The following is a 144,179-nucleotide window of genomic DNA, read 5'->3' as shown; positions in this document are numbered from 1 at the left end:
GCGACATCGCGCTCGGAGCGGAATCGCTGACATCGCAGGGAAGCGCAGGAATAATCGCCAGCAGGGAGTCCCGGTTCCTGAAGCGCTGGTTCCAGGAGTACCGGACTTACAAGGACGAGTCGTGGGGGCTAAACGCCGTTTTAGTTCCTCTCGCCTTGTGGCAGTTGTTCCCTGAAGAAGTCGACGTGGTGCCGCTGGTTTTGGACCGGCCCAACTGGTGGGAGCGCGACGTCCTTCACCATGGCTTGTTCGATTGGTCGGAGCACTTGACCGTCCATTTGAGCGCGGGGAGCATGGACGAGTTCGACGGGAAGAGGACGTTGGCCCAGTTCGCCGTGCTGGAGACGAGTTACGGCGAGATCGCCCGGTTTGTTTTGTGGGGAAGTACCGAGAAGCTTGATGTGAGACCGTGGATTTTACACCCTGACTTCAACAAGATTTAATCTTTTAATAGTCAGTTCGAAAAATTTAAACTGTTTATTTTTTATTTTAGTTAAGTGTTAAATATCATCAACAGCTAAAGCAGCGGTTTATAACCTTTTTTTTCATGTTTTACCCATTTTTAGAAGGAAATTTACCCCCAATGTACAGAATAGTGATTAAAATTTTTTTTGAACTTTTAGCTTATTAAATAAGATAATGGGTAAAACATGAATAACTTACCCCTAAAAAACTTCTTAAAAAACTTACCCCTAAAGCAAGGGAATTTACCCCCAGGGGTAAACTTTCCCCAGGTTAAGAATCGCTGAGCTAAAGCATCTTACATATACTATTTATAGCCAACATTTAGTTTGATGTTTAGCTAAGTAACTTAATAATTTTCACGTCTTAGCTTGATTAAAAACGCGATTTCATATTAGATCAAAAAAAGTAATGGAATTGATTAGTTTCATTTAAGTTATTTAAGTGTACAAATCAAGTTAATCAAATGCGGTGACGTGTTCTATTGTTTTAACTACTAATTTTCTATTGCAAAAAGAATTCAAGATTACTTAATAAATATAGTAAATAAAAACATTCACTGTAAAATAAAAAATAAAGATGTTCTTTAAGTTTTTCAGTTTCCGCTTGAAAGTTGACGTCTATATCATTAAATTGTTTTTTGGTATGGTGTAAAAGCTTTTATTTAAAAAGTTTTAGGTTTAAAGTAAGCATTGCAGTTCTGATATAAGGAGCTTTTTAATTTGTTTTTACTTTCACGAATTTTATTTTTTGTCTCTTTAGTTTTTGTTTTACTCTCTGTAATGTATATTTTATTTCTTTTGTTCCTTGCACATTTATATTAATATCATATTTATTACTTCACTTGAATAATAACACTTATTTATCGTGATGGTATTTATACAAAGTATTGAAACAGCACTTAACCATCAATAAAGAAAGTGTTAATCATAAAAATAAGAACTTTTCTGCTGTAGATCTTAAGCAATTTCGACTAAAACACTCAGCACGTTTAGTAAGTGGCCTTGAGGATAACCTGACTAAAATTATTTTTAAGTCAAAATCGAATTTTTCGATGTTAAGCTATCACATCTCCTAGTTTTTATAAGTAGTAACTAATTTTTTTAATTTATTCAGCATAAAACTAAAATATTTCAGTTTTTTCTAAAGCACAACATGCTTAGGTACTGCTTTCGGTAAAATTGTTATTACTGATCTTATGGTTTATTCACAAATGTACTAGTTAAGAAAGTTTAAAACAAGTAATTTGTTTTAATCGGCTATACTGCATAGTGTATAAAATGTTATTAACTACTTGAACTACTTTCTTAATGAGTAGGATTGCAAAATAAGTTTATTTAGACTTTATTTTTTAAAGCATACTTAGAGAAATAGATAGAATTAAATCATACTAACATCAGTTTATTCAAATAAAACCATGGTTTGAATCTAAAGTAAAAGTTTTTTTATTAATGATGAGCTATGCACATTTTCTAGGTATAGGAAATACTAGTATATGTTTTATTTTTTCTTAAGTTAAAAAAATTAAAGTAAATTGCAATCTTGTTCTTCTTAATGTTTTTTTAACTATGATTTAATTTGTTTTATGGGTTCGTTTTTATGATACTAATGTTTCAAGTATTAGATAATTTTTAAGAACGTAATAACAATTGTTGTTGACAAGCTATTAGTCTTTGAATTAAATTAAATTAAATTATAATATTTAAATGATCTGTTTAATATAAAGTTAAACTATTCATAATAAATACATTTTTAATAAACGTTGCTATAAAGCGCGATCAGCACAAGTGCAAACAAAAGCATAAAAACTTTCACTTCACGCTGCTATACACCCCTTGCAGATAGCAGCAAAGGCAGAGATAATGCGTTTCTCTCACTTTTTGCTATCTTTGTATAATGCAAGTGCAAAGTTAAGAAATACCGGTTTAGTTTAGCTACCGGTTGAATTATATTCATATACCTTCTTGCTGGGTAAACAATTTTTGTGAACTTAATGCCGGTTGAGTATACACTATTTAAACTGAAATCGCTGTGTTCAAAATGCTACTTTTTTTGTTGAATTTAAAAGCAGAACTATCTAAAAGCAGTTATACAAAAACAATGTACTTTGAAAAATTTATTTGTAACAAATTTAAATGAATCAAAAACGAAATGAATTAGAAAAAAAATATTATCTCACATACTATATATCAAAGTCAAAGATTTAAACAAAAATGTTACAGTTTGCTTATTTATTGTGACAATGAAGAGTTCAAAATACATTTACATACCCATTACCCTCTGATTAAAACGTAGGAATAAAAATACTTTTTTAAATCATAAAAATCATTTTGATGAACGAAAATAATAAACAGTGCAATTGACATTTTCATACTCCATGATTACAAAATAAATGTAAAAAGCGTAGAAAAAACCTAATTTAAAATTTAGATATTCAACGAAAAAAAGAACGTAATTAAAGTTTATTTAGAGCTCTTGAAAACAAGCCTGCTAGTTTAGCTTGTCGTTTGGGTAAAGCAGATGCTTTTGTTGCTCGCAAGTTCTTTTCAAAACATTTTTAGAGTCTATGAAACCTAATTGTAGTTTTCCATAATTGTTTTTTACCAGCAGCTACTTGCATTTCTGCTGAAGAGGTTTTTTTCTAGAATGACAGACTTTTTGTAAACGATATCAAAAATATTGTTAGCTTATAAACTTGGACTACAACTAAGAACATCTATTGGCTCATTCTCATCTGGTGTAATATTATGTTCTTCATTTACTGCTTGCTGTTCTTCTTTAAAACTGTTTGCCTTTTTAATATTTCATCCTGGAATATTTGATTGCTTACATTATCAATGCCTACAAGTTTATCAATATCTTTGTGTGGCATTAATGTAAAATATCTTAAAAATCTGGAAAAATAGTTTTTCTTAAAGGTTCTGTGACAGCACTATTCAAACTTGTTCCCAAATCTGCTTTTAGAATAACAATTTTTATGTTTAACTTTCTTTCGTTTTCAGTAATAGTCATCTGTAATCTTGATTTGCATTTTACATATTTGTGTTAAGTTTAATATAAGAAAGTACTAGGTTTTCCTGAATACTCAAGCGGCAAGTTACTGTACTTTATTAATTCTGTTAAGCCAGTCGATTTACGAATAGAGTGCTTGTGGGTGGTGACTACAAATAAATTTTTCTAATAAGTCTGCGATCGTAAGTTTAAATAAAAAAATTGTATTAAACTTAAGTTAATATATACTATCAAAAATTATGAAAAGTTATAGATTAAGTCTTTAAACGTTTAGAATAGTTTTTTAGTAGCTAAAAATTTAAAGTGAAGTTTCCTAAAGTGGGCTATTTCAGAAATTAAGGGGGCAAAGTCGGAGGACTAAGTAGTGAAGGGACCGTAGAGGGCCATGAGGCTGTTATTTGGAAGTTATTTTAAATATTCTGGAGTTGATGATGAAGGCCAAAAAAGGTCTTAGCGTATTTTAAGGTAGTTTTATGAAAAATGTTGTTTGAGGGGTTATAGTTTTTTATTTCTTCAAAAGGGGCATTATGAAAAAAAGTTTGGGAAGCCCAGTTTTAAAGTAATGATGTCGTGTTTTGTTAAATTTACAAAAAATCTTCTTTGTTCCAAACCACAGTTATGAGCATTTTTTTTTTGTTCAATAAACTAAAAAATGATTAAATGAATTTTTTAAATACATTCGGCTTACTACTTCTGCTGACTTGTTATAATGGAAAAATTAATTTGTCTGTGACAAAATTAACTTGTTTTTTGCGATACATCTACAAAAAGTTCATCTGTAACTACTTTGAACAGAAGTAAAGTAGTGCAAAGCACCCCTAGACTTAAGTAAGTGCGCCAGTAGTGGTTAAAAACTTGTAAACACCTTTAATTGTTTTTAGGCCTTAACGTAAATATATGTGCTTTTAGTTGTTTATAACTAATTTATTATACATAAAAAATACCCTATGAACTAAATTGAGAATATATAAACAAACTAAACACTTGACCTTATGTCCAATTAATAATTTTTTTGTTTAATTTAGCATATTTTATCAACAGTATTTTACTTATACCGCTCAGATCTTATACACTTCTTAAACAACATTTCCGCAACACCTATCGAAAATTACTACTCTTAATATACAATGTTAACAATAAATATTTAGTTAAGTTAACTATATAAACTTTCGTTCAGTGATTACTATCTTTATTAAATAAAAACATTTACACAAAAAACAATGACAAAATGATGAGAAACAACACAAAAAAATATCCAAGACAGTTAAAAAGGCAGCATTCCCTTGTATTTATGGATAGTGCCTGAAAACTTTCTGTATTCTTGTTGCTAACTTGTTGTTGGGATTTCATTTGTTAGGTGTGAGAATTGTTGTTAAATAAAAATAATAAAAATTAAACTTTAAGACTAAATATTTTAAAAATTTTACGATTTAAACTAATTTCAAACTTGTTTAGTAAATATTTTGAGTATTACTAAAAACTAAGTATTTTCTTTTGAAAAGCCTTTTTAAAAAGCTCTAAGTATAAGTATAATATCCAAGTTTTGTTTTAATGAAAAACTAAACTAATTTAGCTGATATTTTTGTTTTCTGAAAATTAAAAAAACATAAAGTATTTACCAGATGAAGTTAGTAAAATATGAAACTAGCAAAATACGGAAAAAGGTTAATGATTAACACAATGTTTAACTTAAAAAACAACCACTAAATGTTTAACTGAAAATATAATGTTCGTTTTCTTTCCGTGAGGTTTAACGTGAGAGAACGAGAGAAAAACATATTTTTAAAGTAGAGGAAGCAGTATTTAAGAAGAAGCAGGGAATTTGAGCATATCTAGATGTTATCTAGATTCTAGTGCATGTTGCACATTTTAGTTGAATTTATTTTTCAAATATTCAATTCAAGGTACTAAGTGCGTTTCAGGTTAACTCAATTGATAGTTGTTTATGTCAGATTTTAATATATAGCTAATAGAAATAGAAAAAAAATATTACTTTCTATACTATATACTAAAGAACTTAGTCTCGAATGTTGAAAAACAACGAAAGAAGGTCAAATCGTTCTAAAGCCCACCGTCTCCGGCAGGACGGGACAAGAATTTGTGTCACTTTTTTAACTAAATTACTTCAAATTCACTGTTTTACTTTAGAAAAAAAATTTAACTTGATATTTAAAAAGTTCTTAGGAATAATTTTTCTTTTTAACTCAGCTAAACGTTTTAAAAAACTTCTTTAAACTATTTTATAGTTGTAATAGTTCTGTTAAAATAGTTTAAATCAAGTTGACAGAAAAGGTTTTAGTTTAAATATAATCTCAGTAAGCCGACTTTGGTGAGAGAGGCGGGGAATGTTCTAGATTTTCTGTAGTGAATGTTGCGCATGCGCTTTACGGTTCACGTGGATTGTCGAATTAAGTTAATTTTAGGTTAGCTAAATGGAAAGTTGTTTATAACAGCAGGTTGTTATAAATTATCATCATTATATAAAAATTCTAATACTTTTTTACTACACGCCTAACCACGGCTTTTAATTTTTTATAAGTCTAAAATAAAATAAACTTTTCTGCACCAACTAGGATTGTAAGCTCCAACACGTCTACCAAAATAATCAGTACTTTGAACTGAAATGAATTTTTTAGCTTTGCTTAAAAAGAAAATACAATTTAAGTGAACTAAAATTTTATTGAACTTTTGTCTAATAGAGCAAAAGTTATTTTTGTTTTTATTGTACATTAAAGCTTGAGATTATTAATTAAAATATACCTTCTGCAAAGAATCCTGTTTTAAAAATTTAGGTACATTTTTACTTACCAAATTTAAAAATTGTGTTACTATTATATTTTTAGTTTACTAAAATTTTCTATTTTCAAAAGTTACTTATAAATATTACTTATTTTTACGAAAATTAAAAATTCTATTGTTTACAATAGTAATCGGAAACATATTTCTCATTTCATTTGTCTAAAACTTTTAAAAATTTCTTGAAACTATTTTATACCTAGAATAATAATGACTAAAAGAATATAAACAATTTATTTTTTTTTAATATTAGCACAGTAAACACTACTTCAAACATAAGCACTAGTTATTTAAAACATATACAAAACTATTTTATATTGTATACAAAATTTTTCATGGATTACATCAACCATATCTACTTATAGTACAGTCCTCAATTTCTACCTAAAAGAAGACTTTTAAATTTAAAAGATTTTTCATTTCATCAAACTTAAATTAGCTTTACACTAATTGTGTCGAGAGAGTAGTTATCTATATTTCTTATAGTTTGTAATAAATATTACATTTTATTGTAATGTTTATTGAACGATAAAAAAAAAGCTCAAAAAGTTTTGTCTAAGGACCAGGTGTACAAAAAAGCCTTTCGGTTATTGATTCGTACACCACAACGTATTCTTTTTTTTCATTGTAGTAAAGAGTACCGATAGATTAAGCAGTGCGTTAAGCACAATAGTTTGTCCCTAGCTGGCTATCAAATGATAATGCTCGGGTGTAGTTGATTTTGCATTGTAAATATTGTTACGCAACAGTATTAAAGCCGAGTTTTACGAGAGGGCTAGGGCATGTTGCTTTTGCGCTTTTTAGTTCACGTGATTATATTTTTAAAATAAAGTATATAAACTCAACGTATTAAGTGCGTTTTAGGTTAACTTAATAGAGTGTTGTTAATAATAGCAGGTTATCGTATATCAGATTGTAATATATAATCATCAGAATTAAATTTAATATTTCCGTCTAATAACTTAGTTTTGGTTGAACAAAGAAAGGCATGGGGCGCAATTAGCAAATTGAATCGTTATAAGTGAGGTCGGTCTTCTTCGGCGGAAAGAAGAAACCTCATCCTTATAAAACATTAATTAAAGAATACGTGGTTTGATATTTTTATCACGCGTTTTTACATTAAATTAAGTATAAAAACTGTTAAATTGATACACAAAACCCACTTAAAATTAAGTTATAACCTTAGCGTTGTTTGTGAAATCATCTTCTGTTTTTTGTCAGAAAATGTGTTCACATAGCTTAAAAAACATTTATTTTCTCAAAGCAGACCTTTAAAAGTTTTTTCCTTAAATTAAAACTGCAAGATAACAGCTTGAAAAAAATTGAAAACTTAACTGCGTTAGTTATCCGCTGAGCTTGTTTATTTAAGTGAATATTTGTTTTATACGCAATATTTATTTCAAAGAAGCACTGCTTAAAAGTTGTATCTATTTCACTTTAATAATAAGCTGAGCTTTGTTTGTAGACAGATATTTTTTAATGCTGTTGTTTAAAAGTTTTTCTAGTTAAAAAATGAAAACTATTGGTTTATTTTTATGTCGAGTTAAAAAAGATCTTGAGTTCAATCAAACCGCCTAGAGTGTTATACTCATTGTATGTAGTAATACGTTTGTATAAAAAAGTCGAACTTTTATTTAGGTAGAAAAATTTATGTAATATTTTTAAGAAAAGTATTCAAATTTATTAGAAGTCGCTAGCTTGCGCAAAGAGACTAAATTCGTTCCAAACGCTTTTATTTTATATAAAACAAAATTTGTTGTTGCAAATTTTTTGTAGTTATCAATTTGCAAAGAATATTTACATTGTATTTAGCTATCTATTTTTTCCTATAAAAGTACAAGAAATAGATTATTTACTTTAATGTATACTTTAATTACACGTTTGATGTACATATATAAACATGTATATACTATTTAAACGTCCAATCTTTTTAAATTCCAATAAAATTAATTACTAAAAAGACTTTTTTAATACTATATAATGTCGCTTTTTTTATCTAACAAAATTATAACATTTTTTCCGCTAAAAATATTCCATTTAAAAAATAACAATCGTATGATCGATATGTATTTATTCAATTAGTTTTAGCTTTAGAATGCTACTAAGTAGTGTGTGACTGTTGAGATTTTTTTATGTACTTTTATAGCTTTCAAAATAAAATCAATGACTAAGGTCTAATTTTTATTTATGATAAATTTATAGTCGTTCGATTAAAGTATTTTGGATATATTAAAGTATAATTTTATAAAATCTAATTTTAAGTTTTAGACGAATATTAGTTTCTTGCGTAGTTATAAGCTTAGAAGTTTTAAGGAATTTTTTGGAACTACAAAAAGAAAGGTTGAGTAATAAAAGTTTGTAAAGACAAAAACATATTTTTAATTAAAGATAAAGATACCTTTAATTTGTGTCTCTATGTTCTAAACACATTATTTATGTTTATTTATTAAGCTTCGAAGTTGTTCTAGCTGAAGTCGGGAATAATAAAAATATGTTTGTTAACTTAATACTTTTATATAATTTTTACAGATATAAGCTTTTCATATTATATTCTGCCAAAGTAATAAGTATAATAATAGGTATATATTACAAACAAAGTAATTTTTTGTTGTAAAAAAATTATAACTTAAAAGCACTGTGATCGTTTCTTTAAGAAAAAAGACATTTAATACACATTTTAATTTATACAGCTAAGGGAATTTTTTTATTAAATTGAGTGTTCTTAATACTCTGTATGTAAAACAGGTTTGTATGCTTTTTTTTCTACCGGTCAAAAATTTAAAAAACAATAAAAACTAAGCTTTTTAAAATTCTAAAACGTTCATTTAAGATTTTTTTAATAAAAGCAATTGGTCTAATATTGTGATTACTACACAGTAAATTTGTTTCTATTAAAATTTAAAAAGAAACTTAAGTATTTTTTAATAATTTAAAGACGAAATAAACTAACAAGCATTCAAAAATCTACAGACGATTCGTGACTTAAGTATTAACAATGAGTGACAATTTTGCTCCGAAGTTCACCCATTCCTTAGGTGATTATATTCAACTCGACGAATATGTGGCTCACATGGGATGTTCGGCCTGCGATGAGTTTGGTAAATTTGCCAAGGTCGAGGCTGCTTACTTTGAAGGAGAGTCTTTATCTGTGGACAACGTCAGAAAAATTTACGAATCTGCCTTTGAAAAAGTTTGTACAAGGTTCAAGGATGATTGTTATGTCTTAGTTCAAACTTATGCAGATTTAAGAAAAACAATTGATATGATGGAAGCCAAGGAATTGAAGAAAATCAAAGACGCTATCATCGCCAAACATGCTACTCTGCGCAGCGAGTTTGACGGTAATTGTCAAATTACAAAAGAAAAGTTTAAAAGCTTGCTTTAAAGCAGAGTTTCCCGAATTCATTTTCATATTTAAAATATTGAAAATAATTGCCCTTCCTAATTAGACATCACCCCTTTAGTAGTTATTTACAAATTTTTTTTTAGCCCTTCAATTTTTATTACCCCTAATATTGATGTTGTTTGCTTTTTATTGCTTAACCTTATCTTTAAAAAAAAATCTACCCTGATATTAATTTATGATTAAATATTATTGACTTATGACTGTTTTTACTACAACAGTGCTTAACCTTACTAATTCATAATCTTAAAATTGCCTTCTGAGAGTGTTCTATATTGAAATTGTTACTTTTTTTAAAAATCAATCATTATTTAATTCAAAAATTAACAATTTACGTGTTACTTTTAACACAGTTTAAAAAAAAAAGTTCCTTAATTCATTCTCTGCGGTATACTTTTTATTTTTTTGCTAATGAGTGATAAATAATGGTTTTAATAATAAAATTTCTTTTTTCTGATTCATGTTTAAATTCATTTTAATTTAGTTTTTAAGATGTAACTACCGAAACAATTTAAAAGAGCGTAAAATTACTTTAACTAAAGTTTAGTGCCTACTTTTATTAAATTTGTTTTTTTTGTAGACAATTTTATAATTTTATGCTTTTATCCCAAACTTTGTTTTTAAACCATAAAGTCCATTTATAGTTGCTACCTAGATAAATACTATACATAATTATACATGCTTTTTTCTGCTTTTTTTCTAATGTGTGTTAACATTTTATAGACTCCGTAGATCTGTTCTTAAATTTATTTGAGAGCAGTGAAACGCCGTTAGTTGAAATAAAGTTTTAGCACAAGAACATCTGTGGTATAGTTTAGTTGAAGTATTTTTATCACATTACAACAACCTTTTTCATTAAGCTGAAATAACACTGTGTACCTTTAATAACTAGGTTTTTAAATTTATATTAAGTAGTTAAGTTTTAATGTTATTTAGAATTATTATACTTATAGAAATTGCTAAACGAACAAAAAAGATATTGCTAATCTAATACGATAATAAAAGTAATTTTTTTAGAATTTAAAGTTTAAAAACTTCCCTTTCCTACTAACATATTAAGAAAATAAGTTATGTATATAAAATTCTTCTCAATTAACAAAATAAGAGTCTAAAAGATTTTTAAAAAGGCTTAGAACTTAATTTAAAGACTGTTTTAGTAATTAAACCTTGTATTTTATGAATATATACGACCTTAATTAACTTAGTTGCAACAAAAACTGTTTTTAGAAGTTTTATTTCATAATGTACGAAAGTACTCTTATAGTCGTATAAGTTAAATTAAATTTTCCGTACTTTTTTTAAGTTGACAAACATAAAAAAAATAATTAATGTTTTTTTTAAACTTAGTTACTACTTTTAAAATATTTTTACCTAAGCTTTAATGCTTCTTCGCTTAATAAAAGCCTTTTTTTTTAATTAATGAATTTAAAAATTTCAAGTAAAAAATTGGTGCAAATTAGTTTGTGAGTTTTTATTTTTTAAGGAAAAACTATGTATTTTGTTTTCTTGGATAAAAAACCTCGGAAACATCATTATTTAAAATATAAAAATAATATTTTAAAGATAAATACAATTATTAAAGTTTTGTACAGTAACTTACCGTTTAGGTACGCATTTTTTAGCTAAAAACGATGTATTTAAAATGCATTTATTTTTACTCAAAAATTAAAAACAAACCAAAAATTAGCATCACAAAAGTGTCATATTTTAAAATAAGTTTTACTATTTTAGATTTAAATAAATTAAAACTAAGAAACCGGAAACAAAGTTATGAAATTACAAATTGTTTATTAAATGCAATATTTGAAACAATCATTTAATAATATATTTATTTAACATATTTTTTTTAAATAAAAGCTTTTTAGTCCATTTTTATTATACAACAAAATTTAGGCTAAAAAAACTGCCTTAAAAGGTAAAAGATTTAAATAAGCGAAATTAATGAACAGAGCAATTAATTTTTCCATACCCCAAGATTTAAACATAAATGTAAAAAGCGTATAATCCTCTAAATTAGAACACAAACGAGAATAATTAACATCGCAATAGACATTTACATAATCTACAATTGAAAAATTAAGGTAAAAATTGTAATAAAAAGCGATATTAACATAAACGAGCATGTTTAAACTTAATGTAGGTAATTAAAGACCAAAACATACCAGGTACGCACTGCCGGTTTGTACGCACTTTTACACTGTGTTCATAGTGCGTACCTAAGTGGCAGATTATTGTATTTTAAAACTAGCACATGATTCTCAAAATGAAAATACTTTTTAGTATTTTGACATCATTTAGTTTGCATTGAAAGTCGTTTTAGATCAGGGGTCGGCAGGTAGTTGGTGTTCGTGGGCCAAATTTCAAGTTTTCAAAATCTTCGCGGGCAACATTTTTAGTTTAAGTGACATTTGAATAATCTTTTGGCTTTAGTTTTAGTAACACCAGAGATAGTTTTACATTTATTACTTTAAATGACTTTTAGCTACTCATAGAATACCTTTTAAATATATAAATATCTTTTGTAATAGAATTTATATTGTTTAATTTACATAAGTCTTAATAAAGTATGTACTTTTTTAAATACTTAATAAGTTAAACTTAATAAAAAACTTTTATTATTTTACTTACAACCTAACTCTCTATAAAAACCAAGCTTGCAAAATATTTATGGATCACTTTTATACACTTTTATATTTTGAACCACCTTTTCATATTTCAAAAATGTTAACTCAAAATATAGTTTTTTCGTCTTAAATATTTTGCACTCTTTAGAAAATTCAGTAGTTAGTTAATTAAATAAAGTTAATACCTAATTATACTTTAGAAAAACTAAATCAAATTTTTAAAAAAATTAATGATGAATAACTTTAATACATTACTTTATTAGTAATTAGCTAATCTTTTACACTGTTGCCACTTTAAAAGCAAAAATGTCGGAACTCTATAAAAAGTTTACTACAAGTTAAAACAGCTAAAAAGTTTGTGTTAATCAAGCTTAAATAAATAACTGAAATATCATTGTTATAAAAAGCACAACATGTAAATAAAGTAAAAATTACAATTAGTAAACTACACTACAGTCACAAAAACTATTCTGAGAACTCGAAGATTTATTCAAAGTTTTTGAAATAAAAGTTTCAGATACACCTGAGTTTTCTTTTACTTCGGTATTTCTTTATTTTGTGAATTTTATTTTAAACAGGGTTGCCAAACAAACAGGCTAGTTTTAAACTTTTTTAAATTCCATCTAGGTTAAAGCTATTTAAGAACCTGTTAATAATAACATTCAGAAAATAAAGAAATACCGAAGTTTATTAACACTGAACTAATTATATAACTAAAAAATTATTGTAACTCAGCTTAATGGACAATTAAGTTTTTGAACATTTTTAAAAAAGTAATGAAAACTTATATAGCTATTAATGAATAAGAAAAACCTATTTTTTATTGAGCATTATAGCGATTCTTTATCTGAAATAACACTACTGCATTTAAAAAGAGTAAATGTGAATTATAAGACGAGCTATAAGAACTATAATACGTTAGTTTGAAGTTATTGCGAGAAACAAAAAAACAAAACAAATTGCTTAAGTCGGTTTCATTCAACAACGCACATAATTATTTTCAGTAACTTTAGACTGATCAGAAAAAACTGTTTAGGCAAGTTATAAAGTAGCAAAAGTAGTTACTAAAAAAAGATACCGTTGAGAGTTGAAAACTTATTTTAATAATTTGTGTTTGTGTTAGTAAAATATTTTTGTTTATTTCTTCAATATCAACAAGAAGTCGTGTTTAGCAAATTTCTGAAGATTATAAAGCCGCATAAACCAAATTAGGATTTAAATCAATCTGTTAAGATGCGAGAACTGATACAACAGATATTGCTAATTTTAGAATTTTTATTACTGTGGTTCTACTAATTTTAACTTTTTAGAAGAATTTCTAGGTTTAGTTTCAAAACAACGCACAACAATAAGTAAATACATTTTAAAAGCAAAGGTGCAATGCACCAATATAAAGTTTTAAAAAGTACAACTTTTTACTATTATTTTTAGTATATAGTTAAGTTAAAGGTAAAAAAAACAGTCATAAATTATAGAAAAAATTAAAAGATACTGTTAAGATACTTTAAATGTGTTTTTTAATAAAGAATGTTTATATAGTAGATTTTTTTGTCAAATTAAAATTTCATTACTTTACATGTAAAAATTGTTTAAAATTCCAGGTTTTTTCGATATTTCTGAAATTCCAAGCTTTTCCGGGATTTTTTGGCAACACTAATTGTTCACACTTATATGTATACAATTAGTATAGAAAATAATTTAAATTATATCAGCTGAAAGACTTAAAGTTTAAAATATATTTCAATTTAAACCAACACTGTGCACTGAACAAAACATACATCATAAATTTAATTTACCACTCTTTAAAGCAAAAAAGTCAGCCCGAGTGACCAAAATTAGCCTGATATTTTAGCATACAAAAAACAATTCAAGCCAAAAACTGAAAAATAACTAAATTTGCCTGAGATTTAAAGTCTTCAGATAGTCATAGTCAGAGTGTGTGGTAGTTTTTATTTGTTTATTTGATCGAATTTGAACTATTTTGATTTAAAATGTAAAACTTAAAAAATTACCGTTTCTCAATCTAGTTTGTATTAGATAGGTAGTTCCAAAAAAACAGCAACTGTTTATATTAGTTAACAAATTAACTTATTTTGCCAAATAATATGGTTTAAAAAACAAAAAGTATACCTAACAAAAACTTTTTTAATTCATGACATATATATTGTTTTATATGTGTTTGTACACACTTAGATATTATATATAGAAACAATAATGTTAGAAAATTATGCATAAACTAAATTTTATTTCGTTAAGTATCAAATAAAAAGTGGTTTAAAATATGAGTATCTTTGTTCATTGGTATGCATAGGAACTAATTTAAAATGCAAAGAAAACTTCTAAAAAATCAAAGGTGTCAAAACCAAAATAAAACTAGCCATATTTCTTATTGTTATTACTGTAATTATTATTTTTATTATTATTGTGTTATTTTGATATTTTGTGTATACTAAAATATATCAATTATAAATAAAACATGTTTAATAGAAGCTTAGGTATAAAAAATGTGTAAAAAAATTAAACTGGAAAAAAATGACATTTTAGTTAATTACTGTGCATTACTTTTGTACAAAACGGAAAACATTTGCAGTTAGTTTTTACCAAATAGATATTATATATCTATCATACTAGTTCAAAGTACTTGTTACACTATTTTTTAAGAAAATAATTTGCTGTTGTAAGAAGAAAGTTGTTATGGATTTGAGAAAAAAAACCTGGTAGAACGCTAACCTGTCTTTTTCACATTTTTAAGCTAAATCAGTAAAGTCTTTTAATAATTTTAAAATTTTATACATGAGCTTGAAACTAAACTTACTCAACAAATTTAACTTAAAACATATTTTTATTCAGCGGGCCACATTTACATGCTCGCGGGCCGCAAAATTTTCTTTAGCGGGCCGCATTCCATTCAAAAAAATAACTTGCTCGAAGGCCGCAGATTTACCCTTCACGGGCCGCATTTGGCCCGCGGGCCGAAGTTTGCCGACCCTAGTTTTAGATAAAACCCTAATGATAAATAAAATTTAGTTATGCTTAGTATTTATTTTATTTCAACTCAACTTTTGTTTAAAAGAGATATTTAGTTCTTATTTTAATTAAACTAGTTTCTTAATTTATGTACCGAAAAACTTTATACATTTTATTGTACTTTTAATTGGGGTATATCTGTAGTACTATTTTAATATTTATTCAAACTTCACACGTACAATAAGAAAATAATTACGTCTTATAGAATTAAAACTCTAGAATTTACAGCTACTTTATTAGACCGGATAAATGTCATTTGACCAAATATTTTTGAGTGCTTTTTTTTCGTTCCATAAAATATTAATTACCTACGACAACATTTTTTAATTATTTCCTAAATTGGTTGTAAAGCTGGAATCTTAAAATGTATAAAAATTACTATAAAAATTATTTTTATAATGGTCATTATAATTATTTTTTACTACAGTTTAAAAAAGTTTAGCTTAGTTTAAATAACATGTTTCTTACTAGAACACAGAATAGAAGAAACAGTAAAAAAGCTTGAGATGATAAACTAACAAACACATTTAATAAGATATTTAAGGCTTAAAACTGGTAAAAAATTGACTACTTCTTATTATACAATTAAAACCCCATTATAGTTTCTAAAATACATATTTTACCCGGTTCAATCAAACAAAATATTACAAAAGTTATTAGTTTTATAGAACCTACACGTTTCATAGAAAATTAAAATACAAACTTAAAATTTTAAAGCAATATCGTTGAATTAAACTTTATTTCATTTAATAAAATAAAAGTACAGTAAAAAAAGAAAAAAGTTACATGTATACATTTAAGCTTAATATTTTTAAACACCTTAGTTGTTATATTTATAAAAAAACATATTTACATAAGTTATGTTTTGAAAAGAAATATTTGTTTAAACCCTAGTAGGTCCTAAAAACTTATCTGCTGTTGTAATTAATTTTTGTTAACTATATTTTATGTACATTAATTCCCACTCTAATTTTAAAACATGCTTGCTACTTAGTCAACTTTTTTTTGATTTTTTCATAGCAGAAAATATTTTCCTTTTTTTTTTCGTGACATTTCTGATTATTTAGCAACATCTTTAAAACTTAGCTATTCTAAACGGAAAAGTTATCAGTACTTACTGTAAATATTAAACCTGGTTCAAATCATAGAGTTTCAGCTTCACATTTAGTAACGTACAAATAAAGTATTTTGTGTTAGTTTATTTCAAAGTTTGTCGTTTTTATACTTGTAGTCCAATATAGTATCGAACAATTATAGTTTTCAACTTATAGATATGCAAACAAAGCCAAATTTTTGAAACTTTAAATTTTATTTTACGAAGAACTTTTTCCAAGTAGGGCTCTTTAGTAGCAAATTAAACTTTTTAAAAATAAAAAATCCATATTCTAAGTAAAACACTGTCTTTATTTTTTTTAATTAGACTTTAAATCAGGATCGGTAAACTGCGGCCTGAAAAACTAAAACTTGTGACCAGCGATGTACTTTTCAGAAAAATACTGTATTAAATCTTTAAAAATCAAAGCTTTTGAGATAAAAAAGTACAAAAAATGTTTTCAATTTAATAATTAGTATTTACTAGTATTTTATTTTAGCTTAATTTATCAAAATTTTGCATCATAATAATTTTTTTTTTTGATTACTAATTTTTTGAATAATTAAAGCCCTCGAAAGACTTTAATTTATAAAGCGAGCAACTTTTTCTGGGAAATTTGGCCTGTTACTTGTAAAATGCTGCCGACCCCCTGCTTTATATCAGCTAAATAAGTAGTTTCGCAAAACATTCCTTTTGTTTCTTAAGCAAATTTCATACATTAATATATGAAATTTATAGTTTTATTCGCGTATACCTTTTTTTTTCTTCTACCAAAATAGTTGAATTGGAGACAAATTTAAAGTTCTTAAGATAAATCAAATAAACAATTTTATAATACAGTTTAAACTAACAGTACATCAGGCTTATTTATAATTTATAAAAAAATATTCAAACTATTTGCTTGAATTTGATACAATAAACAAAATTAAGAATAATTCCTGGAAATTTGTTATTCTTCAATAAAGTATAAATAACATTTGCATCGATTGGATTCATAAAAGAGTTATTTTTAACTGAAGTTACTATTTTTAAGTTTAATCTTTGTTACTTTGTAGCTTATGCGCTGCTAAGCTGTATTATTTAGAATCTATAAGCATCCTATAACTAAGTAGAATTGCTAAAAGTAAAGTTTTATTAAATATGTTTTAAAACTACTTAAAATATATATATTTTTTTTTTAATGTTCAATGATTTAAAGTTAAATAAAAATTATGTGTTTGTATCCCTAAAACAAAATGGTGTAATTAAAAGTTTTTATTATAAAAACAGCTTGTTAGTTTTTTTCCTTTGTAGTAAAAAAGTACAAATGTAAATAAAAACATATCAAAGTCTTTTTTATTTAAACTTCAAATAGTAAGCTACTTAATGTTTTTCAAACTTTATGTTTCCTTTAAATATAAAAGTACTAAAACAGTAAATAAAATAACAATAACAGCTTTATCACTTTACAATAATAAAGTTTTACTTTTTTCTAACAACATGATACATTTTTTACTACTGTACTGGAAAGGATACTTTTTGTCACTAGAAATTAAAAAATTATAGCTAGTTTATAGACGTATTTACATATATTTAAAACATAGGAACATATTAATATATAAAAAAGAAACATATTATCTAAATACTATCAAAAATGCTAATTCTCAAACGTTATAACAAAAAATGTATTAAAGTTTATCTAGATTCCGGTTTGTTTTTCATTGACTAATATCTTACAAACTTAGACTAAAAATCTTACAATCATTACTTCAACAAGTAAAAACTTTACCAATTAATATTTCATATAATTTTCAAAAGATTTTAAACATTTCCATTTCCCTAAAAAGTCATTCAAAAGCAATAAAATAATAAAAATAGAAAAAAATATTGAAAATAAAATACAAAAATGTGAGCAACAAAATTCACACTTTCACTTGTCCTTGCTGAACAAGCTTCCGTTGGCGGGAATGGACTTGGTTGTGGAACTTGCTGAAGCCGAGGACACAACGTTGAACGGATACTTTGCCGAGCTGTTTAACTGCGCCTGCTTGATCAGGTCTGTTGGTTTCGCGTCCCATTTTGACTTCTTCACTGCCGGCTCTTTGCTACCCGGCCTCGACGATGACTTCTTGCTTCCTGTTGCCGCGCTCTGAGCCGCCTCCTTTGCGTTCTTCTCCTTCAGCTTCTTGTAGTGGTCTCTCTGCATCCTGGCCAGGTCCTGGTAGGTGGGCTGGCTGTACCAGTAGCCTGGGTCGTACACGCTCTTCGGGTAGTTGGTCCCTCTCTCGTTGATGTTGCATATCTTGATGAGCTTCTCGTAGATGGACGGGTTCCTGAAGTCCTTCCTCTGCTGCAGGTTCTCGTTGAACGTCTGGTCCATTCCCCTGAACTTCTCTATCTGGAACTTGTAGGTGTCAGCCACCTTAGGGTCGCAGGCCCCCGTTGCCCTTGACGGAGGTTTAACTTCCTCCCCCTCCTCTGTTGCCATGACCTCTTTGACCCACTCTGTGGCCACTGTCTCGCTGAAGTCGTGCCGGTGGGACACATTCTCCTTTTCTCCTCTCTCTTCTACTCTCTCCTCATGATCCTCCTCATTGGAACTTTCTGCTTCCTTGTCCGAGCTGAACACTTTGTTTTCTTCTGACGCCTCTCCGCCGCTCCCTTTGTCTTCTTGCTCTTCAGAGGTCTTCTCATCTTCTTCGTCTGATGAGTTGGAGTAGTGTATGCCCAGAATGCCTGACATTTTTATTACTAATTTAACTGAAAAAACAGAAATGCTTTTGTTTTTTTGTAATTGACATTGCAAGGTGATATTGTAAATGTAAAGAAAGGTTACTGCTTTTTAAAGCAAGAAAGTCAGCTAGTGAGTGGTCAAAAACTATTCGGAGTTGCACCAAACTTATTGGTAAAATTATCAGTATTAAAAACAAAGATTCATTCAAAAATGTTTAAAGTTTCAATAGAAGTTGAACTCTTCATAAAAAAAAAACAATAACAAAAGGACTTAATATCTAGGAAAAAACAGTAATTTTTTTTTAATTTGTTTGAAGGCCTCAAAAACTAGCCTGAGGTGTAGGGAAAAACTTAAAATACTTTGAGTTTCCCAAAAAAACAAAAAGCAAACAAGCCTGAGTTTTACAAAAGTTTTACTTAAATACTTTTAATCTAACTTGTGTTTGAGAAATCTAAAAAACATATAATTTTTATACAACTGAAAAACATTTATTTAAATCCAAAGCTCTTTATGTAGATTAGTTTCAGATAAAATAGTTATTAAACCTTTTAGACTTTTATATTTATTGAAATTGTTTCACAGTGGGCCCAAATCGTGTTTAATAGGAAAAAGGGGATAAATTTTCTGAAAAAATCAATATTCACAAATCTTAACTATTATTTAATTTTTATATAGTCTAGTGTTATGTCTATCGATTATTGTAAATTGAATAAAAGTTATTAGACTTTTTAGAAGTAGCTTATACAAAATAGTTTTTCTATATGCATGTTTTCGATATACATCTTTATTTTGAAACTAAAACAAGGCAATAAAAACTCATATTATAAAAAACTATGTTTTTAAGAGGTTGCAAATTTTTATCAGATACAAAATATAATGTTTCAATAAAAAACATTATTTTTTCATAAAAATTAATTCAGAGTGGCCACTGGTTTTTGAAAATTTTCTTCAGGTTTCAAAATTTCTTCCAGGTTTTTAAAGTACACCTTTTTATGACCATCTTTAGTAGTAAATTCTTAAATTAAAAAGGTGCTTTTTGAGAGACTTAAACTAATTTTACAATACATTATTATTATTTAATCTTTGTTTGCAACCTGTACTAATATTTTGAATCAGTTTCTTGAAAGTTTTTCTCATTAATTGTTTAAAATTCTTTATGTTGATATATAACATAAATAGCCATACAATCTAGTTAAAATTTCATGTTAGTTTTAATTTGGTATATTTTCATTATTATTTATCAACCAATTTAGTTAAATAATACTATAAAATTTGCATTTTCAAGTTGTTGATACTGATAGCCTCTCTAAAGTATTTATTGCTTTAATCAAAAATAACTTTTGTAAGGCATTGAATTTATTTCTAGTTTTATCTTTGATAAACTTATTATGTATACTTTGTTAATATAAAGTGTTTTAGTCTACAATTAGAATCTATGAAAAAGAAAACAACAAAGCCTAAAATGTATTATGCATAGATGACATAGACTAAAAAATTAAACTAACAAACAAAAGAAAAGCACTTAATCAAAAAGTCTGACAACCACACAGAGATATAAGATTAACTAAAATTAAAAAAATTTAAGGTTTTACCGTAGTCTAAATCAAAACTATTAACCATTATTAAATAAACATTAAATTTAACTAGATTATACTTGTTATAGTTACTTAATACAAACAATGCACAACTAATAAATCAAACTATAAAGTTAAATTGGGCATAAAACATTGCATCAGACATTTTTATTTTGATCTGCTCTTTTTCTGCTCTTGCTCTTAGTTTTCTGGTAATTTTAAACTCTAATAAACTGCATCAGTCAGAAATAGGTTTATGTTAACTAACTTAAAATGACATTCAAAACAATGGAAATGCAAGTAAAAAAGTAGTTTCATTAATGAAAGTAATAACTTAACAAATTAAAATTTATAGTATATACTTTATTTCTATGTCTAGAATTTTTTTAATTTAGAAGCTTTTCTATACAACATTGGTAAAAAACTAAAATTAAAAAAAGATTCTAGGTTTTTTCACAATTTTTGTACAAAATTCCAGATTTTTTTTTTCAAAATTTCCTAAATTCCAGGCTTTTTTACCAAAATTGTCAAATTCCAGACTTTTTGGCAACCCTGTTAACTGATCAAAATTTTTAAAATACGTTCTGTAAGGTGATTTTGAAAAACACATCAGCTAATTCTTTGTAGAATGCTTACTTTTTATTAAAAAACTCTTACTTGGAGAATGTTTTGCTTTTTTTTTTTTACTAAATCTGAGGACTTATATTATATGTACACTTTTTGAGGTTTAAACTCCTTAAATTTAGAAAGTTTACTAGGATGTTGCTAAAAAAAAACATGCAAAAATACATGTTTAATTTAGTTAATTTTTTTTTTCAACATATATTGTTAATAATACTAGAAAAATTTATTAAATAAATCATAAAAATACAATTTTCAAACTATGGAAATAGCAATAAAATACTTTAATGTTAATTTAGTTTTTTTTTTCCATTTATTTTCGATTTTTATAGACATTAAATTTCTAACAAATCAATAAGACTTCAAATCCCAACTGGCATAACTTTTGTTTTAGACGGAACTTTAGTTTAGTTTGAAGCACTAAATTCCCTAAGATCTTGTCTTTCTACCCAGAAACTTCAAAAAACAATTCCTAAATTTTATTTTTGGCTATATCCAGTTCTGGGCTCACTGTGTCTTTTACCATATAAAAATTGTTAACTATTTTTTACTTACAAATTGATTAAGGCCATAGGGGGGGGGGGGGGGGGGGGTAGAAGTCATTTTTTGACCAAAAATAACATATAGACTTATATTATAGTAAATTTCATAATCTTTCAGATGCTTTTTTAAGATTTTAAAAATATTAAGTAACTTTTTTTTATGACCGGTTATATAAAGGGTTGTCTTTATAAAGGGTATATAAAGGATAACTTTAAAGCCGTTTTTCTTGATTTTTTAAAAACGGGCTTTAAAATCTATCTTCTCCTTCATTTTTCAAGCAATCTTCTTCAAATTTTTAGGAAATGTTCCTTACATTATGAGAAAAAAACTTTATTTGTGAATTTTAATAATTTTAAAAAATAAAAACTTTATGACAAAAATAAAAATAAAAAAGTGATTTTTTATCAATTTTTTTTTTTTTTCAAAAAAAAAGGTATTTTTACTTGAAATTTTTTAAAGTCACAAACAATGTTTTTTTGTTATTGTATAAAGAATACACTGTAAAAGTTTGAAGAAGATTGCTTAAAAAATGAAGGAGGAGATGGATTTTGAATGCATTAGTCTTTTTTGCCGTTTTAGTTTTTCCTTCCCCATAAGGAACCTTTTATGCGGCCCAACTTTGGCCGGTCATATCTCAAAAACTAATTCGAGTTTTTAAAAACGGTAAAAAGCAACTTGAAGCTAATTAAAAACTCTATAAAATAAGATCAACTTGTAAAAAACATGGCCTACCCCTCCCTATGGCCTTAACATATATAGAAAAATAATAACTTATATATAGAAATAAAGGATAATATTTAACTTAAATAAACTAGTCTGCTAAAGTAAAACTATTTATATCTAAATTTTGTTACTAGATGAACATATAAATTGAGTATTGAAATACATTGCATTAAAAAAAGGTTTCCATTGACTACTGGCTTTATAAAAAAGCTGGGTTATAAAATAAAAGTCATTCTAAGTTAGCTTACAAAGGTGTAATAATATCCACCCGTTGGCACTTTTGTATAAGTTCAACATTTTCATTTTTTGAGGCAAAAAGCCGGTATGAGTTAGCAAACCTGCACATCAAATGAGCCTAAATTTATAAAAAAGTTAAATTAACAATTTATTGATTTAAAAAAACATTTACTATTTACCAAGGTAAAATACCTGACACTACAAAAAAACATACAAAAGGACATTTAAAAAAGTCATAAAATATAGTCTAAAATTAAAATTTATAAAAATTAGCTAGAGTCAGCCTTAAAATAATTGTTCCAAATTCAAAAAAGTCAGAGTAGCCTGGGTTTTAAAAAAAGTTCAAACTGACCATAAGTAATAATTGTGATAAGTCTATTTTTCCTTCAATTTGGAAAAATTATTTGATTTTCCTGAGTTTAATTGAAAAATCTTGAGAATCTTTTAGTTTCCCTGGATTTTCTTTTAATGCCTAAAATTATTACAATAAAGTTGAGATAAAGTGTTTTTGCCTAATTATACTTTTGTTTTAGTTTGAAAACCAAAATAATTAATTTTATTTGAATTTTTCTTAGTTATATCATTTCATTTGAAGGAATGAACGTAAAGAATTTAAGATGTAAAAAGTGGTAAATTTTACTCAGTGAATTATTCCATTTTTTGTAAACTTTATTTTAATAGGTGTATAAATTTAAAACAAATTTTACTTTTAGGATATTAAAAACTGTTTTATTTCATACAGTACTTCCTTTTTCATTTAATATATATTAATCATTATCTTATTTAGATCACTTTTGATAATGTTTCTAAAATATTAGTTTTTTCACATAACACAAATATTGCTTATAATTTAGTAATTTTTACCAATGACTATTATTTCTTTATTACTTTTTGAGCTTTGTAAATTTATTAAGGGCTGTCAAAGGCTTTTTGGAAAAATTTTTCTGGTTTTCAGAATTTCTTCCAGGTTTTTTAAAGAACAAGACTTTTGGTCTACTTTTGTTATAAAATTTAGTTTAGGTAAAAATTTACTTTAATAATATAACATTGTTGAAAATATACTGTAAAACTACTTTAAATGTGTTATTTAATTAAGAAAAAACTTGATGATACAAATCTTTCTAGTATATATATGGAAGATTTTTTATATTTTATTAAAACTTTATCGCCTAATATGTAAACTTAGTTCAAAAATATAGGTTTTTGAGTCATTTTTGTTCAGAATTACAATTTTTTTCAGATTTTTTTTGCCTAAATTGTCAAATTCCAGATTTTTCCAGGATTCCAGATTTTTTGGCAACCCTGTTTATTGAAAAAAGTATAGTAGGTTACTGTAAGTAGAAACACTTAATTGTTTTTCTATAATCAAAAGCAGTTGTAGCAACATAACTTTAAGAGCATAGGGGTTCCACCTTGATTTTTAAAAGTTTATCTTGTTTTGTAGAGTTTTATCTGAGCTATCAGAAATTTTTAACCGCTTAAAAAAATTCAAAGTAACTTTTAGTTATGAGTAATCAAATGCGGTGACCTCAATAGGTTCCTAATGGAAGGCACAAACAAAAATGCAAAAAAAGACAGTTGTATTAAAACTATTTCTATCTTCTTCAAACTTTAGGCAAAAGTTCATTACTAAAATTTTAACAGATTTAATGCTGGAATTTTTTCAATTTTGTTAAAACTTTTCAGATAAAAAAAACAAAAAAATTGTGTTTTTTTTTGAAATTTTTTTTTATTTTTTAATACTTTAAAAATTGCAACATTTTAAGTGGCTTAAACTATAAAAGGAACATTTCCTAAAAGTTTGAGTTTTCCAGCTCAAAAAATGCAGGAGTGGATAGATTTTAAGTGATTTTTTAAATTTCAGAGAAAATTGACAATGAAGAACTTGCAATCTTTTTTTTTGTATTGGAAAATTTTTACAAAATTTAAAGTACCTCAAAAGTTAAATAAGATTTATAAATTCTACAAAACTGGCTTGTAATTTGTATTTAAAGCTTTTATAAAAGAGCTAATGTTGTTTTTTGTAAAAACATGTTGGACTTCCATGTCCTTAACATTTTTCTTAGTCAAGTATTAATTATTTATAAGTATATCCGAACTACAATACAAACTTGCTTAAATAATTTATGGATACATATGCAAGATTTCAATGGTTGGAAAAAAAAAGGTCAATAATTACATTTTGTTTTGTTAATGGTTTTTATTTACAGGGTATTAATCTAGTAAAGGAAAAAAATAGCTCTTGTTAAGCAAAAACCACCCTGTTTTTAGCTTCATATTTCCATTTAAATTTGTGTTTGTTATGATTTTAATCCATTTAAGTTCTCATTCTTCTACATTATTAAAATTCATGATGTTCTTTCATCTATTAATATTTCATTAATCACAAATATACTATATTGACGTTTCAACATAACATTAAAATATGTAAAGTAAAATAAACAATTAATTTTATTATTATAAGTTTTTTTCGTATAAATACATCAGTATAACTCTTCCCTCCAAAGTAAGCAAAGTGGCCCCTTGGGGCCATTATTGAAATTTAGGGCACAATAAGCAGCAAAGGGCCAAAGGAGGGCCATGAGGTCATAACTTGAAACTTAATATATTCTATATACTAAATATTCTGGAGTTGATGAGGGAGATCAAAAAAAAAATTTTTGGGGTCTAATCTTTTTTAATGGTAGTTTTTTGAGAAATGTTGTTGGAGGAGCTGTAGTTTTTTAAACTTCTTTAAAGGGGGCATTTTGAAAAAAGATTGAGAAACACTGGTCTACATTGATAACAGTTTTTTAAGTACAACCATATTCAAGTATAAATTTTTAAAAACTTTAAGTCAAAATTACAATTTCTTTAGAAAAATATTTTAAGTTGTAATTGATAAATTGTAGTAGTTGAAATGACATTACTTGTTTCTTAACATACTAAATAACATCCTTTAGATAAAGCATAAAATAAAGAGCTTTAAACGTCTGGGACATTATATTACCCAACAATCAATGAAACATACATACAGGGTTACCGAATTTTTTTGGCAAATTTTCTTGAAGCTTTAAAAAAAGTTCAAGATTTTTAAAATTACAAGTTTTTGGATCAATTTTTGGTATAAAATTAAGTTCAAAAATAACTGTGTTAAATAGTATAACGACAGTATATTGAAAGTTAAATAGTATATTGAAAGATACTTTAAAGCTTCTTCATATGTGTTTATTAGGAAAAAATATTCTTGGTGATGATAAAAAATTGTTATATATAAAATTTTTGTATTGAATCAAAATTTTACTACTTAGCATGTAAAAATTGTTAAAAATTCAAAGTTTTTTTTCAAGACTTCTAAAATTCCAGGTTTTTTAGCCTAAAGAGCAAAATTCCAGGATTTTCCAGGTTTTTTAGCAACCCTGAATGAGTCATTTAAACTTTTTTATTTTCTTTAAGTATTATTGTTTGTTAATACTAAGTATAGCTGGTAAATGCTTTTGTAACTTTTGACTTGTTTTGTTAGGTATAAATTCAGCTTTTAAAGTTGGTGTAATTTTGATTTAGTATCCTTTCTACTTTCTAACCTTAAAATAATAATGAAAAAATTTAAATAATGCAATTTTAAATGATACTAACAGTTAAAGCAACACCTAAGTTAAGTTAACATCTAAAATTACATTCAGTATTGTATGCACATTAGCAGAGCTAAACCCTGATAAATTATGATTTAAAAGAAAAAGAGCTTAAAGTTATTTAAAGTACAATTTCAAAAAATCCTACAAATCAAATTAAATTAAGCACAAATAAAACTAAGAATGACCAAAAATGACATTTTTATAATGACCAAGAATGACATTATTAAAATGGAAGTAAAAAACAAGGTTAACACTTTTTTAAGCATCATTGTCACAAAAACAGACTTTTTTTTGTTTCATACATCAAATCAGGTTGCTTTTAATTTTTTTATTAGAACTTAAAATTTTTCAATAGTTTTTACATAAGAAAACAATCTTTAGTCTTCCAATTACCAATTAATAACCTAAGGTTAAATACAAATTGCTTTAAAGAATAGTTTATTTTTTTCTACAATGGTGAAGTCAACAGTGAAGTACAAAACAAATGATACACATTTATAAAGCAAAAAGTAGAAACTCAAAAAAATGTGAAACCAACAAAAATTGAATATTTTAATTAAAAAAAGGCTTTTTAGAGTTTTGCCTGGCCAAAATAGATAAGCTTGAGTTAAGGTTTTAGTAATTGGGCCTACAACCAGAATTAAACTCCCAAATAAGAAAAAACTAATTTCACTTTTAAAAGTTAAAAGAGCTGATTCTACTAGGTTTTGTTTTAGTTTTAGCCAGCAAACTGCAGTGGTTATAAAGATAAAAGGACTACGGAACGGACTATAAAAACTGAAGTTTTTGTTTTCAACAAGTAGAAAATTTGGATAAGGAAACATCAAAATATAGTTTTTTTTTTCTCAAAAATTTGAATATAAAATCCATACTTGTTGTGATACTTATTGACGTTTTATATTTGCAGTTATAGTATAGTATATTGAACGACAAAAAAGACACTTAAAATAATTGGTCTTAGGACTTGGTGTAAGAAAAAACCTTTCGGTTATCGAGTCACACACCACATATACCTTTAACGTCTTGTCCAGGACATAATATAATGTATAGGAGATTTTATAAATCTAGGTTTAAAAAATATTGCTTTAGTATTTTGGTAAACAAATTTTTTTTCAAATTTATTTTTATAAATTGTTTTATGTACTACACTTAAAAATTTGTTTTTATCTTAATTCTTTTATTGTGTGTTCATTAGCTCCAAGTATTTTATTCTTGTCCCTTGATACTTTTCCGAATCGTATTCATTGTTTTGAATACACTTATGGTTTTTAGAAAATGAGTTTTATTGAAACTCTAGGTGTTTTCCCTCATATTTGCTGAGTCAGCAATGAAAAAAAAATGTTATTCTTAGCTTTATTTATTAAAGTTTTAATTTTAATAAGTTTTTAATATGTTTGGATAAGGTGGGTTAGGGTTAAGGGTATAAATGAAAAAGAAAAAAAAATACGAGCGTGAACTTAGCTTGAGAGCGTTTTTAGGAATTTTATAAAAATTTCCAAACTTAAGACACAATTATTTTCCTTATCTTAAAAGCTAATTAAAAATTTTTTAACGGTCCTTTGTCTTTAATTTAAAAAAATCCATTAAATTGGGGTTAGACTTTTTTAGTGGGGCCCATTTAATAATTTTTTTTTTTTTTTTTCTACAACCTTTTTTCAAAAAATATTAATTTTTTTTGAATTTTTTTTTTTAAACATACTTATAAAAATGAGTTTAATGATGTTGTAATTTTTTATTTCAATTTTTTTTTAAATTCTTTTTTAAATCAAAGCCTAAATAAATTTTTGAGAAAACTTCCAATTTTGCACGATTTTCGTATTTCAGATATACAACTTTTGATGCGAAAATAAATTGTTTTTTTAGTATTTTTTATTTTTAACAGATTTGTATAGTTATATTTTATGATTTTGTGATATTTTTTCCTCGTTTATTATTGCTTTTAAAATATATGACCTATACAAGTTTTAACTAAATTCTTAGCAACGCTATTTGAAAGATTTCTGTTTAAGAGCTAAAAGTTAGTAAAAATAACTTGCTTACTGTTGTTCACCACTAACCTAAAGCTTTCATTAGCTTCAAAACAATTCATATTTAAACAGAATTAATTACAGATTACACAAGGCTTTTTAATAATAAAGTACTTGAATACACTTTACTGGGCTTATAAACAAATAACTGTAAATTATTTTTTAAAGCCCTGTAAAATGCTTTGAACACAGCCCAAAAGTGCAGGCATAAGAAGTTTCAGACTAAATTGCATTTCGAAAACAACTTTTTTGGCTCAAAAGTGCGTACTAAAGATAAGATACTTTATAAAATCATGGGGGCGATTTTTTTTCAATTTTCTAAAAAGAGAGCGATTTAGTAATTAATTTTGCGAAACCCTGCTTTAGATCAAAGTTTTCTATGCATTGCAAACTGCAGAAATAAATATTTATTATCAAAATCAACTATTCTTCAAACTACTTAAAACTGTTTCAATGTTTAACGCATGTCTTCAGAGCAAAATAAAGCTTTATTGGCGATTTTTTTTAATTACAAAATTACATATTGTTACGTATCAAATAATTTTCAAATGAGTTTACGTGATTGTTGTAAATAAAAGAAAACATCGGTAACAAGGCTTTAATATTGCTCTGAAAATATGCGTTAAGCATTGAAACAGTTGTTGACAATTTAAAAAAACGTTCTTTTTTATATAAAAAATACATAACTATAAAGTTGTATAAAGCTTGATGTTTCTCCTGAACAAAACGTTAAAAGGTATCCGTGGTGTGCAACTTGTTAACCCAAAGGTTCTTCGTGCACCAGGTTCCGTGACCAAATATTTTGAGCGTTATTTTTGTTGTTGTTCAATAAACTAATTATACAAAATAGTAGAATAGACAATTATTTAATTAATTTGTCATGTACTTATTTAACGTGAAAGTGTGTTTTGTCTGTATTCATAAACACAAAAAACTATCGAAGTAAGACTCTAGTGAAAAATAAAAGTCATGCAAACAAAAAAAATGATGTAACTGTATATGCATCCGAAGGAAAATAAAGTTCCAAAGAACTAACACACATTTGATAAAACTAAAAGTACGTTTTATTCACAGTTACAACGCCAAAAAATCCTTTCTGACAATACTGGCCTATCGCGAAGAAACCAATTACAAAAATCCAATCTGGCTTGAAATCAGACCCAACAACATGTCAAACGATGCCCACGCGCAATTCAATCCTTTTGCCTTCTCCGACGGGACCGTACTCAATGTCAGCGACTTTGCATTCAAGTGGTATAATAATAAGCCCAACTATGACGAAGGACATAAGAAAAAATGCGTTTTAATAAATGAGACTTGGATTTTGTATGCCGATTATTGTTATTTGCCAGGAAAAAATCTCTGCAAAATCGTTGAAAATGCGAGGATAAAATCTCAACAAACTCTAAATCCGACCGTTCCCGCGTACACTTGCCGGTTTTCGCCCTTTTTTTGGCGATCAGCGTCTTCAAGTTCTACTTTGCGCAAGTCGGCTCTGTCGTGTAATCTTTTGGCGATCAGCGTCTTCGTGCGTGTGGAAACTCGCCTTTTGAGTTTGTGAGCTTTCAAAAAAACAATTTTTATCTTATTAATGAATACAATATTATTATTGTTTTGTTCGTAACTGTGTTCTTTATAAAACATTTTCTGTAAATTCTGTCGCTTTAAAATGGTTGACATGTGCCACATGGGTATTTTAAGAAAATATGCAAATAAATCGATTAAACATAGAATTTTATCAAGTTTAGTGGTTTTCACATCAGTAGTTAGTTGTCTTTAAAAATATTTTTTATTTACATTAAGTACAAAATAATAAGTTTTATTAAAAACAATGAATATCCACCGTCTTTAATTCTTTTACAGCGCAGTTTCAAAAACAATCACAAAAGTAAGTACAATTAGCTACAAACTTAAAAGTTATTTTATATCCTTTCTGTGTTACATTGAATTTTAATTTTAATCTGATAATAAACAAAAAAATAAACTATGCTTTTTTTTTTTTTACTTTTAAAACAAAAAATTCAAAGTTAAGGTTTAGTTAACGCAGGTTTAATTTTTTTTTGTTTTTTATCAATAAATATATTTTAATTTCAGTTTAACTAAAAACCTCTTTATGGTAATTTTCTGAATTAATACTTTTCGATATAATGCATATTTAAAACATTTGATTATTAGAATTTGTTCGTTTACTTTGTTAGTATATATTTTGATAGTTCTTTACGTTAATAAACTACAACGGCTAAAAATATTTAATAGTTGGTTTTGTATCTTAGGAAATTTTTAAAAGTAGATTGTATCAGTAAAAAAAAGTGGTGATTTGTTAGGTTATGCAGAAATTTTGTTGACTTGAAGCATTTTTAGTAAGTTAAATTAATAAAAAAATTTAATACTAAAACTTAAGTAGTTTGTTTACTTTAAAAACGACTGTCATTGAAAAATTATATACTTTATAAAATAGGAAGACATTTTTATTCCTTCTCAACTTAAGTTTATCAAAATATATAATTACTTTCTATATAAATTAAACCTATCAGTGTTTTCTCTACATGTCCTGCTATAGAACTTACCTAACCAAAAAAAATTGCTACAAAACAACTTATTAGTAAAAAATACATGTAAGTATATCAAATATACATGTAAAACAATATGTATATCATAGAAAAAAAAAATGTCCATTATCAATGAAACATAAAATTTTCTATAATAAGTGTTTGCATATAACTGTTTTGTTATCAAAGTTTTATTTAAAAACTATAGGTAAACAACGGGCTGACAGCGGATGCACTGCAGTTGTAGGCATTTGGAAAATTTCCATTTATAACATTGTGCCAATTAGGTGAAGCGATAATACAGCAGACAGTATATTAAGAACATCTGTAATCTGTATATTCTATACCCTAACCAACCTTATCCAAATATATAAAAAACAAACCGAAGAAAAGTTTTATTTCTTTTAACTTAAAATAACAACAAGTTAAATTATAGCTAATCAGAATCGCCTTAGGTTTAAAAACAAAACTTAAGATTTTTTGAGTTTTTATTGATAACAGCTCTGCGTAGAAAACAAAAGTTAGAGAAAAATTCGCTATAAGTTTAATATAACTTGCTATGCAAATAATATTTCAATTTTTTGATTGAGTTGTTTGAATTTGAACTGTTATAGTTTTAAAATAGAGTTAATTCTCATGAAACCCTAATAATATACGACAACAAATATACACTGCATATGCAATTATATTTAGAAGGGGTTGTTTAAATCCTTTACCAAATCAAATTATTTGTAGATTCATATTTAATATGTTTATCAAAATGACTTTAACTTAAGAATTCACTTTTTTGAAAATTTGTTTAAGGTTGTGAATTTATATTTATCAATTTATTTTATATTCAACTTAGTTATAACATTTAAAACTTAAAGATGGATTTATAAGTTTTTTTGGTATTGAAAAGATGTATATCAATACCTTTTGTTATTAATTTTAGTTTAAAAGTTAGTTTATTACGCTACAAATATTACTGGAATGATTTAAAACTTGTATATTTTGCTCTTGATAGAATCTATTATTTAATTTTTTAATTATGGGATTTACCTAATTCACAACTACAACTGAGAACTTAGTTAGCATGGCCAACACTAAAACTATTTTATTTTTAATATTTTGGACATAAAAGCAGAATAATTACTCCAAGTATTTAATATTTATTGTTAAAAATGTTAGGTATATAGCAAATTGTAAAAAAAAATAGTTATAAATTTCTAGTAGTTGATCATATAAAGTTGTATAAAACAAGTTTACCAATTAACCTGAAATTTTGCTCTGTTTTTGTATATGGATGAAGCACTGATATTCAATATTGTTGCATTTAACTCAGCTTTTTTTAGAAATTCTATCATCAGGCTCATTAGGCCATTGAACTCAAAAACAATGTAGTCAGTTTGGGCTTAGATTTCCAGGCTAAGATAAACATTTAAATACTTAACTTAAATCATAAGGATTGTTTAATTACGTTTCTTTTTGCATATAAGTAATTATCAAAAGAAGCTTTTAATTGATGTCTTATTTGAACTCTTTTTTTCAGGCTTAATTTTTATAACATAGGTTACTATAAATAAATATTTTGACTATAGTTTACTATATTCGTTTTTACATATCTTAGCATACAAAAATGGGAATGGGTTAAAATTGCACAAAGACAAAATTGCACGAGAACAAAATTGCACGAATACAATTTTGCACAAAGGGTCAATTTTGCACAAGAGTAAAAAAAATAAATAAATAAAACAAAACATAAAAAATAACTAACAGATAAATTGTAAAAAAAAAACATTACTGACCAAGGTTAGGGATAACAGTGTAAAAAAAAAAAATTAATTAAAATAAAATTAGTTAAAAAATTAAAAAAAATATGTTACCGACCAAGGGTTAGGGGTATCACTGATAGTAAAAACAAAAAATCAAAATTAAAAAAATATATAAATTAAATAAAACAACTATAAAATACAACTGAAAAAAAATTCAACCCATTCAAAAATTTCTCCGTGCAAAAAAGTCTTTGTGCAATTTTGTCCCCTTCTGCAAAAGAGTCTTTGTACATTTTGTGACCTTGTGCAATTTTGTACGCTCATGCAAATTTGACAGCCACCCTACAAACGCACTAAAAAATTTTCTTTTTTGATTTTAAAATGTGTTAAAAGAAGGTTAAGCCATTAACTTTATAATATTATAATTACAGTGTTAATGAAAAAAAAGATTAAAGTACTAATAAAACAAGTTCATTATTATCAGATATAAACATTTATTATAATTTGTAGTATTTCACTTGCTGAATGTACAATGTTAATAACAGCATTTATATAAATCTTTTGAATAAAACCAAAATGGATCTATTTGCTTTGGAAATCGGTGAATTTTCAACGGTTAGTTAAAGTTATGATAATAATGAATATTTTTTATAAACTTTGAAAATTAGTTTAATTATTTAAAATTGCTTTAAAAATACACTTATGTCTTTTTTAAATTAAATTAAATGATTTAAGTGTTTATAACTTTTTTTACTTTTAGTTGTCAATTTAAACAATAAAAAGTTTTAAATTTATTTATTGAAACAATTTGTTTATTGTTATATTTTCAAAAGTTCCACATAATCAAACTGGGATCATCCTAAATAAATGTTGAAGATGCATAATTTGATCTTGTATATAAATTTTTCCATCAATCTAATTACAAATTGAATAAAGATATTATAACATTCTTGATGAATTTATACATCTTTTTTATACCCTTTGCATAGGGTTTTTTTTTAATTTTTTTATTTTTTAGTTTTTTTAATTTTGTTCCGACAGAATTTTCTAAACATTCCAAGGAACATTTCCTGGAAGTTTGAGGTAGTTATCTCAAAAAACGTAGGAGAAGATAGATTTTTAATGAAATAGTCTTTCTTTGCTGTTTTAGTTGCGCCCCCCATAAAGAACCTATTGTTGCCTCTGACTTGACCTGCTATATCTCAAAAAAAAAAATTGAACTTTCAAAATCTGTAAAAAGCAACTTTTAGCTTATTTAAAAGTCAATAATATAAGACTAAATTGTGTAAAAGATGATTAACTCACTTTTAATCTCTCATTTTTTGTTGCACTTACTCTTTCTTAATAATAAAGTATAAACGTAAGCGCTCATAGCTAAAGTCAATGGACTTGGTGTAAAGAAATATCTTTTGCAGGGTTTCCACTGGAAAATACATAGAAATATAACTCAAAAAAACACTAGATAAAATTATAAAATTTGTAAATACTTTTAGATAGCAGTTATTAACCTCAACCTATTTTGAATGTTTTTACTGATTTTTTTATTTAAGACATAAAACATTGAATAACAATTACTACAATTTTTTTTTATAAATTGATTGTGGAAATTAATTTAAGATAAAAACTTATATATATATTTTTTAAATGTGTTTCATCAAAAAATGACATGCAAAGTATTATATGTTAAATAGTATATATCAGTTAAATTTGCAAATTGCCTCTGATATATATTGTACAGTAAGTAGGAATATTGTAATAAATCTAATAACTATCAGTTCCATTTTAAGATATTAATTTAGAAAGTTATTTAAATTTGTAAAAAAATATGTTAGCCTCAAGTCAAGTATTTGAAAGTTTAAAAAATAAAAAAATTGAAAAATTTATTCAGTATTTATTTATATATATTTTTAATATCTAAAGCCTTTCAGTATACTAATTTTATAAGAATTTTGTATAATAAATGTCTGTTAAACTTGTTTTGAAAATATATAATTTTTATCAAATTATTTTATTTTATTTAACTTCAATTTTTTCTTTTAGTCATATAAGCTGGTAAAATGAGCTTAAAGTAGCTTCTTATAAACCATAAGTAATTTGATTCGAAGTTTAAAGCATTGCATCAGGAAGATTGTATCATTGATAGAGTATATAAAATAAAGCTGTTAATCTTTAGTCAGTATGTAATTTAAACTAATAACATGTGCAACTCAAACTATTAACAAAAATAGCATTTTTTAATTATATAAGTGTTTTTAATGATTTTTAGCTTTGACAAAATTTACTTTGCACTAAATTTTCATATATAAATGATAACACTACTTGAAGTAATTTGGATTTTACATGATTTACTAAATTTATATAACAATGTAATGTAGTGTATTTAATGGTAGGAATATTACAATACATTTGAACTAGTATAAAATCAGTTTGTTTAATTTGAGAGATATGTTTTTTAGAACTTAATTTTATTGCATAAAAATTATTCCCTGATTTAAATGTTTTGTTTTCATCTATTGAAATGAAGTACTTTTTAATTATTTAGTAATGTATAATTTATTTAAATACCTCTATTTTTTTGAATTAACTTCAGAAAAAAAGTTATCAAACATTTGACATCAAATTTTTTATTATGCTTTATGATAGTTAAATGGGTTAAATATGTTTTAAAAGATATTAGTGTTTTGTATAATAATGATTTTAATATTAGCTATTAGGTTAAAAATAGTTTTTATATAAAAATAGAGCGTTTAAAATATATTTAATTTAATCTGAAGTTTTACAGTACATTAGTTTTAAACAAAGAATTATAATAGTTTTTTTTATAGTTCATATGTTTTTAATGATGGTGGATAATAGTTCGAATAAGTATAATTTAAAGTTACATATTAGAATTTTCTTTCAGATATAAGTTATATCAAACTAATTAGTAACCATAAATATCAAAATAAAAAAAATTATTCATAAATATTGCATTATTACTTTGTTATATAAAGTAAACCTGCTTAAGATCAGTCAGTACGTAGCAGGTATTATGCATACACCATCTAAGACAGTGCTTCTGAAATGGGGTTCCGCGAGGTCGCTCAGGGGTTCCGCGAAGCCTTTCGAAATTTGAAAGAAAAAAAAAACATAAATCATAAAACTTCAAAAAAAAGGAAAACATATATAATTATAGCATTCATTGATCTGTTTAGTGTGTATCTAGCGGTAAAATTTTAATAGGTATTCATAATTAATAGGTGTTCTGGTTGCGCATATTTTTGAATTTCTATTTTTAGTGATCTTGCGGTAAAGTTCATTGTTTATTATCGATGGCATAAAACATCTCAACATTGTTGATGATGGCCGAAATAAATATTGGCTAAAACTGATCAAACGAGCGCAGACTACAATCTCACAACAAGCTGACAATGTCTGAGACGTTGAGCTGTGAATGATATAGCTGTGTCATTTTTTCAACTTTACCCACAAACGATCGCTTCAGTACTTAGTACTTAAGCCCGCTTGTTTAAGATCACAATAGCGGTTTCTCGCGACTATTCCTGCCTGATGAGTCCTAATAAGGACGAAACCGGTCGTAGGATTGTCTCGGATGCTGTTGTTGTTGATCTTGCGGTAAAGTTCATTGTTTATTTTTAGTGAAGTCATGAAAATACTGCTATTATCACTAAAGCAAACAATGTAGGAGTAATCAAAACAAATTCTAAATGTTTACACAATAAAACTAAATAAAATTTTTTATCAGAACTTTATTTTTGGTATATTATATTGATTCAAACGGTGTAAAAATGTTTAAAAAGATGTCTATTAGCTTGATTTAAAATTTAATATGTATAAAAGCTTATTTTTTACTTAAAAAATTCTACTTTAATTTCACTGAAATTCTTTTGTTTTTTGCAAAAAATATTATATTAAACTTTTTATGTAAAACTAAATTAGGGGTTTTGCGGAAAAGTTGAACGTTAAAAAAGGGTTCTGCCACTAGAAAAAGGTTGAGAAGCACTGATCTAAGAGACAATTATACAGTACCAAAATTAATAGATTTCTATAACTCTAAATATGAAATTTAAGAACCTTAAGCTTCAAGTCAAATAATAAATTTATAACTTGTTTTTTATAAATAATAACATTACTTTTGTGTAGCTTATAAAGAGCATGAGCTTATAAACTTGCAAATGTTGCCCAAGTAGTTAGTATAACATTGGTAAGAATATAATATACTTCACAAGTATTATTTTAATTTTAGGAACTATGTTTAATAAAGTTATATGTTTTTATTTGAACTTTTTTTAAAACTTTATTTGATTAGGTTTTTAGTTTTTCTAAAATGTTTATAATAATTTAGTTAAACTATGAAAATAATAAGTTATTTAATTTGTTAATAATCAAATTAACATTTACATTACATGACTAATTACTATGCTAGTACTATATATATTAAATATATTTTGTCACTTATTAGTTTTTCTCACTTATGATCATTGTGAAAGCATGAAACAGTTTGTAACTGGATATAAACTTACATTTAGTAACTGTTTAAATTTAATGTAAATTTTTGAGTTAAACTTCATGTTCATCCAAGCGTTTAAGAGAAAGCTCTCATGTTTCATGTGTTTTACTGATGCAAATTTTCATTCCCATGTTACAGCAACATATAAACTCTCATCAGTTGGAGCTGGGGGCATTCTAGCCACAGCCCGCTGCATTGACCATGTTATTCCAGAACAGACATTTATATTGTTTGATTGTTTTGTGTAAAGTTTTTACTTTAGAATGTTTTCTTCTCTTTAAGTATTTTTATAGTTTTAGTTTCAAGCTGCTTATTCTCATTTTAATATGAAGTTTCTCATAGTAAAATGCTTATAGATTTGAATTATCTTTAAAGGTTTTACTAACATTTAAAGTAGTTTATAAACCTTTAAATTTTTATATTTTTCATGGTTCTTTATATTTGTTATTGTTTGCAATGGTTCTTTAATTCAATATGCTCATTTAATGTCATGTCTAGTTTTATATAGACAGGGTTGCCACAAGGTCAGGAAACCAGGAAAAGTCAGGAAAAACTAAAAAAAATTACAAAAGTCAGGAAAAGTCTAGAAAAAATGGGGGTTTTTGAAAAATGTCAGGAAATTTGACAAAATTTAATAAAAAGAGTGGTTCTGTCAGTTTAAATTTACAAAATTCCTTATTTTCAAAAGCCTTCAACTAGTAAAAATTTAATTACAAATCCTTTAAAGTTCTCTTTCAGATATAAGTTATATCAAACTAATTAGTAACCATAAATATCGAGATAAAAGAATTTAATCATAAAGATTGCATTATTAGTTTGTTATACAAAGTAAACCTGCTTAAGATCAGTCAGTATGTAGCAGGTATTATGCATACACCATCATAGAGATAGTTATGCAGTTTAAAGAACCAAATCTAGTAGATTTTTATAACTCTAAATATGAAATTTAAGAACCTTAAGATTCAAATTAAATAATAAATTTATAAATTGTTTTTTTATAAATAATAATATTACTTTTGGTAGCTTATAAAGAGCATGAGCTTATAAACTTGCAAATGTTGCCCAAGTAGTTAGTATAACATTGGTAAGAATATAATATACTTCACAAGTATCATTTTAATTTTAGGAATTATGTTTAATAAAGTTATATGTTTTTATTTGAAGTTTTTTAGGCTTTATTTGATTACATTTTTATATTTTAAAAAAAGTTTATAATAATTTAGTTAAACTAGAAAATAATAATTTAATTTGTTAATAATCACATTAACATTTACATTTCATGACTTATTACTATGCTAGTACTATATATATCAAATATTTTTCAATTATTAGTTTTTCTCACTTATGATCATTGTGAAAGCATGAAACAGTTTGTAACTGGATATAAACTTACATTTAGTAACTGTTTAAATTTAATGTAAATTTTTGAGTTAAACTTCATGTTCATCCAAGCGTTTAAGAGAAAGCTCTCATGTTTCATGTGTTTTACTGATGCAAGTTTGCATTCCCATATTACAGCCACATATAAACTCTCATCAGTTGGAGCTGGGGGCATTCTAGCCACAGCCCGCTGCATTGACCATGTTATTCCAGAACAGACATTTATATTGTTTGATTGTTTTGTGTAAAGTTTTTACTTTAGAATGTTTTCTTCTCTTTAAGTATTTTTATAGTTTTAGTTTCAAGCTGTTAATTGTCATTTAGTATAAAGGTTCTCAAAGTAAAGTGCTTATAGATTTAAATTGTATTTAAAGTGTTTGTATTTAATAACATTCAAAGTAGTTTATAAACCTTAAAGTTTTAATGTTTTTCATGGTTCTTTATATTTGTTAATATTTGCAATGGTTCTTTAATTCAATATTTCTATATGTTCATTTAATTTCATGCATAGTTTTGTATAGAGTACCTCTAAGTGTTATTTGTTATCAGCATTTAGTATAAATTAAGCATAAATTTAATTATAGTTGTTAGTGTGGTTGTACACTAAATTATAACCTTACAAGTTGTAAATTAATAAGTTCTATAAAACTTTTGTTTCTTTTATTGCATGATTTTTTTTAAATGATAAAGTATTGTAATTTTTAGTTATTTACTAGTTCTTGTTGTTCTTTAAAGTTATCATGTGTAACTATTGTACTTAAGTCTTTTGCTTTGTAGTATCTTACGTTACTTAATAATTTTAAATTATGATCTTTTGTGATGATAAGGTTCTGCTTACTAAGTTGCCTATTTACTTTTCTTTAAAACTAGTATAATATCTAGAACTAAAATGAAACAAATTATCAAACCAAGTATGGTACAAATTAGAATAAGCATTATGAAGTAAAAACAAGCCCTGTATTCTTAAATAGTTGTCTCGGGAAAAATGAAATTTTTTGTGTAGGAGATATTCTTTGTGCAGGGTTTTCTCAAAATTAAGCTAGAAACATTTTTCAAATTTTAGAATTTTTCTTAGTATCATGGTACACATATTTTTTTTATAAAACACTAGTTGTTAACAGTAAGTTATTCACATATTTTTGTATATTTTTATTTCTTTTATTATAGTAGAACTTAATTTTTTGTTGAAATGAAAATGTTTTGATTTGTGGTTAGTAAACACACTAAATATTTTTTTACAGACTACTATAATAAAAGAATCTCATATTAAGAAGAAAAACAAAAATGGTTAGTGAATTAATAATATATAATACAGCATTTTGATCAAAGATTATAAAATTACAATTTAAAATAGATTACTTTAAATATTTTATTTATATTTTTAATAAGAATTTTTTTCTTAAAAGTTTAATTACTATATTGAAATATAATATTTTTCAACTTTGGCTGTTTACAACGTGTTATATATATCATTTAAACAAGAAAATATTTTTTAATTCATTAAATATTTTAATTTTTTGAATTCAAGGACTCAAGAAAAGGAACTCAGAAACTGGAAAAGCTTAAGGAAATCGAAGCAGCTGTACAAAATAGATGGGAAAGTTCAAAAGTTTTTGAAGCAAATGCTCCTGAAGCAGAAGAAAATTGGGAGTTAGTTAATTTTTGCAATGGTTTTATTAAACTAATGACCTTAGTATTTTAAACTCATTAATTTGGACATAACTGGTGAATATTTTGATTTAAGTTTAATACTCAAAACAACAATGTACTATAAATCTTATTAATTTAGTTTTTAGAGTGTATTTAAAACCAATACTTACATATTTTATGTGAAAAGTATCAGATAAAACTATGGTTTCATATAATGTATTTCCTTTTATTCACATGTTTTTGATATTTTATTAAGCATTTTTATAAATTTAATATATAGATGTAGACCAATTTAAACGAGATTGTTTTATTTTTATAAAACATATTTCTTACTGTTCTGCTACTTGACTTTAATTTGCCAATATGTCCAATTATCATTTAATTACTAAATTCGTAAAAAAACTTGAAAATTTGATTTTAATTGAATTAAGCTGTACTAATTTACATACTCATTGTTTCCACTGTAAAGAATTAACAAGTCATCTAGCCTTAAGCGTTCTAATTAACAACCACCTACTTTTCAGGGGTGGAAAGTTCATGACAACTTTTCCGTACCCGTACATGAACGGACGCCTGCATCTGGGCCACACATTCACCCTCTCAAAAAGCGAGTTTGCGGTTGGCTTCCAGCGCATGATGGGTAAAAAGTGTCTCTACCCGTTTGCTTTCCACTGCACTGGTATGCCCATCAAGGCTTGTGCCGATAAGCTGAAAAGAGAAATGGAAGATTTCGGTTATCCGCCAAAATTTCCAGAAGAATCCGAGCCAGTGGTTGAAAAGAAGAAAGATGTTGAAGCTGGTATGTAAATTAATTATTAATAAAAACTATAAATATTGAACTTTTAATTAAAACAACCAGTTTTTGTTTCATAACAATATGTAAAAGTTTTATGGAAAATAAACGAAAAAAAGCATTCTATTATAAAATTTTTACAGACTGAAACTTCTTTAAAACAAAGGCTTGGTCTTTACCTTTTCTATTTAATGTCTTCAAATGTTTTAGCTAAAAGTTCGTTTTCTTATATAAAAACAACCAAATAGAAATGGAAAAGAAAGGAAAAAGCAAGAAAGCCAAAGCCACTTCTAAAAAGGCTGGTGCCTGTTACCAATGGCAGATTATGAAGCTGATTGGACTTAAAGATGAAGAAATCAAAAAGTTCTCGGACGCATCACACTGGCTTGAGCATTTTCCACCCCTGGCAAAACAGGATCTGACCAAGATGGGACTGAAGGTGGACTGGAGGAGGAGTTTTATTACCACCGACAAAAACCCATTTTACGATTCATTTGTAAGGTGGCAGTTCAAAACACTCAAGGTAGATTTATACATTCTGTGTTTGATGTTTTTGAAACTAAAAGAGTTGATTTTGATAACTAATTTCAAACTAGAACAATGCAAGTTCTAAAAAAAAAACAAAAAAGTATTCCTCAAGTGCTTAAGGTTTTACTAAAGTGCTATTCAAAACTTCTGATAATAAGACTTAGTCATTCTAAAGAATTCAAAGTATAGTATAGATATAGTTTTTATAGATAGTGATATTTAGTGATAGGATATTAGTTTTTTTACTTTTAATAAACTAAGTTTTTTTTTAAGAATAAGTTATTAAAAAAGAACAATTAACATTCACTCTTGTTTATAACTGTAAAAAATTTTTTTTTAGCTTTGAGCTTAGAAATTATGTTGTCAACTTTCAAATAAATTTCAATGTTGTCAAACAGGAGCGCGGCAAAGTGAAGTTTGGTGAGCGTCACACAATTTTCTCTCCCAAGGACAATCAGCCGTGTATGGACCACGACAGATCGTCAGGGGAGGGCGCTGCACCACAGGAGTACACTGCAATCAAAATGAAGCTGCTTGCTCCATTCCCCGAGAAACTCAAGTAAGTTTGATTGAATTAATCAAAAAGATAATTTCAGTTATCTGAATTTTTTTATTATCAATTCATTACTTTAAAATTGCATCTTTTTTAAACTCTTCTTTACTACAAAATCCTAATGTAGCTTATTTTGTTGTTTTTATAACTTATGGTAAACAAAGTAAGGCTTGTTTATATTTTAATTTAAGTTTAATACAAAGTTATGACTTAATTTTTTAACAGGAAATTTGAAGGAAACACTGATGTGTTCTTAGTCGCCGCCACTCTCCGTCCTGAAACAATGTACGGACAGACCAACTGCTGGATTCACCCCGAAATCAATTACGTTGCTTACAAGCTGAAAAGCGGGGAGGTTTGCGTGAGCACCAAGAGAGCTGCCAGGAACATGTCTTTCCAGAAACTGACCTGTGAAAACGGAAAGTTTCACGTGGAAGCCGAACTTCAAGGAACTGACATCATCGGTGTCAAGCTGTCCGCCCCTCTCACCCAGCAGGAGGTGATCTACACACTGCCGATGATGACAATCAAGGAAGACAAGGGAACCGGAGTCGTCACTTCGGTGCCTTCAGACTCGCCTGATGATTACGCGGCATTTGTCGATTTGAAAAACAAGAAGGCGTTCAGAGAAAAGTACGGAATCACCGATGAAATGCTGAAAGAACCGGTATGAGTTTTATATATTCATCTATTTTTTTAACTGGTATCTATATTGTTTATTTCCTTAATTTGGCTCTTTTAATTATGCCGTGCATGCTACTATACACTCAACTATATATGAATAGTTAAATTTATTTCTTAAAAAAACACTAATATAAAGTAATGATCTAAGAACCAAATAGTTTTTGCAATTTTTCTAGATTCTTTTATTTAATACAAACTTAATATGGCTAAAACTACAATCTGCCTTTTTATTCTTCTTTAAACATAATAGTTAAAAATATATTGTTTTTGCTACCTTCTACTTTAATGAATATTGTAACTTATAACAAAGTTAAAATATGTTTAACATGTACAGGTTGCCATAATTGAAACGAGTGAGTTTGGACACATGGCTGCCGTGAAGGTTTACAACGACATGAAAATAAAAAGTCAAAACGACACTGAAAAGCTAAGAGAAGCGAAGGAAAAAGTTTACAAGGCTGGATTCTATGAAGGAAAAATGCTGGTTTGAATAACGTTTAATTAAATAATTGTCAAAAGTTTTAATAGATACGAAATATTTTCACTTACCACACTATTAGACATCTTAAACTTTATACTTATTTTATTATATAGGTATCTGACTAACAGTTATTAATAACTATAAATGTACGAATGTACTAATAATTTTTTACTTGTGCATAAGTAATGTGTGCATTGAAATCATAGAAAACTTTAATCTTTTCCGCAGCTACCAGCAGAATACAAGGGCCAGAAAGTGGAAGCTGTCAAGAAAGTTTTGCAGCAGAAATTGGTGGACGATAAGATGGCGTTCAAGTATCAGGAGCCTGACAAGAAGGTGGTTTCGAGATCGGGTGATGTGTGCGTCGTCGCTCTTTGTGATCAATGGTTTGTTTGAATACAAGTGAACTAGATAGCATTAAAATATTATTAAAAATTTGTTGAAACTCGAAATTGTTTTAAAGTGTTTTTTTTTCTAAATACTGGCACTGGTATAATTTTTAAAAACTTTTTATATGAGTATCTTCTAAAATAATTCATATCAACCAAGTTTAATTTAAAATCAATATTTTCTGTTTCTTTTTGTCCCTGGCATTGATGCAATTTTACTCAACGTGAATTCAGGTACCTGGACTACGGCAACGAAGAGTGGAAGGCGACGACAAAGAAAGCGCTGGAAAGCATCGAAACATTCAGCGTTGAAACGAGGAACCAGTTCAACGCCACGCTCGACTGGCTGAAGGAGCACGCTTGCAGCAGGACGTACGGACTGGGCAGCAGGCTGCCGTGGGACGACAAGTGGCTGATTGAGAGCTTGTCGGATTCGACCATCTACATGGCTTACTACACCGTGGCTCACCTGCTTCAGCAAGGCGCCTTCGACGGTTCCAAGTCTCCGAACAATATCAAGTTTGTTTTTTAAAGAGTTTCTTGAAGTTTTTGAAAGCTCGGAAATAATCCTTAGTATATTTTGTTCTAATTTTGTCGTTATTAAGATGTTGACAATGGTAATGTTTTACATAATTTATAAAATTTTATTCGGAGTCACAGAAAAAGTGATAACATGTTTAGATTTTCAATATTTAGCTTAAAAAACAAATGAAACTACTGAATAATGCTTCAACCAGATATTTTTTAAAATAGTTTTTTCTGTTTATAAGAAATTTTAACCTAGAAATTATCATTTAGTTACGTTGTAAGTATGATCAGACATGTTAAAAAGCTCTGCTTTGTTTACTCGAGCGTGAAATTACTAACTTAAAACAAACCAAAGTTTATACGCTTCATTGCTGAATTACCATAGTAACTATTAGCATTTTACCAACTCTGAGTATGATAACTGAGTATGATAATGTTTGACTTCATTTTCTGGTTTTAGTTTTGAAGTTATAGAGTAGATGATAACACACTTTGTTTATTTTTTGAATAAAAAGACAAATGGAATTACTGAATAATTCTTTGATCAAATAATTTTTAAACAGTGCTGCAGATATGACGTGTGAGGTTTGGGATTACATTTTCTTTGACGGTGCTAAATCTCCTTTCAACTCGAAAATTAGCATCGATCTTCTGAATAAAATGAAGAGAGAATTCAAGTTTTGGTACCCATTGGATCTCCGTGTTTCAGGTAATAAATTAAGTTCAATAGTGTTCAAAAATAAGTTTGAAACTTAGGTTCTTAAAAATAAAGCTGAATTAAAGTTTAGTATTTTAATAAAAATTTAAATTTTTTGTTTTAAATCTTTGATACTTGCGCAAAAACTGATTTAGATCGGTTTTTGAAAAACATTTGTTAATTTGAATATGATCAAATCTTCAATAATTTATACTGTAAATAGGCAAGGATCTGGTGCCAAACCACTTGACCTACTTTATTTACAACCACGTGGCAATGTGGCCCAATGAGCAGACTCAAGCCTGGCCCAAGGGAATAAGAGCTAATGGACACATGCTTCTCAACTCTGAAAAAGTTTGACTTTTATAATATTTTACATAGTTTAATTCTTGACATAGTTTAATACTACTGGTGAACAACAAATATTTGCATTTTCAAATCGGAAAATAGTAAACTCAAAATGCCAAAAGTTTTTTGTTGTTATTTTAAACTATTATTGAGGTTCAAGTTTAGTATATCAGTTGTTGCTATTTGCACTTTTATGATTTTCAGGAACCATTAAAGTATAAATTGTGTTTCAAGTGTATAAAAAGTTTTTTTTGCATACATTTTTACACGTTTATTGGCTGTCAAGTAGCACTGATGAGTAAAACTTATTTTTGTTTAATGTACACTTTTTTCTAGATGTCCAAGTCCACAGGAAACTTTATGACTTTGACCGACGCCATTGAAAAATACTCTGCTGACGGTAGTTTTAATATATTGTTTTAACAAAAAGTTTACGAAAAATGTTCATTTATTGTGATTTAAAAAAATGTACAACTTAAAAATTCAGCTTGTTTAAACAAGTTTAATAATAGTTTTAATTATTTAGAACTTTTTGATTGCATTTCATGACTTAAAAAAAACAAACAACCGTTTTAAAATGTACCAATAAAACTATAATCAAGTTCACAAAAATAACAAAATTGCCTAAAAATTAAAAATTATCATAGGTATGAGGTTTGCACTTGCCGATGCGGGTGACGGCATTGAAGACAAGACGCTAATTTCGTAGAAAAAGTTGCAGACAGCGGAGTTTTGAAACTTTACACTTGGATTGAGTGGTGCCAGAAAGTGCTGGCTGAAAACGAGGTTTGATTAAAAACTGAGCATGTTTAAATTCTAATAGCCATTTTCTGTATTAATCAAAAAAAAAAGTTCTATTTATTTATAAAATTAAGCTCAATCCGTTTCAAAAACAACGAGTTGCAAATGGCTAAAATATCTATTAATACTTATTATTTTTAAACATGCAGCTTTATTCTTTAAAAAAAATTTAACTTTTAAACTAATTCAACAAAGGTTGACCTGGTAGAAAATACCGAGCCGACATACCACGACCGAGTTTTCATGAGCAAGATAAGCAAGGCGGTGGCGCAAACGAAGAAGCATTACGACAACATGAACTTCAAGGAAGCGCTGAAGACCGGCTGGTTCGAAATGCAGATAGCGAGGGACAGGTACCGCGAAATGAGCCAGCAGCAAATGGACAGGAGCGTCATCAGCAACTTCATTAAAGTTCAAACTCTCCTGTTGACGCCAATCTGCCCTCATGTTTGCGAGCATGTATGGAGCAACTTGCTTAAACAGGTTTGTGCTGATCAGGAAAAAAAAGTAGTGCGACTTGAAAATACTAACTAAACGTATAATTTTACCTAACAGCTTTAAAGCATCAAGGTGTAATAATAGTTACTTATGTCATGCAGAACAAAAATAAAATACTTTAATAAAGGTGGCAATATTGTTAGACTGTATCATCTAAAATATTAAATAAACTATTTAAGTTTCGCAAAATATAAAAAACTATTACGCAAGAGATTAAAAAAATTTAATATAATAATAAATTACAGGACGGATTTGTGATCAACGCAAGTTTTCCGTCAGTGGAGAAAGTCAACGAAGTTTTGATCAGATCTTCTGATTTCGTCTTCAACGTTGGAAGCTCCATCAGAACTAAAATTGCCAGCGAAAAGGCACTTGCAGAAAAAAAGAAGAGAGAAGTTAGTTTTATTATTATATAAAACAAAGCTTTTATAAGATCAAGTTTGTTTAATGTTTAATTTTTTACAGTACAATAAGCCGGACAAAGCTGTTGTTTATGTCGCCAAAACTTATCCTAGTTGGCAGCAAAAAACCATCGAATCCGTCAAGTGAATATTTTATTCATTAATTTAAAGTTACTAAATATATCCTAAATATATCCTGTATTCAGTTAAGCTGATATATGTTAAAATTAAAACACCATTTCAATAAAACTTAATTGATAGTTTTATTGTTAAGTCAGCCAGATTAAGTTTACCTATATTTTAGGGAAGCTTTTGAAAAGAACGGCAAGCAAGTGGAGAAGGTCGACAAAAAACAACTTAACCAGCAGCTGAAAGCGTGCGAAGAAACCAAAACAGAAATGAATAAGGTAATAAGTACTAAATACAAAATTTGTTAAACTTAATTCAAATTTTGTTCGAGTTTTTTCTATGTTTTACGTAATTTAAATGAAATATTTTAAACATAATTGATAAGTTCGAGTATAACTTTTAACTGATGTTTTTTACATATTTATACAGTTTATTAACATTTTTGTTTGTATTATAAACGTTGACTATTAACAAACAAAAAATACTGAATGTTCAGGTGATGCCGTTTGTGAACGACCTGTTGAAGCAAGTAGTGGAAGTTGGTTGCGACGAAGCTTTCCAGTTGGAATCTCCTTTCGATGAGGCTGAAACAATGAAAGCTTGCTACGAATACCTCGTCTCTTCTTCAGAGGTACTTATATCTCATATTAGTATATTTAAGAAATACCATCTTTGTTGCCTTTTAACAATTTAGCGTCAAAATTTTTACCGGAGATAAAATTACTTTATAAAACACTATTAAATTAATTAAAAAAACACAACGTTCATGTATTTGCTTTTTATTGATTAAACCCTAAAATCTTCTCGTTATCTCCAGTTGGAATTGGTTGAGTTCGAAACTGCCAATCCGGAAGACCAGGCTCAAAGCAAGGCGCGACCCGGAAAACCGGTGATCAAATTGGTGCAGACTCCATCAGCAGTACTGGAAGTAAGCAAGTTGAGCTTGAACGAGTAATATGCACTTATTTGCTTGCATGTCGTTTATTTATTTGAGCACTTATATTGAGCAATTATTTGCATTTATTACGTGCATTAGCCTGCCTCTCATTTTGTTCGTGCATTTTTTTGTTAGGAATAAATTTTATTAGGAGTCAATTGAATTCTTATGCTCTTCTTGGTTTTTGTGCTAGTTTGCTTTGAAGTTTTTCATTTGTTTTTTTTTTTTTTGGTTTTGAAAAAATAATGTTGATGAAAATTTTAGTATGTCATTTAGAATTCAAGTATAAAAGTTAGTTCATTAGTTATTTGTATTTACTGAATTGCTTTTAATTGCTCCGTGATCAACTAGTTAACAAAAATTAAGTATAAACATAAGCATACATTTAGATATATCTATAGATTAACTTAAAAGCAATATTGGCAATGAAGTCAATAAAAAAAAGTTCTAATATTATATAACAGTAAAAGACCTGAGTAACAATTTTGACACGTGGAAGTTTTCCAAGTGCTGATGCGATTTTTGGGTTACTTTTTTAAGCCATTGAAACAAATGTTTAAAACGTAGTGCTTAAGTTTTATTAAAGCCTGAATATAATTGTGTAGACATATCATTTATTTGCAAAAGAAAAAGTTTTATATTTTTGATATTATAACCTTTATATAGCAATTATTTTAAATTTAAACCATTTTCCTTATTAAAACTAACTAAAGAATGGCAAAAATAGGTGATCAAATAGAAAAACAAGATTAAAATACAAAATAATAAGTGCATTATGAAAAATAACGTAAAAACTAAGAAAATACTAATTAAAATGTGTTTTTTGTCTATAAAAATAATTAACTTAGTTCTTAATTAATTTCATGATCAAAGCTGGAAAATAAGACTAGTTTAAATCAAACATTTTAATCATTGCTTCAATTGCTAACAAGCTACTACAATATTTTCATAACTTTATTACTTCGAAACCATTAAAGATATTATCTCAATTTTCACTCAAACTGAATTTAAAATATCAGCGTTTAATTGTTCAAGGTTCTTTTATACAAGACTGAAAATATATTTACTCTAATGAAGACAAATCAAACTGAAACTCTAGTCGTCGAAAAACTAGTAAAAGATGTTGGATATCTAAACTGCGAGAAATACTAAACATATATAAAATTCTATTCAGTCTTAACTAAACTTTGGACTAGAAGTAAATTACGAAATAACAAAATTGAAGCATGATAATGTTTTAGATTTATAAACAAACGCTATTCAAGAGAAACCATAGAAAAGATGTAAAACTTTCAAATAATTGTATAGAAATAAGAATAGAACAATTAAATATTAATATGAAACTGGATCTAACTTTGATTTTGTTGAGAGGAAGGTAAAATAAATCTCGAGTAGAACATATATTGTAATTAAAGTTTTGATTGTAGCTTTGTTCACAATAAATTTAATACTTATCCTACCTTATAAGCGACAAGACCCCATAATATTTTCAAAAATAAATTATGTTGTTTGCAATGAATGCACTGAAGTACAAGTAAATAAGTCAATAGTAAATAACAGTGTGTTTATCTGACCATAGCTAAAAATTTAAATATTTAATTAGTGTATGAGTAACAATAGTGTAAATGGTTAAGTTTAAATAATAACAAACTGATGAAGCTTGGTATAATTGATACTAAATTCTTGAAGAGAAAGATGAAATAAATCACAAGTTTGAATATACTTTTCAGTTATCTAAGAAGTTTGTTCACCAATACTTTTCTAATGAAAATGACCTCAAGTCAAACTTTACAAGCAAGTAAAATATAGACTTTATTAAAGTGAGAAGTTTAATTAAATTATGGTAACAGTGTCGGCAATGTGTTTAAGACAACTCAATACTACAAACAGTATGTTTATCGTAATACCGAGTCTCAGCTGCAAAAAAACCTCTTTGTAGACCATATTTTAGTTAACATTAAATCCGGATAGAAGTGTTAGTAAAGTATTATCAAATTTCTAATAAATGAGACTATTGGATTACGACGCAACGATCATGTAAAATAAAAAAATTAACAAAACACGAGCAAATTATGTAAAATATAAGATATTTTGGTTTTATAATCAATGCAAATAAAATGTAAAAGTCTCTTCTTTTATGTAGGTAAAATAAGACGAAAACTATTTCTGTAGAATAGCAGAAGTTTAAAATAAGTCGTTCATAAGTAAATTTTTTTTTTGCCATTCCGATTTTTGTTATTCAAACCTAACTACGCTTAAAACTTAGTAAGTATACTAAATCCTGTATCATTTGAGAATTTTAAATTACCCAAGCCAAGAGGATATCTTTCAATATTTGTGCAAAAGTTCGCAGGCGCGATACCCTCCGAAGGATGCACAAATAGCGAAAGTTTTCCGTCACCACTTCAACTCAAAACCGAACCACATCTTAAACCTGAGTACCACACTTTTATATGGTTTGACTGTTAAGCTTACTACCCGAGATTGATGTGTAATTAGGCTTTGAAAAAAAGTTTCTCGGTAACATAAATTTATTTGGTCAGTAACCCTGAAAAATGGTGCGATAAGGTCTTAATTTATTATATAAGCGAAACTGTACGGTAGGCAGCTTGTTAATATTACGGTAGGTTACTGTAATATATGTAAAGTTGTCTCAAATACATTGCCGCGACTGTTACCATACTTTCATTTTATACACTGCTTTAAATTGACTAAAATTCTTGTTTGTAAATAATACATATCTTGCAATTTTTTATGTTTACAATTCAAAAAAGTTCTCAATTTATAAATAAGGTGAACAATACAACTTTAAATTTTATTATCAAAACAATGTGTCTCTCACTTAAACAATTCTAATTGAATCAGTGTTTATTAATTACTAAGTTTGTTTATTACTAACAAAGTTTACTGTACTTTCGAATTTTTTTGCAACAATAAACCACCTTAAACTCAATAAAAATACCATCAAGTTAGAAGTAAAACTAAAGTTTTATTTTAGATAGAGTAAATATTTATTAATTTAAGATATTTATGGAGTTTAAGGTCAGATACTTTAGCTTATTTAAAAAACAATTTCGTGGATTCTTTGTTTAACTGTTTCGTTACAGATAAGTTTTGATAAATTTATTTTGCTTATTTGTGCTGCTTAACGAAAACAATGGCGAAAGTCTACTCAAAAGAGTCGAAGCCTGGAATTTCGTATGCCGTGAGACAAGCTCGAGTTAACAAGGTTTGATCATACCAATTCGATCATCAGACCACAAGACAACCGAAAGACTGTACATGTCATCAATGTACAGACGGGTTGTGATGACAAATCATGAAGTGGACGTTTGTGCTTGATGAGCTAATTACTTTTTTTTAATTACTTCTAGCGTTTAAATACACCTTTAAGTTGAACTAGAACTTTGGTTCAATCACATTAAACTTAAATAAAATTTCGTGCACCTAGTATATTGAACAAGTTTTGAACACTGTTCGATAAAAATTTCAATAACATCTACATTGTTTTTGCCACTTATATGTTTAATTGAAAAGCAAAATCTTGAAAATTCAGTTTCGACGGTAACACTGCCACTTTTAAAATGCATAAAAATTGTACTGCTCGACAGAAAAATATTAGTATTTTTTTGAATTAGCAATTCCGAAACTACTAAATCGTTCGCTTAAAAAAAAACGTTACTCAAACTCTTTTTGCTAATTATTTTTAGCTCAATGTTTTACATCAAATATCTGTACTTGATAGCAAAATAAAAATAAATTACGCATTTAAAAAAATAAAGGTTTTTCAACTCGTTAAAACAATTAAAAAGTTGTTAAGCCGTATCTACTACGTTACTTTAAAGTAAAATTACGCTAAATATTTAAGACAGCTTGGTATATACCAGGGGTGGGCAACATACGACCCTCGGACCGGATTCCTCGCGCTAAGCAAGACATCCAGCCTGCAACGTTATTTTTTAGCTTGCAAACAAACTGTAAAAACAAATAAAAGTTAAATTGTTTACAAAAAAAATAAGTTGTAGTTTTATTCAATTAGTCATAAAATAAATAATTCCATTGTGTGTTTTAAAGCTACACACTTATTTTAATGCGTTTTCAAAATCTTAAGCATGATTACGTAATATAAGAAAAACCAACTAATTTTATAAATTTTGCCATCTTGATCTCCTTGGTAGTCCCTAACACTTTTAAAAATTTAGTTCTACTTTGATCTGATAAAAGAAAAAAAAAAATCCTTAACTATTCATTTCTTGCTCATCAAATCAATGTAAAAATAAAAAGATCGATATTTGTATTAGATAAAAAAAATTTATGTTGCTTAATGAAAAAAAGTAAATAAGAACATTTGTCATATAATTGTTCAAAAATATAGGTTTAATCGCTTGCTAACAAAAGATCCTAGTGAAGTAACTTCACTGGAATATAAATAAAAACAAATTGTACAGTAAACTTCCTTTATTGTACCAACATATGTTTCTGTGTGTTAACGAATCAACACACTTCAACTGCGTTCTGTAAAAAAATAATTACTGTAATGAATAAATAGAAGCATAGAATAAAGTAGTTGTATACATGTTTTCATTAAAATAAAATATTTTCTACAGATAATAGTTAATAATAGGTAAAATACTTAATATTAAATCCGACTGTTATAAAACTGTATAAATTTGTGATTATTAAGTCTAAAATAAGTAAAGTAAACTAAAATACACAACAAATCATAATATAAAAAAATAACTCACGTTAATGGAAAGAATAACTGATTCAAATTTTACTGTTGTTAATGAATGTACGAAATACATTCATTACATCTAATAATTACGTCACAATATAAATGAGGTTATTTAATTTGTAGTGCAAAGTTTGTTGATTTAGTTTTTATGTTTGTAATCTATTTTGAACAAAATAAAACATTAACCATTAGTTAGTGTATCAATAAAATTTAATAAACTTAACAACGGTGAAGACAATAAAAGTCACAGAAACTCTATGTAACATGTATGTTATATTTTAAATGTTTGTAATGATCAAATCAAAGTTATATACAATTAGGAAGCAGATTAAGTTCAAATGTAAAAATCAAAAATGAAAAAATTTAAGAAAACAAAACACAAAAAAAAACCTAACTTGTTATTGAGCTTACAAAGTACTGACCGATAATTAAGTTACAGCGACATACATAAAATCACAATGACTTAAATTACATATATATTGTATTAAAAATTATTAAAATAATTGATTGATAAAGCAGCAGTCGGGTGCTTAAATTAAATATCCCATACAGATATTTTAAATATTTAATAAGTAAACTGTGTTATATATGAAAGTTAAAATGTACAAGAACAAAATGGTCATATGCTAAGTATAAACCTGCAGTAAAAACCCTACTAGCTCTCTTGGGCGTAGTAGGTAAAAAGCTCGATTTATCTGTGATTTGAACATAGGCTTCCAATTAAACTATTATTGTTATTGGAACATGAATCATTAGGTACAATTGAGTTTATATTTTTATTAAGGTTTTTACTGATACTTATAGTTATAGGTCTATTATAATTGTTTTTATTATTTAGATTAATGTTATCATTATTGTTTATATTAACCTTGTTATTTTTACAATTGTTACAGTTTCTGTCTAAACTAATATTAATTACGTGTGTATTATCTGAATAGTTGTTATTATCTTTAATAGTGTTATGTTTAATATTGTTTTTAAAATTTGTGCTGTCAACTCATTATATTTAGATAAAACAAAATTATTATGTGATTGTATCATTGACTTTACATTATCCATGCAACTATAAGAAATTTTTAAAGTTTTTCTATTAAATATTTTACGGTAACAATGATTATTTGTGAAATGTTTATCTACTAATCTTAAAAATTCTTTACCCAAGTTTACGTTAATACTAGAACAGTATGCTGGATTATACCACAACACACGGCTATTACGAGACTTATTATTTTTTTATTACTTTAATATAATTTTCACTAGTGATACTGTTATTATTAATATCATTATTATAGTTATTTTTATTATTACTACAATTATTGTTATTAATGTTATTGTTACTATTAACATTTTTCACAATATTATTAACGTTATAATCATTATTACTGTTACTTTATAACTAGTATTATTATCGTTAATATAATTATTATTAATATTATTGTTATTATTAATGATGCTTTTATTACTGTCATTAATATGTTTATTATCGTTATTACCGTTAAAAATATTATTATTATTAGTATTATTGTTTGTTTTCATGTATTTTAAGTTACAATTAAAACCATTTTTCTAAATATACTTTCATATGGAACTTTTTTTTCATTAAATATTTCTTCACTGGATGATAATGAGCTTAAGCGTTTCTGGGTCATTATTGGGATATCTATCTTTATATGTCATAGTTATTCTTTCCATTAACGTGAGTTATTTTTTTATATTATGATTTGTTGTTTTGTTGTGTATTTTAGTTTACTTTACTTATTTTAGACTTAATAATCACAAATTTATATAGTTTTATAACAGTCGGATTTAATATTAAGTATTTTACCTATTATTAACTATTATCTGTAGAAAAAAATTTATTTTAATGAAAACATGTATACAACTACTTTATTCTATGCTTCTATTTGTTCATTACAGTAATTATTTTTTTTTACAGAACGCAGTTGAAGTGTGTTGATTCGTTAACACACAGAAACATATGTTGGTACAATAAAGGAAGATTACTGTACATTTGTCATATATCATTTAAGTTTTGATAGTTTATAATTAATTTCTGATATACCTTATTTAATATTCTCATTATTCTGCTTTTATTTCTTGCTATATAAAAATTCAAAATTAGGACATTTTTTTTTACTTAAAATAATAGTTTTGAAATCGTTAAACCAGTATTAATACTTAGCTAATTTGCTTATTTTCATGAAAAGTTCTTGTTTAAGCAAATTTTTAGCTTTGAAGTACATATTAGTTAATTGTTATATAATTTTTTAACAACTTTAAGGTTAACTTCATTTCGTCAGGTGCAAAAAAAGCTGAATTTGTTTTAAAGCTGCTTATATTGTTAAAAATTCTATTTTTTGTTGTTTATGAGATATTTTTCCAAGGAAATTAGTTACAAAACTCTCTAGTTAATACGGTGAACTTTCAAACTTACAATGCAGAAAAATATTAGACATCAACATGTTAATTTTTCTTTAAGTTATCATTGTGATTTGTCTTCATTTAACTTTTTAAATATTCTGAGTTATATACCGTTTGTTTTCTAACTAGCGTCCACACACAAATTTCATTAAATACCGGTTCGTGAGGTGGTGCATTTTTCCCACCTATAAAATTAAAAACACACTATCTAAAAAGTTTTATTTTTGTTTTCAAAGTAACCTTATTACAAAACCTCAATTTAGAATATGACCATTTTGCTCAAAACACGTGCGCGTTTTCTGTACAGCTCAGCGAATTTTCGAAGAAGTTGTTTTTTATGTGCGCTTGAATTAAGATTTCGCTTTTAAAATTTGCCTACAACGTTAAGCTTGAGTTTAATTAAATTTTTTGAATTACTAAATTAGTGTCTAAGAATTTTAACTGTTCTAGTGTCACCCTAAGTACGAGGGTATAGCGATGGTCCTAGATCAAATTGATTTTTTAAGCCTCACATAAAGTTAAGCCTGAGTAGTCAATATCTATTTGACTAGATTTTATTGTTGAAAATTGGTAAGAAGCATACAGTATGTTGAGTTTAAAATTTTAATAATATATAAGGAGGATAAGTACTTTATATAAATTAATGATGGAAATGTTATTATTTTGTCAAGGGGTCGGTAACCTTTTATGGTTCGAGGACCAATTTTTCTATCGTAGCTTGCTCGCTGGCCGCATTGAATAGACTAAGTATTTCGCTGGCTGGCCGCATTTTGTTTAAAATGGCTACAGTAACTAATAATAAAGTACTTTTTTAAACCAAAATAGTAAAAAAAAACAATGATAGAGCGGTAGTAAAGAGCCTAATTGAATGTTATTATCACAAAAAATTTGTACTTTATTGTTTTAAAGAATTATGTTTTTATCTAATAAGTACCACGCATTTGACTCAAGGGCTACAATTTGCCAACCTTTTACTAATCTGATACCTTTCAGTACTGTGTTTAAAAACAAGTAATAAATTGTAAGAATGATAAAAATTACAGAAGTAGTAAGTAAATGTATATAAATTACCATAAAACTATTCCAAATATTTTATTTTCGTAAGTCAAAAAAAGTTTATAATAACAAATGCAATAAGTAAGTATTTTACCCAATATGATTGAAATTGCAAAATATATTTGATAAAAAAGTTCATTCGAATAGTACTTCTTTATAATTTTCAGTTCATAAGAGTTTAAAAATTGAAAAATTTAACATAAAAACTTGCAGATGTTTTCTTGTAAATTTTGTATGCACTTAAAAGAATGATACAATAGTATTTGCTTACAAATATGTGTTTACTTTTTTTTCCAATTTCTAGAAAATTTTTGACATAAAAGTTTTAAAAACCTTTGGTAAACTGAAAAAATTAAAAAAAAAAACTTGTGTAACATTATATAAATTAGTTATGTATAAACTTGAAGAGTAAGCTACAAATCTTAATAAGTGTTATAATAATTATAACTTATTTAATAATATTCGATGAAAAAGCAATTAAACTTAATAAAATTCACCCACTAGATTTTTTACTTAAACAGGAGCTCTACAGTTTATTAGTTGCTAAAAATTAAACAAAATAAGTTCAAGTTTTTTACAAAAATAAAACGGTTCAAATCCACTAGGATCACAAATCCTGTTGTTAGTTATGATAAGCAGTTTTTACTAAAAAATATTTAACTTTCAAATAGTTATACATTACTCTTTATCAAGAGACGGCAGGCATTTGGTTGTCGGGGCCAAAAAAAAAATCTCCGCAGGCCGCAGTCGTAATTTTAATTACAACGTAACTTTTTTACTGTTAATAACTGACCCCGGAATATCTAAAATATGTCTTAAACCTTTGTTAATTGTACTTGATACTTTTTTTTAATACACTAAATAAATGTAAATATTAATTTTATTAAAAGTGTGATAAAATAAGCAATAATTAAGTAGTTATTAGTACTTATCAAACATGCACCTTAATTGTAAGCTTTTACTGCAATAAAATATTATTTTTTTAAAAGTATGTTTTTAACTGAACAATACCTCCTAGGCCGCAGTTTTCCGAACCCTTTTTAGAACAAACCAACTTAAATTTAGCAAAACGTTTTTAAACACTAAAACTTACTAAGTTTTAAGAATAATTATTCACATCTGTCTATAAGTAGACATTAACTATTTAACCTTATTTTTAAGGCAGTCTGTGTCTTTAAATGCGTATATAACGATTTTAGCTTCCGTATACTTGTGTGTAGATAAATTCTATGTTGCTTTAAAAATATATATAACATTTACATGGGAAACCACATTTATATCATCGAAAAAAAAATACTATCTCCAATATCGATGAATTTCTGTGATAAGTGTTTGCATATAACTGTTTTGTTATCAAAAGATTATTTAAAACATACAAGTAAATTTATAAAAGCTTTAAAAGCAGATTTTTGTTCATTTTTTTATCAACCATTAGTACTTTGAAAAAATTAAAGAACCGGTTGTATTAGGTAATCTAGATGAGACTTTTCATTTACCTTATAACTAATAAGTTTTTTTAATTAAAACTAAAATTAAACACACTGTTTTTTTTTGTTTTTTTATTCTTTAGCAAAAAGATAATTGAAAAGTGTTGTAGTTGTTGTAATACATTTTAAATGCAATAAAGGTTAAAGTTAAAACTAAACTTACAGGTATGTTGTATCTTGAACAGCCTATAAAACTATAATGCACATTAAATTTTCAAATAGTTTTAATTAATTTAGTTACTGAGAAGTGTTTCGTACATTAGATTTATAAATAAAACTTTAAACAGTATTACGCATTTTTATATTTACTGGTATTATTAAAAACCATGTTTATGTTTTTGTTTTTTATATAAAACAGTTTGTCTAACAAATCGACCGTTTCTAAAGTTAAACAACTTTTAAAAAAGTTTTCTTTTATTGCATAAAACACATTTACTTTACTGAAAATCATTTAAATTAATTTCGGTTATGTGATGGTATAAAATTTGAAAAATAAAATAAACAAAATACAACAAGTACCTATAAATTGTCTTAAACAAAGTTGTTTAGATGATAAAAGTATAATTTTCTAGTTTTATACTTTTTGTATAAAGCTTCAGGTTTTTTGTTTTTAAACTACAAAATTTAATGAGAAAAACAAATATGGGATCTGTTTTAAAACATGTTTAAAACATATAACATGGACAAATATACAAGTTCAATTAAGTACATACAAGCAAAATTAAAAAAAAGTTCTAGGATTTGCGACTTTAAGTCAAATTTTTATAGTTATGTAGTTTACTTTTAGACTTTCATGTTTTTACAAGTAAACAAAGTTTATTAATGTTATTGTCTAGTATTTCAAAGAAAACAAACCTATGTTCTGCAATAACAGTAATCGTGCAATAAAATAAAGACTTATGAGAAATATTAAAACAAATAGTTGCATTATGAAACAAACGACAAACATTTGAACTCAAGTTTGTTTATTTAACTTTCTCAGTTTTACCACTGGTATGCCTCAGTTCTTAAATAAAAGAAAACGTTTTACCGTCTCAAGAATTACAAAGCTCTAACTGTAGCAAAAAGACCTGGTTTCATCAAGTTTTATTAGAATGTTAAAACTTAGAGACCAAAGTTGTGTTTTGGGACGAATAAGAAAAATAAAACATTGAAATTTGATTAGAAGAAGATATTTCAATTTTTCATATTTATACATGCTTGTATATAATATTATATAAAAATGAATTAATTTTAAAGTCTCTGCGTTTCTAATATAGCACATCGAAGTACAACAGTTGTTAGAAACTTTAAATGCGGTACCCACCATAAATAGTTAAATGCATTGTGTAAATACATATTTATTTGTATTTTTCTTATATGCAGATATTAGCTTCAAGTACCTACTTGTCCATAATTTTCCGATATTTTGCTTAAACCTTATCACACTTTAAAAAACTCCACACTTTGATTCGCGTAACTTTGCAACAGCATCCAAGCAAAGACGAACTTACACTCAACACATCACCGTGCTTAAAGTTCAGAGCGTCTGAAAATTACCAAACTTCCCGTCGCATATGCAACGCATTCTTGTGCGCTCGAGCGCGACGAAAGCGCAACGCATGACTTGGCACGAGAGACGCTCCGCACAGTTTTTTTTGTGTTTTGCGGGCTGCGCTGAGGCCCGCGGGGTCTTTATTGCAAAAGGAATTTTCGTCAAACGAAACTTGCTTGTTTTTTTTTTGCTTCTGACGGCGCCTTGCATGAAATCCACACTCAAAGTAGCACGAATTTTTCGAACTTTTTTCGAAGTTTAAAAGGTGATTTTGCTGTGAGCGCAGACTATCTTTAGAAAGCAGTTGTTTTGATGGCAGCAGTTTTGCAAGTCGATTTCAGAATGCCAAGCAAGCAGAAAACACGTTTTGCACAGAAAATTCTAAACGTACACAAAAGAAAAACATAGTTTTATTAATAATGAGCTATTTGTTTCAGCGTTGAGAAGAACGTTTCTTATGTGCTCGTTGTGTATACAAAATATTAGCCTAAAGCAAACATGGTAGTGGTGCCATTCAAAAGCAGCTTTTCTGATGTTAACTGGCGTCGTATGATATAAAAAAAAGTGTAGAAAAACTCGTACAAACACAGTGAAAAAAATATGCGAAAACCACTGGTCCGTGACCGTCGGAGCGTCAAAAATCGCGTATTTAGTGATATGTATGTTTCGTTCGGCTTTTTGATAAGAAATTGATTTTTTTTTTTGATTTGGAGGTTGTTTGGTTTTGTAAAGTTTGTTGATTTTGTTGAAGACTGTTTTGCTAGCTAAAATAATAAAAATTTAAATTAAGTAAATTTCGTTGAAAATTTTTGTACCAAAAAGAGAGGAAAAACATAAAATATTTTCATTGCTTTTAATTAATCAGTGTTTTATGTTATAAATAAATTTTTGGAAACATTTTTATGCTGTCTTTTAACCAAGTTATTTTTGTTGAGTTTTAATCAAACTTAAACTTACTTTGAAAACGTTCATTAAAAATGACAACTTTTAAATTAGCTAAAAAATAAAACTTAAAACAGTGAAAAATAGGTTAGAAGAGCTTGGCAAGCTTTTCAAAACTGGTCGTAATAAATATAACTTGTAAATAAATAAACGATATTAAGTTAAAAATACGTCATTTCAAATGTTTTACGTATGTAATTTGTTACATAAAATGTTTTTTTTAAATGTTATTTCAATCATCTTTATTAAATGATACAGTTTTTTCTATCACAATTTTTCAATCAAAACAAAATTCTCATTAAAAAATACGTTCACTGTTTCATATTATTAAAATAAAAAAATTTATGCTGATCTATAGAGCTTCAAAACAAACTTACGAGTGACATAAAATAAAAATTGAATAGTTTTTTTCAAACTTTTTTTTTTTTTTATTTCTTACTAAAAATAAAACGTTTAGCTTGATTTAAAATTTAAATCTATAACCATAATTGTTTTCAAGTTTTACACTAAAAGAACTAATAAATAAATAATCCAAAAATCTAAAACAATAAAAATTCCTCTAAAAATTAGCCTGATCATTAGAATTGATAACAACAATGAAATATGTTTGTAGTGTAAACTTAATTATTTTTATTACGTTTAATTACCTTAATCTAAAAACTGATTATTTTATTTAACCTACTCAAAAATAAAAATAAAATTTAAACAAAAAATAGTTTAATCCAATGGAATATGTTCCGTAAAATATTAGTCTTTTTTTTCAATCTGATAAAAAATACGACAGAAAGTTTTACAATTGTTCAAATACTTTAATGATACATACTAATAAAAATCTAACTTGATAAAAATTAAAATCGACTTTTGTATATTATAAAAAGTAAGTTTTTGTTGTTGCTTTTGTGTAAAACATGTTTTTAGATTTTAATTATATTTAAGATTTATATATAAACAAATCATTTATAACTTTTTTCTATGTAAAATAGTCAATAAGATTTTTCTTAACAAGCAGGTTAACTTCTTTTACAAATGCTTTATTAAATACTTCTTTTACTACTAATTTGTCGTCTGATTTACTTACGAGTTTTATTAATTTAAAGTAATTATGCATAAATATAAACAACTGTTGAAGTTTGTTTATAATGTTTTTAAAAGTTTTTTATCTAAATCAAGTATAATGTAATATTTTATTAGCAGCTTGATGCTATAAATAACTTTTGTTATGCAGACACTTAATTTTATGTAGTTTAAAACAACTGACAAAAAAACAAAAACGAAAAAACAATTAAAAGTATTTGTGATGACAGCTCATTCGAAAAGCACTACTTCAACGAGATGAGCCAAAATGACCGAAAAGCAGCCGAAAGCCGAAACATTGGGGAAACCCCTAAACCGAGCATCAGCTTTGCGCACCACTTTGCCGCCAACACCACCGCCAACCAGTTTGTGATTAAGCCGGTGGTCAAGGAAGGGGCTGGGGCGTGCTTTGAGATCGTCACCACGGCGACGAAAGTTCAGGCGGAACCCAAAAAAGACGACGAGCCGAAACCGTCGCTCGTAGAAGCTTTTTGCAGGCAGACGGACGAGAATCAGAAAAAAGCCCCTGAGCCGAAAACTCCCGAGCCGAGCGGCGGCGCGAAACAGCGCCACACTTCGACCATTTTCATCGGCTCGAGCAAGAAAAAGGACGAAGCGTCGAGCAGGGAGGTCGAGGGCAAGGAAAAACCGAAAGCGCAGCCGAAAGCGCTCGAAAGCTCGAAACCGCACAAGCATGAGGAGAGCGAGCCGAGAAGCAGGAGGCAGCGAGGACTGAACAAGATCAAATCTTCAGGCAGCTTGGTGACGGACTCCACAGTGAAAAAGGTGGTGACCATCTCGGCGAAGAATTTGGAGGCGAAAACGATCAGCCTGACAAACAGCAAGCCTGGCAGTGCCGGAGCCCGCAAAGTGTACACCAGGAAGCTCCACAAGGAAGGGGGGAAATCCCACAACAGCAACGTCTCCAGCAGCAGCAGCGAAAACGAGACACCGAAGAAGCAGGAGAGCCAAAAGAGCAAAGCGCCAGAAGCGGAGGAGGTTAACGCGCGGGAGCAGCGGAGGAACAGGAGGATGCGCGCGAGGATGGTCGGGACCAAGCAGCAACAGAAGCCGCACCTGCTCAAGCAGCAGCTCTCGGCCGAGAACGTCTTGCCCGCCAAAACCGAAGCCAAAAAGACCAGCTACCGCCGGCAGCGGAGGTCGAAGGAGTTGAAGGCGGGAGGAACTGGTAGGGACAAGAACCTGAACATGAACATCCCTCCCTCCATGATCAAGAGGAGCCACCCGTGGGCGAAGCAGATTTTCATGCTGAGCAACGAGTTAAGCGACGAGGACAAGTACTCGACCCTTCCGGCCAACTTCAGGCCCACCTACGACCTGGCCAGCGACCCAAAGAAGTTTGGCGGGAAAAATTTTGGCGGGAATCAACAGGGCGCTTTCAGAAACTTCAAGCCCGCCAGTAATTCTAGAAAGGAAAAGTTTCCGGGTTTCAAGGAGACCGTTTCGCTCGATAACCATACGACGACGCCCATTAAAACGCCGCCCAGGAACGATTCGAAAAGAGGCTTTGTTAAGAAACCGTCGAGTGTTCAGCCGTGCTCCAACAAGTTTTTGCAAAGTAATCAATTAAAAAAAACTTCTCCTTGTCCGACTGAAAAACTTCATAATGGAAACAAACCAGTTGAGCGGAAGGGTTCAGACAAACAAAGTAAAAACATAGATCGATTCCCAAGCAACGCTGATTTAAGTCTAAACGAAGAAAAGGATACAAAACAAGAGTCTGAAAACGAAAATTCTCGTAATGCTTTGGTCATTGCTAGGCCCTTGGCGAAAGCTAAGAAGATAGGGGAGCACTTTTGGCCGAGAGATAAGGACACAGAAAAACTTTTAGGAAAAAATAACCTTAGCCAAGAAAGTGAAGAGAATTCCATAACAGACAAAACATTTGCTTGTGCTAAAACCGACAACTGTTTAATCACAAATGTCGAGAAAGATGTTAATAAATCAGATGAAAAAGATACGAACCAACATTTAAGTTTAGAAATCAATAATACCAACTCAAAAGAAGATGAAAAGTCTGCAGTTGAAACAAAGAAATGCACAAATCCGTTTCTTAACTTCAGCGACAGTGAGCTAAACAATCCCCTGGAAGAAGAACTAAAAAAGTTTTCCAAAATCACTCAGGACATGAAAAGCATCGAAGAAAACCAAAACGTCCACTACGAAAAAGAGAACAGCTTCAACTTTGACAAAATAAATCCATCGCTCGCAAATTTAGGCAGCTCCAGAAACATAAACGACGAAATCAACAGAACTTCCCAACGCAAAGACAGCGTGGTATCAATGTCGACGGCGCTGCCCACCAGAAAGCCGAGCCACAAGCAGATCAGCAGCGCGGACTACGACGAGGCAGTGATCGAAATCGACGAGGTTCTCAACGAGTTCCGGAACATCGCCTACGACGACGCCGACAAGAACGCCGAGTCTAAAACTCCGGCTCAGGTCGACCGCGAACAGTACTCGAAGTTGCTGGAGCCACCGATAGCAAGCGAGAAAGTTGAGGATTCGGACGACAAGCTTTTGATCCGTGAAACCGCCGACCGCAAGGAGGAAAAGCAGGAAGAAGAAAGCTACGACTCGTTCGCCGCCACCGACACCATCTCCTCGTCAACCTCTTCGCAGAAAAACTCGGCCCGCCCTGCGAGCGCGGATGCCAAAACGCAAAAAAAGAAGTCTCACAGCGACCCGAACACCAACGCCGTGAGGAAGGCCAGCCTGCTGAGCAACGTCGAGGTGGAGAAGCGGCCAAACTCGTGCAGTGAGCCGCTGATGAGCGAGAACTACGACACTTTAAGCGGGTTGGACAAGTACAAAAGGTACCAGATAAGCAAGACCCTCCAGAGCTCAAAGCAGCAGAAGAAAGAGGCGTTGAAGCCGCACCGCAGCAGCGGCGACATATACGCTCCCGATAAGCTGCACGGGGAAGTCCCCGACTTCGAGAACCAGTTCGAGCTGGGCAAGGAGGAGAAGCAGTTCCGGGAGATGTGCGACATTCTGACCTCATCCACCTCCAAGGTCAGCATCCACCAGCCTGACTATGCGGCGCCACCCACCGGACAAGTGATTTCGCACAGCAGGTCGTGCAGCGCGCCCGTCAACCCGACCGACGGCTACGTTGAGGCAAGTAGGAGGTACGCGACCGTAGAGCCGCTGGAAGACATGAAGGACGACGAGGAGCTGCTGGGATCGAAGAAGGGGATTTCCACGAGCGCCGACAACTTGAACGCGAGCGGAGAGCTCAGGGGAAAGTATTTACCTGTAAGTTGTATCTAAAAATAAGATAACTATTTTTAAAGTGTGTAAAATAATTAATTAGAACTAATTCATATGTTTGTTGGTTTTATTTTAGGTTTAGAAGTTTTAAAGATTTTAGTGTTTATTGTTTTGGTTTTTTTTTTTAATGTAGAGTTTACGTTTGGAAATTAAACTGTAAATCCGTCATCTTTGTTTTAAACTTAAACTTTAAAGGTGTTTTGTATAAAGTTAATCACTAAACTGAATTAGTAAAAATCGAAACTATGCATAAGATAAACTTTTGACTAAGGTATAATTTATTGTTTCAAGTAAACTTAATAAGTAAATTGTCAAACAACAAAAAAAATTAGTGTATAGAAGAAGCAGATGTTTGAACAAAAGTTTTTGTTGAATAAAAACTCATTGAGTATTAAGCTAATAAATATATATTTTTAGATTTAAAAAAGGCGTAAGCAGGTTGAAATTTTGTTGATTTTTAAATAGATTATATGTAAATTAATAATGAAATACGTGATTAATTTGTTTTTGGACATGTCTTAAAGTTAGACAAATCTTTTAGATTGTACAACTAAATCTTTCAATAAAAAAACAAAAATAGAATTATAATATAACTGTACATCTTATGCATTATTTAAAACTTAATTATAAACCCAAACGCGCTATCAATACTGTTTTCTGTTTTTATTGTTTATACTTTTTTATAACTAAGACAATTATATACTAGATTGGTTTACAAATGTTTTTTGATTTTTTTAATAAAAATGAAAAAACTAATAAGTTATTAAAAATACAATTATTAAATTAAAATGAAGTGGCACACAAGACAAAATTTAACTTTGATTTTTTATTTCCAGTTAATTTAAAATATATTTAAATCTTATCATTTTCAACTTGTTTTGGAATTTTGGTTTCCCAAAAATAAAAAATCTTTGTTTGTAAAACTTTTTTTGTTTAAACTTTCGGTAAAAATGTAACTTTAAGCTAAATTGAAAAAATAAAAATAAAAACAAAATGAGCTGAACTGCATGCATAGTATAAATGTAAAACATTAGTTTGAACTATTTACTAGGTTTGCTTTTTAGCCATTCCTGCTTTTTATTGTTTTTAAGGTTTTTATTTGAAAATATTTTATTAACACAGTAAGGCAACTTAAAAAAAGTAATATATAGTTTCAATATATTAAGTGTATTTCAAATATAAAGTGTGTTTGATTAATATTTGTGAGTTGAAGTTATTTTGTTTACATAATAGTTTGTTTTATACTATTTAGATTAAAAAGCGGTTAGAAGTTTATACATAGAGAGCAAAGTGTGTTCATGAATATTTTTTCTTTTGCAAATTCTTATCTCTTTAAAGTTATGCTGGATAGCAAATTAAAGAGAAGTTGAAAAAATTTATCTCAAAGAGTTTCCACTAATAAGTGTTAAAGAGAAAAGAATGTTCGAAGCGTTTATGACGTTCTACTTAGGGGAATAACCGTCAGTATAAGTAAATTTTTTATTCAGTGAAAGTAAACTAGTTACTGCATTGCTGTTTATTAATTTGTAAACCACTGTTATGGTAATTGGTTATTAGAAGCCACTGTTTGGGTATTACAGTAGTGTTGTATTTAAATTTTTAGGATTTTTTTGTACATTTTAGACTATGAAACACTTTAAAATGAAAATTAAAGAACTTTTTAAGTTCTATAAGTTGGAACTAAGTTGCTGTTATCATTTTTAAAATATAATGATTTTTTTTGTTTTTAGCATGCTGAAATTAGATTAAGTATAATGAGTTTAAAAAAAACATTACTTTTAAAAAATGAAATTTGCTTTAAGCAGAAATGTTTGTAATCTCTCAGGTCTAAACTTGTTTTCTGTAAAAAACATTGATAGAATTTTTTTAATTCACAATGTTTTCATTGTTTTAAAGATTTTTTAAATTTTATTTTAAATCAATGTATGTATTATATAGTTGCTAAATTTTACATAAGTATTTGGAAATTACACTGTAATTATATTTAAAATTAGTTGTATAAAATTTTACATACAACTTTGAGTAAAATACTTTAAAAATTGTAACTAAACATGGTAAATACAACTTTAAATCTTTTATAAACATAAAATTGTTAATGAGAAGAAGTTGCTTTAACTTTTGAAAGTCATTAAAATCAAAATAAGTCTAATTGAACAAGTTATCTTGTAAAAATTTTGTTTCTTTCTTCAAGTTTTATCATACTTTAATATAAAGTTTTCAAGATAGACTTTTTAATTTTCATTTTGATGGTCACCATAATTTAGTAGAGAACAATTATGAAGCTAATAACTAAAATAAATTATAAGTACAAGTTAAGCAGTTTAAAACTTTTCTAAAATATTTCTAGTTTTTTACATTTATTTGTTCTCCAGAATGCAGAATGTGTATTGAATATCACTAATTGGTTTTTTTCAAACTTTTTACTGCTAGAAAATAATTCCTTCAATTTATTGTCTACTTTGAATTAAAACTTATTCACCTGAAAAATTCTTTGACAATTACATCATTTATTGTTTATGTGGTTTTAGTATACAACCCTTTTTATTGAGTGTGTTATGCTGAAGCTTTTTTATAGTATTTGTTAAGTCAGTTATTTTGTTGTAAATTTTAAGTCAACCTTTTATCAATCTTATCTTGATAGTTTTTGTAGAGAAAAGTTTTATACCTGGGTTAACATATTGAAACTATGTTCCATAGCAAATTTTGTGTTTGTTGTTTCTGATAAGTTTAGTTCTGAAATAAATTTATTTTCTAAAACAAATTTTTTTTTTACATTTTATAAGCCAAATTAAAAAAAAAGGAAAGCATATGAACTTAACATTTCAAAATTCATAGACTTTGTATATAATGTCTGTAGTTTAAAAAGCAGAACTTGCTTTTAGCATGCAAAATGAAGACGAAAAATCCAGTACTTCTACTGATATTGAGGATGATTGTTTTGTAGAAGACGTTGAGGTTTCATTCCATCTGTTTTAATGAGCTATATTAAAATGGGTTGCTTTCAGAAAATAATTTTTGTGACTTTTAACAAACATCTGTTTTTAAATTGACATGAGCACTACTGGTTGTAAATGCAAAATTATTAAAAAAAACAAAAGACACATTAGTATGTTAAATAAGTATAAAATTAACAGTACTGGTTAGATAAACCAAACATAAAAATTATTCAAAACATGGTTAATATTAGCTTTCTATTTGGATTTAAATAAATTACAATGAGTTTGTTGAAGTAGTTTTTATATTAGGGTAGACAGATAAGTTTTTAATAGTTTTAGTAATAAAAATGCCATTTGCTAAAAAATATCCCTAAACTAATAGCAAAATTATCTTATACCAGGACCAAAGTTTTGCATAAAGTTTAGAGTCATTAAAAAAGACTTATTTTAAAAACTGTAAAGTAGCGTATGCAAAAATGAATTGCTTAAATTGTAGGTTTTAATTTGATACAAGCTTATTTGTTTAATAGTTGTTTTTTATAGTCTATACAAACGTAGCTATTAGCACTCTGTTTGATATAATATTATTTATCTCTACAAACATAAAACTGTTTAATAAAGAAAGCAGTTTGAAAAACATAATACACTGTTTACATTTGTCATATTGCATGACTTAGTTTTATGTTAAGACTATTATTATAATGTTATTTTTTTACAGGAATTAAGATGGCATGTGGTACACGATTTACTTGATACAGAAACATCATATCTCAACTCCTTAAAAGTATTGTGCAATGTGAGTTTAGCTTCTTTCATAAGTTAGCATTCTTGTTTTTGTAAATTAAAACTTTTAAAGTACTTAAAAATTTAAAATATCCAGAACTAAAAAATGTTCAAATACTTACAAAATATATTTTGTGGTTTAAAATTTTGGTTAATTGAAAAGGAATACTTGGTCCCACTTCGAAATCCAGAAAACCAAAGCATCTGTGAACCAAGGCTGGTTGAAGAAATTTTCTTTCAAATTCCCGAAATTTTACAAAAGCATGAGGAGTTGTGTGCGGATATACAGAGTTACATTGATAACTGGGACACCGGCAACATGAAAATAGGAGAGCTCTTTCTAAACTTTGTTAGTTTACCGGATAATTTTACTTTTGCACATTTAAGCATGTTTTTGATATTTTAGATGATTGTATTGCTCTAGTTGTTTAAAAATAGTCATAGTTCATTTTTTATTGCATTAGTTATATCAACATATTTTCTTTATTTTAGATCAGGTTCTATTTTATAGTGTAGAAGGATGTATAATATAAATAGGTTTCAAACTTGCACATTGCACAGGTAATTTTACACATAAAATTTGTCTTCTGACCTAAAATTTTTAATCATATGTACAATCTAGCGTTTGAAAATTTATTTTATAATTTTTACCCTTGATCTCTATCATAAAAACAAACCTTCAAAATAGGTATCCATGAAACTTTTCATTTATTTACATTTCCACACTTATGTGTTATAACATTTTGTTTTATATAAAAGTTGGTATATATAGTGTAAGCTATTAAATATGTCTTATATAGTTTACATACAAAAACTGTATGTACTTGAAAGTGATGCAAAATTTATGTTTTCTTTGGTGTAAAACTAATTTTTTAAGCAAAGTAAATTTGCAACAAAACCATTCAAAAAAAAGAATTGCTGTCAAAAAATATACGGTTATATTTATTCATAAATTTTTATCAAAAGTTTAATCACCTAATAACAAATATAAAGTTGCTGATTTTATCTTTATCTTATGCAAGCTTTATAATTTAATACTTGAATTGTGTTTATTGAATACTTAAAGTAAGTTTAAATGTTTGACTTATAATGAATAAAAAGTTTTACTTGATGATTTCTGGTTTTATAATCATGGTTTTCTAATTAACAATTTTTGAGTTTTGTTTAAAAAGAAAAACAGGTAATGAAAGTTTAGTGAAATGAAAAAAAAAACAATTAGTTAGTGAAATAAAAATTGGTTTTACTGTTTATATTTTATGAAAACTTGATGCTATGTACAATTTAAAGCTTGTTCAGGTTTTGTTTTGAAAATATGTCCTTTTTTATTTTCAATGCACAAATTTTTACTCCTTTTTAAATACATTTTTTAAACAAACTGTAATTGTAAGTAACAGAAAACTGCTGATATTTGATTTATACTATGTATAAATGTTACTTTTGAAAGGGTTAAAATAGCAAATTTTTATATACTTGTTGATAAACAATATGTTTTTAATCAAAATTCTAAGGTTTTTTTTTAACTCAATTATCAGTAGATGCAGCAAGATATTACTTTTGTTATCCGCTAATATAATTTTTTTTTTTTTACAAACATTATGTGGTATGAAAATTTTAGCTGAAGTATCAATAATTTATCAAAGGCTTAAATTTGTCAATTCATTTAAATATATGATTACCTTAATTTGAAAAAAAATTTTTTTTTTTGTTGCGTTTATAAATGTTGATAAGTTATTATTTCTTGTAGTGTTTTAAAATAGAAATACAAGTTTTTAACAAATAGTAGTATTAGATTGGGAATAAAAAAAATATCTAAAAATTTATAAACAGTTCTACAACCAAGAACAAATGTCATTGCTGTTAAATACTACTATCATAAGTGGAATAATATATAATAAAACAAATAAAGAACCTAGCAAGCACAAATAAGACTTTTTATGCCAAGTCTGGCTTGCTGAATAGAAAAGTTGCCCACTTTTAGTTTAAACCCTTAATTACGGTATTTGTAAGATAAAGATACAAATTTGTACTTTTTTTTTTTCATTTGTTAAATAAATAAACTTTCTATACATACTGTCCTATATAAATTCCTATTTTGCTTATATTTTCAAAAACATAATTTAAAGTAAGATGTTTTTTAAGAAGTAACTTTGTTAGTTGTTTATGTTACCATCGTTTAAGGTATTAAAGTTTTTTTTTATCTATGAATTTTAAAAGTCTTTAGTAACAAGTTAGTTTTTTATCTTAAAGAGTTTGTTAATATGGACACAAGTTGCTTTTTCAACAAAATTTTTATTTTTTCACTTTTTTACTGTTGGTCTTATCTGGCCCATCAGAAAGAAAAGACCTTGGCATGTTTAATAGTTAGAACAAGGTCCCACTAGAAATCAATAAGTTAGTTTGAATTTTTCTGAAAGGATCTTTAAAAGATCTGACAGTAAATATATAATTTAGAAATAATTTTTATGGTATATTTTTAGGCATTAAGAAATTTTCAGAAAGCTTTCTGTTGTTTACTATCTTTACTTGTATTTACAAGTATAACAATTCCTATGCAAACCTATCTGTACTAAATGTTAACATGTTGGTATATTTGCGTTGAAACCATTATGCTAATTTCATAATAAATTATGTAGAATTTCTGTGTTAAACGTGAACTTGAGCAGTTATAAATCTAACTTTTTATCCTGCAAAAGACTTTGCTTTTGAAACCTAGTCTAAATTTTAAAAACACAGTTGATACTTAAAAAAAAGTTGAAGTTGTTGTATACCCTAATATTAGTATCATTTTGTTTTTTTTTGCAAAAAACAGAACGTTTAAAATAAGTTTTTCACTAGCTCTGTATAATTTTGAATTGCAATATATTATTGGCATAGTTATTTTTTATTTTATTTTAAAAGTCAAATTAAAACGTTTTTAGTTTAGGTTATCTACTTTTAAAATGATAAATTACACATATATTGTGATTTAAAAATACTGTACACATTTGTTCAAACTCAAAAAATTTAGTTCTCTAAACTGTTTTGACAGCTTAAAAGTGTTTGTAATTTTTATTTTAAATATGTTTATTTATAATTATCATTAATTTTACCTTTTTCTCTACTTTTAAAATGTTGCTTTATAGTTGAACGTAGAGTTTTACATAATAAAGTGTAGTTTTTAATGTTATATACCTAATATTTTTTTAAAAGTTTTCTAAAAAAGATATAAATAGTTAATAAGCTTTTGAATTGACAATGTTTTATCAAACTGTTTCAACATAGTTTTAAACTTCTCAACAGTTTCACCAAGAGGACTTGATAGAAGCTTACATAAGTTTTGTCAGAAACTTTTCAAACGCCACTGAGTGCATCAGCAAGGCTTCCCAAGCCAAAAGCGCCTTCAAAACATTCCTGGAGGTTAGCTCGTCTTTGAAATAGTTTTCACTGTATTTAGTTTTGTATACATAGATATAAGAAATGTTTACCAAATGAGTTTAAAATAGGTAGTTTCAATTAAGGGCATAGGGGGGGGTAAACACCCTTTTTTGGTTTTTGATCTTATTTTATATAGTTTTTACTAAGCTACAAGATGCTTTTTACAGATTTTAAAAATTCAAAATAATTTTTCAGATATAGCCGGTCAAAGTCGGAGGCTACAATAGGATCCTTATGGGAGGCGCAAACTAAAACGGCAAATAACTAGAAATCACTAAAAATCTATCTCCTCCTACATTTTTTGAGCAAACTACCTCAAATTTTCAGGAAATGTTCCTTGCAATATTTAGAAAATTCTGTCGGAACAGAATTTAAAAAAATTAAAAAATAAAAATTTTATAATAAAAAAACTAAAAAAAAACTGTTTTTTTTGTTTATTTTTTTTATAAAATTTTTATTTTTCAATTTTTTAAAAATTCCTTCCGACAGAATTTTCCAAATATATCAAGGAACGTTTCCTGAAAGTTTGAGGTAGTTATCTCAAAAAACGTAGGAGAAGATAGATTTTTAGTGAAATAGTCTATTTTTGCTGTTTTAGTTTGCGCCTCCCATAAGAAACCTATTGTTGCCTCCGACTTTGACCGGCTATATCTCAAAAATTATTTTGAATTTTTAAAATCTGTAAAAAGCATCTTGTAACTTAGTAAAAACTATATAAAATAAGATCAAAAACCAAAAAAGGGTGTTTACCCCCCCCTATGCCCCTATGCCCTTAAGGTAAAACACCCTTAAATTAGTTATTTAATGTTTTGGACAAATAGTGTACACTTTTACTTACTTATTCAAAAGTTTTGAAGTTTGGTCATAAACATTAGGTTTATAATGTGATAGTGTATAATTGTGTTTAAAAATTTGTCTACAACTTATTTTTAATTTTTTTTCTAAAAATAGTTTAGTTTAGATATTTGTTTATATTGTGGATAAAACTGCTAGTTTATTATATTTAAGCTTATTTATTCAATTTTAATCTAAATAAAGTTATATTATTCTAAAGTTTTATAAACTAAATAAGACTTTAAATTACTTTGTAAGAGAAAACATGAATCTACATTATTTTGTATTTGGCATAACTAAAAAAAAAAGTTCTATTAACAAAACTCAATACTGTTTTTTTTTTGCTTTGCAAATTATAATCTAAATACGCAAAAAAAACTATATTTTATGTAAAAAGGTAACTTTAAAGCGCAAAAATCTTATTAATTAAATTAAAACTAAATAACTAAATGTTGAACAAATTAATAATAAATATGGTTACTGCTTAGTTTATAGTAATAGTTTTTACTGTTTAGTTTTTTAACTGGTTGTACTTTAAACTTTTTTAAATGATTTTTTTTAGAAGCATCTATTTAAAAATTACTCAGTATCATAAAACCATATGAAAATAATTATAATAAAGTTTAGTAATATTAATTTAAAAAAAAGTTTAAATGCTTGCTTTTGACTCATATTTTGTTGGTTTGTTTATGTTTTTTACGTTGTCACTGTTTAAAAAAAGCACTGTTTATACTGCAAATAATAATTTTAACCAAATAATTTTTCAGCTGTTTTGAATAAATATTTCTAAAATGTGTACTCAAGATAATTTTATCATCATAATTATACATTATTGTGGCGTTTAATATAACCCTGAAATAAAATATTTTATTATTAAAATTTAAAAAATTTAAAACATAATTTTAATTAGATAAACAAAATTATTCTTTATTTTTCTATTTGATATAAAAGGCAGTTTGTTTTCAACACTTTTGATATATTTTATTGAATATATTAAAATATTTTTTTTTAATACTTTAGTCTTAAGTTTGTTTACAGTTTAGTTATCAGCTTTTAGTTATATAGTTTGAAACTCTTTAACAAGTAACCATGCATGGAAATCGGAGGCTTACTATATACTTTTTAAGATAGATAAGTTTTGCTAGTCTTTTAATTTATTTTGGCAATATTTGCCATACTAAAGTGTATATATTTGTAAAAATACAAACAAATAGCTTTTTAATTTCACTGATTGCAAGCTTTATTATGTTTTTAGAATTCATGTGTTTTAAACTTTCCACTTTTACTTATTTGCGTTATCACGGCAAAATGCACTCCTAAATTTCATACCATTTTAATCTCTTGCTTAATTAAAAAAACATAAATGAGTTCTAGTAATTTTATGTGACTAACTTAGTTTTTTCAATTTATTATATTTATTTGTGTTTAGTTTTTATTATTATTAAAAAATCTTTAAATTCTTGTGTAGTTATGCTAAGATTCGACATTAATGTTTTGTAATAATTATCTGAACAAAAATTTTAAGATAGTGTTAAGGTTTGCAAAAGGTCTCTTTTAAAGTTTCTTATTGAAAATAAACGAAACTCTTGTAATTCCAAACTTGCTAGAAGAAAAAGAGTTGAACAAGAAGCAATTCAGATGGCAATAGCTTTGTATAAATTGATTTTCCAACTACTACTACGACTTGCTAACTTTTCATCCTATTTGTTTACTCGGAATTTTCTCTCTTTTCTGCTTTTAAAACTACTGTTTTGTTCAAATGTTTTGAAAGATTGCAAAGCGGAATTAAAACTAACAACTGCTTGTTTTTTTATTGATAGTTTATTCAGAGTTACAATATAAAATTTAATATCTTATATTATTTAAAATAAAAAATAGTTTGAGACACCAATCGTTTTTAACAACAAAAACAACTTCGTTTTATAGTTTTTTAACTTCTTACTAATAAAAAAATTGAAAGCACAGAATAACTAAAAGTTTGAAATTAATTTATCCATATACACGTTGTTTTGCGTGATTTTATTATAAAACATTTTTTACCAATTTTATAATTATTTATACTTAAATGTACACGCCTTTTTAATCTATTTGATAACAATTTTAATTATTCTTAGATGCATAGAACTTTGGTGTAATGATTTTAATACAATAGTATAATCATTGTTTTTACTTATGTGATGTTATTCAAATAAGTCTCTGCAAATAACTGAACTCATTTGAATTAAGCAAAGTTTAATTTAGTTGTATATAAATATGCAATGGTTTTGATTTTTTATCAAAGGTAAAACATTTAAAAAATGTTGTTATTCTCATTATACATATCAATTATTGATATATCCAATGTCGTTGTAAAAAATTTAAGGTTTTAAGTCAGATTTTTAACTAAAATTTTATAGTGATGGTATTTAACTAATAAAGTTTATTATTTTAAAACTTAAATTTATTTTGTTACATATTTTATAAATATCCTTATTATTCTAATATAAGTAAACCATTTTTTTTGTTTTATTATACAAAAAATTTGAATAATGATTTTATATTATAGTTGTGTTTAACGTCTATATACAGGGTTGCCACTTTACCTGGAAACCTGGAAAAACCTGGAATTTGAAAAATTTTGAAAAAAACCTGGAAAAACCTGGAATTTTAACAATTTTCACATGTTCAGTGAAACTGAATTTTAACAATTTCGATTTGAATCAAAAAATCTATTATATAAATAAAAAAAATTTGCCGTCATCAAAAAATTTTTTATTAAAAATGATATTTAAAGTAGTTTTACATTATCTTACAATGTTTTTATACTATTTAACACAGTTTCTTACCTTAAACTTAACTTTAAACTAAAAATAGACTCAACAATCTGTACTTTTAAAAACCTGGAAGAAATTTAGAAAACCTGGAAAAATTTTTGAAAAAACAGTGGCAACCCTGTATATATATTACGATGCAACACTATCGAGTAAACTTTATAAAAGTAACTTATAGAGATATAGCTACAAACTTATATTTTTATCTTAAACGAAAGTTCTCATATGTGTTAAATTTAAACAAATTTTTATAGCTTAAGCACAATCTTCTAATTTATTAAAAAAATTTAACTGAACTGTACCACTGTTATGTTATTTGGTGATAGAAAAAGTGTTAACAAGAAAATACTTTTTATTATTTACCAAAGCATTTGGTGTAAATATTTTTTATTAACCAAAAATAACTTTAGCGTCTATTAACTAGTGTTCAAGATTGGGACCAGGTTTTTTTGAATGCAAAGCACTTTTTTTAAAAAACTACCAAGTTTTAGGATAATTAAGCAAGTTATTACTTATGTGGGTATATAACTGTGGAAAACCTACTAACTTATTAGAATTTTAATCGTTTTATTTACAATTAGTAACTACCTAATCATAGTTTTATTTTGTCTTAATATCTTCAAAAACTAGTGACCCTTTGGATACGGATCTTAAACAAAAAACTCACGACCATCGACAGATCGCATAATGAAACTTCTGTCTAAAAAAATATATAAAGTTTTAATATTTACATCCTAAAATAAACTGAATATAAAAACGCTCAGACTTAATCAAATGAATAACTTGAAATACAGATAAATCATCAAAACTTTCAAAGTTTTAAATTAGAAAAAAACACGAGTTCCCGGACCCGGTAGATCACTACTAATAACAAAGGTGATAAAACTTAAAAAACACTCTTAAAATTTTTGTTTTTTCACAGAACCGCCGCGCCATCAACAAGGACAAGCAGTCGCTGAGCGCGAGGCTGATCCAGCCGGTGCAGCGCATCCCCAGGTACAAGCTCTACTTCAAGGAGTTCCTCAAGTACACGGCCGAGACGCACTGCGACCACGCCGGCCTCACGCTCGCCATCGAGGAGTGCCACAACCTCGCCACGCTCATGGACAACGGTATTTTGTTTGTTAGGGTTTTACTGCGTTAGTGGGTTTAGGGGTGGGTGTAAATGAGGAACTTGTGTACGGGTGAATAAAGTTGGATTTTTAGACCAAAGCACTGTGGGGTTTGATAGGTAGAAATGTGTTTTTAAGACTTAAGGTAAAAAAAGACACTTAGTATCATTTTAATAAAAATAGGATTTTTAAGGGCCGCTTACCATTTAATTAACAAGTTTAATTTATCAAAACGTATTTAGCTCTAAGTTTTGTTCTGATTACAGCGAAAATATAAAAACTTTAACAAACTCATTATAAATAAGACTGTGAGTTCAAGTTAATAGGTTTAGGATGTAATAGTTTTTCCATAACTAAATGAGTGTTGTCTTTTATTAAAACTTATATTGTAAGTATTAATGTGATGAAATTTTGTTATAAGTTTTTAGAACTACTCAATAGAAAACCTTTGATTAGGATTTTAATTTCTTAAAGCTGTTGCTGATGTTAAGGAAGTTTATTAAATTATAAAAGTTTTAGGGCTTCACAACTTTTTTGTTTAGACTTTTTCTTTGAAACTTTGATATTAAAACTTTTTCTATTATATGTTCAGTATGTATAGAAAAAATATGAGATCCAGTTTTAGATTATGTAGTAAGTGACAAATTTTAAAGAATTAATGTTGTTTGAAAGAACAAGGTTATCTATTAGGTACTTTAAGATATTTTTGCAAAAAGGTTTTAGCATTTTTCTAACCATATACACTAAAGAATGTTGTTTGTAATAATTTCGTGTAATGTTTAAAACTTTCAAACTCTGATCTTTTAAAAACAATTAAGGTGATATTAAAGCTTGTAGTTGTTTGAAATCAAATACGTGATTTTTTTTGTGTAATTCAACTGCATAAATATATTGTATAAAAATAAGTTTAACTTTTTAATCAAATTATAATCCACACTAAACATCATATTTAAATAACCCGTAGCACTCGCAAAATACAACTTGTTGGCAGTTAAACGGTAATTTTTGGTGTTTTATCTTTTACTTCAACACTAAAAGCGTCATGAATAATCTGCATGTTACATCATCTAATTTTTTCAATTATCATTTTTTAAATCTTATTTCAAGTGACACAAGCTTATCATTTCTTGAACTACATTTCAGAAAATAGGTTTAGAAATAACAAAAAAAACTTTATCTTAAAAAATTTACTAAAATTAAATTTTTATTTGATTCTATTTATATTTTTCTAGTGTGAATAAAGTTTTCAGATTATTGGGAGTTGAAAATCATATTTACTTTTACTCAGATCATATGCTGTAATTACAAAGTCATATTTGTAGTAAATTGATCCCTAATTTTGTTTATAAACTAAGCTAATGTATCATAATTTGTCGAAAGCATTTGATAATCAAGTAGGAAAAACATCTATTTAAGTTTTGTGCTAGAAGTGTTGTTTGAAAACCTTTTAAAAATAGTTTAAGAACTTCAAAAAAAAACTGTTCTATAGGGTAAGTAGTTCATTAAATAAAGGTCTTACCAAAACTTAAAAAATTGCTTCAAGTTTTTACTTAACACTGACTGTTTGTGCGCAAAGGCATCAAAATAATTTCGTAGATTTAAAATCTAATGGAAAGTCTGCTAAACGTTTACACAACGCGAGAGCACAAGAAAACGGTTCGCCGGGCATAAGAAAGTACTTCCACCAGAAAAAAGTTCCGCCCAAATCAGAGCTGGCTACGGTGACGAACGTGAACGAAGGCAAAAGTTTGTACGGTTTTCTGTTAGAGTTGTTTTAGCGGTCACGTAGAGTCAATCTCGTTTAATTTTGAGTACTGAGCCGTTGGTATACTATCTATTACATACGGTCTTACTTTTAATTTCTAACGCTTGTAAAGATCAGAAAGGGTACGATTGATTTAAGAATAATTTTTTTCTAATAATTTTTAATTTTGCTTAAATTTTCCAAATTATTACGTGCTTTATATTAGCAATAGTTGTATAAAGTAATCATCTTTAAAATATGTTTTATTTTAAGTAAAATTAAACAATTTACTTTGAAAAAGTTTGATAGAAAATTCTATAGTGTTTTTGAACATTTTTGTTTACTTTGATTTTCAAATTTTTTGACAAGTAGTAAACGTTCAAAAACTTTTTGATGTACGCAAAAGTTTGTGAATTCAGTTTCAGGTGACTTTGTATGTTTATTTTTTAACATTTTTTTTTCGTATGCGACTACTTTAAAAATTAACAACTAGGCTTTTAGTTTTTTATTATTTATTATATGGTCTAAACTAATTTTTTAAATAATTTTATAACTCAAATTTTTATATAAATAATTGATACTTTTCCAAATAAAGTAAATTACTTCATATGATTAAATAATTTTAGGCTTTTATTTACTAAAAATTGTGTTAATATTTTAGCTTGTTTTGAGGTTCTATCAATTAAAGTTCTAAAATTGAATCCAAGAAGATATATAACTAATATATTAATTCAAGATTTCTTTTATAAAAAAATGTTTCACTCGTATATCTTTGTTTAAGAAAAAAATTCTGAAGTTAATAATAAAGTTTGAACAATATTTTAAGGTAGAATCTAATTATACAGATCGACCTTTTAATGTTTTAATATGTATTTTATTTCTTCATATTTTTAAACAACTTTAACTAAGTTCACTAATATCTTATGAAAATAAACTGATAAAAATTATCTAAGTTTTCATAAAAATATTGGCTCAACGTTATAATAAACTAAAAACAATTGACCTACTTTATTTTAACATGTATTCTTATATACTTATTGGGAAAAAAAAATTAAACAAAGTCAGGGCAATAAACACGTTTTAAATGCCATAGGTTTATTAAAGATTGTGAGTTTGTTTAAAAATAAAACTTGGTAATAACTTTTGATCCATTTTATGATTAAACCTAATATTTTATTCAACTTGGACTCTAATGAAGTTAACAAAAATAAATTTAAATGGTCTTAAATCTGTATAACATTAAAATGTCGAATTATTTAATATATAATGTTTTAAGTTAAGTATTTTAAACTTTTTGCTTGTAAAAGTTTAAACAAAGAGATAAAAAAAAGTATGTAAATTGTTTTACGTAAACTTGTACTTTTTAATTAATATTTTGTGCCTTTTTATTGTTTATCTCAGCCGTTTTATTACATGTACACATAACTTAACTAACGATTGACTATTTACGAACTTTAATTTAACAACATAGTGAAAACAAAACATTTGATTAGTTTGTGCAAAATTCCAGCAGCACTTTCACATTTATAACCAGCAACATTAACAAAGCTTAATTGTTGCATGATTTCAATATCATCAAAATAATATTCTAGCATGCATCCTCAAAATGATAAACAATAGTTTGTTGTAAAAAAAAAATGTACTGTGAATTTCAGCAAAGTCGGACATAGAAAACCTGATGAAGAACAAAAAGGAGTTAGAAGACATAGAATCCATCATTGAAAACTTTCCTGAAAACGTAAGAACAGTTTGATGTTTAATGATTAAAAAGTGTATGCATAAAATAAAATATTTACAATCTGTATTTTGCAGCTAATTCTGAGCAAGGCGCCGAGAAGAAAATTTATCCAGCAGGAGACCTGCATGGAACTAGTTAGTATCTTTATCTGTTCACTCATTCACCTTGGAGAAAAAAAAAACATTGTTTAAACTTTTAAATACGCTTTTTGTACATTGACAAAAGTGTTTCTAGCGGCTCAAACTATGTTTGATAAAAAAAAACTTTGTTAAAGTTTGATTAATTTTTTCATAACTAACGCTTTTGAAAATACTACAAAAGAAAAACAAACCAATTTAGACTGTAATTTTTTTTACAAACACATCTGTCGTCGACAGGGCAAGCAGAAGGAGCGGAAATTGTGGCTGTTCAACGACTTGCTGGTGTGCACGAGCACCGGCAAGAAGAAGAACCTGAACGCCAGGAGGAGCTCCATAAACATCGCGTCACAGTGAGTATGGCGTCACAGTAGTTCTTGTTTTGAATATGACGTCAAAGCAGTTCTTTTATGAGTTGATTTTTGTTTAGGTCGTCGAAACGTAGTTGATAGCGATTTTTGTATTTTTTAAGGCATTTGTAGAAGCTATCACTGTTTAATTTATTCTAATAAGTTTAATTGTTTGTTAGTTTTTTTTTTCTCAAAAAGCTTCCTTTTCGACTGAAGTTAAGTCGATAATTGTTTCTATAGTGTTCCTGCTTTGTAGACCGAAACAAAGTTTTTTTTTCGGTTGTATGTAGAAAAACAAGTCTTATTGTCATCAGCTTGCTGCAATAAATTCGAACAAACATTAGATAATAATTGTATTAAGTTGTATTTAATATGCTTAACTTTAAATAGTTTAATCTTTTGAATGTATTTTATTGGATTTAAACTTTCAAGGATAGCATATTTTATATGCACATAGAAACATCTGTTGAATGTAGATTGTTTTTATTTATTTATTGTTACTCTGAAAGAAATAAAAAAATTAATAATAATGTAAAGCACGAGTGTGACTTTAATATTTTTAAAAATTGTAGTATTCTTTACAAATACTCAAATTGCTTTAAACCTCGCAAATATTTTTCAGCAGGGTAGATTTTTGTTCTGCTAAATTGAGTTTTGTCACAAGCCATGCTGCCGCAAACCAAGATGTTTTTAAATAAAATTTGTTGAAAACTTTGCGTTTTAAAAACATACACTTTTGAATAACAACAGAGTATATTTTTATAGTTTTTGTAACTATTCATTGAAATTTCTGATAAAAATTATATTAGTAATTTAACCTTATAGTTAAATAGGTAGCTGAAGGTAAACAGCTGAAGGTATTTATAGATTATCCAAGCAAACCCCATAGCAGAATCATTAGTTAAAATAGTTATATGTGAAAGTTTTTTTTTTCTTTTTTAATAATTTGAAATCTTTTTTTTTGGTTTAATAAAGAGACTAAATAACGTTTTATATTATAATACATGCCTTAATAACAAACAAAACTATTGTGTAAAGTTATTACTTTGTTTATTGTTTTGCATTAATTAGATTTAATTAAGTTATTGTCAAAATTTGACGACTTTATTAACCATAAACTTAAGTAGATGAAATTTAGATGTTATTATTTTTTCTTTACTATTTAGCATGATTTATCATTTAAAGGTTTATAAACGTAATAATGTTTGGTAATAAAACAAAACAAACATAGAGTAAGTTAAAAGTTTTTAAAATTGTAAGCATTATTATTTATTTTTATTCAGAAACAATGAAAACAATAGCAAGTATGAAACTGCCAAGTGTAAATTCCAATGGCATATTTGGATCAGAGAAATGGAATTTAACACGGGTAAAATATTAAACATGTTTGATTGAATTGTTAAAGTTGTGTAAAAAACAAGTTTAAATGTAAAACGTTAAGCGATTAAAAATAATTTTATAATTAAATAAAGTAAGGATAGTCTAGAATCTAGATATTAACAGATTAAATTAGCGAGCATTACGTTTTTATAGCTCAATTTATTTCTAAGACTTATTTTTTGTGTTTTTTTTTCAAGTAAATCTTACTTTTGAATTACTTCAATAGAAAAAATTTTGTAAAATAATGTGTTAAAAAATATTTTAAACAGTATCTGAATATAAATATAAAAAGTTATACATAATATAATTTTCTATGATTGAAGTTTATAAGTGAACTAAATGTGAAACTTTTGTTTTTGTTTTAAAAAAAGTTAAGCTTGGAATATTATGAAAAAGTTTTTAAATTATATTGTGTTTATTTTAAAAAAACGAATTTAATTTACTAGTACACCTTATACAACTTAAATTAAATGTGTAGTATAGTGTGTAATGCACTTACCTTGTATTAACTTTTAAAACAGAAAGCAAAAAGTATTATTTACTTATTTTGAATTTGTCGTTTTTGTTAGGCAGCCATAAATGCCTTGAGTAAAACAAAAATTTATGTTAAACTATTCATTGTTTTTACATTGTTCATTATTTTAAGAAAATATTTAGTTGGCTGAACTCGTCTTCAATATAAATTTTAAGAAACAAAAAACTCATTAGTAATGACAAATATAGTTAATTTGTAAGTTCCGGCCATGTAATCGTTTTATCAAATTCTTGTTTAACAAATTTGATTGCAACTCTTAAACTTGGTTGGCATTATGTTAACTCCTTCATTATTGCAGAAAAAACAGAAAAGGAAAACATAAAAAGTGAAATAGACTCAATAATGAAGGATCAATTAACGTTAAAAGAAATTGAAAAAAAAGTTGAGAGTTTAAAAATTGACCATCAGGTTTTTTTTTTATGCAAAAAATAGAAATAAAATTGGGTTTATTTTTACTATGTACTAAATAACAGTATTTTATAAAGTATTATTTTAATAAAAACTATAAAAGTTGTAAAGTTGTGCTTAACTTTTATAAAAACCCTGAAATTTCTAGTATTTTTTATGACTTTAAGTAATTTAATAAGTACTAACTAGTGTGTTTTCTTTTAAATTAAATTGAAAATCTTATGTTTTTTTTAGATATTAGGCTTTTAATTTATTATTTATATACTGAAATACTTGTCAAAATATTGTGAATTTGTGCAGTTTTAATTTTTACAAAATTGAATTAAAAGACTTAGCAATAAAACTTTTATTAAAAGACTTATATTAACTCAAAATTTTTATTAAGTTATTTTGGCAGTTGCGCTCAATTAATGTTTTATTACTGCAAAGTAAAAATGTTGCGCTTATTGTTTTAAATACTTTTAGAACAAAGTGTAAAAGTTCATAATTAGATACATTGTAGGTTAAATTATATGAACGTTTTTTTCCTTTGTACAAAAGGGTTATATTCTAAGCAGAAATATTTAACTAAGCCTAAAAACCATATACATATGCAATTAAATGAATTTAAACATGAAAGTCAATTTTTAGTCCATAAAGTTGACTAAGTAATTATACAATACTGTAATGTTTACAAGTATAAATAATATTCCTTAGATTTGTTTGTTTGGTATAAATCAGTTATACTTTTAGTTTTGTCTTCCAGTCATAAAAGTTTCAATACTTACACTAAAGCATCTGTTAATATTTTAAAAAACATTTGAAATATTTATTTCAGTTTCCTAAGCATTTTTCAAGTATGTAAATAACTACTCATAATTGTATGTTTTTGTTGGTATAGACCTTAGTTGAATTATTTTTAAGGATTTAAATTTCTTATAAAACAAAAGTTATGTGTTAACCATAAAAAAGTAACACTAATTGAACTTTACAGTCCATTAAAAAAAAAGTTGTTTAGTTATTTTCAATTCAAACTAAGTTTAGTCTATATAAATCTAAAATTCTAGTTAAAACTTTAGGTTTTAAAAATATATTTCTCTGACTTTTAAAAGAACAGTTCTACGGATATTTACTTCATTATTAATTACAACAAGACTTTGTGTCACTTTGAAAAAGATAGAGAAACGTTTTAGTGGGATAAAGTTTAAATATTTATCAGTTAAATTTTCTTTATACCAAAAGTAACAACTTCTTAGAGCTTTTTTAATAAACTTTTTATCTTTTTAAAATTGCCCTTAAGTCTAAAAAAGCTCATTGAAGCTAAATTAAACCAAATTTATAACAAAATCTTCTTAAGCTTAATAGTTTTTCACAAAAAGTATAAGATTATTATTTTGTTTTAAGAGATTTTATTGAAGTTTATGAAAGTAATTTCCTTTAGATAACTAAAAGTAAATTTAATTTTCTTTGGTAATGAAGTTTTTCATTAAATCGAGGACGTTTTAGTTTGTTTTCTTAAACATAGTTGCAAAAATCTGGAATCCTGGAAAAACCTGGAATTCAAGAAATTAAAAAATACGAGAAAAAACATAAATTTCGAACAAAAATCACTAATAAACCTAAATTCTATTTTACAGGTGAAGTAAAAAATAATCGATTAAATACGAAAAATCAATCATATTAATAATTTTTTTATATAATTTAAAATATTGTTTATAAAAAAACGTTGTTAAAGTACATTTACCGTAAATTTTCATTGTTTTAATAGTATTTATGACATTTTTTTACCTATAAAATAGTTTTATACTAAAAATTAATCAAAAAAACTGGTTCTTTAAAAAAACTAGAATACACTCAGAAAACCTGGGAAAAAATATTCAAAAAACCTTAGGCAACCCTGCACAAACATTTTTTGCTGTATAACTAATTTCACGCTTGTTTTAGAACCTCAGCAATTCTATAAAGGAGCTGCAGGCTAAACTGGCGTCCAAACTTCAGGACAAGGTTCCGTCTTGTGATAAGGAAGAGTCGTGCGAAGAACGCAAGGCTTCAGTTATCATTCTCAACTACAGGTGTGCATTTTTATTTGTACTGCCTACAGTGTTTATACTTGTAGTAAGTTTTTACTTACTTGGGTGAATTTTTTATTAAATTTTAAACTTCACTTGTTTGGTAATATGTACTCTATTTGGTCAAAGTTTTGAAAAAAAAAATAATAATCAAAAGATTATTACTTTTAGAAGTACTGAGGCTGAGTCCAAATTTTTTTTCAAATTTCAATTTTCTTACTTAGCAATCCCCTTAAAATTAACATTAGTTTTGTATTAAAGAAGCTGGCGTCAGTTTAAATAATTTTACTTTAATAGTATTGCATTTATTTCTTGATAAATTACGAACTGAATTGAATGTGTAAGTTTTGAATTTTCTGTGTTTATTATGAATAAATATATAACTTACAAAAGTGCAATAGGTTACTTGTAGAAGGAAGCTAGAATGTTACTGAAACATTTCGGAAGGATTGTTTTATTAGAGTTGTATCTTCTACTACAGTTTTTAAGCTGTCCGTTTCAAACTTTCATAGTACAATTAGTTTTTGATAAACCACAAGTTTTTAAACCATAAGTTTAATACTTTGGTTTCCATTTGTTGTATTTAATATTTTTACATAATTTCATTTAATTTGTTCAAAAACTTTTTTCTGATTTGTTTATAACAACTGATAATCTCCTATATCCCAATATAGGAGTGAAACATTGTTTAGTTGATAATAAACTGTAAAAATAAATAATAGATAGTATAATTTCTGTTAAATAATCAATAATCGTGTTGTAGAAATTTAAAAATCTTTAATAAAACTTTTATTTTTATAACATATTAAAAATACAAGTCATAAATTGCTTTTTTTTTACTTAGTTTGAAATGCTACAGTAACATTTTAAGTATCATGCAAGTATCGTTTCCCTTTAGTTATTTCCCTAAAAATTTTATTTATTTACCATAAAATCCTAGAAAGATATAAATTTTTTTGAAACTAAAAAAACATTTTTAGAAAGTTAACCATATAATGTTTCCCTCCGTACTTTTTATACTAGTTTGAAAAAAGTTAAAACTAAATATATCTCAAAACAGAACTAAAACATTTGTGTTCTTAAAAGTACCTTATTGCTATAAAACTTTAACTTACGTGAAAAAATTCAACCCCCCTATGGCCGTGGTATCAAAGTTTTAAGTTGTTGTTTAATTTCGTAATAAAATGAAAATTTTGATTAATTTTTATTGTAAAAAGACTTTGTGTTATGCTGTGTAAAATATCAAGCGCCTTTTCTTAATTTTAAAATCAATTCAGTTACTACTAAAAATGTAAATTTTTAACTTACTTTTAACTTTCAATTGGTTTTAAGATAATTAAAGCTAAAACAAGTATCATTTAACAACAGTGGAGGTCAAACCGTCGAATTAGACTTTTTTAAAGAAGAAACCAGGAGTTCATTTGAGGACTTATTGAAAAAGTGGAAGAAAATTACAAGTATGTTTTAATTAACTTTTTTGAATGCACAGAGCTTTCTGATATTTGTTAGTTTTAGACGCGATACTGTGTTAACCAAAGGCATATTTTTTATTTGTTTTGTGATCTCACTAAAATTAGGCTGGTTAATAGTTTATAAACTAAAAATAAGTTTTAAAAATTCAACTGTTTTTTTTTATTTGGTTGTGAAGTTTTTATTTTTCACTGTTGTATAGTCTCACGACTAACACTTGTTCAAAAACTACATCTAATTTGTATTTAATATTTATACAGCTAATAATATTTTATATTAGCGAAAGAACCACTTTACTTTTATACAATCACAATACTTCGAAAAATGTTTTAATACCTCTAAAAGCAAAATATGAATGCAAGTATTTATTTTATAACTTAAAGCATTCGACTTATAAAAGAAAATTGAGGCTTACCATTGTTATTTAGAGAAATTCTAAACAAATTTGCGCTTATTCTTGTTAGCATCAAAAACACTGCAAATTAAAAAAAAAAACTTAAACAGTTTGAAAATTTTCATCAGAAATGAACGGGGACTTTCCCGCCTTCACCCGGGCAATCCCCATCAGCAAAACCAGGAACGGTATGCAGTTCTCGTGCGCCACCGCCAACACCGACACCTCCCCCTCGACCCACGAGGTGTGGGTCTGCAACACGGACGGATACGTCGGACAGGTTTGAACTTTACAATTTGCAAAGTTTACGACAAGTTTTTCATTCAGTTCGAACTGCTGTTTTTCAACTGGCAGTTTTGTTGTTACAAAAATCCTGGAAAAACCTAGAATTTCAGAGTTCAGGTAAAAAAGCTAAAAAAATCTTGAATGTGAGAAATACTGAAAAAAACCTGGAATTTTTGAACTGAGAATTTGAATTTTTTAACTATGGACGTTGGACAGGTTACAGTTTCTTTATTGAAATTTGTGGGTAACTTGCAAAAATTTCCTCGTAGGCTCGAAGTAATATTTTTCATAACTATGGTTTGTTGTTAGTTTCTGAAAAAAATTATTTTTACTCTCCTGGTATTTTATTACGTCAGACAGGCGGCAATTTGTTTGAATATTTGTAATTTGTTGGTACTTTGAAAAACTTACAACAAAAATTTAACCGTCGACTCGAAATATTTGTTTTTTCAAACTATTAGTTTTGTTGTTAACAGCATATTAGAAAAAAGTTTCGATTTTGTTTAGATTTGACTTAGTTTTTAAAATCCTCTTTAAAACTTTTTATTCTAGTTGACTATATATATTTTTGGTTTTATTTATTGCAGTGAAAATAAGACCGTTTCAAACATACAAGTAAAATTTTATTTTTTAACAAAAAAAATTAAAGAATACGTTAAAATAAAAACGAGCACTGTTTTACATATGTTTCAAATTAAACTTTTGAACATCAAGCTACCTTCAGGAAATACAAACTATTTAAAAAATATTTATTCAGCTAGTAGGGGGTTAAAAAACATGGGTACAAATATATTTTGATGAGTTTTATATGCTATAAAATATTTTTTAATGGTTTTACTTGTTAATACAATATACTGGTTGTTAAGAAAAAATATTTCTATGTTATTTATGTTAACTTTTCAAAATTCAAGTTTTATTATTTAACATTTTTATTTTTACAACATTATGATCTTTAAGCTTATTTACGAATGCTTTGTGAACCAATACTTATTTACAACATTTAAAAATTACATTTTAATTCTTGAAATTTTAATTTAATTTAAAATTATTTATCTGAAATTTTAAATAAGTTTGTAGAAAAAGTTAGTTTTAAGAGGTTTGTTCTTTTAATAACTTTTGTTAACGATGATAAATAACGAGATTATAATGTTTTAAATGACTTGTGTTACACCCTTTAAATTGGAAATAACTAATCAAATATCTCAGTTAGATTTGTAAATTAAGGATGTCAAAACTTTAATTTTTTAATAATAAAAGTGTATTGCAGTAGTTATTAAACTAAGGCAAAAATATCGCTCACTATGGGAAACCCTAGCATAGTGTGGTTCTTATTAGAAATTTTTTCAAGTTAAATTTATTTATAATCTATTTTAACCAAAAAAAAATATACTGTTAAACCGCAAAAGAGTTATTTTGACAACTTGATCCAAAATGCATTAGAAAAGGTTTTATCTACAACCTCTGCTTAAAACATTAATTTCCATGTAAACATTTTTATACTCTTTTTATTTTTCATTAAATATTGATAAAATTTAAAAGATATGCAAACAACTACGCAACTAAGCTTTTAACTGCATTGAAGACATGCGACAGTTTACGTAAATGAATGCAATTATCAAAATAAAAGTCTAAATTATTTTTATCTTCATTCTAAAGTAACCCAACACTACTGTCTTGTCTATAAAAATTTCTTAATTTCAATATTTATATTTTATAAACGCATACCAACAATATTTTGTACTTGAAAGAAATGCTTCTTGCCGCTTATATGTTTATGTTTATACTTATCACCGTTTTAGTTTTTTCCATTGTTAATAAAGTGTTCAATCACAAGGAGTTTTTCCACAACAGTATATTTTTCACAGATATGCTTTCTGGCGCTTGAACCCGAGCCGTCTCAAACACAGTGCATCACAGTCTGCAACGCGAAAATCAGCTGCATCACACAGGTGACTTTAATCAATACGTTCATTGATGTTCAATTTGCCACTTTGTTTTGTTGTTTATAATTTTTTTGATTTTATTTTTTTTATTGGAGAAAAAAAATTTAAACTTGTGTTTGGTACGCAGTCTAGCTGTTTTTATAAGTGTTTTTTTTATTGTAGAAACTAAAATACTTTTTTAATTGGAACTATTTCAGGTATTTGAAGTAATAACGTATCTTTTTTTAATAGTTTGTTGTTCTTATGTACCAGAACACCTAGGTTCATATTCAAGATTGATATTCGAAAATAACCACAAAAACTTTAAAACATCTCTAAATAAATGACTGATACGCATTATTTTTAAATCCCTCATTTAATACTTTTTTTAAATGTTTAATTTTTTTATGAAATACATATGTGTCAAAAGTTTAATTGTTTGGTGTTTTTTAATATATTGTTTTTCAAGAAAAATGTTAAATTGTATAAGTAACATTTCTAAGTATCAATAAAAACTCAAAAATTCTGTTTGCTGTTTCAATATTTTGCAAAATTTTGTGGTTGTTGTTTGAAAAAAATAACACAATTTATTGAATAGTTTTGTTAGTAGTAATGTTTCTACTTAAGAATTAAACCGTTTTGTTTATAATTTATTGCTATGCTTTGATACTGAATTGCTTTAAACTTAAAATTAAAGTAATAAATAATTTAAATTTAACATTTTAACTCCTAACAATATTCGGTGCTTTGATAAAAAAAAAGGTTTTATTAATATCTAAATATTTTTTTTCAAAGGAATCATTTGCGAAAGTCTACAAAGCCTAAGCCGAATCATTATAATCAAACCTTATGCTTTTTTTTTTTTTTTTAACAAACTAGTTCTACATTTAATTATGTTTTTAGTTTATTACAAAGATATTATGCAAATATTCAAAAAAAAGTTAAGAAAAAAATCCAATGAATCGCAATTTTATAACAAAGTTGTATAGATTAACTACTTTAATAGAATTTTATGCTTATTGTTTTGTGAATACAAACTTAAAATTACATTGTTTTTAAGTTTGTTAAAGTTGTAATCCTACCAAGTGATTTGAGAAAAACATTTTATAATTTAAAAGCTGTTTTTTATTTATGAATTCAGTAAAGTAAACGTATCATCATTAAAAAATATTGATTATGAACTAGTTTAGATACATATAATATAGTCTATATTAGATCGTAAATTGTGTTGATTTTCATATTTATTAATCAAAAACAGTCAAGTTTTATTAATATAACTTTAACAGCTTTTGTGCACTTCAATATTTTATAAACTTTAAGTTTTTGTTTAAGTTTTATGAAATAAGCCTAGCAATAACGTTTCATAAAAATTGTTTTTATTGTACTAAAATTGTTATTTTTTAACATACCTACTCAAAAATTTAAGTGTTTGTTAACAAAGTTCCGAGCGAAACAAGTTTACTGGAATATATAATGATAACAAATTAAACAGTATACTTTCTTTGTTACACTAATACATGTTTCTGTGTGTTAACGGGTTAACACACTTCAACGGAGCTATGAAAATCAAGAAACTAGCAATGTAATGAAAAAAGGATACTGTTTATTTAATAATTATTTTTTCAGCGTATTAATATAGCTTTTTTTTATAATACTTTTAAAAGATAAAAATTTAATTCTGTTTTGACTTAAATTGTAATTCCAGTAGCTTAAATTTACTTAAATATTATTTTTTTGCTGGTTTTTTAGTTTTCAGTTCTTAGAAAAATGTTTGTTAAAAAATTATTAAGTCAATCAAAAGTATTTAGACTTGAAATAAGTAAAATTTATTGTTAATTTAGTTTAAAGTATAAAGCATTTTCTAACATTTTACTTCAAAGTTTGTTAAATAAGTTTTATGTATAAACTTTTTTATACTTTTGCAGTTGTTGTTATTAGAATATGTTGTTTTATTTGAAAAAAAATTTATTATTAAAAAAAACATATTGTTCTACGTTTTATTTTTCTGTATCATCAATTTCGATTTTTTTTTGTAAAGTTTAATACTTAACATATAACAAGAATCTTAATTTTTAAAGGTTTTTTATTGCTATCAAACCATTTCTTAGGTTTCTACTTTAGGATTAGTAAGCCCTGTAATTTAGAACTGATAAAGTTTATTTTTATTTAAAAATATTAAAAAATATTTTCTACCTCTATTTTAACTACCTTTGATGATCTACAACTTACACAGAATAATTTTGACTTATAAAAACCTTGAGTATTTCAGCTTTAAAATTTCTAACAATAAAGAAAATGTGTGATTTAATTGGATGAACCATTTACACTATTCATGAAAAAGGGATGATATTTTATTTTTTGAACATTAAGAACTAGGTTAGAAGTAAAAAAATATATATGATAGCATTCTCAATACAAGTGGTACAAACTTGGGACAAAAAAATAATTTTCAAATGACACACATTACTATATTCTACTAAACAATTTCCTGGCATTGACTTAAATACTATTTTAAGTTGGTTGGCTACTCAAATTAGTTCTAATTAACAGACTACTTGTTATAACTTAAATGATAAAAATGATACTTTAAAATGTGTTCAACACGCAGGTGCCGACCTGGGACAAGAAGCTGATTCCCACCAAGGACTTTTTGGACGAAATAGAAAAAGCCCCGCTGGGTCACTCGAAAGGAAGACACAACTCCGTGAAGTCGTCGAACCACAGAAAATACGACATAATCGCGTGGGACGACACGTTAGTTGCGAATTAACTCTATTGAATCTTTCAGTTCTTACAAATTAACAAGTATTTCCTAGTTAGTTTTTTCTTATGCACGTACGCGTAAAACTTTTGTATCCACTTATGCTAGTTAAATAAGTGCACACGGACTTGAAGAAAAATTCATGTTTTACACTATTTTTCAACATTGAAAAACTAAGGTAAATATACTATCAAAAACACGAAAAAAGCTTTTGTTAGATAAAACCCATGTGTTTGCTAAAATGCAAGTTTAAAGTTATTACAATTAGCTTTTTATAGTGACGAGACAGACGAGGACAACACGTCACCGATGAGCACCTTGTCCTCCAGAAGTCCCTACAGCACAAACAACTCCACTTCTAACAGAGGTTACTTCAAATACTGTTGTGTTTGTTTCAAAAATATTGTTTGTGAACTTTGGGTTTCGCTGAACGCAGTGGCAAGCTGACAGCTAAAAATTTAATTGTATATTTCGCATTTAGGAGAATTTTCCATTGATCAAATCTAGTACAATGATATGTTACATGTGATTGTTTTCGCAACTCCATAAAAACCTTAAAAAATTTAGTTCCAAGTTTCACCAAACAAAGTTTCTAAGAACAAAATATATTTTTTTAAATTCTACGCACAGACGCCCAGCAAATGTACGGCTCGACCGCGACGACGAACAACGTTAGAAGCGACGACAAAACGGCCTCTATGACGTCACTGTTGGGCGGAGGGGCGTTCAAGAAGGAGTCGAACGGGTCGACGCTGCACGGGTCGTTGGAGGACTTGCTGGCCACGGAGTCGCTGGTGGACGGGAGCAGGAACCTGTCCAACCACGGAAGCATGTGGCTGGGAACCGAAGACGGAAAGTTCGTTTTGTTAAACTTTTGCTTTTTCGGTTAAAATTTTTATGCTGCTTTTTAATATTGTGACAGAATTGAACACGGTAAGTTTGTTTTGTTTATATTTCAGAATATTTAAATAAAGTAGATATTTTTTTTAATTCTCTTGTCTAGATTATACTCTGTAAAAATTACATTAATCTCCTTTTTGATAGGACGTAAAGTTGTTTGTTTTTTGAATATTTTAAGTTTTTAAATGTTATTACGAAACTGAAGATAAAGCATATATATTTATTTTTTAATTCTCCAGGTTGTGTCTTTCATGTAAATATGTTTTGAATTTAATTAAAAATAGTTTTATTTTCTTAATTCTAATGCAAGTTTGTTTTTGTTTTAAGGAAATATATAATTTTAAAAACTAAATAATTTTTTTTTTGAATTAAGCAATTGAAATCAAATATTAAAATAAACTTGTTAAACTGTTTTGTTTATTAAAGAAAGTTTTCTTTTATAAGCTTTAATATAATGCTTTAATAAAAGTAATACTTAGACTATAAAAAGAATTAACACTCTATCAAAACTTTGTCATCACAAGGACAATCTTTTGAAAACATCAATAACTGTTTTTCACATAACTATTAAGTTGACTTAAATTACATTGTTTTTCATAGTAAGAACTACAGTCGTTGTCAAACAAAGTATTATTGAGGTGTTCGAACTAACAGTATTGTTAAAAAAACTGTTTCTGTTAAAACAACCAGTTTGTTTCACTAAAAATCTGTTGAAATAAAGTTTCTAAAGTTAGTGTCTAACATTAGTTTCGCAATTTAATACCTTTTTACAATCTAAGTTTTATTTATTAGAACTTTTCATATCATATATTTCAAACATTTTTTTTATTATATTCTAAATAAAATGTTTAGATAAAAGCCAAGTATATATTTTTATATATGTTTCTATGGAAAGCCTAGACTTTTTTTTTTACAGTATGCTAGTTTATTCATATTAATATATAAGTATTACACGTATTACACTTTACTTTAAGTTACTATTATTTCAAACTTGTTATTTGGGGTAACACTAATCTATTTATTTACCAAAACTCATAGTTCATAACTTTTATTTATTCGATTTAATCTCAAGATCTTTACCCTTTACTACAATAACGATAAAAGTTCCGTGTAAGTATCGTTTAGAAAGAACTCAAATAAAACTAATAACTGTTACTTTTTTAATATATCACTCAAAATATTTTTTTTTTTTCAACTAGAATTTTCTAAGCTATTTTTTTTACAACTTGTTAATAGTTTATCCATAAAAAGGTAAAATTTTTAATTTTTAATTTCTATTACAAAACATTTTAGTCTAGTTAGTAGTTCACAAAATGCACATGTCATTAAAGAGTCGTCATATGGTTATATTTTTTTTTTTATGAATTGCAAGAGATAGTAATAGTTACTAATAAAAAATAGTATTCTTTTAGAATAAACTTTAAGCATGTTTGACAAAGAAGTTTATGTTAAAAAGTTACTTAACATTGAAGCAAAAACTTTCTTTTAGATATTTAGAAAAACACTTTACTAATATATGTTTATTATCACCTTTATTAGGAAGTGTAATACTGTAATTTATTTATAATCAATAAAAAAGAGTCGTATACAATTTACAATCTAAGATTTTCGATCAATAACAAAACAGTTTTCTTCTATTGTAATTTAATTAGTTTTAGTGACGCACTTAATTTTTAATAAATTAAATTAACACGCGTATGTTTATCTATAAATGACTATTAAGAATTATGTTTTATGAAATATATTTTAGTAGTTATAGTTATACTGTTTTTATATCACTTTATTTATAACTGACTTATTTAAGGTTAAATATACCTAAATTTTTATTTTATAAAATTAAATGGTTGTAGTTAAAACTAATCTTTTGATATAAGTTTATTTAAGCTAGACTCTAGTGTGAAAACCTATTTATTACTAACTAATCTTTAAGAATAGACATAATCAAAAATGACAAAAATTTGATTTATAACTATTTATTTAAAACTATCATAACATATATACATGTTTAAATATACAAAGTTTCATGATGTTTTTTAGAAATGTAAATTTTTTGAAGAATTATATTTTATGATTACGTAACTTTTTAACCGACTTTGAAAGTTTATTAAAAGCTCAAACTTTCAATTTTTCTGTTTATTTTTTAACTGAGTAAGTGAACAAATAAGGAAGCTCTGATATATTTTAAACTCATGTATATTTTCAGAATAAAGATATACTCCACTCAGGAGTCGATACGAAGCGGGAAATGCTGTGTTGACCTGCAGTGCTCGGCAGCTGTCCAGTGCATACTGTACCATGGCAGTCAGGTATGAGTTCGAAATATGTTTGTGACGTCATAATGATGGCTACATCATATAGAGTAGTAGCAAAATTGTTGCGTATAAGACAGTTGTAAATTATAAAAAAACACTCAATTTTGTGTAGTATTTTGGATACTAATAAACTAAATTATATCTTAGTTAAGATTTAAACAAATAGTTTTTTATTTAAAAACACTTTTTTCCAAAAGCATCATATGTTAAATGAGTAAGTCGTAAATTGAAATGTAACACTAAAGCTGAAAAGCTGATGGATTGAAAGCATTGTAGGAATTTTATCGATTGTCGAAGAATGATCTTGCATTAGCTACTACATTGTAATGCTGCTGACCAAAACTCAAAACTGAGTAAACCGTTTTTGAGTTTTAAGCAAAATTATACTAGTTTTAGTTTTCTTAAAAACTATTGATTTTTGTCATGTTTTACAGTGAAATCAAGTGACGTATTTAATTTTCAGCTGAATTTTCTATCAAACAATAATAGACTTTTAAACATGCTTAGTTTCATTTAAAAAGTTTAATGCTAACAAAACTTTGCAGTATAAAACTAATAATAACTGTTATAGTTTTACTTACTTAGATCAGCAGTTCTTAACCTTTCTTTATGTTTTACCGCTTTTTGGTAAGTAATTATTAAGTTTACCCCCAAGTTGCAAAATAGTATTTGATTTTTAGAAAAAAAACTAGATTTTTTGAACTTTAAGCTTATTAGATTCAAAAAATCGTAAAACTTATAGAGTAATTTAACTCTGAAAAAATTACAGTTTAATCTTATAAACTAAAAAGGTAATTAATAAACATTTTTTTACATAATTTGTAATAAAGAAAATTTACCCCAGGTTAAGAATCGCTGCAGTTTAGATTGTTTTTGTAATATTAAGTGTGTTGTACTTTCAAAAAAAAAATTCGACTAATTTTGGTTTATGCATTAAACAAAATTTAATCGCTTAAATTTATATTAATTAATCTTTGTACAATGACAAACTCGTAACTTTTGTTCTTGTATTACACAAGTTACAATGCACAACAAATGCGCTCTTGTACGCGCTTTAAATCATCTGAAAATTCAAAATGCACGGACAAGAGCGTGCTAACAAAAAACGTGCAGATTTTTCGAGCGCATATTTCAAATGCTTACATGAAAACCTTTTCAACTTTTGATGTGAATTTTGCAGGAAAATATATGAAAATCTTCTTGATCTGGTTGTAATAGTTTTGCAGGCATTTTATTTTATTATTTTTTATTTTTCAGGTGTTCGTGGCGTTGAGCAACGGAAGCCTGAACGTTTACCAGAGGGATCCGAACAACGGACAGTGGGACTTGCACAAAGAAAAACTCATAACTCTCGGTGAGTATATTATGTTGTTTGCTGGTAAATGCTGTACTAGTGTCTATCCTGTATTATTTTATTTCTGAGTACTTTTACTTAATCTGTATATAAGGTCGAATAGACAAAAAACTAAAAATTGCAATAAAAAAAAGTAAGTTATGGTTTTCATAATTATATTGTAAACATACAAAGTTAAAAGTAACCAAAAAATTACATTTTTGTTTCAAATAATTCTAGCAACTAAACAACAAAAGATCGCTTTAATTTTATACTCGGTTATAATGTTGATATTTTTTGAAATCAAGTTTTTATCTGTCAGGTAAATAACTTTTGGTTTTTTCTTTTCACAGCCGCTCATAAACGATATATATTTTCACACAGCGCCGACGCCGATCACGATAAACAAGATGCTGGTGGTGAACGGGACGGAGCTGTGGTGCGGCTGCCAGAACGTCGTAAGGGTGCTGGACGTCAGGAACCACTCCGTCATCAGGACCTTCACCATCTCCAACGATCCCAAGCGATCCGTGAGTTACTTTGAAACTTTTTTTGATAGAGTATGATTTGAAGTAAAATGTTGTTTTTTGCTACTGTTAAGTGTTATTAAAATTAATTGAGTACAGTTATAGTATTTTTTTATTCGAGAAATCCGCGAGTTTTTTAAAGCTTTTTCAGTTGGAGTTATTTGATATTTTATTTTTCATAGTTATTTTGATTGGAGATCTGAATATTAGTATCTTTATTTTTTGCGACTTCTATGCATTAATAAAATGAATGAAGTGTGGTTTAGATATTTTTGTTTAAAAAATAAATATTAATTTAAGTTTTGTTGGTGTAGAAAGAAAGTTTTAAGTTTTAGTAAACTGTTTTTATTTGTGTTAAAGTCTGTTATAGATAGTTAATCTAATATAAATTTTAATTTCTTTATGTTTTAAGTAAACTTTTGATAGTATTTGTTTAACATGTTATTTATGTACTATATACCTATACTACTTTCAATTATACTCGAACAGGCTTCTGTTAAGTATTTTACTTAACTATTTTTAAACTTTGCATGTACTTATCGAGTAATAACCTTAATTTTTACAAAGTTAAATTTTATATACGAACAACAAACAGTCTAATGCAACATACTAACATCGTTCAATATTGAGCTACATAACTCTATGTCTCTTTAGCTAATTTCCAAATTTTGATGTACCAATGTCGCATCTTAAAAATAGTTTAGTTTCTTAGGCGGCCACCTCTGCTCGCCATTTAACATGTGAGACACCTTAAATCATTAGAAACTCTGTACTTTAAGCCGATGTGATCTACCGATCATCTATCGCTAGATGTTTTTCTAGGTACCTCAAACTTACTGAAGAAATATCGAAGTCGTTTAATTAATCTTTCTGAACACGTTTTGAGCTTTCACTGAGAGCTGAAGTTTTTTTAAACAGGTCGACAATCTGTCGCCTTCTGTAAAAACACATTACACTCTTTATTGCTTGTTTACTGCAAACTTATCTGGTTGGTATTTTGCAGGACGTCAGTTTAGCACGGGTTGAAACTTTTTCGATCTATTGTTATTTTCTTTTGTTACTATCACTGCTACCCTAATCCTTACCCTTGATCGGAAAATGACAATAATTTTATTTACTCTCCTGCAAAACTGTCACTCGTGCAAAATTGACCCTCCGTGCAAAAGTGACCCGCCTAGAAACTTATCACATTGCGCTTCAAAATAATTTTAGTGACGACCTAGAACTATAAAATATAATTCTGAACTAAAACTTCAATTTAAAACAGTCGAGATCCATTAAAGTGCACGAAAACTGATTAGTGACGTCATATATATATTGTATCAAGTTATTGTACTAAATTAATAGAATTTAAAAGTTGCCCCAACACAAATAGTAAACGATGATGGTAGTAAGGCTATTATTTGTAACCAGCATAAATTGCTTGTGAAATTTGTAAACTTAACAAATAAAAATTATTAATAAACTTCTAGGACTTTAGTATAGTGTTGTTAATTTGTGCGGTAAGGCTTTGTTAAGAAGGCAAAATGCACACGTTTTGAAATGAACCTTTTGTAGGCCCACAAGCTAGGCTTATCATTATACCAATTACAACTTTATTTACAAAAACCGAATCCACAAATTTTGCAACATAGTTTTGTTACTTTGAATAGGGATACTATTAGCAAGCATCACAAGACGAAGCTTGTCATGCCCACATTTGAACAACTTGACTGCTGCAATTTCAGTGGTCATCTTTGAATAGTAGTTTATGTTTTTTTATTAGCATTTAGTTTTTTCACAAACACACTAAAAAACATTATAACTAAGTAATATAACGAGGAACATAACTCTCAACTCGTATGATAAAAAGCTATGGCTGATATAAGCAAGTAATTACAAAAACTGATTAACCAATTTATCACGCCTTTTCAGATCCAATGCATGGCAAGTTGCGGGTACGGGGTTTGGATAGCCATGGACAAAAGGTCGATTATAAAGTTGTACCACTCCGTCCACCAGAACCAGCTGACAGAAATAAACGTTCATCAGGCTGTTGACGACATGCTGAAATGTTGGTTGAATACATAGCTTGATAAATAGTAACTTTTCAAATTTCTACAGTAATAAAAACATATGTCGTCTTCCTAAGCTTTAACTTAATCGCCTAGCTTTATAAAGTTAATTGTTGAGTTTTATTTTTTAGTTATGTTGCTATAATCTTGTCCTGTCAAGCTCTTTTGTTACTTACCATTTTTACCAGGTAAAGCTTCATTTAAAATGAATATTTAAAAATTTTTCACACAGATGTTATGCAACTTACAGAGTTAATTAAAACAAACTGCAAGTATTTTTAGCGATTGTTGCGAGCGAAAGACTTTACAAGTCAGTACCAGCTCGTGACCATGTTAGAATTCCTACAATTTTTTTATATTAAACAATTTTTCCATGATAAGTTTGTCAACGTCACTCGTTGCGAATGTTTTTTGTGCAAGTTCATCTGCATTCCGAAGTGTTCGGATGTCTTCATGACGGCTGTGGGATTTTATAATTGCATTATTGCGTAACAAGCGCTTCGCTGTATTTAAATTTCCACTCGAATTTACTTTTGCACAACCTTGAATTTGTTTAAATAAGCAATGAAGCTAATTACATTTCTCTGTAGGAAAAGTTGTAGTATACTATATGGTTTGTACAACTACTTTGTTTATTAACTAAATAAGTTTTGAACAAAAATTAAACTAATAGTTTTTAGTGTCATTCAGGTAAAGTTATAAACAAAGTTATAAAATACAAACGTATATGTAAACAATTGTATTTTTACTTTGTATAAACATAAGTTTTCTATATAAAAGGATCAAAATTAACTGAAGTTTTTCATAAAGTGTATTAGTTTTATAAACTTTAGTTAGCTTTGCTTTTTTAACTTTTAATGAAAATACGGTTTAAAAATTAAACTATAAGTATATACAATTATGATTAAAATTTATGACTTCAATGTTCTGCTAAACCCCTAATAATTTATTTTTGGTGTTTAGTTTTTATGTTTTTTCTTTTATTTAAAATCTGCGTCTTACAACACTTTATTTGTTTAACATAAACTCACGAAATGATTGCATTCCTGTAATTTTTCTTGCTTAAAATCAAAATTTTAAGAAGATTTAATTTAATTAAATATTTTTCAGGCTCGGACGCCATCATCCGGCAGCACAAGGCGGCCTGCCTGAGAATAACCTCGTTGCTGGTGTGCAGCGACCTCTTGTGGGTGGGCACCTCGGGCGGGGTGGTGCTCACCCTGCAGATCCCCAGCATCGTCATGTCGACCACGTCCATACCCAACATACTCGTTCCCCGGGGACTCCCCTACGGCCACACGGGCCACGTGCGCTTCCTCACCGCCGTCAAGTACTACAACAGTTACCAGGGCAAGAAAAGTTTGTTTTTTAAGTTGTTGAATTTTTTATTATAATTAATGAAGTGATAAAATATTTTAAGTTAAAACTCTATAAATAACTAATTGAATTTCTTATTTTAGATACTTCTGATTAAAGTTTTAATTTTAGACGTTTTATTGTTTTACGGTCTGTAATTGAGCATATGGTATCGGGTAATTTTTTAAAACTTTTTAGAAGTAACAATTGCCAGTTGTTTTTTTATGAGTATTAAAAAAGTTTTTGGGTGTTTATTTAACGAGGAATTAAGCAATAAAATATACTAAGTAGAAAAGTGTGTATTTAAATTTTTAGTTAGTTCAAACGTAGCTCGCAATTGAACAGCAAAAATCGTCTTTTGTTATCTAAACGTATTATTTTCAAGTTTAAATTTTTGTGTTTTTTTTTGTTTTACTATGTGTAATAGAGCCTATGATATCGGGTGAACTTTTTTTTAAATTTTCTAGAAGTTAATTTTACAGAATACTTTTGTATTCAAAAAAAAAAGTAGTACCTTTATTTAATTCTTAAACTTGTGTGACAAAAGGCTTTTTTAATTTTGATAGATTTTGTTCGTGCATAACTAGAATTTATATGTGTACTTATGTATAGATCTTTATATTTTAATTAGTTATATATGGTATGCTCACAATTCCCACCGAAAACAATTTTTTGTTATCACTCTTACCCTTGGTCGGTAAGCGGTTCTCGGATTCGATCGGGTGGGAACTGAGCGTCTTTATATACTTGTGCGTGTACTACTGACTGTTTAATCATTTCCAGATTCGCTGAAAAGATCTTCGACGAAGCGGAAGCACTCGAGCGTGACGAGCGTGAACCAATCAGACCACAGCTACACCGTCGTCATCAGTGGTGGAGACGGGTATGAGAATTTTTATTAGATTTCAATTTAGTCTAAAACTGTTACTAAACTATCGATCAACGACAAAGAAAAGTTTTTTTTTTTAATTTGTAATAAACAAATTTGGATATTTTTATTTTAACAGATACGAGGACTTCAGCAGCTCGGGGGCATCGTCGACGCCTGAAAGTTCGGGTCGGGAGGATTCCACCAATCACCTGCTCATGTGGAGGGTGTGAGCGCTGTGATTGGACGAAATTGAAAGGAGAATTTTTGATTGGACGGGTGAGCCTGCCTTGTTTTTGTTTGATTGTATTTTAAACAAATTAATTTAAAAAATTGTTTTTTAAATGAAAAGTTTTGCGCCTTCAAGTTTTGAGAGAATTGGTTGAACTATTTAGAAATTTGTTTGAGCTCTTTTAAAATGGTTTACTTTATTTAGTTTGTTACATTAGTAGTAGCTTTATATTTTAACACAATCAGATGAGGTTTTAGTAGCCTTTTTATAAGAAAAGTTTGAATTAAGTTGAAAACATATAATAGTTAAGAAAAAAATAAAAACTTTTTCGAGTTTAACCAGTTAGTTATGTTTATATTTATTTTAACTTGTTATCCTTGTGTTTTTATGCAAATCAATAAAGAAATTGTGTTCTCTTCTAGTAGTTTTTTCAATGTAAATTAAACTACCTTGTTATGTTTAATGTAACAAATGTACTACTTCAATATTAAGTTTAACAACAGTTATAACAAAACACTATTTAGTTCTTTTTGTCTATTAAAACTAATTTTTGGTATATATACATTAAAGTTTTTTAATTATTTTAATACATTAATTCCCTTTAGCCGCGTTTTCCGATCCCATTGTTACTACTTTTAATTTTATTGTAAAAAATACGAAATCATGTTTGATTAAATAATCAAATTTTTCACCAATGGATTGTGTTTTAACAAAACTTTATACTAAATCGCATTACTGAATCTTTATATATTAACTTCTAACGTATAAAGAACGATTGAATTAATATTGACACGGTTTTGTTAAAGTTTTTTAATTATAAAGTTTTTACCCTGTCATATACTATATTTCAGATATTGCGAGTAGAAAACAAATGGCCAAAGAGTGGAGAAGGAAGAACAAAGCTTTTACACAAACTATCTACTTACTATGTTTTAAAACTGAGATCATAGTTTCAGTACCCTTTGCCCCTTTTATTCATTGCGTAGTTCTATATTTGTAATTTAAAAGTAATAAACTTTTTAATTAAATTGCAGTCGCTTTAGTTTGAAATGTCGTAAATTTAATTTAGGGAGAAACGTAAAATTTTCAACAACGTTTTAACAAAGTTTTGTGAAAGTTGTGATTATTTAATAAACCTTTCGTAAACCATCTAAAGTATTTCAGGTACAAATTACTACCAAAAGTTTCTTTAAAAAAAAAGCTCAACTACTTCTCGTATTTTTAACGCTTTCTTTAAAAGCTTGCTACAGCAATATATTTAAAAGAAAGTTTGTCAAAGTTTTGTATTTTAGAGGTATCAAGAAAATTATTGTACTACTAAAAAAGTTGTTATTTTTTCTATTTTTGTTTTGTACCTGAAACAACTAAAAGTTTTTTCTTAATACAAAATAGCTACAAAATTGAATTATTTTGATTACTTTTAATAAAAACAGTTATTTTTTAATGACTGTTTCAAGCCAAAAGGTTAAACTTTTGCATTAGCCATAAATTTAGAGATTACTATTGCTGGCGTTTTTATATCAAAGCATACTTTTGCTAGTTATAAAAGTTTTGTTGTTTAAACTAAACAAAAACTTGTCAATTTATTATTTTTGTGTAACAATAAACATTCAAATATTTGTTCAAAACATATAATGAACGTATTTTGTCTTGCTTTTAATTAGTTGTTTTTTCTTCATAAATCAAAAGTTTAATTTTGATCAAGTATTTAAACAGTTAACATTATTTTTAAAATGTTTTAGTACTTTATTAAACTTTATACACTTAAACCAAAAACCATATTACAAACTATTTAAAAAAAATCATTATTTGCATTATATCAAATTATCGTCGGATATTGAGCAATGCTGTTTCGAATTTTAATTTTAAAACTAGTTTACGAAATACTTAGTTGTAATTAAATTAATTAAAAAACGAGATTTATAAAAAAAATTATATTGAGAAAAAAGTAAACACATATTTGTGATCTAATGCTATTTTATCATTCTTTTAAGTGCATACATAAATTTACAAACAAAAATCTGCAAATTTTTTATGTTAATTTAAATTTTTAAATTACTATACACTATAAACGTTTTAATAAGTACTAATCAAAAAAAAAACGTTTTATTAAGTTTTTTCTGCTATCATATCGGATAAAAAACTCAGTAGTTGTTTTTGTATTTTATAAGTTTATTTGACAATGAAAACAAAAAAAAAAGTTATACAATATAGTATAGGGGTGGGCAACGTACGGCCCGCGGGCCGGATCCGGCCCGCAGAGTGAAAATGACAGGCCTGCAAAGGGTCAATATTACAAATTAATTTTAAAACTTTGTATTATATTTTTACAAAACGAAACTGTAAGAATTAGACTTTAAAACATGTTAAAAAACTTCATTATAAATTAATGTGTACTTATAAACACACCATTTTGTCCTAATATTTTGTGTTGTTCTAACTTAGTTTGAATATTTTTTTGTCAAGTAACCCCAAACAAAGTGTTTTTTTAAGTACGATTTTTTACATACGTATCTTTTTCAATTGAAATGTTTATTCTTTTTATAGATATTTTCTAAACGTCTGACATGTCTCAATCTACATCTTAAGTTGTCAGATATGAGAAATTTTTGTGAATCTGAAGGGTTAAAAAAGTGATTAACTGTATCCATAAATTTAGACTCCGGCCGGATGCGAAACTTTTATTTGAATTAGAATCCGACTGGATCCGGATCTCGACTTAAAATTAGTATCTAGTCGGATCCGGATCAAAAAAGTCATTACTCGGGTGGATCCGGGAAATTACTAATTCGAAACGCTCCGGCCCGCAAAAGACTAAATTTTTCCGGACCCGGCCTGCTGATTTAAAAACGTTGCCCACTCCTAGTACAGTATATACTTTTACTGACTATTTATGTATGTATTATCATTTTTTATAAAATTTATTACTTGTCTTTAAACACAGTACTGAAAGTTATCAGATTAGTAAAAGGTTGGCAAATTGTAGCCCTTGAGTCAAATGCGTGGTACTTTTTAGATAAAAACATAATTCTTTAAAACAATAAAGTACAAAATCTTTGTGGTAAAAACATTCAATTAGGCTCTTTACTACCGCTCTATTATTGTTTTTTTTACTATTTTGGTTTAAAAAAGTAATTTATTATTAGTTACTATAGCTATTTTAAATTAAAAGCGGCCAGCTAAATACTTAGTCTATTCAATGCGGCCCGCGAGCAAGCTATCATAGAAAAATTGACCCGCGAATTATAAAAGGTTGCCGACCCCTTTACAAAATAATAACATTTTCATCCTTAATTTATATAAATTATTTATCCTCCTATATATATTTTTTAATCAACTTACTGTATACTTCTTATCAATAATAAAACCTAGTCAAGTATAGATTGACTACTCAGGCTTAACTTTATGTGAGGCGTAGTAGGAAAAAATCAGTTCGATCTATGACCATCGCTATACCCTCGTACTTGGGGTGACACTAGAACAGTTAAAATTCTTAGACACTAATTTAGTAAATTAAAAAAATTAATTTAACTCAAGCTTAACGTTGTAGGTAAATTTTAAATGCGAAATCTTAATTCAAGCAACATAAAAAACAACTTCTCCAAAACCGCGCTGAGCTGTACAGAAAATGCGCACGTTGAGCAAAATGGTCATAATCTAAATTGATGTTTCATAAGAAGGTTACTTTGAAAACAAAACTAAAACTTTAAATAGTGTGTTTTTAATATTATAGCTAGTAAAATGCACCACCTCACGAGCCGGTATTTAATAAAATTTGTGTGTGGACGCTAGTTAGAAAACAAACGGTTTACAGTTAAGAATATTTAAAAAATTAAATGAACACACTTCACGATGATAACTCAAACAAATTTTTCATGTTGATTTTAAAGTGTTGGTATTTTCTGCGTTGTAAGTTTCAAAGTTATAAAAATTTTAGGTATTGTATTGACTTTTTTAGAGGGTTTTGTAACTAATTTTCTTGGAAACATATCTCATAAACAATAAAAAATTGAGTTTTTAACAATATAAACAGCTTTAAACCGAATTCAGCTTATTTTTTGCACCTGACTAAATGTAGTCAACCAAAAATAGATAATAAGTTATATAACAATTAACTGTTATGTTTTTCAAAGCAAAAATATGCTCAGACTGGAAATTTCCATGAAAATAAGCAAAGTAGTTTAGTATTAACACTGGTTTAAACGATTTCAAAAATATTATTTTAAGTAAAAAAATTGTCCTTATTTTGAATATTTACATAGCAAGAAATAAAAGCAGAATAATGAGAATATTAAATCAGGTATATCAGACATTAATTATAAACTATTAAAACTTAAATGATATATAACAAATGTTCTTACTTATTTTTTTTCATTAAGCAACAGAATTTTTTTGAAACTAATATAAATATCGATCTTTTTAGTCTTACATTGACTTGTTGCGCAAAAAATAAATAGTTAAGGAAATTTAAAGCAATTTATTTTCTTTTGTCAGATCAAAGTAGAACTAAAATTTTAAAAAGTTTTAGGGACTACCAAGCAAATAAAGATGACAAAACTTATAAAACTAGTTTTTTTTTTATGTTACGTTATCATGCTTAAGTTTTTGACAAGGCATTAAAAATTAAGTGTGTAGCTTTAAAACACACATTGGAATTGTTATTTTCTGAATAATTGAATAAAACTTCAATTTAATTTTTTTTTGTTTTTACAGTTTGTTTGCAAGCTAAAAAATAACGTTGCAGGCTAGATGTCTTGCTTAGCGCGAGGAATCCGGTCCGAGGGTCGTATGTTGCCCACCCCTGGTATATACCAAGCTGTCTTAAATATTAAGCGTAATTTTACTTTAAAGTAACGTAGTAGATATGGCTGAACAACTTTTTAATTGTTTTAACGAGTTGACAAAAGTTTATTTTTTTAAATGCGTAATTTATTTTTATTTTGCTATCAAGTACAGATATTTGATGTAAAACATTGAGCTAAAAATAATTAGCAAAAAGAGTTTGAGTAACGTTTTTTTTTAAGCGAACGATTTAGTAGTTTCGGAATTGCTAATTCAAAAAAATACTAATATTTTTCTGTCGAGCAGTACAATTTTTGTGCATTTTAAAAGTGGCAATGTTACTGTCGAAACTGAACTTTCAAAATTTAGCTTTTCAATTAAACATACAAGTGGCAAAAACAATGTAGATGTTATTGAAATTTTTATCGAACAGTGTTCAAAACTTGTTCAATATACTAGGTGTACGAAATTTTATTTAAGTATAACGTGATTGAACCAAAGGTCTAGTTCAACTTAAAGGTGTATTTAAACGCTAGAAGTAATTTAAAAAAAGTAATTAGCTCATCAAGCACAAACGTCCACTTCATGATTTGTCATCACAACCCGTCTGTACATTGATGACTACAAGTCTTTCGGTTGTCTTGTGGTCTGATGATCGAATTGGTATGATCAAACCTTGTTAACTCGAGCTTGTCTCACGGCATACGAAATTCCAGGCTTCGACTCTTTTGAGTAGACTTTCGCCATTGTTTTCGTTAAGCAGCACAAATAAGCAAAATAAATTTATCAAAACTTATCTGTAACGAAACAGTTAAACTAAGAATCCACGAAATTGTTTTTTAAATAAGCTAAACTATCTGACCTTAAACTCCATAAAAATCTTAAATTAATAAATATTTACTCTATCTAAAATAAAACTTTAGTTTTACTTCTAACTTGATGGTATTTTTATTGAGTTTAAGGTGGTTTATTGTTGCAAAAAAAAAATTCGAAAGTACAGTAAACTTTGTTAGTAATAAACAAACTTAGTTATTAATAAACACTGATTCAATTAGAATTGTTTAAGTGAGAGACACATTGTTTTGATAATAAAATCTAAAGTGGTATTGTTTACCTTATTTATAAATTGAGAACTTTTTTTAATTGTAAACATAAAAAATTGCAAGTTATGTATTATTAACAAACAAGAATTTTAGTCAATTTAAAGCAGTGTATAAAATAAAAGTATGGTAACAGTCGCGGCAATGTATTTGAGACAACTTTACATATATTACAGTAACCTACCGCAATATTAACAAGCTGCCTACCGTACAGTTTCGCTTATTTAGTAAATTAAGACCTTATCGCACCATTTTTCAGGATTACTGACCAAATAAATTAATGTTACCAAGACACTTTTTTTTGAAAGCCTAATTACGCTTAAATCTCAGGTAGTAAGCTTAACCGTCAAACCATATAAAAGTGTGGTACTCAGGTTTAAGATGTGGTTCGGTTTTGAGTTGAAGTGGTGACGGAAAACTTTCGATATTTGTGAATCCTTCGGAGGGTATTGTGCCTGCGAACTTTTGCACAAATATTGAAAGATATCCTCTTGGCTTGGGTAATTTAAAATTCTCAAATGATACAGGATTTAGTATACTTAGTAAGTTTTAAGCATATTTAAGTTTGAATAACAAAAATTGGAATGGCAAAAAAAAATTAGTTATGAACGACTTATTTTAAACTTCTGCTATTCTACAGAAACAGTTTACGTCTTATTTTGTCTACATAAAAGAAGAGACTTTTACATTTTATTTGCATTGATTATAAGACCAAAATATCTTATATTTGACATAATTTGCTCGGGTTTTCTAAAAAAATTATTTTGCGTGATCGTTGCGTCATTATTCAGTAGTCTCATTTATTAGAAGTTAAATAATATTTACTAACACTTCTGTCCAGATTTAATGTCAACTAAAATATGGTCTACAAAGCGGTTTGTTTGCTGAGGCTCGCTATTACGAACTACGATAAACATACTGTTTGTAGTATTGAGTTGTCTTAAACACATAGCCTACACTGTTACCATAGTTTAATTAAATTTCTCACTTTTATTAAGTCTAACTTTTGCTTGCTTGTAAAGTTTGACTTGAGGTCATTTTCAGTAGACAAATATTGGTGAACAAACTTCTTAGATAACTGAAAAGTATATTTAAACTTGTGATTTATTTCATCTTTCTCTTTAAGAATTTAGTATCAATTATACCAAGCTTCATCAGTTTGTTATTATTTAAACTTAACCATTTAAATTATTGTTATTCGTACACTAATTAAATATTTTGATTTTTAGCTATGGTCAGATAAACACACTGTTATTTACTTGTACTTCAGTGCATTCATTGCAAACATCATAATTTGTTTTTTAAACTATTATAGGGTCTTGTCGCTATAAGGTAGGATAAGTGTTAATTTAATTGTAAACAAAATTCTGGAACTAATTAGAATATATGTTCAACTCCGGATTTATTTTACCTTCCTCACAACAAAATCAAAATTAGATCCAGTTTCATATTTTAAATTAATACTTAATTGTTGTATTCTTATTTCTGTACAATTATTTGAAAATTTTACATCTTTTCTATGGTTTCTCTTGAACTAATAGCGTTTATTTATAAATCTTAAACATTATCATGCTTTAATGTTGTCATTTCGTAACTTACTTCTAGCCCAAAGTTTAGTAAAGACTGAATAGAATTTTATATATGTTTAGTATTTCTCGCAGTTTAGATATCTAACATCTTTTACTAGTTTTTCGACGACTAGAGTTTCAGTTTGATTTGTCTTCATTAGAGTAAATATATTTTCAGTCTTGTATAAAAGAACCTTGAACAATTAAACGCTGATATTTTAAATTCAGTTTGAGTGAAAATTGAGATAATATCTTTAATGGTTTCGGAGTAATAAAATTATGAAAATATTGTAGTAGCTTGTTAGCAATTGAAGCAATGATTAAAATGTTTGATTTAAACTAGTCTTATTTTCCAGCTTTGATCATGAAAATAATTAAGAACTAAGTTAATTATTTTTATAGACAAAAAAACACATTTTAATTAGTGGTTTCTTAGTTTTTACGTTATTTTTCATAATGCACTTATTATTTTGTATTTTAATCTTGTTTTTCTATTTGATCACCTATTTTTGCCATTCTTTAGTTAGTTTTAATAAGGGAAATAGTTAAAATTAAAATTATTGTTGTACAAAAGTCTTAATATTAAAAACTTTTGTTTTTGCTTTTGCAAATAAATGATATGTCTACACAATTATATTCAGGCTTTAATAAAACTCAAGCACTGCGTTTTATAAATTTGTTTCAATGGCTTAAAAAAGTAACCCAAAAATCGCATCAGCACTTGGAAAACTTCCACGTGTCAAAATTGTTACTCAGGTCTTTTACTGTTATATAATATTAGAAATTTTTTTTATTGACTTCCTTGACAACTTTAAGCCAATCTATAGATATATCTAAATTTATGCTTGTGTTTATACTTAATTTTTGTTAATTAGTTGATCAAGAAGCAATTAAGTAAATACAAACCAACAACTAATGAATAAACTTTTATACTTAAACTCTAAACGACATACTAGAATTTTAATCAACATTTTTTTTTTCAAAACAAGAAAAAAACAAATGAAAAAACTTGAAAGTAAGCAAACTAGCACAAAAACAAAAAAAGCACGTGAACTCAATTGACTCCTAATAAAATTTATTCCTACGAAAAAAAATGCACGTAATAAATGCAAATAATTGCTCAATATAAGTGCTCAAATAAATAAATGACATGCAAGCAAATAAGTGCATATTACTGGTTCAAGCTCAACTTGCTTACTTCCAGTACTGCTGATGGAGTCTGCACCAATTTGATCACCGGTTTTCCGGGTCGCGCCTTGCTTTGAGCCTGGTCTTCCGGGTTGGCAGTTTCAAACTCAACCAATTCCAACTGGAAATAACAAGAAGATTTTAGTGTTTAATCAACAAAAAGCAAACACATGAACGTTGTGTTTTTTTAATTAATTTAACAATGTTTTATTAAGTAGTTTTATCTCCGGTAGAAATTTTGACGCTAAACTGTTAAAAGCTAAGATTGTACTTCTTAAATATACTAATACGAGATATAATAACCTCTGAAGAAGAGACGAGGTATTCGTAGCAAGCTTTCATTGTTTCAGCCTCATCGAAAGGAGATTCCAACTGAAAAGCTTCGTCGCAACCAACTTCCACTACTTGCTTCAACAGGTCGTTCACAAACGGCATTACCTGAACATTCAGTATTTGTATTTGTTAATAGTCAACGTTTATAATAAAACAAAAACGTTAATAAACTGTATACATATGTAAAAAATATCAATTAAAAGTTATATTCGAACTTATCAATTATGTCTAGAATATTTCATTGAAATTACGTAAAACATAGAAAAAACTCGCAACGAAATTAGAATTTAAGTTTAACAAGTTTTGTATTTAGTATTTATTACCTTATTCATTTCTTTTTTGGTTTCTTCGCACGCTTTCAGCTGATAGTTAAGTTGTTTTTTGTCGACCTTTTCCACTTGCTTGCCGTTCTTTTCAAAAGCTTCCCTAAAACATACGTTAACTTTTAATCTGGCAGACTTAACAATAAAACTATCAATCAAGTTTTATTGAAATGGTGTTTTAATTTTAACATATATCAGCTTAACTGAATACAGGATATATTTAGTAACTTTAAATTAATGAATTAAATACTCACTTGACGGATTCGATGGTTTTTTGCTGCCAAATAGGATAAGTTTTGGCGACATAAACAACTGCTTTGTCGGGTTTTTTGTACTGTAAAAAAAACTTATTAACAAATTTGAACTTGTGAAAACACGATATCTGATATAATAAAACTGACTTCTCTCTTCTTTTTTTCTGCGAGAGCCTTTTCGCTGGCAATTTTAGTTCTGATAGAGCTGCCAACGTTGAAGACGAAATCAGAAGATCTGATCAAAACTTCGTTGACTTTCTCCACTAATGGAAAACTTGCGTCGACCACAAATCCATCCTGTAATTTATTATTATATTGAATTTTTTTTTAATTTCTTGCGTAATAAATTGTCATACTTTGTGAAACCTAAATAGTTTATTTAATATTTAGGTGATACAGTCTAACAATATTGCTACATTTTTATTTAAGTCTTTTATTTATGTTCTGCATGACAAAAGTAACTATTATTACACCTTGATGCTTTAGAACTGTTAAGTAAAAATATATGTTTAGTAAATATTTTCAAGTCGCATTAATTCTTTTCCTGATTAACACAAACCTGTTTGAGCAAGTTGCTCCACACATGCTCGCAAACATGAGGGCAGATTGGCGTCAACAGGAGAGTTTGAACTTTAATGAAGTTGCTGATGACGCTCCTGTCCATTTGCTGCTGGCTCATTTCGCGGTACCTGTCCCTCGCTATCTGCATTTCGAACCAGCCGGTCTTCAGCGCTTCCTTGAAGTTCATGTTGTCGTAATGCTTCTTCGTTTGCGCCACCGCCTTGCTTATCTTGCTCATGAAAACTCGGTCGTGGTATGTCGGCTCGGTATTTTCTACCAGGTCAACCTTTATTGAATTAGTTTAAAAGTTAATTTTTGTTTTTAAAGAAAGCTGCATGTTTAAAAATAATAAGTATTAATAGATATTTTAGCCATTTGCAACTCGTTGTTTTTGAAACGGACTGAGCTTAACCTTTTATTCTATAAATAAATAGAACATTTTTTTTTGATTAATACAGAAAATGGCTATAAGAATTTAAACATGCTCAGTTTTTAATCAAACCTCGTTTTCAGCCAGCACTTTCTGGCACCATTCAATCCAAGTGTAAAGTTTCAAAACTCCGCTGTCTGCAACTTTTTCTACGAAATTAGCGTCTTCAATGCCGTCACCCGCATCGGCAAGTGCAAACCTCATACCTTTGATATTTTTTTTTTTTAATTTTTAGGCAATTTTGTTATTTTTGTGAACTTAATTCTAGTTTTATTGGTACATTTTAACACGGTTGTTTGTTTTTTTAAGTCATGAAATGCAATCAAAAAGTTCTAAATAATTAAAACTATTATTAAACTTGTTTAAACAAGCTGAATGTTTAAGATTACGTTTTTTAAAATCACAATAAATGATTAGTTTTTCGTAAAGTTTTTGTTACAACAATATATTAAAACTACCGTCAGCAGAGTATTTTTCAATGGCGTCGGTCAAAGTCATAAAGTTTCCTGTGGACTTGGACATCTAGAAAAAAGTGTATATTAAACAAAAATAAGTTTTACTCATCAGTGCTACTTGACAGCCAATATAAGTGTAAAAATGTATGCAAAAAAAAAACTTTTTATACACTTGAAACACAATTTATACATTAATGGTTCCTGAAAGTCATAAAAGTGCAAATAGCAACAACTGATATACTAAACTTAAACCTCAATAACAGTTTAAAATAACAACAAAAACTTTTGGCATTTTGAGTTTACTATTTTCCGATTTGAAAATGGAAATATTTGTTGTTCACCAGTAGTATTAAACTATGTCAAGTATTAAACTATGTAAAATATTATAAAAGTCAAACTTTTTCAGAGTTGAGAAGCATGTGTCCATTAGCTCTTATTCCCTTGGGCCAGGCTTGAGTCTGCTCATTGGGCCACATTGCCACGTGATTGTAAATAAAATACGTCAAGTGGTTTGGCACCAGATCCTTGCCTGTTTACAATATAAATTATTGAAGATTTGATCATATTTCGATCAACAAGAGTGATTCAAAAACTTATCATAACTAGTTTTTGCGCTAGTATATAAGAATTAGTACATGAAATTTAAATTTTTATTAAAATACTCAACTTTAGTTCAGCTTTATTTCTAAGAACTAAAGTTTCAAACTTAATTTTAAACACTATTGAATTTAATTTGTTACCTGAAACACGGAGATCCAATGGGTACCAAAACTTGAATTCTCTCTTCATTTTATTGAGAAGATCGATGCTAATTTTTGAGTTGGAAGGAGCTTTAGCACCGTCAAAGAAAATGTAATCCCAAACTTCACAAGTCATATCTGCAGCACTGTATTAAAATTTATTAAAGCATTATTCAGTTATTCCATTTGTCTTTTTATTAAAAAAATAAACAAAGTGCGTTATCATCCAGTTTATAACTTCAAAACTAAAATCAGAAAATGAAGTCAAACATTATCATACTTAGTTATCATACTTATAACGCAATAATCTTTAAGTTAAAATTTATTTTAAACAGAAAATACCGTTTTAAAAATCATTTGATATAAGCATTATTCAGCAGTTTCATTTGTTTTTTATTAAAAAATAAACAAAGTGTGTTATCATCTAATCTATAACTTCAAAACTAAAATCAGAAAATGAAGTCAAACATTATCATACTTATAACGTAACTAAATGATAATTTCTAGGTTAAAATTTCTTATAAACAGAAATTACTGTTTTAAAAATTATCTCATTAAAGCATTATTCAGTAGTTTTATTTATTTTTAAGCTAAATATTGAAAAACTAAACATGTTAGCACTTTTACTTTGACTCCGCAAAAAAATTTATAAATTATGTAAAACATTACCATTGTCAACATCTTAATAACGACAAAATTAGAACAAAATATATTAAGGATTATTTCCGAGCTTTCAAAAACTTCAAGAAACTCTTTAAAAAACAAACTTGATATTGTTCGGAGACTTGGAACCGTCGAAGGCGCCTTGCTGAAGCAGGTGAGCCACGGTGTAGTAAGCCATGTAGATGGTCGAATCCGACAAGCTCTCAATCAGCCACTTGTCGTCCCACGGCAGCCTGCTGCCCAGTCCGTACGTCCTGCTGCAAGCGTGCTCCTTCAGCCAGTCGAGCGTGGCGTTGAACTGGTTCCTCGTTTCAACGCTGAAAGTTTCGATGCTTTCCAGCGCTTTCTTCGTCGTCGCCTTCCACTCTTCGTTGCCGTAGTCCAGGTACCTGAATTCACGTTGAGTAAAATTATCAATGCCAGGGACAAAATGAAACAGAAAAAATTGATTATAAATTTAACTTGATTGATATGATTTATTTTAGAAAATACTCATATAAAAAGTTTTAAAAAATTATACCAGTGCCAGTATTTAGAAAAAAAAAACACATTAAAACAATTTCGAGTTTCAACAAATTTTAAATAATATTTTAATGCTATCTAGTTCACTTGTATTCAAACAAACCATTGATCACAGAGAGCGACGACGCACACATCACCCGATCTCGAAACCACCTTCTTGTCAGGCTCCTGATACTTGAACGCCATCTTGTCATCCACCAGCTTCTGCTGCAAAACTTTCTTAACAGCTTCCACTTTCTGGCCCTTGTATTCTGCTGGTAGCTGCGGAAAAGATTAAAGTTTTCTATGATTTCAATGCACACAGTACTTATGCACGAGCAGAAAAAGAATAATTATTAGTACATTCGTACATATGTAGTTACTAATAACTGCTAGTCAAATACCTATATAGTAAAACACGTACAAAGTTTTAAGGTGTCTAATAGTGTGGTAATGAAAATATTTCGTATCTATTAGAACTTTATAACAATTATTTAATTAAACGTTATTCAAACCAGCATTTTTCCTTCATAGAATCCAGCCTTGTAAACTTTTTCCTTCGCTTCTCTCAGCTTTTCAGTGTCGTTTTGACTTTTTATTTTCATGTCGTTGTAAACCTTCACGGCAGCCATGTTTCCAAACTCACTCGTTTCAATTATGGCAACCTAAACGTATTTAATATTTTTAACTTCGTTATAAGTTACAATATTAATGTTACTAAAAGGTAGCAAAAACAATATATTTTCAACTGTTATATTTAAAGAAGAAAAAAAGGCAGATTGTAGTAATAGCCATATTAAGTTTGTATTAAATAAAAGAATCTAGAAAAATTGCAAAAACTATTTGGTTCTTAGATCATTACTTTATATTAGTGTTTTTTTAAGAAATAAATTTAACTATTCATATATAGTTGAGTGTAAAGTAGCATGCACGGCATAACTAAAAGAGCGAAATTATAAACAATATAGAAACCATTAAAAATAGTATGAATATACAAATTAAAATAAATAAATAAACAGTATAACCTACCTAATCTAAACAAAACAAGTTAAAATGTATAGCTAATACAGAACACAAATAACAGTCGAAAGTTTAGATAGAATTAGAAGATTTAAAAATCAAACCGGTTCTTTCAGCATTTCGTCGGTGATTCCGTACTTTTCTCTGAACGCCTTCTTGTTTTTCAAATCGACAAAAGCCGCGTAATCATCAGGCGAGTCTGAAGGCACCGAAGTGACGACTCCGGTTCCCTTGTCTTCCTTGATTGTCATCATCGGTAGTGTGTAGATCACCTCATGCTGGGTGAGAGGGGCGGACAGCTTAACACCGATGATGTCAGTTCCTTGAAGTTCGGCTTCCACGTGAAACTTTCCGTTTTCACAGGTCAGTTTCTGGAAAGACATGTTCCTGGCAGCTCTCTTCGTGCTCACGCAAACCTCCCCGCTTTTCAGCTTGTAAGCGACGTAATTGATTTCGGGGTGAATCCAGCAGTTGGTCTGCCCGTACATTGTTTCAGGACGGAGAGTGGCGGCGACTAAGAACACATCAGTGTTTCCTTCGAATTTTCTGTAAAAAAAATTAAGTCATAACTTTGTAATAAACTTAAATTAAAATATAAACAAGCCTTACTTTGTTTATCGTAAGTTATAAAAACAACAAAATAAGCTACATTAGGATTTTGTAGTAAAGAAGAGTTTAGAAAAGGTACAATTTTAAAGTAATGAATTGATAATAAATAAAAAAAGATTACTGAAATTATCTTTTTGATTAATTCAATCAAACTTACTTGAGTTTCTCGGGGAATGGAGCAAGCAGCTTCATTTTGATTGCAGTGTACTCCTGTGGTGTAGCGCCCTCCCCTGACGATCTGTCGTGGTCCATACACGGCTGGTTGTCCTTGGGAGAGAAAATTGTGTGACGCTCACCAAACTTCACTTTGCCGCGCTCCTGTGTGACAAGATTAAAATTTATTTGAAAGTTAACAACATAATTTCTAGGCTCTAAGCTACAAAAGAATTTCACAGTTATAAACAAGAGTGGATGTTAATTGTTATTTAAAAAAAAAAACTTATTCTTAAAACTTAGTCTAATAAAAGTAAAAAAACTATATCCTATCAATTATAATTATACTTTAAATTCTTTATAATGACTAAGTCTTATTATCAGAAGTTTTGAATAGCACTTTAGTAAAACCTTAAGCACTTGAGGAATACTTTTGTTTTTTTTAGAACTTACATTGTTCTAGTTTGAAATTAGTTATCAAAATCAACTCTTTTAGTTTCAAAAACATCAAATACAGTATGTATAAATCTACCTTGAGTGTTTTGAACTGCCACTTTACAAATGAATCGTAAAATGGGTTTTTGTCGGTGGTAATAAAACTCCTCCTCCAGTCCACCTTCAGTCCCATCTTGGTCAGATCCTGTTTTGCCAGGGGTGGAAAATGCTCGAGCCAGTGTGAAGCGTCCGAGAACTTTTTGATTTCTTCATCTTCAAGTCCAATCAGCTTCATAATCTGCCACTGGTAAGAGGCACCAGCCTTTTTAGAAGTGGCTTTAGCTTTCTTGCTTTTTCCTTTCTTTTCCATTTCTATTTGGTTGTTTTTATATAAGAAAACGCACTTTTAGCTAAAACATTTGAAGACATTAAATAGAAAAGGTAAAGACCAAGCATTTGTTTTAAAGAAGTTTCAGTCTGTAAAATTTTGTAATAGTATGCATTTTTTCGTTTATTTTCCATAAAACTTTTACATATTGTTATGAAACCAAAACTGGTTGTTTAAATTAAAAGTTCAATATTTATAGTTTTTATTAATAATTAATTTACTTACCAGCTTCAACATCTTTCTTCTTTTCAACCACTGGCTCGGATTCTTCTGGAAATTTTGGTGGATAACCAAAATCTTCCATTTCTCTTTTCAGCTTATCGGCACAAGCCTTGATGGGCATGCCAGTACAGTGGAAAGCAAACGGGTAGAGGCACTTTTTACCCATCATGCGCTGGAAGCCAACCGCAAACTCGCTTTTTGAGAGGGTGAATGTGTGGCCTAGATGCAGGCGTCCGTTCATGTACGGGTACGGAAAAGTTGTCATGAACTTTCCACCCCTGAAAAGTAGGTGGTTGTTAATAAGAACGCTTAAGGGTAGATGACTTGTTAATTCTTTACAGTGGAAACAATGAGTATGTAAATTAGTACAGCTTAATTCAATTAAAATCAAATTTTCAAGTTTTTTTACGAATTTAGTAATTAAATGATAATTGGACATATTGGCAAATTAAAGTCAAGCAGCAGAACAGTAAAAAATATGTTTTGTAAAAATAAAACAATCTCGTTTAAATTTGTTTACATCTATATATTAAATTTAAAAAAAAAGCTTAATAAAATATCAAAAACATGTGAATAAAAGGCAAAGCTTTATATGAAACCATATTTTATTTGATTATTTTTACATAAAGTAAATATATAAGTATTGGTTTTAAATATACCCTAAAAGTTAAAGTAATAAGATATATAGTACATTGTTGTATTAATTATAAAATTTAAATCAAAATATTCACCAGTTATGTTACTTAAAACACTGAGGTCATTAGTTTAATAAAACCTTTATAAAAATTAACTAACTCCCAATTTTCTTCTGCTTCAGGAGCATTTGCTTCAAAAACTTTTGAACTTTCCCATCTATTTTGTACGGCTGCTTCAATTTCCTTAAGCTTTTCCAGTTTCTGAGTTCCTTTTCTTGAGTCCTTGAATTCAAAACAGTTGAATAAAAAAAAATTTCTTGTTTAAATGATGTATATAACATGTTGTAAACAGCCAAAGTTTAAAAATATTATATTTCAATATAGTAATTAAACTTTTAAGAAAAAATTTCTTAGTAAAAATACATTAAAAAATATTTAAGTTATCTATTTTAAATTGTATTTTTATAGTTTTTGGTCAAAATGCTGTAGTATGTGTTATTAATTCACTAACCATTTTTGTTTTTTTCTGAATAGATATGAGATGCTTTTATTATAGTAGTCTGTAAAAAACAAATATTTAGTGTGTTAACTAACCACAAATCAAAACAAATTCATTTCGACAAAAATTTAATTTCTACTACAATAAAAGAAATAAAAATTTTCATAAAGGTGTAAATAACATACTGTTAAAACTAGTGTTTTATAAAATATGTGTACTAAAGATACTAAGAAAATTTCTAAATTTTGAAAATATTTTCTAGCTTAAATTTGAGAAAACCCTGCACAAAGAACATCTCCTAATCAAAAATTTACATTTTTTCCAGGACAAGTATTTAAGAATACAGGGCTTGTTTTTACTTTATAATGCTTATTCTAATTTGTACCATACTTGGTTTGATAAGTTTGTTTTATTTCAGTTCTAAATATTATACTAATTTTTAAGAAAAGTAAATATCTTGTAACATGCATAACCTTATCATCACAAAAGATCAAAACTTAAATTTATTAAGTAAAGTAAGATACTAAAAAGCAAAAGACTCAAGTAAAATAGTTACACATGTTAAGTTTTAAGAACAACAAGAACTAGTAAATAACTAAAAATTACAATATTTTGTCTTTAAAAAAAATCATGCAATAAAAAAAGATTTTTTATAGAACTTATTACTTTACAACTTGTAAGGTTATAGTGTAGTGTACAACCACACGAAAAACCATATTTAAATTTAAAAAACACTTAAAGGTACTCTTACCAGGGTTGCCACAGATCAAGCTGAGAAAAATTTCCTGACTTTTCCTGACTTTTTACTAAAATTTTCCTGACTTTTGTAAATCAAACTTTCAATATAAACTTATTCTAAAACAAATAATCTAACACTTGAAACTATATTAAGCTTTTAATCTTATTTTAATACAGGTTAGAACAACAGTTTTATTGCTGAATTCAATCATCACTTGAACCATCTGTGTATTCATGGGATATACCTCTCTTATAAGTTATTTTACAAATTCAAACAACTTTTAAAAAAATTATAAAGAGGTTAAGTATACACATCAACTTGTTACATAAAATTTTAAACTAACTGCCTAGTTATAAAGAACTCAATTATTTACTTACACAAAAAACACTTTGATTCTAAAATTATGCTAGATAAACTTTTGTGAATATACCACAGTTTCACTATGGATATGTCTTTGCTACAGATCATCAAAACTAAAAAGCTTACAAAAACTGCTTGTTTAAGTAGGGTAGTTGTTTAATATGTTAATAGTCCAGTTTTATAAAGGATTTATTATTAATTTATACCAGATGAAGGCATTGAAAATTAAATAACTATGTAAATTTATAGGAAAATTTTGCAATTTTAGTCTGACTTTAAAGGATTTGTAATTAAATTTATACTAGTTGAAGGCTTTGGAAAATTAAGAATTTTGTTAATTTAAACTGACAAAACCTGACTTTTTTTAAATTTTGTCATGTTTTCTGACTTTTTTTTCAAAAACCCCCACTTTTTCCAGACTTTTGTTTTTTTTTTAGTTTTTCCTGACTTTGTGGCAACCCTGTCTATATAAAACTAGGCATGACATTATATGAGCAAATTGAATTAAAGAACCATTGCAAACACTAACAAATATAAAGAACCATGAAAAATATAAAAACTTTAAGGTTTATAAACTGCTTTAAATGTTATTAAAACCTTAGATTAAATTTAAATCTATAAGCATTTTACTATGAGAAACTTAAAAGTAAAATGAGAATTAACAGCTTAAAACTAAAATTATAAAAATACTTGGGAGGAGAAAACATTCTAAAATAAAAACTTTACACAAAACAATCAAACAATATAAATGTCTGTTCTGAAATTACATGTTCAATGCAGCGGGCTGTGGCTAGAATGTCCCCAGCTTCAACTGAAGAGAGTTTATATGTGGCTGTAATATGGGAATGCAAACTTGCATCAGTAAAACACATGAACATGAGAGCTTTCTCTTAAACGCTTGGATGAACATGAAGTTTAACTCAAAAGTTTACATTAAATTTAAACAGTTATTAAATGTAAGTTGATATCCAATTACAAACTGTTTCATGCTTTCACAATGATCATAAGTGAGATAAACTAATAAGTGACTAAATATATTTGATATATATAGTACTAGCATAATAATTAGTCATGTAACGTAAATGTTAATGTGATTACTAACAAATTAAATAAAGCAACTAATTAAATTATTATTTTATGTTTAACTAAATTATTATAAACATTTTTTAAATACTAAAAATCTAATCAAATAAAGTCTAAAAAAAAACTTCAAATAAAAACATATAACTTTATTAAATATAGTTCCTAAGATTAAAATTATACTTGTGAAGTAAATTATATTCTTACCAATGTTATACTTAATACTTGGGCAACATTTGCAAGTTTATAAGCTCATGCTCTTTATAAGCTACCAAAAGTAATATTATTATTTATAAAAAAACAATTTATAAATTTATTATTTAATTTGAATCTTAAGATTCTTAAATTTCATATTTAGAGCTATAAAAATCTACTAGATTTGGTTCTTTAAACTGCACAATTGTCTCTAAGATGGTGTATGCATGATACCTGCTACATACTGACTGATCTTAAGCAGGTTTACTTTGTATAACAAACTAATAATGCAATATTTATGATTAAATTCTTTTATCTCGATATTTATTGTTACTAATTAGTTTGATATTATTTATATCTGAAAGAAAATTCTAATTTGTAACATTAAATTATACATACTCAAACTAATATCCACCACTATTAAAAACATAGGAATTATTAAAAAAAACTATTATAATTAATTGTTTGATGCTAATGTACTGTAAAACTTCAGCTTAAAATAAATATATTTTTAAACACTAGTTTCAACTTAATAGCTAATATACATTAAGCTTATACAAAACACTGATATCTTTTAGAACATATTTAACCCATTTAGCTATAATAAAAAAATTAATGTCAAATGTTTGATAACTTCAAAAAAATAGAGATGTTAATTTTAAATTTCTTAAAATAAATTATACATTACTAAATAAATAAAAAGTACTTCATTACAATAGATGAAAACAAAACATTTAAATCTGGGAATTATTTTTATGCAGTAAAATTAAGTTCTAAAAACATATCTCTCAAATTAAACAAATTGATTTTATTTTAATAAAAATGTATTGTAATATTTCTACCGTTAAATATACTACATTACATTGTTAAATAAATTTATTAAATCATATAAAATCCAAGTTACTTCAAGTAGTGTTATCATTTATATATGAAAATTTAGTACCAAGTAATTTTTGTTAAAACTAAAAATCATTAAAAAGACTTATATAATTAAAAAATGCTATTGTTGTTAATAGTTTGAATTGCACATGTTAGTAGTTTAAATTACATACTGACTAAAGATTAACAGCTTTATTTTATATACTCTGTTAATGATACAATCTTCCTGATGCAATGCTTTAAATTTCTAATTGAATTACTTATGGTTTATAAGAAGCTATTTTAGCTCTTTTAACCAGCTTATACATCCAAGAGAAAAAATTTAACCTTAGTAAATTAAAATTATTTGATAAAAGTTATATATTTTTTAATCAAGTTTAACAGACATTTATAAAAGAAAAATCTTTAAAAAATTACATACTGAAAGGCTTCAGATATTAAAAAATATAAAAATAAATACTGGATAACTGTTTCAAATATCTTATTTTTTAAACTTTCAAATACTTTACTTGAGACTAAAATGTATATTTTACATAATAAAACAATTTTCTAAAAAAATCTCTTAAAATTGAACTGATAGTTATTAAATTTATTACAATATTTTCTACTTACTGTATAATCAGAGGCAATTTGCAAATTTCATTAGTGCATACACAACTTAAGCTATCTCAGGTATATATATGAAATTAAGTGTCATGATTTTCTTTGAATAACAACCAAAAGGTTCCAAGATGTCGTATTGAAAAGCTAAAAGTTATAATACTTTTATCATTTCAAACAGTGTATGTACCATTTTAATGGCGGATGTGTTGCAAATGCTACTTACTGATACCTATCAATCAATTTTACAGTATACTGTCTGGCATAGATATTTTATACATTATTTGTTCCTATGCACTACTTTAACATTGTAAATTATTTTATTATTAGTGGTTTATAAGTAGTGATGTACCGATCTAGATCCGGCCGCGTTCTAATTTAAAAAAAAAAGTCCGGATCGGGTTCCGGCCGGATTCTAATTTGAAAAAAAAGTCCGGACCCGGATCTAGTTAATAAAAAAGAGCATACTGAAAAGCATTTTTTCAAAAACGAACCCTGTGTAAATTGATAAAAGTCATTTTCGTCAGTTAAAATTAAACACCTACCATGATTGGCTCATTTTGAACACATGACTAATTTACATTTGTTTACATTTAAGTTATGAAATAAACATTTCAGAAATGCAACTCTTTACATATGTTGTAAAATTGAAAACTTTGGAATGAATACTTGCATTATTTACTGTTTAAAGTTGAGCTCAGAGAATATTTAGAGTTAATACGGTTGAATGTACGAGCCAATGAGAATCATATGACGAAATGCTTCAAACTAAATACTGATGCAACAAAACATCAGAACATGATAGGCAGTTTATATGTAAGCAGTTAGTTAGTTTGGTGTGCAGCTTGAAGCAGCAAAATATCTTGAACTTTTTTGTGAATGCTTTTATAAGTAGTGTTTTGTTTTAAAAGTGAATATTTCAACTGGTGTTTAATTGTTTAAATATTTAAGCCAGGTTTATAGTTTAATAGCTTATTAAAAATTTTACAGTTTCTTGTTTACTAAAAGTTTTATTTAATTTTTAGTTTATTGTTTCAAGTCTTTTGATATAGGTTTAAATAGCTTCAAGTTTTTAAAGTGTTACCAAAGTACTTAATAATTTTGTATATGCTAGTATTTCTTGTTGTGTTTTATATAAAAGATTCATCACTCAAAACTGTTGTGTCTGATTATAGAAAGTAGTCTCAGTTAGAATTTAGTATTTGTTAGATATTAGTTAAATAAGGTAGGATTTAATTATGATGGGTAGTACTAATAAGTTAAGTGTACCACAATCAGTCCACGACTTTACTACCAAATTGTCAATCTTTGCTAGCTGTTCTACTGATTATTAGATTAAAGTAACTTTTTCAGTTTTTAAACACCTCATTCTGACTCAGGCTTGTTTATACTCACTCTAGCTAGTTTTATTGACTTAAACAGTGGCAACCCTGCTAGTTTGAAAGTTATTGGGAATTTTAGAAATTCTTGGACTGCCTCAGGCTAGTTTAGTTTTTAATAAAGCTCAGGCTAGTTTTCTTTTAGATTTTGAATGAGTTTGAGCTGATTCAGTTTTCAATATTTTGTAATTTTCTAGTGTATTTTCTTAAGAACTTGTTTCAGATTTTTAATTTTAAATGACACCTATATTTGTAAACCTTATGGCTAGCTGTTCTACTTATTATTAGATTAAAGTTCTTTTTTTTCAGTTTTTAAAAACCTCATTCTGACTCAGGCTAGTTTATACTAGTGATGTACCAGATTCACTATCCGGGTCCGGCCGGATATTGCCATTTTTGTCTGATATCCGGATCCGGCCGGATTCTAATTTGAAAAAAAAGTCCGGATCCGGTTCCGGCCGGACTCTAATTTGAAAAAAAAAGTCCGGATCCGGTTCTGGCCGGATTCTAATTTGAAAAAAAAGTCTGGATCCGGGTCCGGTACATCACTATTTATAACTAGCTTCAAACTACTTTTCATAGACAAATATCTTAGAAATCTTAAAACTAAGATTATTAATTTCATAAAGTATAAATAAAGGTTCTAAAAGACTTCTAAAAAAAAAACTTCAAACTTCTTTGTCTTCTATTTACACTACGTGAATGAATAGTTATAAAATTATTAAATTCCAATAGATAGAAACTAAACAATAAGGTATGGAAATACACTTTTTATACAAAAAAAAACTTATATCCTAAAATTGAATTGATGTTTGTTAGTATAAACTAATATCCTACTAATTTTAAAAGAATTGCCTGGGGAAACACTTCTAAATTTATTTGAGCATGCCCAAATTAAGTAGCTCTAATAGTAAAAATATTTATAAATAAAATCAAGTTTAAAATCATTTTTTAGAAAACTTAAAATTGTTGTTGCTTTTATTAGATTAAACTGCACCTAGCTACTAAAATGGTACATGTATTGCCTCTGTTATACACTGACTTCTCTTAACCTAATGTTCTTTATACAATCTGATTATCTAATAAGATGTGTTTAAAATTAAGTTAAATAACTTTTATAAAGTAAATTAAAGGTACTGCATAGACTTGAAATCAAAAATATAAATAAAAAGTTTTGTTAGACGGGTTTTTTATTTTTTTTCAACATTATAGCTGCTATACTGACAGCTTTACAAAATACTGATATCTATAAATTTTAAATAAATTCATAAACTATGATAAAAACAGTGTTGCCACTGTTTTTTCAAAAATTTTTCCAGGTTTTTAAAAGTACAGATTTTTTGGTCTATTTTTAGTTTAAGGTAAGAAACTGTGTTAAATAGTAAAAAAAACATTGTAATATAATGTAAAATACTTTAAATATCATTTTTAATAAAAAAAATTTTTGATGATTGCAATTTTTTTTTTATTTATATGATAGATTTTTTGATTCAAATCGAAATATAACTACTGAACATGTGAAAGTTGTTAAAATTCCAGGTTTTTCCAGTGATTTTTGTTCAAAATTCAAGGTTTTTCCAGGTTTTTATCAAAATTTCTCAAATTCGAGGTTTTTCCAGGTTTCCAGGTAAAGTGGCAACCCTGTAAAAAAGCATAATGAGTATTTTAACATCAAAAATTAGTTTTTTTTCACTTTCAAAATTAAATCTGAGAATGTAATGGTCTCTTATTTTTGAATTCCAAATACTTCTAATAATATTTACAATACTTAATTCAAAAACTATGAATTTAACATTTCAAAAGATGAAACTAATCAACAAACTGTTAGACAAAATAAAACTTCCATATCTGCTTAAATTGAACAGATATTTCTTATTTATAACCATATATTCTTTACAAACTTTATACTAACTACCTAGGGCAAAACTAATAACTTTATTGGCTCAAGCATATTTTAAGGTATTTTATTTAGTTGAAGTTTTAAGTTATTATAAGACTTAAAACTAAAAAGGCTATTTTATTTTTATTAAAAATAAACTATTTTATTTTTTAAACTCTTAAAATTTAACACTTTTATTTGTGCTTGTATCAGTTAAGTAGTACTCAAATTTCTTATACAGACCCTTCTTAACCAAATTTACTTCAACACTTTAGTCCAATTGTACTCTAACTAGCATAATTTTCACTATACTATATTTATTTATTAAGAGAAAAGTTATACTTGAAACCTTATTTATAATAAGATTTTAATTATTTTAAACACTCTAACAAACTTTAACAATTGTAAAAAATATTATTTAACATATAATATTTTGCATGTCATTTTTTGATCAAAAATATTTTAAAAATATATATAAGTTTTTATCTTAAATAAATTTCCACAATCATCTTATAAAAAAAAAAATTAAGTAGTAATTTTTATTTAATGTTTCATGTTTTAATTAAAAGATACAGCAACATTTGAAAAAATACAAGGTAAAAATTCAAAATAGATTATGATGTTAATAACTGCTATGTAAAAAAAATTTACGTTTATTTTAATTTTATCTAGTGTTTTTTTAAGTTAAATTTTTATGTACTTTCCAGTGGAAATTCTGCAAAAGATATTTCTTTACACCACTTCCATTGACTATGAGTGCTTACATTTTTCTTTATAATTAAGAAAGAGTGAGAGCAATGAAAAATGAGAGATTAAAAGTGAGTCCTACTTCACTTAAAGATTGCTTACATATAATAAGAGGACTGTAGGCTGTTGACTGATGTGACACCGCTACCACTAAGGCAAACTTTCATTAGTATTAAATTAATTAATTATCAGATTAATTGAAAGATTTATATACAAGATCAAATTATGCATCTTCAACATTTATTTAGGATAATCCCAGTTTGTTTATGAGGAACTTTTGAAAATATAACAATAAATAAATTGTTTTAATAAATTAATTTAAAACTTTCTATTGTTTATATTGACAACTTAAAGTAAAGAAAATTATAAACACTTAAACCATTTAATATAATTTATAAAAGACATAAGAGAATTTTAAAGCCATTTTAAACAATTGAATGAAATTTCAAAGTTTATACAAAATAATCATTATTATTACAACTTTAACTAACCAGTATAGTTGAAAATTCACCGATTTCCAAAGCAAATAGATCCATTTTGGTTTTTTTTTTAATTTATATAAATGCTGTTTAAATTATTAACATTATACATTCAGCAAGTGAGTTACTACAAATAATAAAAAAAGGTTGTTTATGATAATAAAGAAATTGTTTTATTAGTGTTTTTATCTTTTTTCATTAACTCTCTAATTATAATAATATAAAATTAATGACTTGACCTTCTTTTACCACATTTTAAAATCAAATAAAAAAATTATAGTGTTTTTGTATGCTAGGATATGTAAAAACGAGCATAGTAAATTATAGTAAAAATATTTATCTATAGTAACCAATGTTATAAATATTTAGCCTATAAAAAATTGTTCAAAAAAGACATCAATTATAAAGCACTATTAACAATAACTAAAATTCAAAAAGAAACGTAATTAAACATCCTTATGATTTTAGTTTAGTATTTAAATGTTTATCTTAACCCAAACAGATTACAATATTTTAAATAGACCTTTGTCATTAAACTGTTTTAAAGCTATACTAAAAATATAACACAATTAGATCCATTATTAACTTTCAGTCTAAAGTAAGTTGTTTAGCCACTAGTATAGTTGCTAGATTTCAATCAGTTGAAGGCGACACCAGCTAAAACAAACATTTAGCATAGTATTCTGTTAAATCTGGCCACTAGTTTTCAAAAATTTCTCCCTAATTTTATAAGTACACTTTTATTGTTCTTTTTTAGTACAAAAACAAATAATAAAAAAGAGTGTTTAATAGTATAAACTTTTAGAAAAGATACTGTATGTGAAATGTTTTATAGTAAATAAAGTACAAAAATAAAGATTGTAGATGATACATTGTGCGTATCTAATCTATAATTAAATATATATCTAACATGTAAAATTGTTTAAATTTTCAAATTATTCCTGTTTATAAGTAAATTTTGTTTAAAACTCCATGATTTTTTTTATAAAATACTCAAATTTTGTGTTTTTGTGTAAAGTTTTTTGAGTTCAATGGCCTAATGGGCCTGATGACGTAGAATTTCTAAAGAAAGCTGAGTTGAACACCACAATATTAAAATCAGTGCTTCATCCATATACAAAAACAGAACAAAACTTCATGTTAATTGGTAAACTTGTTTTAAACAACTTTACATGATCAACTACTTGAAACTTATATCTATACTTTTTTTTTACAATTTGTTATATACCTAACATTTTTAACGATAAATATTAAATACTTGGAGTAATTATTCTGCTTTTATGTCCAAAATATTAAAAATAAAATAGTTTTAGTGTTGGCCATGTTAACTAAGTTCTCAGTTGTAGTTGTCAATTAGGTAAATCCCACAATTAAAAAATTAAATAATAGATTCTATCAAGAGCAAAATATACTAGTTTTAAATCATTCGAGTAATATTTGTAACGTAATAGAATAACTTTTAAATTAAAATGAAAAAATAAAGGTATTTATGTATATCTTTTCAATAGCAAAAAAATTATAAACCCATCTTTAATTTTTAAATGTTATAAATAGGTTAAATGTAAAATAAATTGATAAATGTAAATTCAGAACCTTAAACAAAAATTTCAAAAATATAAATTGTTAAGTTAAAGTCATTTTGATAAACATCTTAAATATTAATCTACAAATGATTTAATTTAGTAATGATTAACAAACCCTACTAAATATAATTGCATATGCATTTTATATTCATTTCTTATTTTATTAGGTTTACATGAGAATTAAAACTCTAACAATTCAATTTCCAACAACTCAATCAAAAAATTGAAATATTATTTGCATAACAAGTTATATTAAACATGTAACGAATTTTTCTCTAACTTTAGTTTTCTACGCAGAGCTGTTGTAAATAAAAGTTCAAAAAATCTTAAGTTTCGTTTTCAAACCTAAGGCAATTCTGATTAGCTAATATTTAACTTGTTGTTATTTTAAGTTGAAAGAAATAAAACTTTTCTTCGACTTATGTTTCATATATTTGGGTAAGGTTGGTTAGGGGTACAGAATATACATATGTTTTTAATATATTTAATGCTCCAGGTGTTACCGGCGTCCCGAGATTCCTCTGAAGCCAACCCTGTAACAGGCTCAGCAGCCTCAACATGAGCTAGATTCTCGGTGGTTCCGGGACATTCTTCTGAAGTGTTAACGGTTTGCGATAGTATTTCGGTGCGGGATCGAGTTCTAGGGGGTTTAAGAACCTTTTTTAAGGTTTTTTCAATAGAGGACATTTAACTAGATTAGATACAATAGGTTTTTTTATAGTTTTAGTTTATTATTTACAAAAAAATACAAAAAAACAAGTAACACACAAATAACTGCAAAGTTCAGCTAAATTAGCAAAATGAGCAGAAATATGCTTCCTGCTCTGTTTCACTGCGGTGTGACGAGTGGTTGTTTGCTCAGACTCCGTTGATGGTTTACCTCGAAGGATTGGGCTGGGCACGTTCTCTTAGTCGTGGTCGTTGAATTGTGATCGTGCGATAAGCAAAATAAAATTTTAACTTACACAAAGAAATATTTACATTTTCTTTGCTAAACAAAGACTTAATCAGAATATTACCACTCGTAATGGTTTCGTTAGGAATTGTATATCAAATGACTTAGCTATACGCTATAATTCTAAAGCACGTTACAAACTCAAGTCGAGTTCGACGCCCCGATATTTATAAGTTATGAAATTAAAGACACGCAAACCTCAATTTGAGCTATGCGCCTCGTCGACGTAATTAAATAGAATCACTCAAAAAAGCGCTTTGAGTGATTAATTTGAAGTGCTTGTGCGGCCACAATCGCTGATTGTGACGTAATAAGATAAGATTTGAGAACTTCGATTGACGTTGTAATTTCAAAATGGCGACTGTCGCTTCGGACTGGAAACTGGCGTAGTGATGCTTCTTGTTAACGTTTAAATCTAAATGATCTACCTTCTCGTTCGCTCGGCTGTTTTCATACGTTTTTCTTACATAACATCACCTGGTCAAGACATGATTGTATGATGTAACATACTGATTAAGGCATGAAAACCCGGCGTGACCGGTGGTTGATTCTATATTGCTTTCAAAACGAAATGCGTCAACTAGCGGTTGTTTAACATTTTCAATTTAAAGTGATATTTATAGGAATGAATTTTGTGATTTAACAAAACAACGAAACTTTTTTTTTAAATAACCTTAAATGAGTTCAATTCTAAGGCAATCGACGTGAAAGTAATAAGACCTTCACGTCGATGTCCAACATACTGCCTGCTGTATTATCGCTTCACCTAATTGGCACAACGTTAAAAATGAAAATTTTCCAAATGCCTACAACTGCAGTGCATCCGCTGTCAACCCGTTGTTTACCTATAGTTTTTAAATAAAACTTTGATAACAAAACAGTTATATGCAAACACTTATTATAGAAAATTTTATGTTTCATTGATAATGGGTATTGTTTTTTTTTCGATGATATACATGTTGTTTTACATGTATATTTGATATACTTCTATGTATTTTTTACTAATAAGTTGTTTTGTAGCATTTTTTTTTGGTTAGGTAAGTTCTATAGCTGGACATGTAGAGAAAACTCTGATAGGTTTAATTTATATAAAAAGTAATTATATATTTTGATAAACTTAAGTTGAGAAAGAATAAAAATGTCTTTATATTTTTTTAAAGTATATAATTTTCAAATAACAGTACATTTCAAAGTAAACAAACTAGTTAAGTTTTAGTATTAAGAAAATTTTTAATAAATTAATTTACTACAAATGCTTTAAGTCAAGAAAATTTCTGCACAAACTAACAAAATCACCACTGTTTTTTACTGATACAATCTACTTTAAAAAATTTTAATTAACAAAAACAACTATTAAGTATTTTAGCCGTTGTAGTTTATTAGCGTAAAGAACTATTAAAGTATATATTAACAAAGTAAACGCACAATTACTAATTAGCAAATATTTTAACAATGCATTATATCGTAAAGCAGTAATTCAGAATATAACCATAAAGAGGTTTTTAGTTAAGTTTAAAGTAAAAAATATTTATTGATAAATAACAAAAAAAAAATTAATCTTTAAACCTGCGTTAATTAAACCTTAAACTTTGAATTTTTAATTTGAAAATTAAAAAAGTATGGTTTATTTTTTTGTTTAATATCAGCTTAAAATTAAAATAAATTCAATGTAACACAGAAAGGATATAAAATAACTTTTAAGTTTGTATTTAATTGTACTTACTTTTGTGATTGTTTTTGAAACTGCGCTGTAAAAGAATTAAAGACGGTGGGTATAAATGTTACTAACAAAACTTGTTATTTTGTACTTAATGTAATTTAAAAAATATTTTTAAAGACAACTAACTACTAATGTGAAAACCATTAAACTTGATAAAATTCTATGTTGAAGCAACTTATTTGCATTTTTTCTTAAATTACCCAAGTGGCACACGTCAACCATTTTACAGCGACAGAATTTACGGATAATGTTTTATAAAGAACACAGTAACGAACAAAACAAGAATGATATGGTATTCATTGATAAGATTAAAATTGTTTTTTGAAAGCTCACAAACTCATCCAAAGGATCCAGGTGCAAACTCAAAAGGCGAGTTTCCACACGCACGAAGACGCTGATTGCCAAAAGATTACACGACAGAGCCGACTTGCGCAAAGTAGAACTTGAAGACGCTGATCGCCAAAAAAAGGGCGAAAACCGGCAAATGTACGCGGGAACGGTCGGATTTAGAGTTTGCATCCTCGCATTTTTTAACGATTTTGCAGAGAGGTTTTGCTGTGCTAAAACAATAATCGGCATTCAACGCCAAATCCATATCAAGAAAAACGCATTTTTTCTCATCTCCTTCGTTATAGTTGGTCTTATTCTTATACGTATACCACTTGAAAGCAAAGTCGCTGACATTGAGTACGGTCCCGTCGGAGAAGGCAAAAGGATTGAATTGCGCGTGGGCATCGTTTGACATGTTGTTGGGTCTGATTTCAAGCCAGATTGGATTATAACCAGTTTCAGTGGTTTCTTCGTAATAGGCCACCATTGTCGCTTTGGCTATGTTGGCGTTGTAACTGTGAAACAAAAGCTTATTTTTAGTCTTATCAATTAGGTGTTAAATCTTTAGAATTTTATTATCCTTAGGATACATATACAGTTATATAATATTTTGTTTGCATGACTTTTATTTTTTACTAGAATCTTACTTCGAAAGTTTTTTGTGTTTATAAATACAGACAAAACAAACTTTTACGTTAAATAAGTACATGACAATTTAACTAAACATATGTTTATCCTACTATTTTGTATAATTAGTTTATTGAACAACAACAAAAATAACGCTCAAAATATTTGGTCACGGAACCAGGTGCACGAAGAACCTTTGGGTTAACGAGTTGCACACCACGGATACCTTTTAACGTTTTGTCCAGGAGAAACATCAAGTTTTATACAACTTTATAGTTATGTAATTTTCATATAAAAAACGTTTATTTTTATTTCCAACAACTGTTTCAATATAAAACGCATATCTTCAGAGCAAAATTAAAGCCATATTAGCGATGTTTTCTTATAATTACAAAACTACCCATTGTGACGTATCACGTAAACTTAATCGAAAGTTATTTGATACGTAACAATATGTTATTTTGTAATTATATTTAGTAGTAATTTTATTTAGTAATTTATTTTTTGGTATACAAATAATCTTTTAGGTTGAAATAAATTTTACTTTTTTTTAGGAGTCAATAATGTTTAAGTAAACTTTTTGTTTTATTTGTAAAATAAAATAAAGTTTTATTGCACAGCTGTAAGTTTTTAAATGCAATTTTTCTATCAAAAATAAAACAAATTGTATTTGTCTACTATTTTTTTTTTTCGAAAGTTTCTTCATAATCATAATATGTAACTTATCAAAATTTACCCTTTTAAAAGTTATCTTTTTTGTTAGTTCTTAAATAACCTGTCTTTTAAATCTTCTGATGCCAATGTCCCGTGCAACTCTTTGCATTTTTGTTGGGCTCCTGAAAAGCTCTGAAATTTATCGTCTACTAAATAATTGATGCACTCTGTAAAAATTTTAAATCATTTTGTTGAATACACCAAAAGTTAGAGTGTTTTGGTGCACACAAGAAAAATAAAGTTTATTAGCATAAAGGTTATAAAAAATGTACAAATGAAAATCATAGTTTTATGACTGATTTGATTAAAGGTGGTAATTTTACTAAACTACAGTGCAAAACTGTGTACAATTAATATTCATACGAAAAACATATATGCGAAGTTATAAAGATTATCATTTATAATTAATTGTGAAAAATCTCAACAAATTAATAAACAATGGGCTGTTAACCGATTTGTTACAAATAATAAAGTTTGTCATTTTCAGTCGTTATTATTGTTTTTCTAAAAAAATTCCTAGACGCAATTTCATTGGCCGATAACAAAGCTATATAACTTGATTTACTTGATCAAGTCTTCTAATGTGTAATTGGTATTATGTTTACTGTAAAACAAAAAAATACTGCTACGAAAAACTAAAGGCTGTTGCAAAAAATAAGAAACTTCAAAACATACCTTTTGTTTCTGTCACCTGCGTGTAGAACAGCAGGGCAGCTGCCATTGAAAATAACTTCATTTTTTGAATACAAGTTTAGTTTTTAATTATTGAATGCGCTGTTTAAAGTTTAACTTTATTCATACCAATGTTTTATGAAACTTGTTAACTAGACTACTAAAAAACATTTGTCTTAAGAACAACAGAAAAATGCCTTAATATAAATTTCAAGTATTTTTAAACATTTAAACTTCAAATAATAAACAACGCATTTTAGCTCTTATGGTTCAAGTTCTTCTAGGTTCAACACTTTCATTCGCCTTTAAAGAATTTCTATACTAATAAATGCTCACAATACACCGGCGTATTTATGCCGAACATGGCCGGGCGTTTTCATCAACTCTGATTGGATGAGAACATTAACACGTGCAACTATGTCAGCTCTGTCTACGTAAGAAATGAGTATGGAGCTTGTAGTGATTACGAAACGCTTAATAAACTGTTGAGTAATAAGTATTTTAGTTTATTGCTTTTTGTGTAATAAGTACGTAGGCGCAAACTAATCGAGCTTCTAAACAGTAAAAGTAGCTTGCTTACTTTGTTTGTTTTTTAGTTAAAGTTTTAGCTTCATTTTTTAAAAACATATTATACACCACTAACGAAGCGGCTCGCTAAATTTTCAAACTTTAAAGGAATTAATGTGCACACTAGATTGTTTACGATGAATAGCTAAATTACTGAAGTTTTTTTTTATGTTTTTTTTTAATATGTCTTACAAGAAAATAGTATAAATTACTCAAAATAATACCTTATGCTTTTGTACTAATAACTCTCTGCTTATTCTTTTTATCTTTTAACGGCGCTATACTTATTTGACATGGTTATATAAAACGAAGCCAAAACTTTTTACTGATTGGAAATTGTATGATCAAATAAGAATTGTAAATATTGTTTAATTTTTGACTTCAAATCATGTAGCTTAGGTGAACATTGATATTTGTTTTTGTTAAAACTTTTGGCCAGCTCGTTTAAAGTAAAAACTTTTCATCTTTAAAATTTAAACATTTGAAATTTTTTCAGATTAATTAAGTTTAGTTAAACTAAAATAATATAGTTAATCATTGTATAACTTATAATTCCTTTAAATGATTTGAATGCTTAATTAACTGTTGAATTCATAAAAACTGCTTGTTTATTTCTTGTGTAATGGTCATGTAGGCGTAAGCTTATTGAGCTTCTTAAAAATTAAGTGTGGCTTGCTACTTAGTTTGTTTAATAATTTTAGTGTAATATTTTTTTTTCAATACACATATGATACTCTGCTAAAGCAGCGGCTCGCCAAATTTTCAAAAGCTACGCACAGTAAACTACTTATACAAACATTTCTGCGCCCATTAGACTTTTTATGATGAACAATCAAATTAAAGAAGCTTGTTTTATTACGCTCTAATATTAATTTTTTGTAGTATATGATAGTAGTATAAAGTACTTGAAACAAAAATTTTTGCTACTGCTCACTTTTCCGCCTAACATGTTTATAATTTCAATGGCAATATACTTGTGTAGCTAGCTAGATAATAGTAAAGTGCTCGAACAAGCGTGAGCGATTGTAAAATTGTAAATCGTTCAGAAAAATTATTATTGTACCTGAAGAGCTGCTTAGCAGTGAATTCTCGGTAGTACCAATAAACGTTTGTTCTGAACGTGTTATTATTTCATAACTAAAAATCATCATTTAATCATTAGAAATTTTATACCAGCAACTATAATAGTAAGTATTTTTTTAAACTGCCGCAAACATTTATTTTAGATAGCAGTAGTTGCTCATTCAGTTTTAAATCTATATGTCTTAGTTTGCTTGTCTTTATGAGTTTCTAACTTAAAAAGAATGTTAAACGTACTAGTTTATAATTAAGAGTAGTTTATTGTTGCAAAGTTGTTTTACTCCTTTAGTAAAGCATTAGTTTTATAAACAATAAAAACAATGCTCAAAAATTTTACGAAAGAAGTTGTCGAGTCGTACACTACTTAGATTCAGTTTAACGTCTTGTACAATTACTCAGTTAAAGGTAGTTTTTATTCATTACTATTTTATCTTCTTTAGTTTTCATCATTTAAAATGATAGTTTTACAATATATTTATCTTTAAATCTTTCTAGTATATTAAACTTTTTAGTATATTTTATTTTTGTTGATCTTGAACTTCGTAATTATAAAAGTTTTGATCAAATTTTTGTTATGTATTTTAAAGGCTTTTTTAATGTATAGAAACAGTTGTTAGTACACAAGCCAGCAAAAGATTTTGCTTAAATTTAGAACCCAATTAAGATTCATATTAACCAAATTGCATGTCGAGTTTGCTTTGAATAATTTTGATTATTGCGTAGCTTTGTAGTAATTTTTACTTGGTCTGTACATTTTTTGTTTGATTGTACATTTAGACATTTAGAAAGTACTTTAAATAAAAATATAAAAGTTAAACAAATGTTGAAATATTTTTTGTTATAAATTTAAATATTTATGAAATACTTAAAAAGGTAAAATATTTAAAGAATCGATAATATGTTTATAAAAAGTAAACGATAATTTTTTCTATATTGTAGTACACTATACTAAACAAAGTTGATGTTCACATTTAATTTAACTTTTTCATTGAACACCAGCTAGCTAGACTTTAAAAAATAGTGTCTGAAATGAAAGTTTTTAAAAAAGTTTATAGTAGTTTTCTCACGACGATTATTCTAAAATGAGGGAAAATTTTAGTCCTTTTTTTTCGAGTTTGGAGTTATTGGGATAGTGCTTGAGCCCATAGAAAAGTAGGACATTTTGGCTTTTTTTAGTCCTAAGAATGTATCTCAAAACATACATACACTTTAAATTTTATTATTTTAACGAATTAACATTGTTACTTAGTGAATTTGTTGTTTTATATAAATTTAATTGTTTTTCAGATATAGACCTTTTTTTTCTGTTTTCGTCTTTAATTACGATCTTACTGCTTAGTCACAAAAATGAGTATAATAAGATAATCTAAATTTACTGACTAAAAAAACATATTTTATTAGACATTTTAAGACTAAATAAAATGCTTACTGAAAAACAACAAAAAGGTCTACAAATGTATTTAAGTTCTTGCATCTTAAAAAAAAAGATTGAAGTAAGCATTTTATTTAATTTAATAACATTTAATAAAAATATCTTTCTTACTCTTTTGTTTTTCTCTTAGATATCATTTGCGAATCCAAAAAGTACTCAACTAACATTGAATTGATTGTTAAAGTAGTTCTATCATAATACAGAAGACAATTTAAAAATAGACTAGATTTTCTGAAACTCATTTGCTGCAATTTATTTATATATAAATGTCTTAGTACAAGAAAGTAAAACAATTACTACCGCTAGAATTAAAGATTATCTAAATATGGCAAAATTTGATATTTAAATTTTGCAGAACTAACTGTCCTGGACATGACATGAAAAGGTATTTGTATTCCGTAGTGTGCAACTCGATAAACAAAACTCGATAAAACTTAGTGCACCAGTTCCTAAGACCAAATATGTTGACCTTTTTTTATCGTTCAATAAACTATAGTTATAAAGGATCGTAAAACAAAAAAAAAACATAGCAAAATTTTGGTTTATAAAGGTTATTTTTTAATAAAAAAAGTGTCTTACTAAGCAACTCACTATAATATTAATAGTATTATTAACAATTTATGAGTACATAAAATAAGCGTTTGTTAAAATAATAAAATAACTTGTTCTATTCAGATATATTTTTTCACTATAAGTATTTGTAGCGAAGAATTTATAATAGATAAAGACAAAATTTCTTTCTCCACACCAGTTCATTCTTGGTTTTAGGAGTTTTTATATTTTCTCTCTTACTGAATGTTGCATCAGGGTTTATTTTACTTATAAAATGTTGTTAAAAGAAAAAGCCATTAAGCTACTTTGAGGCATTTGTGTCACATAGTATAAAATATTCTAATAAATGCCAACCAAATAAATGATAATAATTATCGATTGTAGCAACAAAACTTGTTTTGATGCCTTCAAGCTACCTTATTAGATATTAAATCAATTAAACTTGTAAGAAATATGAATACAAGTATTTAGCCTTAACATTAACTTTGTAAGCATTGCGCCTGCTTCGCACTGCTTTTGTGAAGAGAAGAGAAATCTTTTTTTCTTCGAGAAGCAGACTGCATAAAAATAGACGTCGCAAGAAGGGCGTGGGCACTTTTATTATACATTCAGCGAAAGGGCATTCGGCATAGGGCTTTTTATTATACACTTAGTGAAGTGACATTCTTATTTCGCAGTCAGCGAGGGCTTTTAGTTTTGACTCACTTAACGAATACATTCGGCATAAGGCCGTATTAGGCGTTTGTTATCACTTAGAGAGGGCTTTGTTAGATTACTCTTTAAGCGAAGAGGCTTGTTTTTCATATAGCCAGTCCGCTAAAACGTTAGATCGAGAGATTGAGTTTCAACCCGAAACGATTACCGGCGTTAGAAACCAGCTCGAGACATCTTGTAGTAGTTTAGCCAGTGATTTGTTGTGGTAATTTAGTTCCTGAGCTTTTGTCCTGCACGAGTGTGAGTGTCTCTTTTTTGTATCGTAATATTAGTTTTCTTGTGTAAAATAAACTTTGTGTTAGCAATTCTCTATCTAACAGTTTAATTTAATTAACTAAGTTTACAATTATCTAAGTTAGAATATAGTAAGTTAACGGTAGATTACGAAAGTAGCATTTGTTAAGTATTTTTTTAATTTTTAATTGACTACGGTAAGTGGTCATTATTACACTAAGTCGAGCCTCGACTAGCTATACCTCGTTTCCAGTTCGCACTACTGAGTTCATTCTCGGTTAAGTGCGGTGAAAAATCAACAGATCGCATTACTGAGTTCCAACTTGGTTAATTGCATCAGAATTCGCATCAATTCGCATTACTGAGCGTTGACTTGGTTAATTGCGGAGAATTCTTATCTGTTTGCATTTCTGAGTTCTATCTCGGCTAATTGCAATTGATTTCTTCACGGAAACTCCGCGGTTAGCTTTTTCCTGGAAGAATGAGTTCCAAAAACAAGAACCCCAAGGCCATGTCAACAACCCACATCTCTGACATGGTCAAGAAGCACACAAAGCGTGCACACTCGGCCGATAAAGCGTCAAGCTTTAAGAGGCGAGATCAACAAAGTAACTCCGAGCTGTTAGCAGATCCTCACGCAGCTACAACCAAACCTTCAACTGTAGAAACCGTACCTACTAAAGAAGAATTAAACAAAGATGAAACCAGAGAATCAACAGCAGAGAGTTATAGTGGCGTCCTCGGGTGGGCTACTCGGGTGGGCGTCCTCGGGTGGCGTCCTCGGGTGGGTGGATTTCTTTTTAAAAAAATAAAAAAATTAAAATTTAGAGGGGAGCAGGTGGCGGTGTAAGCATTGCGCCTGCTTCGCACTGCTTTTGTGAAGAGAAGAGAAATCTTTTTTTCTTCGAGAAGCAGACTGCATAAAAATAGACGTCGCAAGAAGGGCGTGGGCACTTTTATTATACATTCAGCGAAAGGGCATTCGGCATAGGTTTTTTTATTATACACTTAGTGAAGTGACATTCTTATTTCGCAGTCAGCGAGGGCTTTTAGTTTTGACTCACTTAACGAATACATTCGGCATAAGGCCGTATTAGGCGTTTGTTATCACTTAGAGAGGGCTTTGTTAGATTACACTTTAAGCGAAGAGGCTTGTTTTCCTTATAGCCAGTCCGCTAAAACGTTAGATCGAGAGATTGAGTTTCAACCCGAAACGATTACCGGCGTTAGAAACCAGCTCGAGACGTCTTGTAATAGTTAGCCCAGTGATTTGTTGTGGTAATTTAGTTCCTGAGCTTTTGTCCTGCACGAGTGTGAGTGTCTCTTTTTTGTATCGTAATATTAGTTTTCTTGTGTAAAATAAACTTTGTGTTAGCAATTCTCTATCTAACAGTTTAATTTAACTAACTAAGTTTACAATTATCTAAGTTAGAATATAGTAAGTTAACGGTAGATTACGAAAGTAGCATTTGTTAAGTATTTTTTTAATTTTTAATTGACTACGGTAAGTGGTCATTATTACACTAAGTCGAGCCTCGACTAGCTATACCTCGTTTCCAGTTCGCACTACTGAGCTCACTCTCGGTTAAGTGCGGTGAAAAATCAACAGATCGCATTACTGAGTTCCAACTTGGTTAATTGCATCAGAATTCGCATCAATTCGCATTACTGAGCGTTGACTTGGTTAATTGCGGAGAATTCTTATCTGTTTGCATTTCTGAGTTCTATCTCGGCTAATTGCAATTGATTTCTTCACGGAAACTCTGCGGTTAGCTTTTTCCTGGAAGAATGAGTTCCAAAAATAAGAATCCCAAGGCCATGTCAACAACCCACATCTCTGACATGGTCAAGAAGCACACAAAGCGTGCACACTCGGCCGATAAAGCGTCAAGCTTTAAGAGGCGAGACCAACAAAGTAACTCCGAGCTGTTAGCAGATTCTCACGCAGCTACAACCAAACCTTCAACTGTAGAAACCGTACCTACTAAAGAAGAATTAAACAAAGTTGAAAACAGAGAAACAACAGTGGAGAGTTATAGTGGCGTCCTTAACCGCCCGACTACTCCAACCTTTCAAAACACAAATGAATATATAACGAAGACGATGACAGAAAAGAAGCGAGAGATGCGCAAAACCTGTTTCCCAGAAGGCGGGTTACCATCCATGCCAATGGGAAGTGATTGTGGATCTATGTATCCAGCACCCGGCCACAACCAGGCCGATCACTATTTAGCACCGGATGATGCTGACGAGTTCAATTTGAAACAACAAAACGAAGAACTCAAAGCTCTTTTGAGCGATTGTCGGTCAGCGTTAGCCAAAGTTACACAAGAAAGGGAAAGAACAAACATGGCTGACGCACGATACAACAGTTGTCAAAATAATTACGTTTCACCAGCGTTTGACGCTTTGAACATGAGGGAGGGCCGATGCTCGCAAGAGTACAGACCCTCTGTCAGAAAAATGAATAATTATGATTTTGACAAAATGGCGAATACGCGATGTAATAGAGGGCCAAATTATCTACCGACTTTCAGAAATTCCAACACTGAAGAAGAACGTCATGTGCAACAAGCACCTCCCACCAACCAACTCATACATCAAAATGAAACAATGATTATTAAAAATGAGCCGGTTAGGGATGAGCGGCGTATACAAGTGATGCCTGCCCCCGACAACATCAACACTAGAGACAGTCGGTACCCGGGACAGTCTAAATTTTGCGACTACCGTGAACCGGTCTACAACAATTTTAACGACAATTCGTATATAAATGTTAGCGATAACGATCTCGAACGTAAGTTCCATCGGTTTAGTAAAATTACTAACCCTCGTCAAACCCTGAACTATTTCATAGGAGAGTTTGAACGGTTGAACGTCACAAACGATAGAACTAAATATAATATCATAGTCGGAAAATGGGTTCCTGACGAAGTATCTCAATACTACGGCTTGACCAGCCCTGAAGATCGTAATTTTCAGACGTTCAAGGAGTTTTGCGAGAAACGTGATAATTTACTGACACCCATTCTCAGCAAACCTCCAGTTCACACGAGCAAAACACCTTTCAGTGTTTACCTAACCGAGGCTACTGAATGGGCATATGCTAAAGAAGATGATCGTGTAAAATTTTTCCTATACTATCATGCACCCGTCTCTTTAAAAAGCAGGATTGAAGAGTAATTCTTGGAGGACCTGTCACAATTCAAACGTCGTGTACAATCCATCTGGTCCCGCCAGGATGACGACTACTACGCACGAAACCAACAAGTAAATTATGATAGGTCAAGAAGAAACCAAAACCAACGGTTTAGTAAGCGTCGGAACAACGGGAGAGATAATTTCCCTGACCAAAATTACATAGATGATGGTAACTACGATCAGAGTTTCGACAATCGAAACCAAGATCATGGTAACAATGGGAACTACACCCAAAACTCCAATAACCGGAACCGGTACCACGGAAACGGTAACAATAACAGACGAAATTACAACGCTCGAAACCAGAATTACGGCAACAATAGTAACTATGGCCGTAACACCAATGGCAGAGACCGGAATTACAACAACGACTCCGGTAACGAACGTAATTATAACAACAGAAGGAACTCCAATGACGATTACAATGACCATCGTGATGTCACTCATTCAAATGAGCCTCCTTCCAGGCCGAATAGTGTAAACAATTACCCACGACAGGGAAACTCCCTCCCACCCTCGCAGTAACGCGAGGCTCAGGGGGTGGGGTTAAAAAGTCTCGTGTTAGATTCGCCGAAGATACCCCAAAAGCCTGTAATATAGGTTATGGCCGATCTGACATATCTGATTCTGTACATACTTCACAAGAGGGAAATTCCCCTAATTCAAATGTATATATCCCGGAAACACACGTTGATAGAGACCTAGAGAGGGAACGCAAACATTATACAAAAAGCAAAAATTCCGTTCCTTCACAGGATGTAGATAGTGGCGATCATCAACGCAAAATTGGGATTACCGTCGATAAGACGCCAAACATAATTCCTGTTGTACATAAAGAAATGAGTACTCCTGGTTGCTCGAAGAACTATCAAGAAACCAGTCAGGTTAAAAATTATAACGTACATGATGACGCTACGATAAATAAAGCGTTACATTCAAATGTCCATGATGAGGACAAAGCCGAGCCAAATTGCTCGAAGAGCCATTCGGAAAATGATACTCCGAATGAGATTCACCTTCATAATGTTTCTAGGGAAGAAACATTGATTTTTCATTCAAATGTCCATGATGAGGACAAAGCCGAGCCAGATTTCTTGAAGAACCATTCGGAAAATGATACTCCGAATGAGTTTCCTCTTCATAATGTTTCTAGGGAAGAAACATTGATTTTTCATTCAAATGTCCATGATGAGGACAAAGCCGAGCCAGATTTCTTGAAGAACCATTCGGAAAATGATACTCCGAATGAGTTTCCTCTTCATAATGTTTCTAGGGAAGAAACATTGATTTTTCATTCAAATGTCCATGATAAGGACAAATCCGAGCCAGATTGCTCGAAGAGCCATTCGGAAAATGATACTCCGAATGAGCTTCCCCCTCATAATGTTTCTGAGGAAGAACCATTGATTTTTCATTCAAATGTCCATGATGAGGACAAAGCCGAGCCAAGTTGCTCGAAGAACCATTCGGAAAATGATACTCCGAATGAGTTTCACCTTCATAATGTTTCTGGTAAAAAAACATTGACTTTTCATTCAAATGTCCATGATGAGGACAAATCCGAGCCAAATTGCTCGAAGAACCATTCGGAAAATGATACTCCGAATGAGTTTTCCTTTAATAACGTTTCTGAAGAAGAAACATCGATTTTTCATTCAAATGTCCATTGTGAAGACAATAAGATCCAAATCTGCTCGACGAGTCCCCAAACATCCCTAGAAGAGGTGGAGGAACCTCCCAAAAGAACAGGGGAGAAGACAGGTCTTCCCGAACCACTGGAACCTAAACCTCCACCCAACTCGTCCTTAAACATTAAAGCCCAAGCTGAGAACAGCTGGATTTTCAGAATCAAAAAACCCATGAAAATTAACAAAAATAGTCTGCCTCAACAGTTGTTATATGTTGTGGACAGCACTTCGGGCGTCATTTTTATTATTGACACGGGAGCCGAGATTTCTCTCATTCCCAAGTCATTGACAAATGGCATAGATCATTACTTCCGCCCCAAAACTCGGGCCATTACGGGAATCGGAAACTCTCAAATCTATCCTGTGGGCAGCACAGAAGTTTGCTTGAAACTAGGGGACTTTGACGAAATAAAACACACATTCTTAGTAACACAGGAAAAAATAGACTTCGGTGTCATAGGTCTAGACCTGTTGTGCCCGCACCAACTAGTTATTTCACCATTTACGGCCAAACTGATCAGTAATCTTACAAATCGCTCAGTTGATTTGTATACGGCTGATACCTTGCCGGCTTCAACGTTTAACGTCATCCAAGATGAAAATAACCACAATGAGACAAAAAGTCTAGAAGATCAATGCACACAGATGCTAGATAGATACCCTGAATTAACTGAGTGCCCCGATTACACTAAACCGGTTAAACATAACCATGTTCTCGATATAATTGTAGATGACTTTCAACCAAGACTAGTCAAAGCCCGTAAATGCAACGGCGCCAAGAGGACTGCTGTAGTTGAGAACTTTGCTGATCTCGTACAAAGAGGTGCAATGTCACGTGGTATAGCTGACATGTGTGCCTCTCCAATTACCATTGTGCCAAAAAAGGATGGCTCGATGAGGGTCTGTGTGGATTACTCGTTCCTTAATTCTCACACTCGACCTTTGTCATATCCTCTGCCTAGGATCGACGACCTCCCTGAGATCGTACCAGGAGGAACAAAATTCTTTAGCAATCTAGACTTAAAGGAGGCGTACTATAGCCTGCCCATACACCCAAGCTCGCGTGATTATGCAGCCATCGTTGCTCATCATGGGGTATTCGTTCCTAATCGAACCACATTTGGTTTGAAGAATGCCCCCATGAGATTCCAGCAGATGATGGAATGCATCTTATCACCCTGTGCACAATTTATTTTCGTATATCTGGACGACATTCTGGTATTCAGCTCATCTGAAGACGAACATCTAGAACACGTTGAAAAAGTTTTCCAGACCTTGAGCAAACACGGCCTTTATCTGAATAGAAAAAAGTGCGTTTTTGCCAAATCTAAAGTTACTTTTCTAGGCCATTCGGTAGGCGTAGATGGTATTGACATCTTAGAAGAAAAAGTCAGGGCAGTCAAAGAGTTGCCCATGCCGGGGAATAGAAAGGAACTTAAAAGGTTCCTCGGTATGGTCAACTATTATTTTGACCACATCCCAAAGTTAGCTGAAACGACTAAACTTCTAAATGAAGTTTCAGGGGGCCCGAAATCTACCAATAGGAGACCTCTAAAACTGAATGACGCACAAATATTGGCTTATCATAAAACAATCGACGCGTTAGCAAACGCCGCCACTCTAGCATTTGAACACCATGGCAAACCACT

General features: G+C 28.0%; 4 protein-coding genes across 5 annotated transcripts; 2 read left to right on the top strand and 2 right to left on the bottom strand.

Moving 5' to 3' along the window:
* Positions 1–17,866: 17,866 nt before the first annotated feature.
* On the bottom strand, positions 17,867–19,151 carry LOC145843985 (uncharacterized). Its single transcript, XM_082951288.1, has one exon. It carries the CDS (start codon positions 19,137–19,139, stop codon positions 18,327–18,329), a length of 813 nt encoding a protein of 270 aa, XP_082807414.1. The 5' UTR covers positions 19,140–19,151; the 3' UTR covers positions 17,867–18,326.
* A 14,197-nt stretch (positions 19,152–33,348) lies between these two features.
* Positions 33,349–48,135, top strand: LOC145844924 (leucine--tRNA ligase, cytoplasmic-like). Its single transcript, XM_082952343.1, is given in 20 exon segments — positions 33,349–33,387; positions 40,191–40,312; positions 40,837–41,111; positions 41,354–41,628; positions 42,032–42,192; positions 42,412–42,853; positions 43,205–43,354; positions 43,580–43,737; positions 43,975–44,259; positions 44,832–44,977; positions 45,189–45,319; positions 45,650–45,713; positions 45,961–46,004; positions 46,007–46,099; positions 46,310–46,597; positions 46,858–47,007; positions 47,078–47,157; positions 47,318–47,420; positions 47,639–47,773; positions 47,960–48,135. Coding segments are annotated over 20 exon segments (3,279 nt in total). The 3' UTR covers positions 48,098–48,135.
* A 13,353-nt stretch (positions 48,136–61,488) lies between these two features.
* Positions 61,489–102,786, top strand: LOC145843820 (uncharacterized). Of its 2 annotated transcripts, XM_082951056.1 has the most exons (26): positions 61,489–64,607; positions 68,277–68,354; positions 68,505–68,690; positions 71,621–71,737; positions 76,322–76,511; positions 78,108–78,257; positions 79,911–79,993; positions 80,068–80,127; positions 80,371–80,483; positions 81,764–81,849; positions 82,694–82,803; positions 84,727–84,854; positions 86,220–86,308; positions 86,844–86,995; positions 88,866–88,949; positions 91,531–91,676; positions 91,962–92,050; positions 92,314–92,539; positions 94,787–94,889; positions 96,153–96,249; positions 96,613–96,758; positions 98,670–98,808; positions 99,920–100,168; positions 100,949–101,048; positions 101,173–101,312; positions 102,117–102,786. In XM_082951056.1, the coding sequence occupies exons 1-25, from the start codon at positions 61,587–61,589 to the stop codon at positions 101,264–101,266; spliced, it is 6,036 nt and encodes a 2,011-aa protein (XP_082807182.1). In that variant the 5' UTR covers positions 61,489–61,586; the 3' UTR covers positions 101,267–101,312; positions 102,117–102,786. The 2 variants fall into 2 exon arrangements, with proteins under 2 accessions (XP_082807182.1, XP_082807183.1); XM_082951057.1 differs by lacking the exon at positions 78,108–78,257.
* Positions 102,787–109,749: 6,963 nt separating this feature from the next.
* On the bottom strand, positions 109,750–118,158 carry LOC145844125 (leucine--tRNA ligase, cytoplasmic-like). Its single transcript, XM_082951485.1, has 19 exons — positions 118,137–118,158; positions 117,786–117,907; positions 116,994–117,268; positions 116,478–116,752; positions 115,950–116,110; positions 115,288–115,729; positions 114,679–114,828; positions 114,288–114,445; positions 113,767–114,051; positions 113,000–113,145; positions 112,658–112,788; positions 112,263–112,326; positions 111,877–112,010; positions 111,373–111,660; positions 110,961–111,110; positions 110,814–110,893; positions 110,560–110,662; positions 110,207–110,341; positions 109,750–110,024 (listed from the first exon to the last, which is right to left on the bottom strand). The coding sequence occupies exons 1-19, from the start codon at positions 118,137–118,139 to the stop codon at positions 109,887–109,889; spliced, it is 3,240 nt and encodes a 1,079-aa protein (XP_082807611.1). The 5' UTR covers positions 118,140–118,158; the 3' UTR covers positions 109,750–109,886.
* Between the last annotated feature and the right edge of the window lie 26,021 nt (positions 118,159–144,179).

The sequence above is a fragment of the Thalia democratica genome, chromosome 9, assembly GCF_965202585.1.
Source record: "Thalia democratica chromosome 9, ktThaDemo2.hap1.1, whole genome shotgun sequence".
Taxonomy (NCBI): Eukaryota; Metazoa; Chordata; class Thaliacea; order Salpida; family Salpidae; genus Thalia; species Thalia democratica.
Note: the sequence above shows the minus strand (reverse complement) of the source record. Positions and strands in the feature narration are given on the sequence as shown.

Excerpts from the sequence above, each read along its gene's own strand:
- LOC145843985 (XM_082951288.1), bottom strand. The coding sequence starts at position 19,139 with ATGTCAGGCATTCTGGGCATACACTACTCCAACTCATCAGACGAAGAA.
- LOC145843820 (XM_082951056.1), top strand. The coding sequence starts at position 61,587 with ATGAGCCAAAATGACCGAAAAGCAGCCGAAAGCCGAAACATTGGGGAA. Across the intron at positions 76,512-78,107 it reads CGCCACGCTCATGGACAACG|ATTTAAAATCTAATGGAAAG; the intron begins GTATTTTGTTTG and ends ATAATTTCGTAG. Across the intron at positions 80,484-81,763 it reads TCCATAAACATCGCGTCACA|AAACAATGAAAACAATAGCA; the intron begins GTGAGTATGGCG and ends ATTTTTATTCAG.
- LOC145844125 (XM_082951485.1), bottom strand. Across the intron at positions 110,894-110,960 it reads CAGAAAAAAAGAAGAGAGAA|TACAAAAAACCCGACAAAGC; the intron begins GTCAGTTTTATT and ends TTTTTTTTACAG. Across the intron at positions 110,342-110,559 it reads CCAAAAAAGAAATGAATAAG|GTAATGCCGTTTGTGAACGA; the intron begins GTAATAAATACT and ends CTGAATGTTCAG.